Source organism: Rhineura floridana, chromosome 5, assembly GCF_030035675.1.
Source record: "Rhineura floridana isolate rRhiFlo1 chromosome 5, rRhiFlo1.hap2, whole genome shotgun sequence".
In the NCBI taxonomy this organism is placed as follows: domain Eukaryota; kingdom Metazoa; phylum Chordata; class Lepidosauria; order Squamata; family Rhineuridae; genus Rhineura; species Rhineura floridana.
Window position 1 is genome coordinate 48,109,072 of NC_084484.1, and position 144,179 is coordinate 48,253,250.

Below are 144,179 nucleotides of genomic sequence, written 5' to 3' on the forward strand. Positions count from 1 at the left end.
CCGTTTCTAGGAGCATGGAGAAGTGGAAGAGGAAAGAGGAAACTAGGCAATGATCATTGGCTCCCATTGGGACTGATCGAGCAGAAGATAGGGAGCCTGACAGTATGTGGAACCATAGCTGATGACAGACAGAGCCAACTAATTCTAGTTTTGTCTCCATCCTCTTCCCTGCTAAGTTCTACAGGAACTAAGCTGACAGCCAGTGCCATCTACTGGACTGGCTGTAAGTAAGAAGGCATACAGGTGGCAGATGGCTGAAGGCAGGTTGAAGTTGGTGGGGCAGTGTCCCATTTGCCCTAATGATTAGTCTCTATTGAAACTAGGTATTAGTTCTAGTGGACTTTGGGTCCCAGCAGCTGCCTAAGGGTACCCGTACATTGATGCGGACCCTATACAGATTCTCACTTTCCTTCTCCCAACCTAAAAGGAAGTTTCAGTGTTATGGCTCTGCACTCCTTGGCAAGCTTACAGTGTGAAGGCTCATGAAACAGTTCTGTGTTCTGTCATTTGACAATCAGAATCTTTATTTTTACCCTTTTGGAACAAATTTAGCTACTTGGTAAGGTGGTTGCACTTTAAGCAAAAGCTGAGACAGACCCTTCTTTCAGAGAAATATTTGGAAACTAATTGAAATTGTTTCCCTTCCACCTGAGGCCAGCTGAAGACGAACAGCAAAAGGGGGCAGGGGGTCATTTAAAACTGTTTGGGGTCATTTCAGTAATAAACAAAGCAGGGAAATGCAGAGTCATTACTCATTTGGAAAATACAGATTAAACTGTCTTTCTTGCTGTCCTCACAGTACAAAGCATAAGTAAATGAGGGTGCCAAGCTCACTTGAAAACTTGATTTTCATATTAATTTCCCACACAGAATAGTTCATCAGAGCCAACAGCTTTCCTAGGAACAGGGCCCTTTAGCATTTGGTATACTCACTTTCCTAAATTAACTTCTTTAGTAACCCCGAGCAACATAAGGGTAGAAAGGACACCTTAACAAATGATTAATCTGAATATTAAGATAATGAGTGTAATTTGGGATCTTTGCTGGCAGGTTGCACCAACATAAAAAACTTCCTGTAAAGGGATGAACAGAGAGAGGAATCACGGCTCACTTAACTAAGGTTGCATTAGAAAGGCCAAATGTTTGACAGTATCAGTCTTACACAGCAAGGGTTGGCAGCCATCCCTTATTTTACACATTAGATATGACATGTTGAACTTGGTTCTGGATGGTAGCTGGTACCAGGGGACTGACAGAATTGGCCAAGCGAGGCACTTTTTATTTTATTTTGACTCACTAGACAATGCCACTGACCCACCAGGTTGCACCCCTGATCTACCAGATTCCAGCCCTGAGCACCTTGGTTCAGTTAGATAATTTTACACTCTGGACTTAATAGTCACAAGTCACCAATATGCATTACTTCAGCATTTGGTAAGCAGTTTCTCAAAGGAGAAATAGTGCAGCCTTTCTTCTCATCTCTGCTTGAAAGCCCATTGTCTCCCAATCTAACTTTCAGGCTTGTCTCATCCCACCCTACCACCACCGCAGATATACACAGGTGCCATAATCCTAATCATATTTACTCAAAATTGGTCCAATAGAGCCTTAAAAAGTGAGATCTGTGACTAGGGATGGCAAGATCTGTCAGTTTCAGTTCTCTCCCTTTCTCTAATCTTAAATTCAGTCCTCCACTGTCTGCAGCAATTTGTGATTTTAATTTTTTTAAACTCATGGAAATTATTCAGCATTTTAGTGTGAATGGCTGCAAATAAAGACATTTGTATGCAGTTTTGACTAACGTACACATTTTGACTAATGTACAAACAAATGTACAGTATTAGTAAAATTAACATGCAAAATGCCTTATATTAGGGAGAATTGCTTGCACAAATGTGCACATTAGTCAAAATAGCATATAAATGTGTTCATTAGGGGAAATGCTCACTAAAATGCTGATGAATTTTCATGAGTATTTTTTTTAAAAAAAACTTTGCAAATTGCTGCAGGAAGGTGGAGAACTGAATTTAAGATTGGTAAAATGAGAAACAGAGAAACCAAAATTGACAGATCTTCCATCCCTAGCATCCATGCACTTCTGCTTGTACATGTACTTCTCCTTTACAAACATTTCCTCTATCCCATTGCAAGGCAGATCAAATATAATCAAGCAGAGAAAAATTGGCAGTGCTCCCACACATTCAAACCTACCAGAAGTCTGTTCAAGGTAAGGCACGTTCCATAGGTTGTGGGAGCTAAAATCTGGGGTCAAAGTCTAACGTGGTAGTTGCAGATTTGGGCAAGGAACAGGCCAAGGAAAACAGAAGTCTGGTCTGGATGCCATATGTCAGGCAGGCAGACTGATGTAGGGGAGTCCAGTTTCGCAAGCTGTAGCTGTCAAAAGAATGTAAAAGAAAAAAATTGCCTAACTTGGAAGGAGGATTTGTAACGACCTCTGAGACAATCCAGAAACCAGTTAGAGAGTCATCAGGGTCAGAGAGATTCTGTAATCAGTAGAAAAAGTTAGAGAAAGTTCAGTGCTTGAACTGTTTCCAGACCTGAACATTTCTGGTTCTTGCCTTAAAGAACCGATACCTTAAGTGTATCCTGTATTAATGGTGATTACTTTTCCAACCAAGGATGCTGTTTATGCTTGCAGCTTGACATTTAAATTACAAATATTGCCTTGGTACAGTGTTCCCCCTCCTCTGCCTAAGAGTATAGGGGCCACAGGCCTATAATAAAGTGATCCCTGGTGAGCCATCATCTAGCTTCAGCTTGTAGCTTCACATTTACCCTGCCCAAGCACTCTCGTGTTTTCCCCCTTGAAAACTCATCTTAATGTCAGAATGTCAAAGTTGGCAATGTCACTTTCACCCAATGTCGTTTTCACCTGCCAGCCTTGCCACTCTGGATGTTTATCTCCAAAGACCCCAGTGAGTCACTCTATAGACATATTATTAATAACATGTACGAAGCAGAGCAGCATTCCCAAGAGGTGACTCCAGGGTCTGGCTTTGGGTGCTATTCATTAATGGGAATTAGATTTGATATAGCTGTTGCTGCTTTGTCCTTCAGGTGTGTTATTTATTAGAATCATGACTTTGTAATTTAATACAATGCTTATTAAGCTAAGGACCGAAGGATCATCCTGTTAAATTTATCTAAGGGCTGACATTCAATATCATATTAAAAATGGCCTAAGAGTTTGCAGTCATGGTACAACCCCGGCAGTCTACAAGAATCTCCATCCAAACCAAAAACAACCTACAAGCCATATATGGTGGCCATCCAAGTGTTCTAGCAATCCCTCTGTTTTTATAGTACCAAGAATCTGGGGAAAACAAATTTACAAACCTGGAAGCTAAAATATTTTTGTATAATGTTAATCTAGTACATTGTTTTAATTCTCCTTGGAGATAATTTTAATGGGATATAAATATTCAAAATAAAATAAAATACATCAGTAAACCATTTGTATGATGCACATTCATATGTCAACTAGTTAAGAAAATCTCTCCAGCAAGTATTTAAGCAAATATTCCATTGGAACTGGCTTGAGCTGACCACCCACTTCACCACTAAACTTTCAAAAGCAGGTGGCACAACAGAATCCTCAAGTGCAATTTGGGCCTGTGCTGGAACCTTGGTATGACTTCTTCACTATAGGCAACCTGGTACCCCCTCCAAGAGAAAAAACAATTTGAAGGCTGCCATGTGTCTGTGGTTTTGTAAAATACTTAACTACAGATTTAAACTAGCATTAGCTGCATGCACTATATATGCGAGGCCTATTCATTCCATTTTTGTGAAGGGAGCATTTGCCACTTTAAGAGTAGAGGTAAGGTATCTCAGGTTGATTCAAGATCCACAAAGCCAAGAAATTAACACACATGCCCCATAATCACAGCTAGGAAGATTACTTTTTAGAAGGAATAGATTACAATTACTGTTATATGGTCCCAAAAAGGAATAAATTACCACTACAATTGTTCTGAAAGGAACAATTACCATTACTCAAAAGTAATAATTACAATTAGTTACTTTAAAAACAAAACTAGAGTGCCTACAAGGTGCTGGCCTTGGCTCCTGTACACCTAAGCAGCCTAAAACATTGAAAATAAACACACACACGTACAGAAGGTAGTAGAATAATTTTGGCTTTATCCATAAGATACAGAGCTTGGAAGATTACTTTTAAAAAGTAATATATTACAGTTACAATTACATGGCCCAAAAAAGTAGTAATCACCATTACAATTACAATTGCTCTGAAAGTAACTGATTACTTTTTCTCAGAAGTAATCACTACAATTACATTTCAGTTACTTTTTTTAAAAAATGCCTACAAGGTGCTGACCTTGGCTGCTGCACATCTAAGTAGCCTAAAACAACATTAAAAATAAACACACACTTACAGAGGTAGTAGAATAATTCTTTTTATCCATAAGATAGCAATGGTGGTCTCTCCGCTGGTAAGGGAGGTGGGGAAGGAGGCAGAGGCCACTACTCAAATCTTTGCATGTCAAACCAAGTGCAATCCCCCACACACTCAGCCAGCAAGCATAATCTCTCTCACTTAACCATCTCCCAGATCCTGCCCTGCCACCAACTAAGGGACACTCACCCAAGCAAACATTTTCCCCTGAGATGCAAAAAAATTAAAATACTGCAAATGCAGCACAGTAGCCAGAGAGGGTGGTGGAGGCCACTTTGTGTGCCAACTGCAAACACAGTATACGCACAGATACACACACGTTGTCATCTTTCACCTCCACAGTTATTTATCTCCATTCTGCTGCTGCCTCCTCCTCCTTTATCCATGTTCTTGCCCTCCGTCTCCTTTTTCCCTCCACTCCATTTTTCTCACCACCACCATCCATTTTTTTAAACAATTGTTTTCTCCACTCCGCCCCGTCTAACTCTCCACCTCCTCTCTTATCGCCTCCTACCCACCCACAAAGCATGAGGGAAGAGTGACGCTGCACAGAGGCCCAGTTTGAGGCACATGATTTTCGTCCACAAATCAGAGGAGCATACCTTCCCCTGCTTCCCCCCTCCAAGTAATGCCCAAAAGTAATGCTGGAAACATTACAATTACTCCACAAAAGTAATAAAATTACTCCTAGTTCTATTACAATCAAAATGTAAAGGAATTACCCACTTGTTCCTCAAAAAAGTAATGAATTGCAAGCTCTGATAAGATAACAATGGTGGTCTCTCTCTGCTGGTAAGGGAGGCGGAGGGGGAGGCAGAGGCCACTGCTCAGAGCTTCATGCATCAAATCAAGTGCACCCCCTCAACAAACACACTCGCAGCCAGCAAGCATTGCCTCACTCACGCACCCATCTCACGGACCCTGCCCTGCTACCCGCCCAAGCAAACATTTTTCCTTGAAGTGCAAAAAAGTTAAAACATTGCAAATGCAGCAAAGTAGCCAGTGAGGGCAGCAGAGGTCACTTCATGCACCAAGTGCAAACACAGTATTAACACACACACACACACACACACACATCGTCTTTCACCTCCACAGTTCTTCATCTCCATTCTGCTGCTGCCTCCTTCTCCTCCATCCATGTCTTTGCCCTTCAGCTCCTTTCTCCCTCCATTCTTCTCCACCACTTCTCCATTTTTTAAACAATTTTTTTCTCTCCACTCCACTTCCCCATCTCACTCTCTACCTCCTCCCTTGTCACCTCCTAAACACTCATAGAGCAGGTGGGAAGAGCGACACTGGCCAGAAGCCCAGTTGAGGCACATGATTTTCATTCATGAATCAGAGGAGCAGAAGATTTCCCCCATAGCCCCCCCCCCAGTGACCCCAAAAGTAATGCTGGAAACATTACAATTACACCTCAAATGTAATAAAATTACTCCTTGTTCTATTACAATCAAAATGTAAAGAAATTACCCACTCGTTCCTCAAAAAAGTAATAAATTACAAGCAATTTGTTTTTCCTCACTAATTACTTCTAAGCTCTGTCCATAATCATCAATGATGTTGTGCAATGTCATAAACAGAGCTTGCTTACAACTTGCTCTCCATGCACTTTTCCTTGGTTTTTCCGGCCCAAGTCCAGATAAGGAGGATACAGTGCATATGTCCCATGTTCTCCTGGTCCTATATTGCTCTATGAAGCATTTGTCTTCCTATCTTGTTAGAGGAATCCTCCTGTGGATTAACCAATGCCTGTTTGTTGCCCAGAAATGGTCCTTGCCAGTTTGGTATAGCCCTAGTGTGTGCCTCAGGGCATCTTCAACCTAGACAACCCACACATCCAGCTGTAAGTGTGGTAACCTTTGCCTCTGAATGGTCTTTCAGGATCTCTGAAGGCAGTCTGAATGGGAAACTGTGAAAGGAGTGTGTAGGTAAAACTTCCCTTTTCAAAGTTTCCCTTCGGGGATGATGCTGATACTGAATAGCCAGCCAAAGGCACAAGGCTGCACATCCAGCTGGGCTTGCGGCCTCATCCCTCAGAAAATTGCTAGTAACAATTCTTCTAGCCAGCCTCCTAAGCCGCAGTAACACCACATTTCTTCCTCACCCTATAAATAAAACATGATGATGAGCTCTCAGGGAAACCACCAGCAGTCTATGAGCCTTGTAGCAGCCTCCCTCAGAAGAATCTCAAAGCTAGAAGAGACGTTTGATTAAGTGATGCTCTGTCTGCTTAGATGAGTCGCACAGGGCTGACTGTTCACTGTGTACGTCTCTGCATCGACTTCTGTGGTTAGCCTTTCTACTCTAGCCCTCATTTTCTCTTGTGCTTCCTGTATGCAGAATATAAACTTTGGGGAAAACCCTGTTAAAACTATAAGCTTCAAAGACACTCTCAAGCTATAGTTGTGTCTAACTTTGTATAATGTTCTCTTCTCTTTTGTTGTCTCTGTTTGAAACATTGGCCAGTTATAAATAGCTACCCTATTCATCAAAAGGAGGAGCAGCGAGGATGAGACTTCATCTCCAGCTTCAGTGCCATGTAAGCAGTCGAGCACATCCTCCTCCCTGCTGAATTCTACAAGGGCAACACTTGAGGAGATGAAGGAGGAGGAAGCTGACAGGCAGAGCCACCCCTTCTCTTAATCTGCAATCTCCCCCCCTTGTGTGTCCATTAATTTGTGGGCGTCCATATGACATTCCCCACCCTTTCGGACTTTCTCCTATTTAAATCCGCACTTCCTCTATCCTGCTATAAACTGATTATTATTTCTGTCCTAATTATTAACTGCACTAACTTCTGCCATGAGGAGTCTTTCCCCGCTTTTTCGTATTAGGGATGAATGATGTTAGATCTCACCCTCTGTCCATACCTCCTTCTTTTTTCTTACAGTTCATTCCTGCTTCTGGTATTGAACCAGGGTACTTCCTCCTGGCTTTTGTAGCTGTATCACATTGCTTTTAAAAAAAAATAATACTATTTTGCGATCAAACATAAAATCAAATGTTGAATAATATTTCCACTTAAAAGCTATTTTGCGATATGATGCAAACAATTCATTGAAAATGCAGAGTTTAAAGGAGAAAGTGGTTTTTAACTGAGCTTCCTTGGTGTGATAGGGGGAAGGGAGGGGGGAGAAGAGCAAGCTCTAGTACAGCCTTTCCCAACCAGTGTGCCTCCAGATGTTGTTGGACCACAACTCCCATCAGCCTCAGCCAGCATTGCCAATGGTCAGGAAAGATGGGAGTTGTGGTCCAACAACATCTGAAGGCACACTGGTTGGGAAAGGCTGCTCTAGTACTTTAGGTACCAGCAGCAGGCAAAGCCTCTCTTTTCCTGCCCAACAGCTGATGGGGAGGGGAGGGGGAGCCAAACAGATCCAAGACCCAGGCAGCCAGATTTCTTTCTCTCTCTGTGTGTATGTGTGTTTATGTGTGTGTGTGTGTGAGAGAGAGAGAGAGTGTATGCACTATAAATTGTGTTCTTTTCCTCTGAGCCTGAAACTGATTAATCAGGGTCCTCCCTCTGCTAAATTGAAACTGAAAGACAGACAATCTCTTACTTTCTCCCATGGTGCATGGTGGAGGATCTAATGCAATTTGGGAGGAGGAGGCATGAAGAGCAGATTTGGTGGGTCCACTGGGCAGAAGGAAAGCCCTTTCAAAACAGTAACAGCAAGAGACAGTGGGAAGCAATTGAACATGGAAAGGCAGAGGCTCCCATCCTTAATATGCACTATGTTATATGTAACAGCCCAGATGTTTATTCTGCTTGCACTTGGAGGGGTCCATTAACTCTGCCCTTTTGCACATCCACAAACCTGTGCATGTGTGGTAATTTTTTAAAAAAAGGTATACGTTTCTGCCCTCTTCCAAAACAGTGCAGGAAAAGCAAATTATCATTATGGACCAATCACTGAAAAGGGGTGGACGTAGGCAAGTGGCCAATGCTAAAGCAATTCAGAAAGAAAAAAAGCCCACGCATATGTATGTTTGAAAATTGGATTTTCACAATATAAATCTAACCACAAACAGGACATGTAAGGACGTCAAGGGCACCAACCAAATATGGAAAACATGGATTTTGCGGTTAGGTATGGATGGGCCCTTAGACTGGTTGTTAAGTCAGAAGGGCAGGTAAGATGGGGGCTGGCTGTGGTCAGACTGAGTTTGGTGGGGCAGTGCCCCATTTCCCCGAATGGATCAGCCTCCACTGCCTATCCTGACTATAAATCATTATCACACAAAGACACGGGGTTGGATTCAGAGAAGATCAAGTGGAATTCCAGACACACCATGGGCTTTTCCTGGCTGTACACTAGGGATGGAGTTCACTATCTGATTATGTTTCTTTTTACAATTTGTCAAACGGGCTGCCAATTCGCCATAAATTGTGTCCCGCTAGTTACTGCAATTCCATGTTCTCTCCCTTTTTTCATTATTTTTTTCTGAAAAATTAAGTAATTTTTTCCGTTATTCCTTGGGCTGCTGTATAATTTATATAATATATACAGCAGCAGCTGATTACAAAAATAATTACATAAATCTGTAATTCTTGGCACAGATTTTTTTTTAAATTACAGTGTCGCCGACAGCCACAAATGCATTCAAAGAGGGGGAGCCTTTTCGACAACAAGACAAGAAACAATCCCCTGGCATGGTGTGAGGTGGAGAATTGCAGCAGGGCAGGGAAATGGGAGGAATTTGATGGGGCTTCTTGGCACAAGCAGAAGTGTTTTTCCCATTCGTGCAGGACATCTCTGGATCCAAGTGACAGATTCTAAGACACTCACATGCTATAGGAAGCAGACTGCTCCCTGACTACCACATGCATGCCCATCATGCATCTTGTTGTCCAATTAGACTCCTAATTTTTAGTCTCCCATATATTATCCTTTATAAATATTCTCCCTTAACCGGAGACTAGAACAGGAACATAGTTCTGTACAGCATGAAGCTTTTTGTTCCATTGCCAAACCCAACTTAAATTTTGCATGCAATTCTCCGACAGCTACAACCTGTGCCCATGAGATTAGAACAGTCAACTGGAAGACACACAGCTCTTATGTTGTACTTTTTATATAAGGCACTGGATCACTAATCTCTGCTATGTATATATTTAGATTTATACACTGCACTGCTGGAAGCAAGGTGGCAAATGAATGCAGGTCTCAAAGAAGTGATTCAAAATGAGCTTCACGCTGTATTACTGGCCTACAAACCCACTACGGAGTTATGGTACTACACAGCGTGTAGCCTTTGTGTAGCTTATTATTAAATTATTCATTTACAGCCCTTGAGAAACAGTGTAAAATGTATATACTTGTAATTCAAAAAAAATACAGCTGCAAAAAGTGTGGGGGAGTGATAATTGGGTGGCATAAAGGGAGGGGGGAAATTACATAAATTCATGGAGTGTGTACTATCTTATTGGAAGTCAATCCAGGCATGCATACTTGAACAAGCTTAACACTTCCCGACAAAGCTCCAGCAGTCTTTCGCACATTGTGCAAGCACTGACTGGCCCTGGGGTTCTTATTGCTGTGTTATGGTAGACTTAAAGGGGCAAACTCTACCACAGAACCACATCCATTGTTTACCATATAAAATAGTAGTTTAGAATTGTGTGGTGCTAAAACTTCTCTCTCGCTTTTTTAACCGTTCTTCAGCATTCAGAATTAAAGATGACAGAAAACGTCAGCAAACATTTTGTGTGTGTGATTCAGGGCTTGTGATGTGCCTTACTTACAACCTTACTTACTTACAACCTTACTCTTGAGGTTGGCTAGGGAGTTTATGAATGTCCTTTCTTTCATTCTGCAAACCATCTAATCAATGGTCTGTACTCTGCAGCCTTCCCAGATATCTTCCTTTCAGCTAACACCCAGAGGAAAGGCATCATGAGGATTATTCCTCCAAAGGGATTTTTTTCAGATCATGGGCACTCAGGGAGGCTGTAGAGTGCTGGAGGAATGTTTGCTGAAAAGACAAATATATGCCACCCTTGGCTAATCTGCAACTATCAGGTAAGCTCAAAACTTCACAGTGACCAAAACTCTAAAGAAATTGTAAAGAAATACTCAGGTGCCTTAAGGCAGAAAAACTGGATCTCTCTTTTGCAGAGGAAGAACACTTCGAAGAAATTGGAATGACAGATGTCAGCACAGCACTAGTTTAAATGAGAAGGCCAAGGGGAGCCGGTAAGGCCACTTCCTTGTTGCATCACAGCAAAGAGATCTGCTGTAGATTTGGCTACTGCAACTGGAGTTGCCACAAATCATAGAATCATAGAGTTGGAAGGGGCCTTGTAGGCCATCGAGTCCAACCCCCTGCTCACAGCAGGAAATCCACAGCTAGAGCATCTCCCGCAGATAGCTGTCCAGCCTCTGCTTGAAGACATCCAGCGAAGGGGATCCCACCACCTCCCTGGGCAGTCGGTTCCATTGCCGAACTGCCCTTACTGTCAAGAAGTTCCTTCTAATGTCCAATCTGAATCTACGCTCCTGCAACTTAAAACCATTAGACCTAGTCCTACCCTCTGGGGCAGCAGAGAACAAATCTGTACCTTCCTCTATGTGACAGCCCTTCAGGTACTTAAAGAGTGTAATCATGTCACCCCTCAGCCTTCTCTTCACCAGACTGAACATGCCAAGTTCCTTCAACCTTTCCTCATAAGACTTGTTCTCCATACCAGCTATCATCATCGTCGCCCTCTTCTGAACCCGCTCTAACTTGTCTATATCTTTCTTAAAATGAGGCACCCAGAACTGAACGCAGTATTCCAGATGAGGCCTGACTAATGCAGAATATAGTGGGACTATTACTTCCCTCGACCTGGAAACTATAGCTCTGTTTATGCAGCCCAAAACTGCGTTTGCCTTTTTTGCCACAGCAACACACTGCTGGGTCATGTTCAACTTGCGATCCACTACAATTCCAAGGTCCTTCTCACACGCACTATTGCTAAGCCAGGTATTTCCCATCCTGTACCCGTGCATTTTGTTTTTGTGGCCTAAATGCAGAATCCTGCATTTGTCTTTATTGAATGTCATTTTATTAATTTCAGCCCAATTTTCTAGTCTATCCAGGTCCCTTTGGATTTTATTCCTGTCTTCCATTGTGTTAGCTATCCCTCCCGTTTCGTATCATCCGCAAACTTCATAAGGCTTCCCTCCACCCCATCATCTAAGTCATTGATAAAAATGTTGAAGAGTATCGGCCCCAGGACAGAACCCTGTGGCACTCCACTCGAAACCTCCTTCCAGTCCGAAGCAGAGCCACCGACGACCACTCTTTGAGTACGGTTTTCCAACCAGTTGTGAATCCACCTGACAGTATTTCCATGTAGTCCGCATTTGACCAGTTTGCTAATCAAAAGGTCGTGGGGGACTTTGTCAAACGCTTTGCTGAAATCTAGATAGATGACATCTACAGCATTTCCACCATCTACTAAGCTAGTGACCCGATCAAAAAAAGAGATGAGATTAGTTTGACAGGATTTTTTCTTGACAAACCCATGCTAGCTCCTATTAATCACAGCATTGTCATCTAGATAGTTGCCAATGGACTCTTTTATTATCTGTTCTAATATCTTTCCCGGTATTGAAGTCAGACTGACCGGCCTGTAATTCCCCGGATCTTCTTTTTTACCCTTTTTAAAGAGCGGGATGATGTTTGCCCATCTCCAATCCTCCGGCACCTCTCCCGTTCTCCAGGATTTCTCAAAGATGATGGCAAGAGGTTCCGAGAGTACATCAGCAAGTTCCTTCAATACTCTGGGATGCAGTTCATCAGACCCTGGAGATTTGAACTCATTTAGGTTAACTAGGTATTTCCTGACTATCTCCTTATCAATCTCGAACTGCAGTCCCAACCCCTTCCTGAGATTGCTACCAATGCAAGGTTGCACACTGTTCCCTTTTTGGGAGAAAACGGAGGCAAAATAGGCGTTGAGCAGTTCTGCCTTTTCCTTGTTATCTGTCAACATTTTGCCATCCTCATTGAGCAGCAGTCCCACCGTTTCCTTGGTCTTTCTCTTGCTTCGAACATATCTGAAAAACCCCTTTTTGTTGTTCCTCGCTTCCCTCGCCAGCTTCAGCTCATTCTGGGTTTTAGCTTTCCTTATGCTATTCCTGCAAGCCCGAGCCGCTCGTCGGTACTCTTCCTTGGTGATGCGTCCTTCCTTCCATTCTTTATACATGCTCTTTTTTACTTTTACCTCCTCCACCAGTCTTCCGTGTAGCCACATTGGCTTTTTCCGATGTCTTCTGTTTTTCTTCCTCTTTGGAATTGTTTGCAATTGCGCTTTTTGTAATACGTTCTTCATGAACTCCCACGCTTCTTGGACTCCTTTTTTCTTTAGTCTATCTAGCCACGGGATCCTACCCATCATTTCCCTGAGCTTGCTAAAATCGGCTTTCCTGAAATCCAAGGTCCATGTTTGACTATATTCTTCTTTGGCTTTCCCCAGAATCACGAATTCCAGCATTACGTGGTCACTTTCCCCCAAGGTACTGACCGCTTTAATTCCCGTGACCAATTCGTCCGTGTTAGTTAAGATCAGGTCCAGGATTGTCGATCCCCTTGTTCCTTCTTCTACTTTTTGAAAGAGGAAATTATCAGCAAGGCCCATCAGGAATTTGTTGGAGGCTTTGTGCTTCGCAGAGTTTGTCTCCCAGCAGATATCCGGGTAGTTGAAATCCCCCATCACTACTACTACTTGCCTCCTTGAGATTTCAGAGATTTGTTTGAGAAAGGCCTCGTCTACCACCTCTTCTTGGCCAGGGGGTCTGTAGTAGACACCTACTACCATGTCGGTTTTATTTGTTTCTCCATTTATTTTTACCCAAATGGTCTCTACCGGACCCCTTCGTTCGCTCTCTTGGATTTCCATAGAGGTGTATTTGTCTTTTATGTATAACGCTACTTCCCCTCCTTTTCTGTTGCTTCTATTCTTTCTGTAGAGTTTATATCCTTGAATGGCTATATTCCAATCATGGGAGTCATCCCACCAAGTCTCTGTTATCCCTATGAAGTCATATTTGCCTTGATGCACTAAGACTTCAAGCTCCCCTTGCTTGTTTCCCAAGCTCCGCGCATTGGTATATAGACACCTGAAGTCTCTTTTGTCCTGATTGGATTTCTCCGTTAATATACCGTGAGCTTTGCCATGCATCCCTTTCTCTCTCCCAGTGTCTCCCGTACCCGAATCTTCTCTCATTGATAGCAAGAAGAGACTGGGACAAAAAAAGATTGGATGCCTCAAACAAGAGTAGCACACTGAATTATACCACTATCAAGTGACATGGAAGCTCTCTTCAGTCATCTACTGGCCTCTTGATTTTTATTGTTTTTAACACACACGGTCAGGCTGCTGAAAATGTAATGTAACATACCTGAGTTCCCGAAGCTACTTTTCCTCCTGCAGGGAAAAAATACATTCTCCCCCATCCCCTTCACACACACATCTGCTCAGGAGTGCAGACTCCCATGGGAGCTTTTTTGTTTAGAAAAGGCCAGAGAAAAGTTATGCTGAAATGTGTGTAATATGTAGTTTGACCTTGAGAGCCACTGTTCTTTCTGCATCATCTGCCATCTAATAGTTTTCCTTTCAGGGCTGTGTGTAAGAGGAAAATGTAGTGTAATGGAATTGGGGGATTGGTCTGGATTATGTCTTTGGGTCTCATCCAAGCCTATGTTTCTGTAGTTATAAATTTGGGATCTGTAGCGGAAGGAACTTGCTGAACTGGTCAAACCAGTTCCTTTGTTAAGGTAATGGGAGTCTGTCAAGTACCCCATTTACATGTCTAAAACTTGCTCAAGAACAGATGTGTTCTCTCACTGCTCAGAGATTGGGGTGTGCACAACAGTGGTGATATAATTAATGTGAAGCACTTTGGACAATGCTAAATATTATTACTGTATACTGGGTCTGCATAGTCAACAAAGAAGGTGGGTGGATATCCTTCAGGAAATACTGCCTTTATACAGTTAGAAGAGAGTACTCGCCAATGTACAATTACCTACTGTGCTCTCTGTTTCTCATACACCCATGTGCAAAATGTGAGGCACTTGTAGGCAGACCATATCCATTCCTTCTCCATCTGTCTATGAAGTTCTTTATATATTGATGGCTGATTTCAATATTCTCATCCCGTTTTTGTCTAAAAGCCCTATAAGATAGGCTTACAATATAATGCAAAATACATAGTATAAAATAACATCTATACACATAAAACAGGGATGGGAAACCTTTGGCCCTCCAGATGTTGCTGAACTACATATCCCATCAGGCCCCAGACAACATGGGGATTAATCAAAGCTGATGGGATCTGTAGCCCAACAATATCTTGAGGGCCAAAGGTTCCCCACCCCAATATAAAATAAGAGACATAGACACAAATCAAAAGATCAAATAGTAGAGCCAAAATGTAATCAATTCTACTTTGCAGAAGCACACAACCCAGCTTAGAGAAATCTACAAAACTCAGCAAGCAATTAAGGTCCTCTTTCTATGACCCGCAATTCAGGAGCTACTACTGAGGAGGCCACGTTTCTCTGCAATCTACCCCTTCTTTTCTCCTGGGTGGTGATTTTGAGGGAGGGCATCTACGATCCAACTGGAAGAAAACCAGCTGAGCAATGGTGCTACCAGCCAGCAGGGGAGGAGAGCGACCTGTTCAGCAGTCTCCATTTGCCCACCATTTTTCTACTTGAAATTGCCTCCCTTTCACCCCACTTTATTGGTATTTGCCAGACACCTATGGCCCCTCACTAAACCTGCATTAAGGTCATATGAAAAAGCATATGCATTTAAGGTCATATGAAAAGGCCTTCTCAATTTGGATTGGGGACATGCTGTGGGGTGAGTGGAGCTCTAAACCTTTGCCCCCGAAACACACCCTCATTCCAAAATGCCCCACTTCCCCAAGTTACTATAACTTGCAGGCAAAGAGCTTAAGCTAAGGTAACATAATCAGGGGGGAGTGCTTGCTTACCTGTTGCAATGCATAGCAAGTAAACAAATAAATGAGCACGAACAAGACAGCAGAAAATATTCAGCATTTGAAGGGCAGATGCACAAATGTTCCTGCTTGAGGTCAGCGTACACACACTTTAATTTTCCAGATACCTCCAGCTAGCTAGGGCTGGCTTTGCACCTATCATAGAATTAAGTGAGCAACTGTGCTACCAACCAGCAGGGGACCTGTTCAGCACTCTCCATCTGCTCACCATAAAGGCAGAATTAGCCAGGATTTCTATGCAAAGTTTACGTGAGGAAACAGTAAAGCAAACATCTCTTGGAATAGTTGCATAAATTACTGTTCATCATAATTACAGAGATACAAGCATACTTACAAGCCTAATTTATTTTTCAGCTCAAGAGTAAATTACAGCTAAACAAGCCTGGTTGGGCAAAATGCATGGCCAAAAATATGCAACAGGAGGGTGACATGAATGACAGCAACAAACCTGAAGCATGAAATTGGGGTGTGCATGCACTTTTGGGGCAGCGTGCCCCCCTCCATATTCTATTCACACTTGGGCTTGATTTTAAATTTGCTTGTGTCAAAGTGAACTATTAACCTAAAAACTAAATGAGGTGAAAAATTCTCTCCTTTTGCTCATCTCCAGAAGCCAGACAAGGGTGGAGACATCATGTCTACACAAGCCTCTAGTCCTGCAGAGAACCCTACACTGACTCAGCCCCATGCTACAGACATGAAGGATTTAGCTTTGGTTAAAAAACATACAGAAATTAATCTAGTTAGGACTTGTATTAATTAATGAAGTACAGAGAAATGGTAGTTGTGGACTAAGAATATTAGGACAGATTTGCTTGGTCAGACCAAAGGTTGAATAACATTCTTTTTCCAAAATATGTGAGGCTTACCAGCAGGGCACAAAGTCTCTCTGGATGTTAATCTCCATTCAGAGGATTACTCCCATCTCTCTACCCTAATAGATCTATTTCCCACAAATTGGTCTAATTCGTTTAAAAAAACCATCTAAGTTCATGGCCATCATCACATTTCTCATGAATCTGACAGGGACCTAGTCTACACATGCAGAATGAGGTGGGAGACTGGACTGGACCACTTCATCAGGTGTAGGGAACATTTGGACTGTTTCCCAGGTCATTCTACTCCCTTTCCCAAGTAAGGCACTCAGATTACTCACAAGTAAATAATCATGAAAGGGAGAGTGGCATGCTACCAAACCCCAACCCCTACTCACCGCATTCTGCAGGTGAGGGCCTCCTGCTGAAACCATCTTATCAGGAGGAGATCCATTCCACACAATACGGGAATTGGGCCTTTAGTGTTGTGGCACCTACCTTTTCGAATATCCTCTCATATATTAAACAGGAGCCACCTCTGTTATCTTTTCAGCACCCACAGAAGACCATCCTCTTTCAACACACCGTCTAAGTAACCCAGTCTGCATCTGTACTGGAATGGTTTTAAAAAAATTTTTTTATTGTTTCATCATTTGTTGTTTGCTACCCTGGGATCTCTTGGGAGGAAGGGTAGGATATAAATAATGATAATGATTTGCACATGAGTAATCTGAATGCACAAACAGGGCTTCTGCTGCATGTGGATCTGTCCTGAAGGATTACTGGTAGAGGAAGAGTTAACATGGTATGCACAATGTTAAACTTTCAATTTTTAAATCCTGGGAGAGGGTGCTTCCAGGCTGTTGCTTCTTTCAGGTGGATTCAGTCACATACTGGCAAGTGCAGGTTATGCAGCTATAGCTGATTAGGAGGTCTTACACAACAAAAACACTTCCACAAAATATCACACTTTTTCCAATAAGAAAAGTGATGGGAAAATGCACTGGAAAACGTGAGCTCGACACATCGTCTAACCTTCCCACAAACAAATTAGAATGAATGCTCAATAAATAGCTTATGTTGTCTAATCTCCCAGCAAACAAAGCAGAATCTGGAAGTATTTGAACTAGCCAAATAGAGGAGATTATAAAGGCTTGCCCCTTGAGTTGTAGTAATGGTAGTAGGAACAAAATGGGCAGGGCAACCCTAAAGATTGCTCTGCTTGAGTTCTCTTTGTGAGGAGCTGCTGCTACCACTGGTGAAAGCTTCAAGCCCCTTTGTTCTGAAGCCAGAATAAGTACAAATAGCATTCTCTCTTAGTACCTTCATGCACATTCATAATATATAACTTTTGCATGCCAAAGCCAGCTGGCATTTTATCAGTCCAACAAATCTCTCACCTAGATGCTTAATCACAATATTTATGTAATTTCATATGCTGGCACCTAGGGGGGAAAAAGGCCCAATTAACAGACAGGGTTCTTCTAGCTTAAGAGAAATGGTTTATGTCAGACAACAAACAGTAAAGGTCTTAAGCTTCAATTTTCAAATCACGTACTGAGGAGTAGTGAACCATCTAGAAGTCAAAAGGACAATTCTGAAATCAGGACATTTGTGATTGCTGCTTTAAACTGAGACAGCAGCTTTTCACTGGCTGATAAGCAAATTGCCCTAAAATAAATGGTAGAATGAGACACAAAGGAGTGAAAAATCCCACCCACCCCAAAAAAGCAAGTATTATTTGGAACTGTGCCACTCATGCTATGCCTGATGGGTTCCAGTCCATCCATGCCCAACACCTTATAGCTCAACCTACTCCCTGTATAGGTTTGCAGTTGTCAAGGGTCTGAATTAGGGTGCCTATCACTTAGTAAGGGACCCCCTCCATGCATAAGTGGCTGTAAGCAATTTTTGAAGAACAACCAAGGTCTTTTCTGATCATGTATCAGAATGATATACTATATATTAGTTTATAAACTGCTTCACAACAAAAAAGTTACTGAAGCAGTAACTTAAAATAAAATAAGATAGAATATAAAATACAGAAGATTACAACTTCAGTAAACTAAAGACAATAGGCGGTGTCCAGCCAACACATTCGGTCAGAGGAAGGATTTCCACTTACGCAATGGAACTCCTCCTCTGTGCATGCCCCACAACTGCTCCAAATCTGTTCCAGAGGGTTGAAGGAAACCCCAGAACATATTTAGGGGGTGCCCAGGTGGGTGGAATATCCACTATACAAGCAGAAATCCTTGCACTGTTAGTTGGATGCATCCCTCAAGCCAGTTCTGCAGCTATACAATGATAGTTATTATTCCATAAAATGGCTAGGTCACACTTCAGGGAAAGCCTTTTTAAACAAAAATTACTCCAGTAGCTTCCTAAATATCAATCTTGTCTGATTTCGTTAAGAGAAATGAGACCAAAGTAGAGTGAAACAGTTTTCATATTCATTTAGTGTTGGTGGTTAGCACTGTGCTGAGTACTGTACAGAACATGGACATAACATAGTTGCAGCCCAGAGACAAGCATTCAAGAGATGGAGGGGAAGATTAGACCACAAAATAGTTTTGGGCATGCCAAGTGGATTAAGCAAAACTTGGCTGCCTGAACCACAGTGGTTTGCATCCTTATTTCAAAACATCACAATTTCATAAAAACATGACCCAGAATTCTACTTTTTAATATTTCTATAGGGTGTAAGGAACATCAATTAGTGGTGCCCAAACAACGTCACACAGCCTCAGTTCTGAAATTCTGTTTTGGTGGCCTTCCTTGTCTTGGTCTAATGCAATGGATTGGGACTCTGGCCTGAGTGGCTTGCAGAAAGTCATTTGAATTTCCATACTGGTTCTAGAAACAGTACATCTAGCTCAATAGTCTCTGCTTAATAAAATAACCCTCAGGACATGATGACTATTTTGTATTACAGCATCCGGGGCTGTGTACGCACCACACTTTTAAAGCACATTTAAAACACATGTCTTCCCCCAAAGAATCCTGGAAACTGTACTTGGTTAAGAGTGCTGGGAACTGTCGCTCTGTGAAGAGTTAAATACAGTTCCCAGGATCCATTGGGGGAAGCCCTGTGCTTTCAGTGTGCTTTCAAAGTATGGTGCGTACACAGCTTGGTAGTCAGAGAAATGAGGAATTTGAACGTGGAGGTTTACACTTCTGACTTCTATGGTGGCTGGCTGCAAATCCCTCTTCCAAGTATTCATTAGCAATATCACCAAGACTTGTCATTCCCCAATTTGGAATAGGAATGTGGTGCTCTTGTGATGCATGCCTGTATTCTGCGCCACTTCCCTTGTAATTATTTTCCAGCTTCAACTAGAGGTCATATTTGTTCCAGATACCAATTACACTGGCAGCTACTACTGCTGCAATAGCAGCAAGAACAGGGATGCAGGAGATTCCCCCTCACCCAGTGCCTAGTACAGGGCTATGGCAAGAATCCTGGGAGAGGCCCTGATGCTGCCCGTGACCTTCGCCCTTTTGATGAACATTCTAATACTTGCCCACTACGCTTCCTTTTTCTCTAGTCTTTTATCTGCTCCTGAAAGAGTTTTGACAGGCAGCTTCTATGCTCAGCTTGCTTTTGGCAATCCTGGTTTTGGAGCCTTCTTGCATCCCTGCACTCTGCCGTCCCAGCAGGCAACTCTCTGCCTTTGGCCCAGGAGCACCAGCTTCCTCTACTTCTGCAACCCTGTTCCCCTCCATCCCTCCTTCTACAGGGTTCTATGGATGGGCTTCAGGAGGTCCATGAACCTGGTACAAAAAAATCAGTTTCCAGTGCAATAAAATATATTGTGTACAACTTTTTGTGTGTTTATTCGCATTCCCATCCTGCTGGAAGGCCAGGATATAAATCAAATAATACATAAACATTTTTTTTTCTGGGGAGGGATCAATAGCTTTCAACATATTCTGAAAGGGGTCCATGACCCCAAAAAGATTAAGAACCATTGCTCTAATACAAATAGGGATGGAAGGATCTGTCAATTTCAGTTTCTCATTTTTCAAGTCTTAAATTTAGTTCTTCACAACTGTAGCAAATTGCAATTTTTAAAAAATCAGGAAAAATTCTTCAGCTTTTCAGTGTGAATTTCTTGTAATAAACACTTTTTCTGTATGCAGTTTGACTAACGTACACATTTTTGCAAGCAATTTCTTCTAATATAATGCATTCTCATAAGTTGTTTTCACTAATATACACATTTTATATAAACTTTGGTTGGTTGGAGAACTGCATTGGAAAATTTTGATAAATTTTGTGTAAATTTTGAAGCATGGCTGTATACATATTGTTTTGGAAAGTGCAAATTTGATAGATTCGGCTTTAACTGTGAACTGAATCCAATTTTTCCCGTCTTTAAATGCAACAGATCAAAAAAGAAAGAAGGGTATAACTGCCCCTCTCATTCTCTCCCTCTCGTCCTTTCCCCTCACCATACAGCCTCTTTCAATTCACTGCCACGACACACCTTGCTTCCTATCTTGCTCATCCTTTTCTGGGGCATGTCCCAATAATTTACCTTGAAATTTGCCTTTCCTTTTACTTTATCAATTAAAAAAAACCCTTTGATCTCATCTCTGTTGCACCTTCCTGAGCATCCCACAGGACTACTTCGCTATCTAGGTTAAAGTTCATGAAGTTATACTCCTCTATACTTTGTTTTTTTTTACAATAATTTTTATTCAAATTTTCATAAAACATACAAAACAAAATCATAAAACATTCAAAGACAAAAAACAAAACAAAACAAAAATGATTAAACAAAAAAATAAAATGTTGACTTCCCATTTGTCACAGATCAAATCAGTTATAGGTCTACAATATATAACAATCCTGTCTCTTAAATTATATTATAAAATCACTTTCCTCCAGTAGTTATCTTAATTAATCATCAAATCTCATAAACATTACTTTATTCTTTCCACAAAAAGTCAAAGAGAGGTTTCAATTCTTTAAGAAATATATCTATCAATTTTTCTCCAAATAAACATGTCGATTAATCCATCTCGTTAATAATAATAATCTTATTGTCACATAGTCCAAATAAACATATCGATTAATCCATCTCATCAAAATCTGTTAGGTCCAATAATTTCAATAGCCATTATTCCATTATCCATATTAATTCCATCTTCCATCTTCAATAGTCCTGTTAAGTCCAGTAATTTCAGTGTCCAATCTTCCATTATCAGTATTCCATAATAATCTTGCTGTCATAGCCATAGTCATATAATAAGAGTCTGATGGGAATTTCCTCTATCCCAAATATTTTCTTGCCATCAATTCTGAATAAGTTGCTGAAATATTGTTGTAAAGTCATATCTCTGTTCTTCTTTTTTACAGAATGCACTGGCTCATCTCTTGAGAGTTTTTCCATTGTCACATGGCTGCAGTTAATTCCATAGATTTTCTCTATATCAAGCTCCATCACGTCATTCCAGTCCAGAAGATTATCCAAGCCATTGATAACTTTATCTCTAATATCTTCATTAATTTCTTCAGAGATAACGTTAAATTCCAAACAGTAGATTTTATTTCTAATATCCATAAACTCCAGATCTTTTTCCAATTCCACATTTGTTCCAATCTCCAGGGCTTGTATCTTCCCTTTATTTTTTCTTTTCTCATCTCTGATCTCATTCTCCTCTCTCACAGGATCCCCTATTTCTTTAAGCTCCTGCGTCATTTTGCTCAGTTCCATTTTCAGCTCCTTACTGCCCTGTCGCAGGGTTTGTTTCGTTATCTCAATCTCATCCATTATTTTCTGAAACATAATTACTTCCAGATTCTCAGCCACTTTCTTGATTGCCATTTTTAAAACCACGAAAACAAAACAAAACAAAAATAAAGAAGAACCACTTCTTATTTCAGCAACAATTGGGTTAATATTCCAGGCTTGATGACATCACAGTATAAACAGAGCAGCCTGCCTTATCTCTCTATGTTCAAGAATACAAAACAAATTTAGTTCCCAGCATCAAAACAGTTAGTGGCGTCGTGAAGAAGCAGATTCGTCAAAATAAAATAGACCAAAAAGAGAATAGTCCCAGACAATATAATGTTCCTCGGAATAGAAATCCCTCTTCTGTTTATATCTTTAGAATGCACTTCCAGGACAGCTTTTTGCAATAGAAACAGAGATAAGCTGTTAATTTCGTGAATAACAGAGAAGAGTTATAGCTCACCCAGAAGTTCTTTAAAGCTGATTCATTTGACAAATCTCTTTTTGCTGCAACAATTTAAACCAAGTAAAAAAAATAATAGAAAGAAGGGTGCTTGCCTGTTAGTCTGTTTTCTCTTTGAAGAAAAGATAAACGTATTGCATTAAACAGATAGAGCTTGTTCGGAAGTCCGTCCGGCATTGCTGGCTGGACCTTTTCTCATAAATTAATGAAATCCAGTCCTCCCAACAAAAACAGGCTTTTGAGGTTGATCTCTACGTTTCTCCCTGCCCGGGAGAAATTCATCAGTCAAAAAAAAAATGTTCTGACTGATTTATATCTGAATAAACTTCTTTTGAGGCGGGAGCCCATCTCAAAAGCAAGCACAAGCGAAGTCACCCTTCCCGGAAGTCCCCACTCCTCTATACTTTGTAGGGTTGCCAGGTCAGAAGCATCCCGAACCCTGAGATTTCAGGGGCAAGCCCAAGTGATGATATGAGGCAGGCTCCAGTGATGTAACAGGGTCGGCTCTAGTGATGTCATTAAGCATGATACATTAAGCATCAACCACAGTTGCTTAGAACATACAATTCAAACAAAAACATTTCTCTGACTGGAAATTAAGATAGAAATCTTAGCTAAATTAGGGTGTTCCCAGGTCCAGCTGAAGTGATGGGATCATTCCTTCTCACCTGCTTAGGGAGCCTGGGTAAGGAACATTTAATCTAGCCTAATGCTTCTGGCAAGAAGAGTTTAAGTACCCTCAGGCCAGGCTAGTCACCAGAAGGCCATTGTAGGAAGAAAGGAGTCTAATGTTGTGGAGATGTTAGATGGGAGCACTCAGGGTAAAGGTGGATACCCCCTGAAGGCTGCAATTCACATTTACAAAGGGACTAAGCCCCATAGAACTCAAAAGGACTGATGGGCCACTGGCCTGATCCAGCAGGCTCTTCTTATGTTCTTAGATATCCAAGCACCTGCCAGGAATGCACTGCCTCTGCCATTTAACATGGCTGCTCCAAACATCTCTACACATTTGACCCTTCCTTCAGAAAGAGGTCTGAGAAATGAGTAAGAGTAAGAAGATTCTCTACCCTTTTCTGTCTACCTTGTGGGATGCTATAAACTCACTTTGACAGCCAACTCAATTCCAGTGAGTAACAACTGACAGAGAGAAAACAGACATGGTTTGGTCTACCTTCACAGGTAGTAGTTTGTGAACAATAGCAATTGCAGCCACACTTCTCAATATGTGAATTCTCTTTTACCATTATTGGGCAAGAAACAAACCAGCATGCAACCAACAAGGTGCATCATTAGTGGGTTTAAGGGTGTTGAGCTGAGAGCATGGAACCACTGCTGTTGCTTCTATGATGTAAGGGAGTGAGGTTAAAGGTAAATGAAATGCAAATAGAAAGAAAAAGAAAAGACAGTGATGATTTCCTAAATGCAATACCATACCAACCACAACAAAATTCCTTAGTAAGGCACAAAAATCAGCATCCCACAGTTTGGTTTGATTCCTAACTAAAAAATTCCTGGCAGCCAGTCAGCCAAGGTCACAGAAATCCTCATGCAGCACAACCTGACCCAGGAGCTGCAGTTAGTGCAGAATGCTGTGGCACGATTGCTGACATGAGTGAGACCCTATCAACACATAATACCTCTGCTCTGAAATCTGTGTTGGTTGCTGATTTGCTACTAGGCCAAGTTCAAGGTGTGCTTTCCATGATACAGGTGCCACATAGTACTTGATATGCTCTTGTAAGAATTAGTCCTTTAGTGTGACAGCAACTATGCTTTGGAACTCCTTGTCTATTGACATTAGACAGGTGCCTTCATTGTACTCTTTATTTTTGTTTAGGCAAGCCTACCCAGGCATGTAGAAGCTATTGTGCTTTTTATCTCATTGTTGGTTTTATTATTTTGAATGTTTTTAAATACCTATCTTTAACTATTTTTGCCAATAATTTCATTGTTTTAGTTCCTTCTGTAAACTGCTTTGAGGTTTTTTACAATAAAGTGGTATATAAATGTTGTAAATAAAATACATTATTCAATTTTGGAGTTACTGTGGCCCTTGGGTCTCCTTCCACTTTTAGGAACAAAGGAATCTGCCTTCTACCAACTCAGGCCATTTGATACCATCTAGCTCAGTACTGATGACATGGACTAACATTGGCTCTCCAGGATTCCAGGCAATAGTCTTTTCCAGAGATTGAATTCTTGACCTTTGCATGCAAAGCATATGTCCTACCACTGAGCTACAACCCTTCTTCTATTAAAAAAAATATCTTTTAAAATTATTATTTTCTATTCAGTAATGAATGCACATCATATCTAGGGCAGATCCACACCATTCATTTAAAGCACATTCAACAGACATTTGAAGCACATGAATCACACCACAGAATCATGGGAACTGTAGTTTGTTAAGGTGGTGGGAACTATAACTGTGAGGGGGAAACTATACTTCCCAGGATTCTTTAGAGGAAGTCATGTACATTAAATGTGAGTTGGATGTGCTTTAAATGTTTGTGTGGATCTACTTCATACACTTTGCCTGCATGTCAATTGTTTTAATTATTTTTTTAAAATGGAAATGAGCTATAAAGTTTGCTGGGTGACCATGGGCTACTCACCATTTCTCAACCTAATCTGCCCCTCAAGATCAAATCAACAGAGGAGAACCATGACCACCCCAAGAAAGAAGAAGACACTTAAAATGCAGAGGAAATAGTACAACCATAGTGTGAAATCATATACTTATCCAGACATACTATGAATAAATATGTATATAAGCATGACTGTCAAAGATGTTTATTATTTACACAACCTGTAAATATATTTATTTATTTATTAATTTATTAATTAAATTTCTATACCGCCCCATAGCCAAAGCTCTCTGGGCGGTGCACAACAGTCAACATCAATAGGTCACATATAAACAGATTTAAAACTTTTTAAAACTTTAAAAATATAAAAATTCCCAGAAGAATCAAGACAGTTTTCAACACATACTAAAATGCTAAAATGCCTGGGAAAAGAGGAAAGTTTTAACCTGGCGCTGAAAAGATAGTAATGTTGGCGCCAGGCGTACCTCATCCGGGAGATTGTTCCATAATTCGGGGGCCACCACTGAGAAGGCCCTTTTTCTTGTTACCATCCTCCGAGCTTCCCTATGGGTAGGTACCCAGAGGAGGGTCTTCGATGTAGAGCGTAGTGTACGGGAAGGTTCATATCGGGGGAGGCGTTCCACCAGGTATTGTGGTCCCGCACCGTATAAGGCTTTATAGGTCAAAACCAGCACTTTGAACCCAGAAACATAAAGGCAGCCAATGCAAGCGAGCCAGGATTGGTGCTATAATTGTTTACTCCAAAGCAAGTCCCAATGTATTCAATTGGGCTTACTTAAACAGGGAAGCATTCGAGGTTCTGCAAACGTTTGAAAACTGCAACCTCAAGTAATAAGGAACTTCACTCACCCAACCCAAAATTCAGAATCATGTCTCTTTAAGCTTTTTGCAACTGTTTATACTTATTTTTATGGTTATTGGATTTTAAAGGGATTTATTTCTTGTTGTGAGCTGCCTTGGTAACCCTACCTCACATGGATATTGGAAAGACTCAATATATACACACAGTGAAGATGTAAAATACATACACCCCATATAATAGTTTATTGTCAAAACCAGTTGGTCATTGCAGAACATTTTTAAAAATAAAATAAAATCGGTATTATTTTCCTACATAATAAAAGCAGTGATACCTGAGTAAGCCCTGCCTAATTGCTTTAAAAATAGGATTGGAGAAGAGAAAGATTTACAACACAAACATAATTTTTTGCTATGTTCACTCAAAAGTCCCATTAATTTACAGCACAATCCTAACCATGTCGACTCAAAAGTAAGTCCTGTTAAATTCAATGGGGTTTACTTCCGGTATGTGGGCTTAGCATTGCAGCTTTACTCCCAGAAAAGGTAGTACTGGATTAAAGCTTCATACTGGGAAGGTTTTTAAAACACTGCCCTCTTCAACAGCCCAGCAAAATTTAAACTTGACTCCTGCACACAAGAGAGAAAAAGCCATTTGCTACTGCTAAAAGCTATAAACTTTCACCGTTTGAGATTTTCAGACAAGTAAGAAAAAACAACCATTTTCTGGACTTGCAATGGGTTCTAGCTATGGCCTGGAAATCCCTTGTCAAACACAAATCCCTCGTCAATCACAGCCCTCACTTCAGTTACTGGCTACATACCTGAAAGGGTGGGGTTAGAGCAGCCAGCTACAAGATCATTTAATAGAAGTTGGGGGGGAAGCAGAAGCTGATGATTTGGTGTATATCTTGTGAACCAGACCACATAAAAACTTATTTAAAAAAGAAAGAAAGCTGAGAGTCTGGAGATTAAGGTGACTCATGCAGAGACCTGGAGAGGACCCCAAAAATCTGGAGTCTCCAGGCAAAACCAGAGACCTGGCAACCCTAATACTTTGATGATTATCCTAGTTTCTGGGCTAAATCTACCAGACTGCCAGATGCAGGGCCGGCTCCCTGAGGGGCCCCTCCACTCCCCTTACACTATTTGTGGCTGGATTGCTGCCGCAGATTGCAGAGCGGGATCTTTGGAGCCCCTGCCATTCCCTCGCTCAACCTACCTTTCTCAGCTGTGTTTTGCGGCTGCGTGCACAGTACATCTTAACCAATATGGCAGCTGAAGTTTCCCTAAGGGGTTGAAGCCTCTTGGCTGATGGCACACATGCGTGCTATGTGTGTGAGTCCCTGGGCGCATGCCTGGGGCTGGCCCTGGCCAGATGCCTGTCCTCCAGCAGATGAAAGGCAGGGCCCCAGAAGAGAAAAGGTTCACCTAGCACTAGAGCTGCACCTATCATCCATGTTTTGGAAGGGCTTATTCCCCAGGCAGAGAAATGTCAGTAGATGTGTATTGAGCAGGGCTGGGGAACCTCCGGCTTGGGGGATAAATGAACCCCCCCAAGCCTCTCTATCTAACCCTTGGGGCTCTTCCCATGCCACAGCCCTGCTACAGCCCTCCTGTCTTTTCCAAGGCCCTGCTTCGCACCTTCCTTGAGTGCTTTAGGTTGCTGGAATGTGTCCTTGAACCAGAGCTTGGAAAAGTTACTTTTTTGAACTACAGCTCCCATCACCCCGATCCAGTGGCCATGCTGGCTGGGGCTGATGGATGTTGTAGTTCAAAAAAGTAACTTTTCCAAGCTCTGCCTTGAACAACCATCTCTTGTCTGGATAGAGGATAGGGATGGGTGTGAGTATGTGTAGAAACTAGCTTACTGTACAAAGGTATATTTACATTTGCATTCATTGCTCCACCCACTTTTGCCTGGTTGATTGGCATGTAGCCCCTGGAAGGTTGCTCAGAAGGGAATATGGCCTTCTGGCTGGAAAAGGTTCCCATACAGACACACATCTGCCAAACAAACATTGCAACACGTCCAAGGGGGAGGGTACCCATCTCTAATATTTGTCCAATCCTTAGAAGAAAAATATGCAATATAGTAGCCATTACCCAATCTCAGCAGAGCTGTGCTTAGATCTAGTGTTATACCTTGCTTCCTAGTTGCCATTTCCTGAAATTCCCAACCTACCTGCTTTCTTAGCTACCCACAAATTAAACTACAAATTGTTTCATAAAACTAAATCACGGTGCATCCTTTTAAGCCTTCATTTTGCCAGCATGATTTGAGAGCAGTCAGGGTGACTCATCGCAAATTTGATTCCAAATACTTACAGAAAGCAAGCAGTAAAGAATGCATCTGGAAACTAAATCCTGCTTACACCAGGAAACAAACACTAAGAGAAGATGAAACCTTTTTCTCCTCTATTCGAAGGTATTTTTCAAAGCCCAAAGCAAGGCCACACACTCAGCACTCAGCAGGTGGAAAGTTCTAGCAGCCATTGGGAAGCAGACTTAAGATAACTTGCAACCCACAATTGACAATTTGCTTCTAAAATTAATTCCTTTCTCCTGGAAACCTTCCGACAAGCCAGGACACAGAACAACCACTCAAGAGAGACTCGAGTGTAGTTATTTTATTCCATTTTAATAAGCTAGCTTTCTGCCACACAATCCCCTGGAGGGACGATGAACTTTACATAAAGTCTCTGTGTACGTGTGTTTCTGAGTAATACGTGTACCCTGAAACAAAATGGGAACGTGCTGGGTTGTGCAATATACTTGTGTGTGCAGTTTAGGATTTAAGAGTGCTGGTGGCTTTATTTCATGAAGCGAGGAGAAAAAATCTTTGCGTGAGAATGTTCTACACTTACAGCACAAACCTGCGGATGTTTGCTTAGAAGTAAGCCCCACTGAATTCATCAATTACTCTTCTGCTCTCTTCTCTCCCAGCCCCCATCATGAAAGACATAGTCCTGGGTTCTGAAAGAAAATAAACATCTGGTCTTCAAAGTACTCCTAAGCTTTTTGTTTTAATTAAAATAATTATAATAAGTTCTTGTTCTTATCCTTATACAGCTGGTATAGCACAGTGGGGAGGAGAGCCTGGCTGGGAGTCCAGAATCTGTGAGTTCAAATCCCCGCTCATGTCTCCTGGGTGTCAAGGGCCAGCTAAAGATCACCCCCACAGTGAGTGGCTCAGGGGTTACATGCCTTGCCACCTGTGCAGCCGTGGGCAAGCTGCATAGTCCCAAGGAGCCCAGTTGCCCCCCAGCTGGCAGTTGCGGACAAGTAAGGGGCTGGCTTGTGTAGCTGAGGCATGCTGAGCAGGCCCTAGCCATCTGGGGAGGACTAGCCTCAGAGAAAGGCAATGGTAAACCCCCTCTGAATACCGCTTACCACGAAAACCCTATTCATAGAGTAGCCATAAGTTGGGATCAAGTTGAGGGCAGTCCATTTCCATTTTTTCAGTCCCATATGTATAGAATTGTAACCTTACTATCCCAGGAACTAATATTAGAAACAGTCTTATGTTAGCATTGAAATGTCTTTGGATTTCCATGGAAGTGCTATTTATTTATTTTAAGCATTTTAAGTCCAGCTGATTTGAACAGGAGAGATTTAGGCTGAAATATTTTGTATGCTTACCTAGGAGTAAGCACCACCAGTGAATACATTAGGACTTCAACCCAAGTAAACATGCATAGGATTGTGCTGCCAAGCATGTTTAACTTTGCACATAAATAATGGCTCTTAAAAGTGTTGAATTTTAGCAGAATTACATTCCTAACTTTCACAAACCTGTGCTGCATCCCAGGATAAACTGAGCTAACCACTCACAGTAAATCAGTTTATAGTGTAAACTTTATACTGAATTCTTACAATTGCCAGTTAGCAGATTTTAATGGACATTAAATGATATCATGATGGGCACAACCACTGGATACAGTGTCCTGACATACTAACGCACCTGCATCAAAACTTGAGAGGTTGCCGAAGTTTGTAATTATGAATATGGATTTGTACACCTTGCAATGCTCGGCTGAATTACAAACTGGGTGCCATTTTCCCTAGACATTTTTTCTCTACCTTAGAATTTAAAGCAGATATGTCAGGCTAGCAAAGTTCTCTAATGAGGGACTGTTAGTCTTAATGAAGCTTCCATTGATTGCTGTGGGCAACATGACCTCTTGACCATGTGAAGTGGTCTTCTCTTTGGTGAGTTACCTTCCCTCGGCTTGGATATTTGCAAATGCCTTATGAGGTTTATTTTAATTTAGTGAGTTAAAATAATTGATATGCTACCCTTCAGTGGCATAATTACAAGGCAATTCACAAAGCTAAAACCAACATCATAAATCAACAATATAAAATATACAAATACAATAATCAGGAGTTTTGGGGAAAGCTAGTATTAAAATACTAGAGGCCTAGACATGCCTGGGCAAAAAAAGAAGTTTTTAGCAACTGGCAGAACACTAAAATAGTGAGTGCTGGGTGTATTACCAGGGGGAGAGCATTCCACAAAAATAGGTGGACTGTAGAGAAGGCCCTCTTCTGAGTTGACATAAGAACTTCCTTCCTTCCTTCCTTCCTTCCTTCCTTCCTTCTCCCACCCTTTCTCCCAGTAGGAGCCCAGGGCAGCAGAAGAAGAGCCTGCTTGATCAGGGCATCTAGTCCAGCATTATGTTCTCATAGTGGCCAACCAGATGCCTATGGGAAGCCCACAAGTAGGACCTGAGCACAATAGCCCTCTCCCCTCCTGTGGTTTCCAGCAAAAAAGTTGCACCAAGATGGATTTCTGTAGTGCACTGCACAGCCAAGAGAGTCTCCTCTAACAATTGTAGTGAATCAGAAGGTCTATACGGGAACAGGTGTTCTCTCAGATAACCTGGTCCCAAGCTATTCAGGGCTTTATAAGTCATTAACAAAACTTTAAACTTGTCTCAGTAGCAAATTGGCAGCCAGTGCAATTCGTTTAGCACAAATATACATGGAAAGATATTCTGCTCAGCACCCTAGTTGCTACATTTTGCACCAGCTTCTGAATCAACTTTAAGGACAGTTGTACATAGTGCATTTTATAATAATCCAGTCTTGAGGTTACTAACACATGAGTCACTGTTGCTAAGCTATATCCATTCAGGAATTGTTGTAATTGGTGTACTAACTGGAGATAGTAAACAGTGCTCCTAACAACTTAGGCCATTGCCTCTAGTGGCAGTGATGGATAAAGGAATATCCACAAACTATGTACCTGTTCCTTCAGAAGGAATAGAATCCCATCCAGAACAGATAAACTACCTAATTCCTGAATTTAAAAACTGCTCACCTACAAGGCCTCCATTTGACCAGGCTTAAGTTTCAGCTCATTGGCGTTCATCCAGCCCACAAATGCATCCAGACATCAGTGCAGGACCTACATGGCTTCATATAGATGTTAAATAGCATTGGGGACAAGATGGTAGCCTGCAACACCCTGCATCATAACTACCAGGGTTTTGAGCAGGAGTCACCCAATGCTACTCTCTGACACCTACCATGAAAGTAGGCAGGGCTGGCACTAGAGGGCGGCCAGGTCAAGCCCTGGACAAAGGGCCCTGAAGGGCCCCTTCTTAAGGCAGGGTGGGTAGCACTCCCGTTCCATGATCCACGGCAGTGTCAGCTCCTGACCCTGCTATCGATAGCAGAGGGACCTCCTAGCCACCCCTCTACAACCATGCAGGCCTGCGATGCCCACCTGCATGTCCCACCTACCTCTCCCATTGAGGTGAATGCTGGCTGCACTGCATACATGCCTGCCATCAACCAAGATGGCAGCCAAGGCTTCCCTAAGGGTCTGATGCGTCTGCATGTGTACATGCATGCATGCCATCAACCAAGATGGCGGTGGAGGCATCAGCCCCTTAGGAAAGCCTTGGCCACCACCTTGATTGATAGCAGGCAGTCATGCGCAACGCAGCCAGCATTTGCTGCAGCAGGAGAGGTAGGGGCGAGCGGGCGCTGTGGGCCCAGGGCAGGTTAGTGCCCAAGGGCCCAGTCGTGGCTGGTGCCTGCCCTGCAAGTAGGAGCGGAACCACTGCTTTCATCTCAACTCATGGAAACGGTCCAGAAGAATACAACGGTCAATAGCATCGAAAGGCACTGAGATATTATGTAACAGGTCCACACTCCCTCCATCCTTCTACTGGGCAACCAAGGGCAACCAAGACTGGCACAAGCAGTAGCATGTTTATGGTACATGAGGCCCTGAATACTACCCTTGGGGAGGGGGGCTCTATTAATTCATCTTTACTTTACTGTTATATTACTAAACAGTTGTTACATTTTAATCACGGAGTAGGAGATATGAAGAGTGGAAACAATGGAACAAATTAAACTACTAGAATTCAGCCATGGCAATTCATTGTTTGTGGCCATGTTTCAAAGATATCCCCTCAGTTAACAATGTATACTAATAACTGGGGGGGGGTCAGCCTCATGGGGCCTTACTTCGGTGCATACTGCGTATACCTATAAATGGGTGCAGATATTGTCCTCCAACCAGAGCCTGCAGCTGAACTGCACGCACCCTCTCAAGTACCTTGCTTCAAAAGTTGTTTCTTTCCCATCCAGTTCCAAACCCCACTCTTTTTATCTATGTGTGTTTGAGTGGGGGAAAGCTGTTGAAATTACAAGCGTTGAATTTCTCTGGCAGGTACTTGGAACTAGAATTCCCATGCAGCAAAACAATAAGGCTCATGCATACAGCACTATTATCAGATATACACGTGCCAAGAGCCAGGAGAGAACTTTCAGAAACAGACGAGATTTTTTCCAAATGTTTACCAAGAATGCTCATAAATACCAAAGTGGTTCCGAATGGAGCTGAGGAGAGTTCACCCATTACTAATCAAGACAGCTCCCCATAGCTGTTGTCAAATTGCAGCCTGGTTCCATGCAGAGCTTTCCACATGCCTACAATCCATCAGGGCATTCAAATGACTGATGACCACATCAGTTGCATCCATCACCCCAGTGTGGTTTTCACCACATCAGTCAACACCTCAAGTCATTGTTGGATTCCACCCAACATGTGTGGCACTGAAGTTTAGTAAAAGGGCAACAATAGTCTGGATAGTATTGAGCTTAGCAGTGCATGGAAAATTTAAAAAAAACAAAAACAATAAAAGCAGAATCCAAGGAAAAGGCCACTGTAGACTGAACCAAACCCTGGCCCCTCTCTTTATTGAAAAAGTTTCATAGATGTTAAAATATCTGAAAGAAAATGACATTGTTCCTGTACAGACTTTGCTTGACCCTGGAGTTTGGCTTGAGGTAATATTTAGTGTGGCTTTGGTCTTGCACGTTCCTTTCTTTGCTTCTTGCCCAAAGACAAAAAGTAACACATGCAACAGAAATCCTGCATTCAAATAAATGCATTCATTACATCCTCCCTGCAACGGGTGCAGGGAGGTGAGAGGGAGGGACAAGATTGAGTAAAAACTGAGGCCTACACCTGATTTTATCCCACAGATAGGCTCCTAGGGGCCAGGTAATGTGAAAACTACAGTTTTCTAGATAACAGAAGATAGGGATCCATTGTTATTGCTCTAATGTCACCCTAATCCAAATACAACCTGTCAATGAACTGCTAGAGTTGACTGGACATTTGACCCAAATATTTGTATGCTCAGATTTCTCCAAACCTAATAAGATGACTTGAAAGGTGGAAAGACCATGATTTGTTACAATGTAAGTAACAGCATAGCAGGGGAAAATGTGACATTGATGCATTTGCTGCTGAGCAGAGGGTAATGGATGTTCATTTGTGATCTCATGAAACCCAAACACATATTTAATGCAGATGAGACAGACTGGCATGACCCTTCAATCTCAGATGGGGCACCAGGGAAAAGGTTATTGCTCCAACTAACTTTTAAAAAATGCTTAGAAGACACTGCACTTTGATTTGCTACGGAGTTTGTGATTGTGTGTGTGTGTCTGTGTGCATGTGTGTACACACACACACACACACACACAATTGAGTCACAAATGTGTAAATAGTAAGCAAAAAAAGACCAAATTCCAAAGTTTTACAATAGTTTGAATATGAGATTTGGCAAAGATCCTAAGCACATCTGTTTGGAATTTTTTAAAAAGTGAGAATCTGCATGATTTAAAAACAGAAAAAATAATGAATTTGGACAAGAAGTGTGGATGAGCTCTAAGGGCACAAGTAGATTCAACAAAGGGAGATCTGTGATTGGGTTTCCAGCTTTGGGGGGGTAATTGTGAAAGTGCACCCCCCACCACCACCACCACATTTGTAGCACTAGGGAAGAACTCAGTCTTTCTCTTCATAGTATTTTTCTGATGAAAAATTACACATGCAGAAAACTATACTTGCCCTATAAGGGAAAACCATGTCATGTTTGGCCCTACAGGTGTAGAATCAATGGATTATGAGGAAATGGGATTGTGACTGTCTGTTCCACATACATAGTTTGCCTGTCCCACCTCAAGGCTAACAGATGCCCATACTTGGACACATTTCCATAGAGTCACTGTGCACTGTAGTTCAATGTGTGCCTCTCTCAAGCTATATAGTTTTCTCCTTGACATAGTGTGAGCTAGCAAAGGCATTATTTAGGCTGAGACACATTAGATGTTACATACATATATATGCCCAATGCAAGCTTTATATCCAGTGTATAAATATCCAGCTTGTGTAGAGGCAGCACAGACAACCGTAGTGGGTGTGGAATGGTGGGTGGCACTGGTCCCATTTTATTACTGCACATTTATTTATTATATTATATCCCACCTTTCAGTATATAAATCCTATCAAGGTGGCTTACAAGTAATATTAGTTACATATTTCAAAAACCTAATACAAATATTAGCACATCAAAACACACATCAGGGTCCTTCCCACAAGATGACTGAGCCTGTGGAGGGGGGGAAAGAAAGAGTTCCGCTCAAGCAGGCACTGAGGTGGTCTTCAACTGCCACCTCCTCTGTCCCCAAATTGTTCTCATGGAGCAGTTGACAGCAGATCACTCTGTTTTCTGCAAGAAGCATGGAAGATGTTGGCACTCCTAAAACTATGAAGACTCATCCAAACTGGCCCTCAAACCAGAGATAAAGAATGTAAAGGTTTTCTGCAACCTTATCTATTACTTTCACTTATTTTCTCTTTCCTTATTTTATGAACTTCATTAACATCTGAAAAACTCATCAGTTATCTTACATAACTCTTCTCTCACTTTGTGCACAAACATACATAACAAATTCTAAACAACTGAGATGATTTTATACATGCCCTAAACCTTTAATTAGTAGTTCAAAAGACATCAGAAGGATCTCTTCCATATAATGATCTCCAATTAAAGTGTTAGATTTATTTGTTCTTCAAATCCCGAAATGCAACCTGATGTTTATTTTGGCAATTTGTCGTAAATCCTCAAAATAACCAGCCCCTGGAATGTGCTGAATGCCACTATAGCAAGATGTTTAACCATGTCCAAATGCTCTTGGCTACAGTGAGTAGATCAAATTGATCAGTTTCCTCTATATGCCTTGTTTTATCTATGGTAAGTAGATTTGAGCTACTCTGATCTCCAGTGTAATATAACAAGGAAATGTCAAAGGTTTAGGAGGAGATAAGTGGTTGGGACTCAGAGATTGGCTTCTAATGCATACACCATCAGGCTACTATTTTGGAGGTGGGGCACAATAAATTTCTCACTTTCTACAAATCTATCCCACAATGCAAAGCAGATTCAGCTTTAAAACGTGCAAGCATAATCCCATTAGTTTTATTCAGAGAATCAGAATTGGTGTAAATCATAACAATATTCAGTCTTTAATTTGCTTACACCAGTAATATGAATCCTCTTCGGCACAGAAGACAATTCTGGAAGTAGGTCACGATACAAAGGGCTCTGGATAACTTGTACATTTAATAGGCACATTGCTAATAATAATACAGATCATTAACAATTTACTAGGGTATGTGTGAGCCCAATGAATGCCAAACTACAACTGGTGGCTATGTAGCACTCATTCTGCAGTATCCTTAATTCTGCAGCTGTTACTGCAGCCCAACACTATTAAAAACAAAAACAAAATTATACAATCTGGGTGCTTAACCCCCCTCTCCCCGGCTGCTTTCACACACGGGGCTTATTGCATCAATTTTGCAGATTAAAACAATAGTGCTTCTGTACCAATTTCTAAAATTCCTTTCACACTGCAGTACCTGTTATGTTAAGGAACTGTGGTTTTTTCAGCCAATACACTGGCATTTAAGTCAAATATATTTCACACTACTGCAACAAATGTCTTGTTTTCATCCCTTACCCATTATACACATGCACACTGAAGTTCCCTCATAATTCACTGTGCGACTTAGTGTCTGGACACAGGGACACCTACACCTAGGCTAGAATATCAATACAATGTTCGCCAGGCAAAAAGAAATAAATTGACACGAGCCTAAAGGGTGGGAATGCATTGCATGTTGAGATGCCTGCAGGGATGGTGGACCATAAGGTGGAATTCTGTCTTCCACCTGCTCAACTTTTAAAGATACAGAAGACCTCTTGGAGGCCAGGCCCAACCTCCAAGAGGTCTTCTGTATCTTTAAAAGTTGTGCAGGGGAAAGGGAGAATTTCACTTTGTGGTTTTTCCCATTACAGGGTTGCGAGAACACCTGCACTTGGCTGACTTTCTCTTCTCCTAAAGCTACAGGATCATTCTCAGGCCCTGAACCTGGCAACCCTATTTGCAAGGCACTTTGAGGGTAGAGTTACTCACCTCCATAGCAATCTTGATGCCCCATTCACATTTACTGTAGTCCCCAGTGAGGTATCCAGTGCAACATATGCTGCAACTTTGAGATCAATTTCAGGTGATGTGACCTGATGATGTGGACAAGGTGCTTGTGACAATGCGACCAACAATGTGTCCTCTCAACCCTTGTCTTTCCTGGCTTATTAAAGCTTACCGAGGGGGTATGACCAAATGGTTCCAGGGTGTGGTCGATGCGTCTTTGCTGAAGGGAGTGGTCCTAGCACCCTGAAAGAGGTGGTGATCCAACCACTCCTGAAAAAGCCCACCCTGGACCAATTGGTTTGCAACAACTACCACCAAGTTGCAAATACCCCTTATTTAGGGAAGGTGATTGAGAGGGTTGTGTCGCAGCAGTTGCAAGTATTCTTGGATTAAACAGATTATTTTTACCCATTCCAATCTGGGTTCAGGCCTGGTTATAAGACTGAATCAACCTTGGTTGCCCTGATGGATTACCTTTATTGGAAGAAGGACAAGGGGAGTGCAACTCTGTTATTCATACTTGATCTCTCAGTGACTTTTGATACCGTTGCCCATGGTATCCTTCTGGGCCGACTTGGTGAGACGGGTATCGGAGGCATTCCAGGGTTGTTTTCAAATAGAATTGGGTGACTGTCTTTCGGTCACCTGGCAGTTGTGCTGTGGGGCAAGGTACCATCTTGTCCCCCAATGCTGTTTAACGTCTACATGAAGCCCTTGGGAGCGGTCACCAGGAGATTTGGGGCAAAGTGTCAGCAGTACGCTGATGATACCCAGCTCTATTTCTCTGTAACATCTGAATCAGGAGAGGTCATGCAAGCTCTGGACTGGTGGCTGGACTCAGTGGTGTCTGGATGAGGGCCAATAAACTGAGTCTGAATCCTAGCGAGATGGAGGCTCTGTGGGTTGGTGGTTCCTAAGTTCAGATAATTGGTCAGTTGCCTTTTTGAATGGGGTTGTACTCCCTCTGAAAGAGCAGGTTTGTAGTCTAGGGGTGCTCCTGGATCCATCTTTGTCGCTAGAAGCCCAGGTAACCTCAGTGGCTAGGAGTGCCTTTTACCAGTAAGACAGCTACAGCCATTTCTGGACTGAGATAGCCTAACTGCTGTTGTCCATGCCCGGTAACTTCCAGGCTGGATTGCTGTAATGAGCTCTATGTGGGACTGTCCTTTAGGTTGATCCAGAAGCTTTAGCTAGTGCAAAATGCTGCAGTGCAACTGCTCACCAGGACAGGGTATCACCAATATGTCACCCCGCTGCTGAAATAATTGCACTGGCTGCCCATTAGCTACCGAGTCGAGTTCAAGGTTCTGGTTTTTGGTGTATAAAGCCCTATACAGCTTGGGACCAGGATACCTGAAAGATCATCTTACTCCTTGTTTAACCAGTAGATCTGCAAGTAAGGGCCTCCTGCAGATACCATCTTATCAGGTGGTCCGTTCCACACAACATAGCAAGTGTGGCGGCATCTACCCTTGGTAATTCCCTCCCCTTCAATATTAGACAGCCACCATTTCTGTTATCTTTTTGGTGCCTATTGAAGAGCTTCCTCTTTCAACAAGCCTTTTAAATAAAGACCTTATCCCAGCGTGCGTTTGTGTTGGACCTGCTTTTTAAGATTTTTTTAAAGCTTTTTTTCAAAAAGATGTTTTTAAAGATGTTTTGTTTTAATATGTTTTTAAATATGATTTGATTTAATGTATCTTAAAGTCTGTTTTTAAGATGTTTTAGAGTGTTTTTTGGTGTTTTGTTTGCTGCCCTGGGCTCCTTCTGGAAGGAAGGGCGGGATATAAATTTAATGAACAAATAAATCAATAAAATGAGCTACTGCAGCTAGCACAAAAGTCCAGTGGTTTTTCTGGTTCCCAAGTTTGCAAACAGATTATTTCTGGAGTCATCTATCATGGAAATGAATGCTAAACCTCAACTAGATTTCCAGAACTAGCTTTTACATTGTGTAAAAGATGAAAGAAAATATATAGATTGCCAGGTAAGAAATCGTTGGAACAACAGAATAAAGTGCAGTGTGAAAGCAGCCTTACACATATATACCTCCACCATCAGTAGCAGCTGTGGTTTGTCACATCACAGAGGGAAACAGATGCAAAGGAGAAATGGAGTGTGTGGAAGGGTTAAGCCCCCACCTCACTGCTGTTTCTCTGCTGCTTCTCATAATGCCTTCTTTGCAACTGTTTCGTGAAACCCAGTTTCCCAGACCAGGGTCTCCTGCAATTATGTATTTCTGGTCAGGTTGTTTTAATGCTTTTACTGTGTTGAGTGACAACGCCACTTGCTTTTATCTTCAGCTGAGGGTCAGATCAAGTCAGTAAAATAGCCCATGCTCAGCACTCCCATTGAAATCAATGGGGCTTAACAACACTTGCATTAGGCTGGATAGTGCCCTCCCAAAATACAACATAATCATGCTGATAAGTTAAACTAGGAGTGGAATAGAAAGATTTACATCCAGCTGTGGAGTCTGAGATAAAAGTCACTTCACTTTCAAACCTTTCAGAAGTTTAGAGCTTTAAAAGGATTTATGGATATTCAATTACATCTGAAAGCCCATTTCCTTTCATTGAGCTGCCTAATTTAAAAATAAAGGGCATATATATTGAGACAGCTGCTTAAAACAAAAATAAGATAGAAAACAATAGGTGCTTGTCCTGATCTTTGTTTAGTTCTGTATGTTTGCAGTTGCAATCTAGCTGGCATAAGGATTCAAAATAAATCCTTTGTCTTGATATATGTATAATCTTATAGAATACACAGGAGAAAGAGAGAGTTTACGATACTCCAAATAAATCCTTCTGTGGTTTAGTGTTGACGGAGAACTATAATATTCAAGCCAGAGCATGTATTTAAGATGAAAAGTCTGGTACCTGGCCTTAAAGTGGTGAAAAGTCAGCAACAAAACTCACTGCCTTTAGGAGTGCAGTATTCCTTCAAATCACAGTTATTGAACTGCTCTGGCAGCAGATTCAATAGAGATGCACACCCAGCTGGTGGCCATCTGCATTAGTGACAACTGCCAGATGGAGAGAGGCATAAAAAATCAAGGATCAAACACTAAATAAAGGGAAATTACTTTGAAAGCAACAGTATCTTACAATTTGAATATCTGACTTTTCTAAATGCTTTCCATGCTCTAATGAGGAAAAAAGAAGGGAGAGGGAGGGGGGAAATGACACTGCCCTGCATTATTAAGGCATAAGCCCTAGTTCTTTCAACACTGCAATAACGTTCCTTTTAGCGAAGTAGATATGTTCCCTCCTGTAGCAGCTTGGCTATGCAGCAAAGTCATCCAAACTGCAGGGCAGGCTCAAAAGCATTCTCCAGAAAGTTTATTTTTGGCTGCTAATGGAGACTTCACTTGAAATGCAAATAGCTTCAGAGAGAAAGTTTTCTCAGGGCCAGAGCAGGGAGAAAAGAGTTAAGCTATCCCCTCCCTATTTCCCACAGTCCCAAGGCAGCTCAGACTTCCCTGAGGATGCTATTTACACTACGAAATTCTGCATGTTCTCACACATTTAACATCACATGTAGTTTGTCCCTCAGGTTGTGGGCACACTGGTCCCTTCAAAAACAGAGAGAATGGTTTTTCTGGCTGCATTTTGAAGTAACTCTGCCCTCAGCTGGATACACCTCCCTTCTCCACTGTTGACTTCAGGCGTTTCAGAACTGCCCACAGCAAAGTGTTAAGCCAATCACTGTCTCTGCCTGAGTCTACAGCAAAGTGTTTCCATTGGCCACACCTGGAGGGGCAACAGATTGCTCTACCAATCAGTTGCAAAATCTATCTGAAGCTGATTTTTTTTAAAAAAACGAAAGCTGATCCAACCAGGTTTTAGAGAAAAAGGGGGCATAGTTTGACTGGAGTCTTGTGCCCATTTTCACAAAACAGAGCTGGAGATACACTGGAACCGGCACAACGGTATATGTGTCTCTACCCTTAGTTACTGTAAATCTGAAATGTTTTGGACCATATTTCATTTAGGAAAGGCAGAGACAGTCTTTTGCACACTCATCCTCCCTGTATTTCAGATCTTGCGCGACTACTCTAAAAGAGCAGCAACTGACTGGTTCTGCACAGTGAAAGCCTATTGTGATAACCCAGGCCTGGGAATACTTTTCAGCCTAAGGGCCCCATTCTCTTCTGGGAAACCTTCCAGGGCCCACATGCCAGTAATGGAAGAAGCTAGAGGCAAAAGTGGGTGGAGCAGTTAATGTACACTTTGTACAGTTTGCACAGTATGCTAATTTCTAAACACACAGCCAGCCACCCCTCTATCCTCCCTCCAGGCAAGCAAGACGCATGATCAAAGTGTTCACATTCCAGCCAGGCAAAACTGCTTGGGGTGCAAAGCAGGGCCAACGAGGCTTATGGCTGGTGAGAAGGGATATATGTAGGGACAGGTTTGAAGTTCACATAAGGGCACCTGGAGGGCTGCATGCTGCCCCCACACTGGAATTTTCCTAGCCCTATTATAAACTGTTTTAATAGGCCTACATACTAGGTGTTAGTATTATTGCTCACAAAAGAAAGTGACTGTTTAATCTGTATTGATAACCCTGGTAAACACTTCCCTGATGGAAGGAAGGCCTGTAAGAAAATATAAATAAATAAGTAAAGTCTGTGTAGCAAAATACATCTCCAGAATAACCCCCATAATTGCACCACCACCCCCAATCCAACTATACAGAAATTAACTATCCCTGGTCTTGAGGAATAAATATAAATAGGAAAGGCAGAAATCCTGTCTGTAATGAGAAGTATAATAGGCCATCAATTTTTTGAAAACCCATGAGGGTTTGCTGCAGACCCACATGATCATGGCTTGGCTCTGTTCATCAATGGGGAAAAGACCTAGTGCAGCCTTGGCCAGATGTGTGGGACTATGACTTCCATCAGCCCTAGCTTGATGGGAGTTGTAGACTAAAATGTTTGAAGGGCACCAGATTGGTGAATGCTGGGCTAGTCCTTCAGAAACGTAGCCAAGGGCTACATACTTCCAAAATTCAGTTAACTGATCTTTTTAGAAATCAGTTGGAGGGATCTTCTTCAAAAAGAAAGAAAGTGGTCAAGAGTAGCAGAACAATAGTTCAGAAAGAGACAGTTGTGAGGCTGACTCTAAATAATTTCTTTAAGTGCATTCTGTAAAAACCTCTAAATCCTTCTTCCCAAGAAATCTAAGGCAAATTAATAGCATCTTTCCACCGTTACACTGTTTGGTATGTGCTTAAGAGTGTTTAAATATGCATATGTATTAAATGTATATCCCACCCTTCCTCTCAGAAGGAGCCCACATAAAATGGTAAAATGTGATTTTTAACAAAACAGGTGTTTGAGAACATATAGCATTCAGATATCATGAATCAGGATTAGGCTCTATGGCGTCTACGTTGAGTATATTCTCTGCGGTAAACCTGTCTCTGTCTCTGTGGAATGGTCATGAGACTTGGGTTTTTTATCTTATTGGAAACAAACCATTTTGTTTTATGTAAGAAGGCTTACTATGAGCAAGCCTGAGAAGTCTTATTTTTAATGCAACTAAGACACATTTTCTCGTACAACATTTCCATCTCTCTTCCTTTAAAAAGCACATGTACACTTGTACAATCATGGCACTGCAGTTGTGCCACCAGCAGCGGATGTAAGTTGTCAGTGACTGTGATTCCTTCTGTACAACATCATTTTCCGAAGAACAATTGCTATCTATCAGTCAGGTTGGGCAGAGTCAATAACTCCTCTCTGGGACAGGGATAGCTTGCCATGCTCTATTAGAGATTCTACTGCCTACTCAAGTGGGTTTTATTTCCTCAAAGAATTTCAATTAGCTTCTGAAGAACGGGGAGCTGATGAAGCTTCCATGAAGCATCAGCTAAGGGGGCAATTTTCAGGTAGCCAACAGCTAAGAGGCAATTTTCATCCTATTATATTGTGTTCTGCAGGAGACAGATTGAACCAGTGAGCAGCTGAATGTGTTAGCAGTAGATTCTGAGGTGGCCTCATCAGTTGCTGCAGAATTTAAACCTTCACTTTGATTTTTAAAAAATGAATGAAAGAAATTGCATTGTAAGGACATTTCTTTGTGAAGAAAACCTGTCACTGAAGGCAATGCCTGCTATCTCAAATCACTTGCACCAGAAGAATTCTGCTGACATTAACAGCCCCACTAAAGATAGACATAATTTGAGGATTGTAGCTAAAGTCAGAAAATGTAAAGATGGGAAAATCATATCAGAACCTCAAGCATGTTTCTTGAAAAAAGGGCTCTGTGGATTCTGATGAACATCTGAAAAACAGCAAGTATTTAGATTTTTCTTATTGTAGGAAAAAACAGCTTATGTGATACTCATGTGATTAAGGCTCTTTTTTGTTTTAGTAAGATGCAGAACAGACTTGAGAAACTTTGTATGCCTCTCTCTCCCTCTCCCTCTGTTGAACTAAATATTCATATTAAAGGCCACAGCATATTGAAAAAATGTTAGTAAATTTAAGATTTTTAAAAATGGATTATGTATTGACTTACACCAGGGATGAGGAACCTGTCTTCCAGATGTTGTTGGACTCCAACTCCCATTAGCTCCAGACAGCAAACTGGCAGTCTGGGATGCTGGGAGTTGGGGTCCAACAACATCTGGAGGTTCCCCATCACACTACTATGACTCCCCATACTTTTGCTTAGTCACCTCACAGCTCTGGTACCCTTTGGCAGGAAAGTCTACTCAGTGCGCATCCAGCTATATGGCCCTAGCATTAGGCAGAGGGAGACAGCTTCTTTAGGTGACAGATGGCAGCAACGAGATATTGAGGACAGAATTGTGTGTGCCGTTCCACATGCCCTGCGCCCCTTAAATTTGCCTGTTGCCTTCAGGTGAGGTGGCAAATAGTGCCCCATCAACAGTGGTGAAATAAGATTCGACTGCCAACCCAGTCAGCTTTTGCATGTGGAATGTGTATTGGGGAGGGGGTGGTGTTTTGCCATCTTGTCCTTCTGCTCAAGCAGCAAGTTGTCTTGGGGCCCTGGTTGTCCACTACTATGATGCCATTGTAATTCACCCACCAACTTTCCTTTCATGCCAGCTGCACTATACAGGACTCTTCTTCCGTATTACAGCAATATGTGGGGGAAAGGAGGCAGAGAGCAATCTATAATCTGCTTTCCTAGTTTTCTGTATAATATCTATTGTTGGGTAAGAATTTACAAAATAATTCTGATCAGCAATGGATTGCACCATCATACTGCATTCTGTGTTGCCTCCCCTTGACAATGGAGGTTTTCATATGATGCAATGACATCATCATCTTGACTGGCCAGTTTCCTGTATTATCTCAACTGCCAGCTGTCTGTGGATTCCCGGGAAGCCTTATTTGCCCTAGAGCAAAAAAAGGGGGGGATGGCAGTTGTTCAGAGCTGGACTCCAGTGTGAAGTGAGGTCAGCTGACCTAATCTCATTTCTGAGTATTGAAAGCTAAGGCTCTGAGACATCTGAAGCTACCTGGTAGGGTTCCCGTTCTGGGCTCCAGTAATACTCAAGGGGAAACAGAATGAGACAATAGTGGCTGACATGTTGGGGCCACCCTCCTGACACTGGTGTCACTGCAGTTTACCTGGACAACTGGGGTGTGGCAAGACAGTTTGGGGCTGTGTGGATGCACGGGTGGAGCCTATCCGGCACTCTCACTGGTGCATCTGCATAGCCACAACCTGACAACTGTCCCCATCTTGCCCTATCTAGGTAATCTATAGCTAGTGGTGGCTTGTGTCCATTGAAACTGGTAGGTTGGAAGGCCGGGGGTGTGGCAACAGTAGGTGGAGCATGGGCCAAGGACAGGTGGAGCCAACTAATTCTAGTTTTGTCCTCATCGTCCTCGCTGCTGAGTTCTATAAGGGCAACAAAGACTAAGGAGGAGGAAGTTGACAGGCAGGGCCATCCTCTGATTGGTGATCAGTAAGAAGACAGGCGGGAGGGTATCTAAGGGCAGACTGAGGTTGGTGGGGCATTGTCCCAGTCGCCCTAATGGACCAGCCTCCGCTGTCTGTAGCAATGCCAGTGTTAGGAGGGTGGCTTCACCATTCTGCTCCAGCACACTAGCCACTTCCAGAAAGAGATATTTCTACTGCCTGCCACATTGCTGCAAAGTCACAATAACACCACCAAAGCTTAGATATAACAACAGTGATACTGTATTCCCCGACTGATATTTCTGCATCTCAGACCATGTTCATTTATTATTTTGACTATGATGCCACATTATATAATTTGCTTATCTCAGAAAAAGAAATAGGTTTCACACTGTGTCACGCTTAACTTCGTTCACGGATTATAGGAACAACATCTCCAGTTAAGTTTAACAAAAATCAACAACAACCACAGCTGTGCAAAAAAGTGACCCACTCATCTCAAATCGGCAGTGCTCAAATGGTCTCACAATTTCAGTGGGCAGGCTTGACCCTGTCATTTCACAGGAGGCTTTCAGCCCAGCTGTGTTCCAATATAAATTTAGCTGTCTTGCCAAACTTGCCATCAACACAGTCTTCTCAGGTCCCCATTATATCTCTTAACCAATTTGAACAGAAGCTGTAAGAACATTACGAGCATGCTTGCTATTTCCAGGAAAGCTGATGACTCATTATGATCTAAACTGCAGGATGATGGTTCTACTTTTGCTTCCTAAGCCAAGAGCAAGAAGCTTTGGGTTTCATTTCCCCAAAAGACTAAGCCTGACTTTTGAGCTCCCCTATTTCTTTTCTAATAGCAGCAGGATTCTCATCTTCTAGCATTGCAGACAGGCAATTTTTACAGATTACGTGAAACTGATTTGTAATGTACACAGACTTGAACACAGACACTTTCCTGGTTGATTTGGTGGATACGAATTGCCTCCAGGTGACAAGGCATGGGAGCTTCACAAAAGTTTACTGTCTCTTTTTTAAGGCCACAAATGATACAGATAGGTATGTGGGGTATTATTACATTCATATTCCAGTCTTCATCCAAAGAGCTCGGGGTGGTAGACATGGATGGGGCTATTTTCTTACATCCTCAGAACAACCCCGTGAGATAGGTTAGGCTGGGAGGAAATGACTGGTCCCAGGCCAACCAGAGAACAGTATGGCTCAAAGCAGGGATTCAAACTTAGAACTCCCCAACCTAAGTCCAACATTCTAACCACTTTCTTATAGTAGGTTAGTATTGACTAGTAAATATTTCATGGCTTTTGTGCATTTTTTCTCAAGTCCGCATTAGCCAACTTTTGTGATAGATCAAATGATGCCAAATTGTATCATAATAGCCATCATAAATTAGAAAAATAAATAACTCAAGCCTTTTCCACCAAGTGCAACCAAAGGACAGTGCCTAGAAACACTTGATGCACTGTTGATTGATTTATCACATTTATCTTCCATCTTTCCTTCAGTCAGCTGCAATGCAGATGGACATATTCCAGTTTATGCTCAACACTACGAGGTAGGTAGCTTAGCTGGAGATGCCCTGATTTGCCCATGGCCACAAAGTATGATTCATGGCTATATGAGATTTGAACTTGGGTCTCTAACAGGAGTGTAGTCATCTGGGGTCTTGGGGGGTCTTAGACTCTTTATTTGTTTGGGAGCAGGGTCCTAGCAGGGTCCCTATGTCTCCAGCATCCTGTGAGCCAATCAGCATGAAAAGTGAGTGTGTTAGCCACTGAGAATAGTCTTCTACCATGTTTCCTTGTACTTTCCTGCTGATTGGAGCCAATCAGAGTGAAGGGAGGTGAGTCAGCCACTGAGAAGATTCTTCTCAGTAGCTAACACTCTCTCATTTCATGCTTATTAGCTCCTAGGGATGTCTGTTGTCGTGGGAGAAGGCATTAACAAGGATGTTATTCTTAACCTGGCAGAATAAGAATGAAAATGGGGATGGGTGTGTGGCTGTGACTAACATGAAGGGACCCTGCAGCTCTGAATATGCCACTACACTATTGGTCTCTAATCCACACCAGCTTTCAAGTTTGTCACCTGAAAAATCTGACTCAATTATATGATACGTCCTCCATGGAACAGCTGAACTATAATGGACATTATTGTTCATTTTATTGATTACATTTGCATCCCACTACAAGTAAAATCCATTCAGCTTTGCCCTCACAATAATCTTATGAGGTTGGTGGGCTGGGTTATTTATTTTATTGAAAACCCTTTCTACCCTCCCAGTGTTACCAATGTTCTAGACATCTCAGGCTGGGAGACATGGAGAACAACTTACCCAAGACCACCCAGTGAGCATCAGGGTCAGGATGGGGAGTTACCCTTTTCATACATTTAATACAAATATAGCAACTGTACAATAACTGTGGTTCGACATATGATGAACGTGATGGTGCAAATCAGCTATAAGATGACAAAAACAAACAAAAACAGCTTCTTATGCCAATGCTCATTCCTGGCCTAGATCCCAGAAGAGCCAGATCAAGGGAAGAAGTACCAGTGAGGACCCATGGGGGAAGGTCAGTAGGGAAGCAAAATCTCTTCAACAGCCACATTCATCTGGTAAGCCATAAACCAGGGGTAGAGAAACTTTTCATCATGAGAGCCACATTACCTCTTGGGCAATCCTCCTAGGGCCACGTGCTACTGATGTGTATGACCAGTGGCAAAAATGGGCGGAGCTGGAGACAAAAATGGGTGGACCAATGAATGTGATCATTAATCTCTGTACAGTAGGCTGCATTCCAGACACATTTCTCCATCCCAGTAAGCAAGAGACATTATCACAGTTCAAGGCCATATTCCATCCAGGCATAAGCACTTGCGGAGGGTGTGTAGTAGAGCCAGTGAGGGGTATGGGCTGGGAGAGTTCCAAAAGCCAGAAAGAGGTTCCCAGGACTGAGACTTCTCACCACTGCTATAAACCATGGCTAACCATGAACAAGCAGTGTATTCGTTCACATTGGGTTAGTCCCATTTAATTCTTCCCTTTATCAAACCAGGAGCAACAAACCATGATTCTTGGCTTTGTGTGACATGTAAACCAACACTCATTGTTTGTTTCTCCCAAATAAACCATGATTGCTATGCCAAGAGCAAAGCTTGGTTTAACATAACAATTTGTTTGGAGAGAAACAAACCATAAACATTGGTTCGCATATGCTAAGCCATGGTTTGTTGCCCTTAGTTTGACAAAGGGAAAAATGAAATGGGACCAATCCAGCATTGCACACTAGCATGCTGTTCATTAACAATAAAACATGATTTATGGCCTACCATTGAGATCCAGCATTTAAAATAAATTCACTAATAGGCAAAAACCCTTGCGGTTTAAGAATGTACCTATAGCCCACATATATTTCTATCAAACTTTAAAAAGCAGGGAAATTGGGCAGCTATAGTGAATGCACCAGGGGAGCAGGAGACCTGAACTCCTCTCTGAGATATTGGACTGCCCTAGAAATTTGTCAGAATGCAAACACAATTTGGGTTGGTCTTTCACAGTCCAATCCACTTGCTGTGTAGCTTGCAAGAATTTGGTAAATATATATATATATATATTTGAAATAAATAAAATATGAGTATTATACCATTTTAACTGTTATGGCTTCCCCCCCCCAGATAATTCTGGGGATTGCACTTTGGTGTGGTGCTGATAATTCTGTGTCAGAGATCTCTAGCATTCTACCCCTTGCAGAAGGGGTGTGGAATGTTTTTACAGCCCAAAGGTTGCATCCACTCACAGGCAACCTTCCAAGGACTGCAACCGGGGGGGGGGCAGAGGCAAAACTGGGCAGGACACAGGATGTGAGACTTTCCAGTGTACAACCACGCAAAAGTTAAAGATTTATACAAGTACACACCCATGAATTAACACAGTCCAAGGACACATTTCAGCCCGACAAAAGCACTTGAGCACAAAGAGCAGGGTCAATGAGGAGTGTGGCCTGAGGATAATGGTTTGACCAGGAAGGGGAGTTGTTCTAGGGCGAGTCTCAAGGGCCACATAGAAAGGCCTGGACAGCCCCATTTGGGCTCAAGGCCAGAGGTATCCCATCCCACTATACAGAAATATAATTATCTGAGTCCCCAGTGTTAAGGGAATAGCTGTTAATCTGTAGAACGGCTATACCCCATTCTTGAAGAGAATGCTATAGCCATAGACAGAATTGTTAAGGCTCTGTCCTGTGAAAATAGATGGCGTGGTTACTGCTTTCGGGATGAATCAACCCAGAAATAAGGTGACAAGGTGACATACTAAAAGTAATGTATTGCTCTTTAGTTTGAGTAACCTAAAGAAAAATAAATACATAAATTAATAAATTTATAACTCAGGTCTTGCTTTGTTTTCCTCTGGAGAACAAAGCAACATTAACCAAATCTGATTGGCAAAATATTCTTATCTTCCTTGGGGAAAGCAACGCTTCCTCTGTAAACTGCCCATACTGCATTACTAATAATGGTATACTACTTCAAACAAATTACAAAGTAATCTCAGTATTCCTAACAACGTTATACTAAATAATAACTCCCCACAGGCCAATCTGCATACAAAATGTAACATTTAAAGCCAACGTACAATTAACAGTTTATTATGGAACTCTGTGGATTGTAATTTACTGGAACAAATTTATACTTGCTGCAAGGATTTCTAATTCATGAAAAATTACCTAGTTAGAGCTGTTGTCATAACCAACCAACTTGTATAAAATTGATGGGCACCTTATGCACAATCTGATGCTAAGAGTACTAAATGATAGAAGGGGAAGAAGAAAAGCCTTTTTGAAACAACACCAGGGCTAGTAATCATGAAAAATAATGAGTCATTTTAAGTTGGAATATTTTCCCCAGTGGTGTGACGTGATAACTTAACTAAGCATGTCAGCAGTTTATAATATTAGGATACAGAGAGGAAAACAAGAGGAGGGAGAAAAGCTCAAAACATTAATAAAAGAAAGAAAGTTGCAAAGATGAGAAAAGTATATTTAGAAATAGACAGACACACAGCTACATATCTGTAATAAAAATTTCCATATGGATCCCACTCTTCCTTCCAAGGAGCTTAGGGGAACATGCATAGGGGCTTTCTCATTTTATCCTCACACCAACCCTGTAAGGGAGGTTAAGCTTAAAAGTAGTGACTTGTCTAAGGCCACCCAGCAAGCTTTATGACTAAAAAAAGAATTTAAACCTGACCTTTCTGAATTTAACTAAATACTCTATCCACTGCAGCACAGTGCCTCTCAGGAGAAACAAAAGAGAACAGCATCAGATTTGCATCCAGCAACTATAGCAAATCAGATAATAGTAATGAAAGCTGTCAATTCTGAAAATGTACACCATTAATTTTCATGGTTTTTTATCATCCATTATGTGTTTGTCTTTTAACTATGTCTGTAAAACCTGGATTTAAGGAATAGAGTGGTAAGGAATGATTTTCTCTACTCAAGCTTCTAAACTCTCACACAGACATGTGTAGAGAACATTTTCCTCATCATTTAAACCTACACAAACAGGCACACATACTTTTACACACAGAGCTGGCCCTACCATTAGGCAGACCTGCCTCAGGTGTTAAATGGCAGGGGTAGATGGACAATGGCAGCCACCACCACCCCTGCCATTCCTCCTGGGCTCCCACCACCGCCATTTTCCTCTGTTGAAGGACACATGAAGGCAAGGCTGTGGATGCCCTCTAAGTGGGCCTGCTGCCCTCAGGTTCAGTCAAGGATGCTGTCCCATAAACAGCTTCCCATCACCAGGTAAAACTCAACTATCAGTCCAGTCAGCTTCTTCCAAGGTGGGGTGGGATGTGTGGGAAGCCAACTTGTCCTTTGCCTTGGGCAACAAAATGTCTTGTGCTGGACTTGCCTCCATGTCTCAGATACAAAGGTGTGGCTTCTAGATAGGGTTGATATTCCCATTCTCCCATTCTTATTTTTAGAAAAAGTCACTGGAAAAAAGCACCCAAAACACAAGAGCATTTCTCTTTCTCTCTGTCTCCATCTCCCCCACCCCAGTCTGTATATATCAGATTGCATGCCTTGACCATTACAAAATGATCTCCATGTATAGGCTTTGTGGTTCTAATAACTGCTTAAGCCTGATACATGTCTATCCTTACTGACTGGATAAATGTTACTGATTGCAAACTCAGATTTAGGTCATTGGTAAATTTGGAATACGCAAGAAGGTAGCCCTGGCAGCAGTACAAAATGTGGTAATCAACCCAGAAGGCATAATAAATTCCCACACAAAACAGAAGTGTACAGTTCACACCTTTGGCTCATCTTCCAGTGAAAAGGGTGGATGGTACGTGTACAAACCTGCATCACACTTACTGGGCAATTCCAGACAGACAACGCCAGCCCTGGCATAATGCAGCAGACAGCGCTCTTAGCAACTCAGACAAGAGCAGAGATTCTCAAATTGTTACACACCAGCAAGCACATTACAGGACTGGGGAGACTGTATGCCCTTCCTAGCAAGATCTAAGACAAACAAGAGAATTGGTTCAGATGACTGAGTTCATAATCTATGTATGACCACCCTGAGGACAAGAAAATAGAGGCATCAGATACGTAAAGTTTCCCAAAGCACACCCGTACACTATGAAGCAAAAATAGGGAAACTGGGGCTGGGACAACTGGAATAGTATCTTCTGTCATACTCAACAAGAGATTTGTGAGAGTCTTGAGGAAGAAACAGTCAGGTGCAGCTTCCACGCTGGGCCCACTCCAGGTTTTAGTGCCCCAGTCAAGAAAGCCTCAGGCAACATGCAGCAGAGAGAAGGGACTCAAGTATCAAGTGAAGATCCCTGCTTACTAATACCAATACTAATATTAATAATAAATGTATTGGCCACCTTCACCAGCAGGTCCCAGGGTAAGTTACAATAGTTTAAAATTCAATATTTAAAACAACTAAAACAAATTCCAGAAATAGGGTGGGTCTTGGAAACACACTTCTCTGGTGTCTAAGGCCAAGGTCTTCAGCATTCACCAAAAGCTGTACAATGAAGGTGCGAGACACACCTCTACGAAGAGGGAATTCCACCACTTAAGGGCTGCCTCTTAGGATGCCCTCTCCTGGGCTACCACCACTACCCTGAACTTCTGAGGGTGGTGGGATAACCAAGAGCCCGCCCCCCAGCTGATCTTAACATCCAAGAAGGTCTGCTCTGGATCCAATGGGGGGAAAGACACAATCCCCTTGTTTGTATGGGTGAACTCCAGGAAGGTGGCCAGGTTTCTTGGAAATATATGCTCTGGGAATCCTTCTCATCTCTTCGTTCCTCTTGGACGCCCTCAGTATTGTCAGATTACCTCTGAAAGAGGACTAGCATTTAGGACTGGGAAAGCGTGCACCAGCTCAAGCATGATCAACACGAAATGGCTCGGGGTTTGAAAAAGAGCTTGCCATCATCTCTAGCAAGTGTTCCTCCCTCTTATCAGCATGTTTGCAGTTGTTGGATTTTCACCCATTTTTGGATATTCACAGCCTATTCCTTCCAAAACAGATAGCAACAACGACATCACTACATCAGGTGGACAAATGTTGCACAGTTCCTTTCATCTGTTTTTGTTACTCCACCTTTACTGAGGCTTTTTATCTTTCTTTTTTTTTAAAGTGATTATAGGCATGTCAGTTTATTCACTGGTTTTCACAGAAGGCACCACTTTCAATTTTTATATGACTTTGTATGTATGCATGCCTACATAGACTTATCTTCCAAAGTTTTTCATTCCTCTTTTAATTATTTTTACAGAGTCCAACCTATGTAATAAATAAATAAGCACTTTTTTTTGCATAACTCAGCCCTCATGTCAATGTGTGATTTATGAATGCTGCCCATTTTCTGTCTCTTTATATGCTAGCACAGTTGCACAGGACCACTAGTTAATTAACTATGGAAATATTTCATTATAGATAAGTGATTATAAATAAGCCTTTCACACATTGAAAGCTGCAGACAACAGTTAATGCTGCCATTATGTGTCATGCACTAGTTTAATAAGGCTTCAATCCCAAAACATTTACAAGGGAACCATTGAACAGTGACTTACTTCTGAGTAAATATACATACAATTGCACTTCCTAATGCAATGTGTTGTTTTCTGTTCTCCTGGCCAAGTACAAGGAACAAAACAGTGTGCTGATGTAACTCAAAACAGGAAGAAATACTGGTTGAAATACATTTTCCCTACCAAGGATAGCTTTGAAGAAGCAGCTTCAATAGAAAGAGGCCAACCTTCACCAAACCAGCAGTATCCAGATGTTTTGGTCTATCTCCCATGCTGGCTGGGGCTGATTGAATGTGTAGTCCAAAACATCTGGAGGGCACCAGGTTGGCAATCTTTATTTATTATAAAGATGAACGTAAGTATTTTCTTTAACGCCCCCCTTTCATTGCTTGACAGGCAAATAAAGAAGACCAGGTGAATAGTACAACAATTAGCATTCACAGAGTCATAAATAGCATTGCATTACACCACTTGTATAACCATACAACTAATAACTGTATCAGCCCAGGTATATTCAGAGGTCAGCATCCATGTTCTTCTTTATAAGCATATGTAATAAAAACAGCACCACACAGCATTAAAAATGCCTCCTATCATTTGTTCTCTATTCTACTGCTACATTTTTAGCCAGTTTTTCCGCCATTAGTGCAACATTTCAAACTTGTTGGTACCAGTCTTTAACACTGTGCATACCCAATGTTCTCCAATGCTTTGCAATCATGAGTCTGGCTGCCACAAATTAAAAGGTTAGTAAATCCCATGAAGCAAGCCCTCTGCTTTGCTTTCATAACAGACAATAAGGCTTGCTTGGTTTGCTATGGGACTGCTTAACTTGTTATTTCACCTACATTATTTCTTTGAAGCCTTTCAGCTCAAATTTCTGTACGGCCTCACATCATCACCGCATATGAAAGTAGGTACCTGTTTTCTCCTCACACACCTCTCTATCATCTTGGACAAGCAGAGTTGTACATTTTGCTTAAGATCTGAGGAGACAGCTATCATCTACATACCGCCTTCAAGGTATTTTATGTCAGCCTTAAATGTATTGCAAGTTTGCAACAATATTAATTTCATTTCAGAAATGCCTCTCATGCCTTTCATATTTTCCACCCGGTGAAGATCTCTCCTCTCTCCGAAAAGAATACTCAATAAATAGATTATGTTTAAAAGCACAAACCCTGGACAGTTTCAAAACTTGAGTGCATGCACAGGAAACATTGATTTCAACAAGTAGGTGTGATGAAATTTGTTTTATGTTATGTATTTTATTTCACATTTATTTATTTATTTGTACCTTGCTTTTCATACTGGTTTTTCAAAATGGCTTACACTAATAAGTGTCTGTGTCTGTATTGGAATTGCTTTTTAATATGTTTTAAAGCTGTTTTTAAAAATATGTTTTTAAAGATTTTTTTTAAAAAGATGCTTTTAAAGATGTTTTGCTTTAATATGCTTTTAAGGATATTTTGTTGTAATATATTTTAAATTTTAAAGTCTGTTTCTATGATGTTTTAGAGTGCTTTTAGTGATTTTATTTGCCGCCCTAGGCTCCTACTGGGAGGAAGGGCAGGATATAAATCTAATAAATAAATAAATAATAAAAATAAATAAAATAATACAAAAACACATAATCTTTTGCATGCACACATCTTGTATGCTTGTTAGGGGCTTGGCCACTTATTAACCACTAACTCTAGCCCATCTAGGATTATGCACAACTTAATCTCATTTACTTTAACGGGATTTAAGCACATCTAACTATCATTTGGATTACAGCCATTGTAATGTGAAGTCCAAGACAGAATTTATGGCAGACATTTCCTGTTTATATACAGTTATCTCAAAGAACGTCCAAGGGGAGTAAACAAAAAGGCTGTAAATATCATAGATAAATGCGACATGTTTAAATAATCTTTTATTTAAAGTTTGACCTGGCACAAAGGCTTATCTTTAAATTAATGGTAGCTTTCTCCACCCTTTGAGAAATATACTTAAGTTCATACTACACAAACAAGTGAAACACTATTAATCTTCTGCTTTAAACCAAATGTCCATTTTGAAACTGTGAGCTGTTCTAAAAATATATACCTAGTAGTCTGATCTTTAAAAACTATTCCGTTGCATATTCTTTGTGGAAATAAATGAGTCCCCAAGCAGCAGAGAACCAGGGATTTCTGAAAGTACAGCCAGTAGCAATTGACTAGGAGTAAATTGACTGAAACTTGGCACACATACTTGGGATTAGTGATGGCAGCAAATTTCAGTAATTAGGGGTTTGGAATATAAATTTTCTCAGTTAAGAAATCCATAGTCCTTTACAAGCCACATGCAATCCACCTCTGAAGTTCAGGCTGCACTTTTAATAGGTTTGCCACCACTAGCCAGCCCTCCCCACTTCCTAAGCAAACTTACCCATGTGAATGAGGGGTGGGGGGAACTGACAGTGGGAAGGGTTTGCTGGAAATGCCCTGCAGAGCTCATACTGAAGATACTCCATAGGGAAGGTGGAGAATTTCACAACAATCGAACATGAATGCAAGCTCTGCAGCTGTTTGCTCGTTCGCCAACCTGGAGAGCGGATTGCTTTCCATGTGATCGTTAGCGATCTTTACCAATGCAGATTTTAAAAAAAGAAATTATGACAAACTTAATGACACTGTTTTTGAACACAGGACATAATGAAGCATATACTAGCGTTACTTTCTTGTCACTGCTTTGGAGTTACCCTGCTGAAATGGGTACTCCATTGAACAGTTTTACTGAGGTGATGACAGTAGCCCTTAACCTTCATTGTTATAAGAACATAAGAACATAAGAAGAGCCTGCTGGATCAGGCCAGTGGCCCATCTAGTCCAGCATCCTGTTCTCACAGTGGCCATCCAGGTGCCTGGTTATGTTTCCTATCCTATCTCCCTGCCTATATAGCTCTCTGTTACATTATTTGGGATGGGGGGGGTAAGGTAGTAATACCTAATGGTACTAATAGCTTTATAAATACATAAACAAATTTGAAAAGAAAGAATGATTCTCTGAGTTTTGTGGAGTCACACACTCATATTTTGTTGTACAAATCTGAGGTCATTCTTAAGTACACATGTTTTCTTTAGTCCACCTTTCATAATCAATTCATCATACACTGTATTAATATCATGTTTTTATTTTTTTAATGTTGCTTATTTATATTAATACATAAGTTTAAACTGAATATCATTTTTAAAAAGTTAAAGAAAAGATTTTTTACAAATAAATGTTTTTGTTTCAAAAATATAAATGTAGCATATATTTGTTATTAAAATGCTTACTTTAAACAAATTATTTATTATTTATTTATTTAATTTAAATTAAATTTAAATTATTTATTTATTGATTTCATTTCCCTCTTTTGATGTGTTTTAATCATCTATCAGTTAGCTTCTACTATAATATTAATCCATGTATTAATGGCCAAAGTGAATTATTTTTCCAAGGGAAAGTAAATAAAGAGAGCTTCACAAACTTGTTGTTTTTTTTCTTATAGGAGATCATTGTTGATTGTCTGTGTCATTCCCACATGGACAATAATTTTAAATCTTTTGTTTTGTTTCCCACCCCCTGGGGACAGATGGCTACTTCACAATGGGTAATCAATAACAGTAGCAGTACTGTAAACAGCAAAAAATACAGGAATATAATGATATCCATTATGTGAGCATGCCACCATCAGAATAATTGAAAACAATAGCATTATTTTTGCAAATTGCCATACCAGGCCGTGAGCCCACAAAGTTAACTAAATGTGAACCACTATGGATGAAGTTTGAGTAACGACAACACAGTCAAAAGACGAACAGATACAGAGCAGCAAACCCCATCCCTAATGCTCAGGAGCAGAATTTCCTCACAGGGTTTCTGGGACTTACAATTTTCCATGGCTCCAAACATAATACATTGGCAGGAGACTATATATATAGGAGACGACAAATACCACATACCCTGTAAGGAAATGATGCTCCTGAGCATCAAGTACTTTCATTCACATGAAAGAGGCAGGTTGCTAAGCTCAGCCAATTGCAGAACAACCATGCTCTTCAGAAAGGGTAGCTTAACATATTTGGAAAAGCTGGGAGGTGGGGTATCAGGGTGTTAACCACTGCCCATCTCCCCTACGAGATTACATGTGTATTGGAGAGATGTGAAAGAAAGAAAAAAGGACACTGATTTCCATAAAATTTGTGCATGCTAATTCATATTATAAATGTAAATTTAGAAATAGTTACTATAATTCAAATAGAAACACATCTCACCATATTGGAGAAGATTGGTTACCTGGGTCCTTGCTCAGTCTGTTACCTGTTGATGTGCACCTGCAAGGCCCCTGCTCTCCCTTCATGTGGTTCCTTCTCTTTAAAACAGACGTGGACTGAAGAGCGACACCTTCATTAGAGGACCACCATCTGACACAAATAGAGGAATGTCCTCTGCAAAGTAGGACACATGGCCACCCTGGAAGCCGATGGAAAGAACAAAGGACAGACATCCTATTATGACCTTGGCTTGCTTCAGGTGCATCATTTATCTTGTTCAGTTGACCACATGAAGTATCAACCAGTGACATTTTGAAATGTCTATTCAGTCAGAGATCTTATTTATTACATGTCTAAGAGAGGGTTTTTTTCTTACACTGCCAGAAAAGAACTTTGTGTCTGGATGTAGGCCATTTGGATCATCCAAACATACCCAACAGTACACACACTGCAATGAACATGCATTTTTTGGCTTCTGTTGACTATAGTCTCAAGTCAAAGAAAAAAACAAGCCAGAAATATTGTTTCTAAAGGAGCACTCATAATAACATGATGGCAAAAAGTGAAGCTGTCCTAACTAAAATGTTAATCAAATTTCATGCATCTATCTCATTTGAAAGAACTATGTCTCACTGGAAACAACTTTTAATTACCAATTTAAAAAAAGAAAACACTAGAAGAAGCTGCAGATAGGTTTCTTTGGCTATTATGTTACAGGATTAATTCAACTGCCCTCAAGCAGTGCCTCAGAGTATAGCTGTCTTCTACTGAGAATTGAACAGGGACAGAATTAATAAACTAGCCATGGGTCAAGGATAAGAGGTCAGGCCTTTGAAACAAATCTTGTTAAAATTCCAATGATAAAACAACACTTCAGCCATCCCAATCTTTCTGACAATATTACCATGTCTACGTGTATCTGCATATTACACTGTTAAGATGCACATCAGAGGTGACACCTTGCTTGCTGTGTGGCCAAGGTCCGGACTGTCATAACACATTAGAAGACTGTGCAGCCAATGGCCCCACTCCAGACAAATTTCATGAAGTCCCACTGAAATCATTTGAAAACATTAGCCATGACCAACTCAAGTCCTGTTGTTTTCAATGAATATTCAGTTTTCCAGCAGCAGTGATGGGGGGGGGCACACACAACCATCTCACACTTAGGCCCAACAGTGACTTACAGGAAACTTCTGGGCTCTACCCACCTAATATTTTGAGTATTTTTTTTTAATTTTTAATAAGCAATCTTCATACACCAGTCCTCTGGCAGAGCTTCTGATGCAAGAGCTCCTACAAGTGTGGGTCAGCAGGGAGTCTTGTTATATATCCTTGTAGCTGCTGTCCCTTCCCAGTTTGTATTTCAGAGGGTTGTCTCTAGAGGTCCTCAGAAGAAAGGAGGAGGTAGAGAGAGGATAGAGAGAACAAAAAAAGATGAAGGTATGGGAGAAAGGAGACAGAAACTGTAAGAAACAAAGTCTTGCTGCATCCTCCACACCAGATCAAGATATCAAAAAAAAAAACACCAAAAAACACCAAAACCTGCAACAGAGATCCGGCATTACCCATGTTATCCTGAAGTCCAATGTGACAGAGACCACTGTGGAAGGCACAGACCAGCCCAAGGCATTTTCCTGCATCAAATGGCACCTTCCCACCCCCTCCAAGGCTGTACATACCTTGCATTTAAAGCATATTTAAAGCACATTACTTCCTTCAAAGAATCTTGGGAGCTGCAGTTTTTAGGGGTACTGAGAACTGTAGCTCTGTTAGGGGTAAACAACAGTTTCCAAACCCAAGATACACCAGGATGAGTGAGTTAGGATTTGGCAGAACTCTGGCTCAGCCTATGGCACCCTGGCTCAGCCAAAGATACGCCTGCATAAGCCCCTCATCCCGGGTCAGCCAGCTCAGCTGATACCAGGATAAGTCCCCCACAAGGGACATTCTTGGGGCAGGCTGGGACCAGGCAGGGGGGACTTATGCTGGATCCAAACTCTGCTCAGCTCAGTCACATGACCCAGCACATGAACTGGCAATCCAGCAGAATTTATACTGGCAGAAAGGCTGGTATCAATCAAACTCTATTTTGAAAGGCTTGTTTTCCCTCTGCTAGGTTTGGGCTGGCTCAACCGGCAGTATGCTCACTTCTGAACGGGGTTTGGATCTGGCATATTTTACACTGGCTTAATTTAGCCTGGTGTAATTTACCCCCGAGTTAGGATTGCTCCCTTAGTCTCTGTTCAGAAACCAAACCCTAAAATGAGGGACACTGACATACTGTTGCCTGTACTCTATATATTTATGCCTCATGATGAGTGCAGATGTTTGTTCACCTGCTGACTTTTCAAAACCTATTGCTTAAAAAAGTCCACCTAACAACATAGCAGGTATAAAAAAGAACTGACACTGCTGCGTTAAAGATATTGATCCAATAATCACACCTCTCTCAATTACATTCTTACTTGCTCCCAAGCTGCTGTAAAAGCAGCTTTCGGAATGTGTTCTGAACCACAGTAACAAAATGGATTGCACTTCAAGCTGCTTTGCTCTTTTGTTTTGTTTTTTAAAAAAAATAGCAAATCAAAGCTACTGAATACTCGTGGTTCTTCTTTCCTCCCTCCCTTTTCAGCATTCGAAGAAATTAGAATTCTAACTACCTACCTAAAGGCCAAATGATATGTATTCAATGGCTGTTCTAAAGTGGTAGCCTTCTACAGTTTTTGAGACTCAGGGCCCATCTATCACCTCAACCTGAAAGATGTGGTCCATTGCATGCATATGTGAGAGGATCTTCACTGTGTACGCATTTCCCCCTTTATTCACCTCTATACCTCACATTTCCCTCTTTTCCCATCAACACACACACACACAACTTAAACCAAGGAAGAAAACTGCGGTGGTCTCACTAGTGCAAACAACCATAAGTAAGCACGCAAGCAACACCCACTGGTCACGTCCCACCAATTGAGGACCAACGTCCTAAAGTCCTTAATAAGTGGTTTCCAATCTGCCAAGAACTTGTTTATCCAGGCCAGCAATATATCTTACAAAAATTCTCTGAAGATACCTTGAAGGTCTAATGTTCTTTATACAAACTGGGGAACTGTTACAGAGGCCATGGATAAGGCAGGCTATATTAAGGTTACTGGAGTGAAATTACAAAAAACACAAAAATCCGATAGATCATTTCCTTTCTTTCATGCCACAATATGCATTAAACTGGTTGTTGAAAATATGGATCAATACAGAGTTTGTTCAGCATATGAGAAAAAAAGCTGGCACATAGTTGCTTGATCACAGACTCCATCCATTTTTATCAAGCTGCTATTTTCGTACTTCTAGCACATTTGTAGTGGGATGAATTGTGAGCGTAAGTGCTTCATTATTTTCCAAAGTCTGCTTAGACTCGCTTCACCCCCAGTCTCAAACAAATCCCACTTGGTGGAGTGAGTAAAGCCTCCCTACCTTAACTTGCAAATCAGAAAGCATGTTCTGCAGACATTGGGAGAACTGAAATCTATATGCCCAATTCTCATATGCCAAACAAATGGTACTACATTTAAATCCTAGGAACACAGATCCAAATGAGTGCCTATTTCACAATCCTGCATAGGCTCTCAGGTTGATTCTGGGTTGAATATATAGCTCAGTGACAGAGCAAAACGTATCAGATTTAATCCAGCTTCAGCTAAAAGAATCTCAGGAAGCAGAGCTGGATATGATCTCTGCTGGAGAATCACTGCCAGTCAGTGAGCTAGATCAGATCAATGGTCTGATTCATCATCATCACCATCATCATCATCATTTATTACCCACCCTTCACCCATCATCATCATCATTTATTATACACCTTTCATCCAAAGGTCCCAGGGAAAGGTTACAATTCAAAAATACATTAAAAACTATTTAAAACAACATAAAATCCCAAACTAGGGTGGGTCCTAAAAATATATGTCTCAGATATTATCCACAAAGGCCATTCTCCACTAATTAATGAGAAAAAGAATTACATCTGAAAAATTATCAGAGGGGAGAGAAAGTTTTGGCAAAATTATTATGGGCCAGGATGTATTTATTGTACCTTTGAGGTGGATGAGTGATGCTTATGAGTGTGTGTTGTTTTCATTCTACAAACCATCTCATCTGTGGTCTGCACCCTGCAGTCTTCCCAGGTGCCCATGGTTCAATTAAATTCCAAGGACAGACATCATGACATAATGCCTTCTATGGAGCTTTGTCAGATTAGGAAGTGTGGATAGCCAGGAAGGCTGCAAAGTGCTGGAGAAATGTTTACATGCCATCCTCAGTCACCTCACAATGATAAGGGAATCTCAAAACCACAGACCCACCAAAATTGAAAATAAATTCTCAAGTGTCCCTGAGAATGAGGCAGAAAAATGGAAGCCTCTTTTGCAGAGGAAGAAAGTTTTAAAGAAATTGGAGGGTGGGTAGTCATGCCTTGGCCCAGACATTCTGCATCTTCCTGCTCCCTGATGCCTGCATGGTGTGTATGGATGTCCAAAGCTGAAAAGCCTACGTATAGTGCTAACAGATGTCTGGGAAACCTGTGTTCTCATCACTGAGCTTCCAAGCTGGCTCTTTTTTACACAATACAATTTCTGACTCACCCCTAAGCTTTCTGCTCAGTCCTCCTTAAAAGAGGTTCTCAAATAAGCCTGTAATTCCTCCATCTGCCCTTCCACTCTTCCAGATGTGTGGTAACAGTCTTGCTTCCTTCAACATTCCGGCCATTGGTCACTAGCATTCCCCTCCACTATTTACCAAGTACACTTTCCCCTTTTGTTCATCTCCTTTGGTCCACCACCCACAGCATGTAGCCCTCCAAGCCGACTGACTCCTCCTGATGCCCATCCTTGATGCACTGGCTGTACCCTCCCCGCAACCTGTCTTCCCCACCATGCTTCCCTTCCAGCCCACCCATCTTCTCTTGAGGGCGATCTGCAAGAGAGACGTGGTGGCAAGCAGCTCCCTGCTCCTTCTTGCAGCATCAGGTGTGCTGGGTGGCGGAGATCAATGACAATCAACCGTTCGTCCTCACTCTCCTCATCAGACATGGTCACTGGGGAAAGGACCAGGAAGACACACTATATCAGGGGCACGTGTTGGCGCATAAGCATACAGTACATAATGAAGCATGGATTGTGTCCCTGCAAGTGTGCTAAATGGTAACAGGGTAATCAAGTGTAGGTTGCCAGCAGCAACATGCAAGAGCTGAGGGGATGGGAGAACTTAAAGGACAGCATGGATTTCCCCAGTGCAGAACCCTGGTTATTATAACATTGAAGGGCATGCAGAAAAACTTTCATTAGGCAGAAGACTATAAGCGTCAATGGCTTCAGGCACCTGGGGAAAGGGCTACATCTTTTTGCGCAAGTGAGTTCATAGTTTCTTTAAAAATATAACTACGTCATTTTAAGTGTGTAAACTTATTGGTTGGTTAACACACTTGAAACGATTTAAGTAAAGCATGGAATCGCCCAACCCATGCGAAAGGGGTGCCAGCGTGTCTCGCTTAAAAGCCATGTGGGTGGTCTGAAGAGTTACAGCTGCACAGAGACACTCACAAAGCAAGCAGGAGCCAAGTATCAAGGCGAATACAGGAGACGAGAGAAAGGAAAGCAGGAGCAACCCAAACAACCAAGCGAGAGAAGCTGACAACTGTCTGTGTATGAGTGCTGAAGTGTAAAGATGTCCAAGATAGGGAAACTCAAAACATTTTGATTAGACAGCTTGAAACTTGGGAGGAGATGATCACGCACCGTATAATACAAGCAAAGAAAGAAACGGGATGATTTGCTTGTCGCAAGTTCTAAATAAAAAGAGAGTGAAAAAATCAAAAATTGAAAAGCATTTCTTACCCCAGGATGAAAAATTCCAAATTTGATAGCATCTGTAATCAGGACTGTCTGATGCAAAAATTATCAATCAGCCAGAATTCCATGCATTAATGCTATATAGAAGCTCCTCCCAAAATGAAGTGTACTCATGTGAAATTTGAGGTCAGTAGTAAGATCACTCTCAATAGCCAGAGTGGGCTGATTAGCACTTCCAGGCTCCAGCTGAATGCTGTTTTATGGGTGGCACCCAATGAAAAGCAAATGTGGCTTAACCCCATTAACCACTCTGACTTATTTTGGTTTACCTTACAACTCTAGACCATTCTTAGAGTCCACACTAATAACCAACCTTCCTTCCTCTAGGTTTGCTCAATAGTTCTCTTTGGTCACCAGCTTGTTGGACAGGTAGATGGAAAGCTGTATTTCTGCAGGCAACTCGACTTTCCAGGACTGAACATGTATTTCTGCCACCCAATCCAATGCCCTCATTGACTGGTTTTATTATGTTTGCATAACCTAGTAGTAAGGGATTCAGAAGTATGAATTGCATGAGCTTGGGTGACTCCAGGCCATCAGGTGTGTGCAGGGTAGTGCTGAGGAAGTCATGTGCTTCTTAAAGTTGCCCTTCAAGAGCCAAACCGATAGCTGTTCTTTGCCTTCCACGAATATGCAGCATTATAGGATGTGTAGCAGGACTTCAAAAGCTCTACTCAAAGGCAAAGGTGGATTGCCAAGGGAATGGCCTGCAGTTGCTTTTTCTTGTGATGTCCTACCCTGCAGGGGTAGTGGTGACCTTTTGTGTTTGGACAGAGTATAGGTTCTACTTGTCTTACCATTTGGGAGAAAAGGGCAATCAACACAAAGAGCACTGGTGCAGAGTTCCTTCACTCATGAGAAGGGGAGATTAGCAGCAAACTAATGGATCACATAGATGAGGACTTTCCATCAGCTTCTTTCCATGGCCTTGCAGAATTTAGAATGCAGTTCCTACAGGGGTGGCTGAAGATTAGTCTCCTATCAGAGGGGAGGCCCAGAAGAGTGTCTGTATGCAGGCTTAGGCAGGGCTCCCTTAGGCTTTCTTCAAGGTCTGCTTTCTTTTGGCTGGTTTTCCATTGTATGCTGACCTCAGAGTCCAGCAGTGACCAAGACACTGAAACAGAAGCTGCAGAGACACCAGCTAAGGAGCTAGACTGGATTCCTGAGACCCTGAGCTCAATGCCAATGATCAGAAGACCACTAAACTAGAGGCTGACAAGGCAGGAGCTCCCTGGACCAGAGCCCATGGCATCAGAGCCCATGGAACCAAAGCCATTACCTTCATGGGCAGCTTCCACTGGCCCCAACTACATCCCAGCCTACTTCACCAGCTCAATGGCACAGGGAGCACATCATACAGGAGGCCAGGGGTTTCAGAACAAGTACCCATTTGCCACAGGTTTGGTTCTTTAAGAACTGTAATTCTCACAAAGGGGGTATATTCTAGGAGAGGCAGACTGGAGGAAGGGTCTCAGAAAGCCTTTGTCCACCTCTAGCTTTTGTCAGAGCAAGTTGCTCACTCCGTAGAGCTGCCTTGCCCTGTCGACTTCTCTGCAAGACCAGAACACCTTGCCCTCTTTGACAGCTATCTCTCAGTTTCCTCCTTTGGCCCAAGTCTGGAAGGAGAAGGATGCATTATGGAATGTGGACTGGAAGTCTGACCTTTTTGCCTCATCCTCCTGACCAGATCTTATTCCGGCAGCTCTTTCCATTCTGTGTCTGTTTGATAAGATGACCAGTGCAGCTGCTTGGGATGGGGGAACATTGGTTTGTAGCAGCAGCAGCTGTGCAACAGTGTGACCTGGACCATGTGACCTTCTTCTGGGTGGCTGCATGTTAGATTTCCATTCAGTGGTGGTGCCAGAGACTGTTGGCACTCAATTTAAATGCCTGCGATGATGACAATGAAATGTATATGAGGCGTTTGCAAGCAAGTATTTTCAGCACACTGTGATTAAAATTTGGTACAACCACCAGGACCATATAAAGTTGTTCCAGGGACTGGATCCAATCCAGGGCCTGCAAGTTCATTGCCCCGCTCTATGGAGGCGGTCTCCTCCATACCAATGATGGCATCCCCTTTGTGAATTTTCTAGCATTACTTACAAGTGAGGCAACTTGTGCAAGTTTATTACGGCAGAGGAAAATCCTTTACAGCATTGAATATTTTATGTGTAAGGAATTTTAAATGGAGTCAGAGTTTCTTTGTATTTTTCTCACAAAGAAAGATGTACTGCAGTTAGGGGGAAATGCTTCATAAAGACATCATGATTCATGGATTTTAGTAAAATCAATGGAATATTAAGCGAATCACTGGCATACAGTCAGGATTTCACACCATTATTTTTTCCTGTGCTGTGTTTGTCTGACCTTGTCAGAGTGCAAATAGCTAACATCTTTTCATGTGTGAAGCTGAATATAAGATCCAGGTTATTATTTTTTATTATTATTAAAAAGGTTAGCTTTTAATTAGCATCTGAAAAATGTATATTCAGCACCTTTGGTATTTCCCCCCTCACTGTCTGAGTCAGTATTTCAGATATAAAATGAAACCAGTAAATTATCTAAATAAAATACAATTTCAGTCTTCTTTTGCTGTTCTATTACATATAATTTCCTCTAACACGTTATGCCTTTTTTCAGTACAATGCATTAATTTATATTGAAAATGAGAACATATCCCAGATTATGTCAATTAAAAACTAACATTTTTCCACTGATTTCCACTGAGTCAAAATTTTAAATCTAATATAACTGTTCTCAAACTACTTTTAGCTGTGGCCACAGAACATGAATAGAGTCCATATGTGGCCCATATTCCATACATGTCAGTAGACCAAATTAGTATCATTGTGGCTGCATCAAAATTTCCAGCTGACAACAAAAGTCCCTTAAGAAACTTTGTAATGTATATAAACAGAAGGATGTGCCCATGTTTTAATGTTCACGTCAAATAATTCATGTTCATAATTAGAAATGTTGCACCCACTTATACATTCATTTATCCATATTTGCATTCAGCACTGATGCATAGTAAAGTCACCTTCTTTTATCAAAAGACAAGTGATAAAGTCAGCAGGAGATATAGATTTGGTGGTAGCAATTGGAATGGCAGTCCAGTGTAGAGAGAGGAGAGAAATTTGTTCCATTCATATTTTAATGCGAACCTACATATAATTCACAGCATCTGAACCAATATGTGAATGAAAAAACAGCTATCATTTGAAATTCACACTTCTCTGAATTTTGCCATGCAGCTCTCCAACCAAAAATGCTTGCAAAGAGAGGTATATTAGGGGAAAGCGCACGCACGCACGCACAAAATGCATATATTCATGAAAATAACATAAATTGCTTGCACAGTTATATACATTGAATACAAGTGCATATATTAGGAAAAATAGGCACAAAATTCATACCACTTTTTGTACTTTTTAAAAGATTGCAAACTGATGCAGAAATGGGGCAAACTGAATTTAAGACTGGAAAAATGAGACATAGAGAAAAACTGAAATTGCCAGAGTCATTCATCTCTAGTCCAGCATGACAAAACTAAGAGGAACACATTGCAAGAGAACAAATGAAACAGTTAAAACATCTTTGATGGATACCTTAAACGAAATGACACAAAAAGAAATTACTTTTTTGTTAGACTGCTGCTAGATAGGCAGTAACACTCCAATGAAATACAGATTAATGTAGAACTTGGTACGAGAGACTTTGAAGCTTAGCTCTAATGAAAAAAATTCTCAGAAAATATTAGTATAGCAAACAGTAATTCTGGTCTAGATTGTTTCATAGCCCAATAGTTTGTATTTTGTGTTAATAACTATCCCTCAGCATTGCTTGACCCAGCATAAATGATTATGAAGTGATCTCATCACTCGTAATACTTGCATTACACCTCTGCTTATCTGGTTATCCTTAAATACAGTATACCTGATGCCATATTCTTTCTGTATTTTGTCACTGACACTTCAAGCTCCTCTACTTGCTTTCTTTATAACTCTTTTGCTTTTTCAATATCAATTTATTATTATTTTTTTAGGGATTTTTTTTTTAAAGAAAAGAGTGGAGCTGCTGATGCAGAAAAAGTTTAGAAACATTGATGGAGAATCTGAAGATTTTAGTTAACTCTGAACTTCTTAGTTTAGTTAAGAAAAAAGGCAAGTAAGGGAGGAACATGATAGAAGTGCATAAAATTATGTATCGTGTGGAGAAAGTGGGTTAGGAAGCCATTTTCTTCTTCCCTCATAACACTAGAACTCGGTGCCATCCAATGAAGCTGAAAGTTGGAAGATTCCTGACAGACAAACGAAAGTATTTCTGCACACAGCCCATGGTTAAACTATGGAATTCACTCCCACAAGAGGCAGTAATGGCCACTAACTTGAACGGCTTTAAAAGAGGATTAGTCAAATTCATGGAAGATAAGGCTATAAATGGCTACTAGCCATTATGACTATGTTTTATCTCCACTGTTGGAGGCAGTGTGTCTCTGAATGCTAGTTGCTAGGAATCCCATACCACCTCCTGTCACACCCACATTGGCATGACAGAACATAGGGTGCCAGCATCCAATCACAGCATACAACTATCAGTATATAAACCCCACACCAGAAGAACTGAAGAGCAATGTTATGGGGCTGTATCTCTGAGGCCTCAGATCATGCATACTTAGAATTCACAGGGGACAACGCTGGTGATGGGAAATTTTGAAGAAAAGAAACACTTTGCAAAATGTTTTATCTCCTGAACACGTGGGAACTTGTTCACATTGTTCATCTCTACTTAGAACCCTAACTCACAGTTTGGCTCAGAACTCAAGGCATAAATACTCACCACCAAAATTTATCACACTCCAACAACAGGGGGCGCCAGGCGTGAGCATCCTGCAAAGGGAGATAAAGAAACAGGGAACACTTGCTGTAACAGATGCTGGAAGGTGTCTGCCATTTTCCTGCCATTTGTAGTTTTTGTATGTACATTTTGCCCTCCCCTTCTGGGCTGTGTGAGTATAGGATTTGATAACCATTTCATTGGTGGTGCAGCATCATATCTCCAGACCTGGTGTAGGACTGCTCAGCCTGTATCCTTAAAAACTTTAAAATGTATAAACCATTCTCTTCTGCATTATGAGCAGCAATAATATTTTGGTGCCATCCAATATTATGTGGTGTTGTTTTTTTCATGGGCAAACTCCAGCTTGTCATTCCTATGATAACAACATGAGAAGAATTTATAACCATGGCTCAAGAATTAAATTTAGATACGGCTTTAGTTTAGGAGAAGTTCTCATAGCTGTTTATTTTTTAAAACCTTTGAGCCCTGCTTTTCTTTAGGTAAATCTATTGTTTTATACATGTATAAATCTTTCCTGGGCTACAATTTTTTATCACAGAACTGACTTGCTTGGGCTTTCCTATGAATGCAAATCATAAGGATGGAAGTGGCTTAGTTAACCAGCCTGCACCGACAAGGCAAAAGAAAGGAATCTGTACATTGTCCATGGTTGCAGGCGGTATGCTTCTGAATACCAATTGCTGGAAGCTGCAGGAGGGGAGCATGCTTTTATTGATTATTTATTTATTTATTATTTGATTTATATCCCACCCTTCCTCCCAGCAAGAGCCCAGGTACTGCTTGTGGGTTTCCCACAGTCATCTGGTTTGCTGCTGTGTGATCAGATGGCCCGATCCAGCAGGCCCCTCTTATGGTTTTATGTAAGGTGTTTGTTGCGGTCAGTGCCAGGTCCATGTTGTCTGTCTTCACCTTAGCTTTAAAAGGACTCAGGGGTATAGCAAGGGACATATAGAAATTTGACTTCTTGAATTAGGGACAATGAATAAAATTTTAAAGCTGAGCTAAAATGTTGCTCATGAATTTTGGGGGGCATAAGGAAGATTTGGGGAATGTGAAGTCCCCTTTCTCCCAAAAACCTGAAACATGTCTTATTTCTCTTTCTCTCTCATTGTGCTGTTTGTATCCACAGTTTTCTATGCCTTTTTTTGTGCTCTTTTATTTTCTCTGTCATCCTTTGATCTTAGCCATTCAGGAATCTGAGTATGATGACATCAAGCCACTATATTATACAGCCATGAGGTGGCTGTATACTATAGCCAGCATGGAATTTTGCATTCCGGCATGTTAAATTGAAAATACCCGCCATGCCATTCTGCTGCTTCCCATAAGCTCATTTCAAACCAAAATCTTACAAAACTTACAGTCCTGAACTCAGAAACACTTGCTTAACAGCTCTCTAAGTTTTCATAGTGATACACAAAACAGTCACAGAGAATTGTCAGTTTAACAATTTACAAGAGTAAAAAAATCTAGACCTCTGTTGAACTTTTTGTCAGTGGTCTCTTAATTTGTTGGAATTAATTAAAAATCAGCCATGTTCATAGAGTACCTATAATCCTATTAGTGACCTTGCCCCATACTCTGACCTTCCTCTTCTGCAGTTTAAAAGTTTAAAAAAATGCATGGCTGATTTTTAATTAATTTAAGAAAATTAACATTGGAATCAATGGTAAGTGCAGGCATGCTCAGTAAGAACCAACAGTCAATGTTCTAAAAACCAGACCAACAGCTGTTTGGCTTGGCTAATCAGGAGACTCCTATTCTCCTGACAGAGCAGCAATGGCCAGAGTGGTTTAACAGTGAGCCCCTCTTCCCAGAGAATTCTGGGAATTGGAGCTCTATGAAGGGAATAGAGTGTCTTGTAGCAACTCTGAGCACCCTTCACAAACTACACTTCCCATGATTCTTTGATGGAAGCCATCAATGTTGAAAGTAGAATAAATGTTTGGTGTGGATGTGGCCAGGGTCTGTGGCTTTGGTTTAAATTTGGGTGGGAGACTACATGTGTCTGCTGTACAATAAAAAGCTGGGGAAAACCCTGAAAAATAATGATACTGTTTACAGCATTTTCCTTTTGGAAAGGAAAGAGGCTTTCCCTCTGCCCAGTGCCCGCCCACCCAATCTCCTCCCCTCCCCAACTCTCCCCCACATCAGTTTTGCATATCCTACGCATCATTGCACAGGAGTAAATCCCACTGAACTCAATAAGCATGCAAATGATCAAACCTGGAGATGTAGTCCTGAATGCAAGTGTTGCTACCACTCACCCTATGCTCAGAGGCACATGTTACCAAATTCTTCCAAGCTACACAGGAAGTAGATTGCATTGTGATAGACCAAACCAAATTGTGTTCGCATTTTTACAAATTTGTAGGGCAGTACAATATCTCAGAGAGGTGATCAGGTGTCCTGCCCCCCAGGTGCATTCACTATAGCTGCCCAATTTCCCTGCTTTTTAAAGTTTGATAGAAATATTTATTGGCTAAAACCCTATTCATAGGGTCGCCATAAGTCAGAATCAACTTGAGGGCAGTACATTTACATTTTTATATGTGTGTTTTTAAACAACAATGGGTTTTTTTGCCTATTAGTAAATAACCAGTTAAATTGGCTACACTAGGGGTCACCAGGAAGGAATATTCAGCCCTAAAACAAATACTAAGTCTTCAAGTCGACTATGACCTATGGCGACCCTATGAATCAATTACCTCAAATAGCATCTGTTATAAACCACCCTGTTCATATCTTGTAAGTTCAGGTCTGTGGCTTCCTTTATGGAATCAATTCATCTCTTGTTTTGGCCTTCCTCTTTTTCTACAAATCAGAGGTGCAGAAGACTTCCCCTGCTTCCCCCCCCCCAAGTAATGCCCAAAAGTAATTCTGGAAACGTTACAATTACTCGACAAAAGTAGTAAAATTACTCCTAGTTCTATTGCAATCAAAATATAAAGGAATTACCCACTCGTTACTCAAAAAAGTAATGAATTACAAGTAATTCATTACTTGTAACTAGTTACTTCCAAGCTCTGCCATTATGTGTCCAAAGTATGATAACCTTTTTTTTGTAAACTGCCCATAGAGCTTTGGCTATGGGGTGGTATATAAATGTAATAAATAAATAAATAAATATAAATAATTCAGTCTTGATGTTAACTGATTTAAAAAGTACATTAGCAACAATAATGCCTATTATAATTTTCTGCAGGTTTTTTCTTCCCCTCTCTTAATGCTCATAGTGTAGCTAATAAACAAAGAGACTGAAAATGACACACATTGTATACTATAGACTGTTGGTAGGGTCTCACATGACTGAATGCTCTTCCATAGAAGAGTAAAGCACACACAGGAAACAAAGTGTCAAGAGGGAAGGGTGCTAGTCTAGACGTCTCCCCAATCTGCTTGCTTTCTATATCTAGATTTCTTTTTTCATAATAAGGCCATCTCTTTTGTGAGCCACTTTCTATAGTCTGAAGCCATACAGTTGAGAATAGGGATTGGGAAAATTTGATACTGTTTGCATTTAAAGGGAAACTTAACTAATTCATACTTTCCAAAACAATATGTTAACCAAAGCACAGCCATCCTTTGAAATTCACACGATTCTGGATTTTGTAACGCAATTCTCCAACCTAGGGATGCATACAAAAATGCATATACTAGGGTAAAGTGAACATATAAATGCATATCTTAGCGAAAATAACATACACATATGCATTGTGTTAGCGGAAACTGGTTTGCAATTAGGGAAGCTTACATACAAAAATATGCACATCAGGAAAAATTTGCAGTAAAATGCTGATGAATTTCCATGAGGACTAAAAAAAATGCAAATTGATGTGGATATGTAGAGAACAGAATGTAAAACTGGAAAAATGAGCTGGGCCAGCACAAGAGGGCGGCCAGGTCGGGCCCTGGCCGAGGGCCCCTGAAGGGTCCCTCCTTAGGGTGGGTGGGAAGCACTCCCTTCCACTATCCATGGCAGTTTTGGCTCCTGTCCCTGCCATGGATCATGAGAGGGAACTCCCAGGCACCCCCCCCACTGCCACGCATGCCCGCAACACATGCCTGCATGCCCCACCTACCTCTCCCTTGATATAAATGTTGTTTGCACTGCAGGCGCAAGCCTGCCATCAATCAAGTTAGCAGCTGAGGTTCCCCTAAGAGACTGATGCCCCTGCCGCCATCTTGGTTGACGGCAGGGATTCACGTGCATAGCATGCATCCATGCCATCAACCAAGATGGCAGTAAAGGCACCAGCCCCTCAGGGAAGCCTCGACTGCCATCTTGAATGATGGCAGGCTTGCGCCTGTAGCATGGGCAGCATTCACCAAGGGAAAGGTAAGCAAGTGGGGCGTGTGTGCAGGTGCCAGGGCTCGGGGCAGGCTGAAAAGAAGAAACAGAGAGATACAAAATCTGGCAGATTCGCCCACCCCTAGTTGAGACACATTTACCACCTCATTGAAAAATAGGGCTTAGTTCACATAGGGGCCTTGTCAGGCCCTGTTGAGCACCACCATCACTTTACATGAACTTTATGTTTACCCTACTTCCTATACTTCTCTGTGTCTGCACATGGCAGGGGAAGATTGGTAGCACTGGGCAAGCTGCCATTCAGAGAGCCTCAGCTGCCATTACTGATCATCTCATCGAGGAATCTGACAGGCCTCAGAGAAAACCCAGAGATCACTGAAATGCCATTTGAGAAGCAATGGGTTATACTATACCAAGTGCCTAATAGCATACTTGTAAATAAATTTGAATAACAAAATAGTTATTACAGTCAGTTGACTACTACATTCTAATTGATTGACTGAAAATATTTGCTGAACTAGGCGATGCCCCAGAACTTCATAATTACTAAGCTTGTAATGTTCAACTGCACTGTGAAGGGATTCACATCCTCCCAAATTCAGTCTGAGCCAGACCGCCTCCTTGCTGCCCCTACATCCCCTGAAAGTTTCCCAACCCTTGTCCCTATAGACATAAGAAGAGCCCGCTGGATCAGGCCAAACGGCCCACCTAGTCCAGCATCCTGTTGTCACAGAGATCCTTCCCCTTCCTTCTTACCTGGTTGTAGTGGGGAAGATGAGATTGGAGGCCTCTGTGTGAAGCCTCCCATCGCTTGTCACCTGCAATGGCAGCATACCAGGCACCTAGAATCCTGGGAAATGCAGTTTCATCATACTGCCTTATCCCCTGGGAATTATAGTTTCCAATACCAGACATGGCAGAGAGATTTAAAATTCGATCACCACCACCCTTCCAAAACAAGCACAACCAGAAACAACCATAATCAGCAATGACAATATACCTGAATATGGGACAGAAAACATTTTCAGGAAATAGTTGAGAGTATTGACCCCCAGAGATAGGAGATACTCACCAAGCCGAAAGCTGCTCGTCGTAGTCTTATTGTCATATAATTTACAGCAAGCAACCACATCACACTATGAGTAAGGGCTTAACATTCAAGAACTTTTGCACATGTACCTTCAAAGTTACTGGCTGTGGGTGCCTGTTGTCTGATGAACTCTAACTACTCATGCGCAGAATCTCATTTTACATTCAGAGCTGATGAAGAACCTTTGGAGGAAATGCCACTCAATTTGTAATCAAGCATTAGAAGCTGAATAGATTTATATTCTAAGCCAGGTAATTATGAACTTTGGCAACATCACTGGTGTCAGTTAATTAGATCAAAACTACTACATCATCATGGTGGTGTTTTGTTTTGCTTTGCTCAGATGACTATTAAAATTTAATATTGTGAAGAAATTGTTTTCTATGGGAATAGCAGAAATACTTGAAATGCAGATATTTGTGCTACCTGTTTTCATGAAACACAGACCTTTAGTTTCTGTGGCTGTCAATCCAGCAGTCTTCATAAACACAGATCCAATGAATAATGCACCTATCGGCACCAGGATACAGAAGAAAGCAGATGCTCAGTGGGGCTTTTCATTTCTTTGACATGCGTGACAAAACATTTGAACCCCTATGGCTTTCCTCCAGAGTTCAGTTTCTACACTACAACAAATATGCTGGAACAGTACACCCTGCAACAGTTGGGAGGCATGATCTTTGGCCCTTTGCAGGGTGGATTATTTTAGAAAATCATTCTGGGGGACAATCCTCTTAGCTAGGAGAACCTTATTTCCCATGATAACTGCAACCATGCTGGAGGGGGAAAATCTTCCTGGATTTGAGCAGGAAAGATGAGAGAATGAATATGAATTTATTCCACTTCAAACTATTTCTGCTTATTTATTATACAATGTTCCCCCAAAGAGCTCAGAGTGGCAGACATAGCTCAGAGAGGGACCATACCTCAGGGCTTATCCAAACGGAGCGGGATAATCCACGGTTTCCATATTCGGTTTGTCATCTGATAGTCCTTACTTTGCCTTTTAGTTCGTTCTTTCCCAATTTAAAAAAACTCTTTTTTGCACCCGCACCCGCAGCGGTAAGACCCCTACATTCTTTTCACTTTTTCCAAGCTCCACCTCTAAAACCTCCCCCTATCAACCAATTGGTCAGCAAAAAAATTACGTATGCTCCTTTCCCCCTTTGCAAGGAAGCACAATATGGCTTGTAAAGGAGTTCTCCCCTTGGAAGGAAAGGCTGCTGGTCGGTTTCACGCCTGCCTTGTTTGTATTCTCCCTTTCCTTCCCACGGAGAATGAAATTGACAAAGCTTTCTGGAGCAGGCTTGAAACTGACTAGAAGCCCTTTTCTTGTTTGCATTTGTGATATTACACTTAAAGGAATGTATGCTTTTCTGATTTGAAGCAAAAAACCCAGCAAGTACAATGAAATTGACAAAGCTTTCCGGAGGCAGGCTGAAACCGACCACCCTCCCTTTCTCGCTTGCTGTGCATTGCAGATCTCACCCAGAGCGGCTGCCCAGTTTGCAGACTGGCAAAAAATAAAATGCATCTGCGCAGTAGTTGCAGATCCCCCCCAACACCCCACCATTGCGATGATTGGTTCAATTTTCCCAGGCTTATTCTCGCACATGCGCAAAAGTGCAGATACGTGATTGGCTGGAATGAGGAGAAGGGGCAAGGGGAAACACCCCAAAACCGCCCATCAGCTGTAAAGTCCACTGTATTGCATCCTAACTCCTGAAGGCACAGCGGATGATTCCCGATTTTAAACAGCAAATTGCATTTTTGCCGGTATTGCAAGGACCGGATTTAACCCGCGAAAATGCGTAACAGCGCGAGATGTCATTTGGACGACCGAAAAATAATGAACACACATAGCGGGCATGTCACACATTTTGCAGTCATCTGGATGAGCCCTCAGTTGCAGAGAACATCCCTTGCGTTCATAAGGTCACTGGTTCAATCCATTACAGTTAAAAAGAAATAAGTAGCAGTTCATGTGAATGATCTCAACCTGAGACCCTGGAGAGTTTCTGTCAGTTAAAATAGGGCGGCAATACTGGTCTAGATGGACAAACAGTCAGACTTGGTATAAAACAACTTCCTATGTTCCTGTTCCCATCTGGTCTCCCATCCTAGCAGCTTCCTGCAATCTAATAAGCTTCAGCAGTAAAACTGCCGCACGGGCCTTCAGACCATTCCTTGGCATTTACTAAGCCTTGTGCAACAGTGTTCCTGGCAGAGCCTGGAAGTGATTCGTTAGGAAAAACGAATTACTGGTAATTTATTACATTTTTGAGGAACAAGTGGGTAATTTCTTTACATTTTGATTGTAATAGAATGAGGAGTAATTTCATTGTTTTTGAGATGTAATTGTAATGTTTCCAGTGTTACTTTGGGGCATTACTTGGGGGGCGAGCAGAGGAAACATTCTGCTCCTCTGATTCATGGATAGAAATCAGGTGTCTCTGTGCAACGTCACTCTTCCCTCGTGATCTATGGGTGTTTAGGAGGCGGACAGCGAGACGGAGTAGAGTGGAGTGGAGAAAAAATGGTTTAAAAATGGACATTGGTGGAGAAGAATGGAGAGAGACAGGAGCTGGAGGGCAAGGATGCAACAGCAGAATGGACATGAAGAACTGTGGTGAGAAACAACAATGTATGTATGTGTATGCATGCGCACGCGCACTTGGTGCAAGGGAGTAGCCCTCCCTGGCTACTTTGCTGTTAACTGTTTTGCACCCCAAAAGAAATTGTTTGCTTTGTGGCAGGGCAGAGTCCAGGAGGTGGTTGAGTGAGAGACACTATGTTTGCTGGCTGGGGGGAGGTGCACGTGGTTTAGCACGCAAAGCTCTGAGCGGCGGCCTCTGTCTCCCTCCCCATCTCCCCTCTCTTACCAGTGGAGAGACAAGACACCACCACTGCTAGCTAGCCACCCAGAAGTAGCAGGGCTGCTGAGAGAGAAAGGAGCAGAGCCAAAAGCCTCCTCACAGCCAGGCTTCGGGGTGAGCGAGGGGCAGGCAGAAGTTGTAGCAGCAAGCAGCCTTCCAGTTTTCTTTCCTGCCCTTCCTTTCTTCCTAACAACCAGGATGCATCTTCATCTTCTGAGGAAGGTATTTCCTGGAAGTTCTTTTGTGCAAATTAAAAAATCCCCCTCCCCATGGCAAATGCAAAGAATTCCAAACAGGCACTTGTTAAAAATCATTGTATAGTTAACTTACAGTACAATACTGTAGATACAAGTCTATTTATTTATTTATTATTTGATTTATGTCCCCCCCTTCCTCCCAGCAGGAGCCCACAGTCTACACAAAAGTAAGTCTCTTTATGTTTAATGGAGCTTACTGCCAGGTAAATCAAATTTGGTATAGGATTGCACTAATTAGGCAAGATAAGGACTGGTTGAAGCCTTGAAGCTGTACTAATTTGTGGGGGGGGGAGAGAAGAGAAAAAAATCTGACACTTTATAGTACAAAAATGCATCAATCTGGTTAAGGTAAATAAAAGTTGATGCCTATAATACCACCACTACCCTCCAAACTAATACTTGTCTACTCAGAACTACGTTCCATTGGTTTTAATAGGATTTACTCCCAGGCAAGTATGTATTGGAGTACACACGTACCTGGGAGTAAGTCCCATTGAACCCAATAGAGCTTACTTCTGAGTAAACATGTATTGGATTGCAGCCTTAGTTTCCTTTTGCAGCCATTTTAATTCTGCCTTCAGTATCTTCACAGCAGCCATGTGAGGTAGGTTAGGCTGAGAGTTAGGGACTGACCCAAGGCAGTAAATAAGCAAAAATAATGATGAGTAAAAATTTTAAATGTGAAAATGCTTATGCTCAGAGTATTTTTGTTGCTGTTTGTCAAGGCTTTTTGTGTGTTTTTAGGTCTACTGTCTTATAACTTTTTTTCCTGAGAATGTCGTACTTCATACATTTACAGATGTTCTTTTTAAAAAAAAATTGCCCAAATTCTGTGGTGGTGATTTTATTTTTTTTACATTGAGTTCTTTGCATGCTTTAGGGTTGGCATTGCCAGGAGATCAGGCTCTTGTGCATTTAACAGCTGTAAGAGTAAGCCTTTTCTACTAGGGAAATACAATCATGGGAAAAACTTCACCTGTTAACATAGTGTCTGTCAGAGATCTTATTACTTGTGTATGCCCCCCTCCCCAGATTTAGTTTTGATTTGTGAATGCCATGACCATTGCCATTCCCTCCCCCCGTTTATCTTTGCAACAACACTGTGAGGTAGCTTAGACTGAGACAATATCTGTACATAAGCAGCAGTTGGTACTTGTAGTTGGTACAGCATTCATAAATGCTGAAATGTATTCTGGTGGAGTCCAGTCCTATATATGTCTACTCTGAATTAAGCCCCATTGAGTTAAATAAACAAGTATATAGGATTGCAGATTAATTTTTACCTCTGAAAGCAATGCGGTGTCAGACATAGAATTTAAGAGACATGCTTTTCTGGACATATTTGAAACAGGTGGGTAGGTGGGAAGGGAGTTGTGTTAATCTAATTGGGTCTTCAGCATAGTGCCCTCCAGATGTTGTTAGACTACAACTCCCATCAATCTCACACAACATAATTATCAAGGATGATGGAAATTGTAGTCGTACAACATCTGGAGAGCACCACGTTGGCTATCCCTGGTCTGTAATGTTCCACAAGTAATTTTTGTTGTTTGTTGCAATACCTACAAGAACATAAGAAAAGCCTGCTGGATCCACCCAGCAGCCCATCTAGTCCAGCATCTGTTCCCACAGCGGCCAGTCAGATGCCCTAACGGGAAGTCCACAAGCAGGACCTGAGTGCACGAGCAGCACTCTCCTCACTTGTATTGCCAGCAACTGGTATTGAGAAGCATACTGTCTGTGACAGTGGAAGTAGAACATAGCCATCATTGCTAGATGTCACTGATAGATTTATCCTCCATGAATTTGTCTAATCCTCTTAAAGCCATCCAAGTTGGTGCCCATCACTGCTTCTTGTGGTAGCAAATTCCATAGTTACACCCAGGGCTGGTTCTAAAGGGCGGCCAGGTTGGGCACTGGCCCGAGGGCCCCGGAGCTACAGGAGCTCCTGAAGGGCCCTCTGCTCCCCTTCCTCGATCTGCGGCAGGAGCCACAGATCGCAGGATAGGAGCCGCCCACCGAGCCGCCCGCCATGCCCGCCATCCCCCCGCTTCACCTACTGTGCTCTGCTGTTCTTTGCAGCTGCGCACGTTGCACGCGCAGGGTTGCCATCAATTAAGTTGGCTGCCGAGGTTTCAGTAAAGGACTGAAGCCTCTGCCGCCATCTTGGTTGATGGTAGCAATGCGCACGCTGCGTGCCATCAACCAAGATGGTGGTAGAGGCTTCAGTCCCTTACGAAAACCTTGGCCGCCATCCTGTTCGATGGTAACCCTGCATGCGTAGCGTGCGCAGCCGCAAAGAACAACAGAGCAAGGTAGGTGAAGCGGGGGATGGCGTACATGGCGGGCGGCTCGGCGGGTGGCTCGAAAGCTCTGCACTGTCTTGCAATCTGTAGCACGGCTCCTGTCATGGATAGAGGAAGAGGAGCGGAGGGGCCCAGGGCAGGCTGATGCCCAAGGGCCCCAGCATTCCTGGAGCCGGCCCTGGTTACACCATATGCTGTGCAAGACTATATTTTTAATTGCAGGTGAAGGGATAACGTTTATTCTGGTGGATTACTTTTGATATGTGCATTCTCTCTTTACCTACATTATGTCTCTTAAGTTCTATCTCTGACAGTTCAGTCCTGCATACATATCTATCCAATGAGTTCAATGGGACTTACTCTCAGGAAAGTATGTACAGGATTAAGTTACCTCTAAGTTATACAGTTGACCAAAAAAAAAAAAATTACAAAGGCAAAGTATAAAGTACTAAAGTTTGCATTTTTCTTTGATGATAGGGGATTGCCATATTGATCAAAATGTGTTTTAGTTAAAAGGGGTGCTCTGGTGTTTTTTGCAGCACAGCACAGCACTGCAATAGAATGCCTGTTCAGTACTGGTGGCAACATAATGGCTGTAAAAAGACATTCCTTGTCTGACGTGCTCTTTGACCATCTTGTTCTTTTGAGACACAACAGAAATCTATTGTAAAAGCAGCATTTCAAGTGTAAAATTTGATTTCAAGTGAAAAAGTATATGTGTGTTGGGGTATCACCATAGTTGGGGTGGGGGTGGATGTGAGATTCTGTTATGCCATTCTTTTAATCTTATGGATAAAAAAAATCTATTACCCTCTATGTGTGTGTGTGTGCTTATTTTTAATGTTGTTTTAGGCTACTTAGATGTGCAGCAGTAATAATAATAATAATAATAATAATAATAATAATAATAATAATAAATTTTATTTGTTAGTCGCCCATCTGTCCGAATTAACGGACACTCTGGGCGACGTACAACAATACAAACTACAATACAAAACAATAAAACAATATACAATCAACAATTCACAACATCAACATCAATTCATCTAAAGCCATCTTTCAATTAATATACCATAAAAACTAATCTGCCCCAGAAATCCCATAGGCCTGCCTGAATAGCCAGGTTTTTAAGGCTCGGCAAAAAGCCATCAGGGAGGAGGCATGTCGAAGGTCAAAAGGAAGCAAGTTCCAGAGGGTGGGGGCCACAATCGAAAATGCCCTCTCTCTGGTCCGCACCAGCCTAGCTGTTTTCACCAGTGGGACCGAGAGAAGGTCTTGTGAGGCCGATCTTGTTTGGCGGCATAATTGGTGATACTGGAGGCGTTCCTTTAGATAAACTGGGCCGAAACCGTATAGGGTTTTAAAGGTCAATACCAACACCTTGAATTGGGCCCAGTAAACAACTGGTAACCAGTGTAGATCTATCAACACTGGAGTAATATGATCCCGGCGACGGCTCTGCGTTATCAAGCAAGCCACCACATTCTGTACCAGCTGCAATTTCCGGACCGTTTTCAAGGGTAACCACACGTAGAGCGCGTTACAGTAGTCTAAACGAGAGGAGACCAGGGCATGTATCACTCGTGGGAGCAGATGAACAGGAAGGTAGGGTCGCAGCCTCTGTACCAGATGTAATTGATACCAAGCTGCCCGACTCACTGCTGAAACCTGAGCCTCCATGGACAGCTGGGAGTCAAGAATGACCCCCAGGCTGCGGACCTGGTCCTTCAGGGGTAATTTAATAATAATAATAATAAAATTTAATTTATGTGTCGCCTATCTGGCCGATGGCCACTCTAGGCGACGTACATGTAAACAGTTAAAACACAATGGGATAAAATACATTAATACAATATATAAACAATACAGCAGCAACAACAATACTAGTGCAGGGTAAGAGGCATTTCAGTCATAGAAGTTAACCCTCCCCGGAAATCCCAAAGGCCTGTTGAAAGAGCCAGGTCTTTAAGGCTTTACGAAATACATTTAGGGAAGAGGCGTGCCGTAGATCTTGTGGGAGGGAGTTCCAGAGGGTGGGGGCCGCCACTGAGAATGCCCTCTCTCTAGTTCCCCCCAATCTAGCTGTTTTTGTCGGTGGGATTGAGAGAAGACCCTGTGTGGCTGATCTTGTCAGCACCAAGTCTAAGTTTCCCAGCCTTCTCTTATCACCCATGAGCAATACCTCGGTCTTGTCGGGATTTAGCTTCAGCCTGTTCTCTCCCATCCATCCACTTACGGACTCCAGGCATTTGGACAAGGTCTCCACAGCCAACTCTGGTGAGGACTTAAATGAGAGATAGAGCTGAGTGTCATCTGCATATTGGTGACACTGCAGCCCAAAACTCCTGATGATGGCTCCCAGCAGTCAAGGCCTGCACCTTATAGGCACTTAGGGTTGCCAGGCTCTGGGCCTGAGAATGATCCTGTATCTTTAGGAGAAGAGAACGTTAGCCAAGTCCAGGTGTTCTTGCAACACTGTAATGGGAAAAACCACAAGGTGGAATTCTCCCTTCTTCCTGCACAACTTTTAAAGATACAGAAGACCTCTTGGAGGCCGGGCCTGGCTTTCAGCTTGTGCCAAAAGGATGACGAAGTTAGTGCCAGGTAGGCCTCCTTGGGGAGAGCATTCCATTGAGAGGTACTACACCAAGAAAAGCCAATTTTCTCTTTGCCACCCTCCAGACGTCCACCAGAGGTGATACACTGACAAGGGCCTCAGATGATGATCTCATGGTCTGGCAGGTTCATATGGGGAGAAGTGATCCTTTAAGTATTATTATTGTTGCTGTTGTTGTTGTTGTTATTGTTATTATTATTTCCTTTTATAGATCTCTTACTATCTAAAAGATCTCAAAGCGGTTTACAATAGACTGCACAAGGTACAATAAAAACATATCAAATTAATTTACAAAGGAAAATACATAAACAATATCCATATACATCAAACATATACAAGTATAAGAATACCAAACAGTATATGGCTTTCAAGGTGAAAGCAGCACTTTGAATTGGATCTGGCAACAAACTGGCAGCCAGTGCAGTCAGGCCAGAACCATTCTTATATTTTCATGCTTTCTTGTCCTACTTAATTATCAAGCCACTACATTCTACTCTAGCTATGGTTTCTGAACTGTCTTCAAAGGCAACCCCATATAGAATGCATTGCAGTGGTCTCGCCTGGAGGCTACCTGAGCATAGACAACTAAAGCCAAGCTATCCCCATCCAAATAGACTTGCAGCTGAGCAACCAACCAAACTTTAGGAGAACAAGAAAACCCAACAAGTTGTAATATCTCATTCTGTCACAATATGGTAACAGACTACTCAATAATCTTAATATTTTGCTCTGTCAGAGTGGGTGAAGTGATGCTTCATGTATATAATGTATTGCAATTTCCTTTTTTAAAAAATAAAATGATAGCCTGGTGCATTCCTAACCTAAAAATCCATTATCTATTCTCACTAAAATGTTATCACTTCATTAACTTGTGTGTGTGTGTGCGTGCATGCGTGTGCACATGCGCACACCACACACAATCATATCTTGAAATATAGAAGCAATATTTGACTTTGGAAATATGGATACTCTAAAACAGCAATAATTAAACTGAAACACCTATTCAGTCTATGATTGGTCTTGAATATTTGGCATGTTCCTTCCACATAAATAGTTCAACAGATTTATTAATTTTAGAAACTGCATCTATATTTTCTGAAGCAACATGGCTGTGCATTCAAGTGCACTTTATACTTATATCATAAAGCTGTGCAATGAAAGTAGAGGGAGGGCTACACTGAGACAAGCACCATTAAGATGACATGTTGAACAAAAGTAAGGCAAAAAACTCTGAATGATGTTTTTGAATTTTAGGGCTTGGAACGTATTTTATCAAACATCTCTGGTTTGATGTAGAAAAATCAACAAAAATGAGGTTGAAAGAGTTGAAATATTAAAGACTTGTTAAAGTCCCATTAAACTTTGTGGCAATGATGAGGAGGGATGCTACTTGCCTTAGGGATAAGTCCCATTGACTTTATCACTGAGCAAACATGCACAACTTTTTACCATTTAAACGGGGAAATCTGATCCTATATTTTCCCACACCTTTGCAAAAAAATGTCATTTCAGGTATTTTCATTTTTTCAATAGTATGAATAATAGACTAAGGCCGCATTCCTATGCATGCTTACCGGGCACTCTTATGCAAGCTTACTTGGGACTAAGTCCCATTGAACTCTGTCGAGCTTACTTCTGAGAAGACATGTACAGAATTTTCCTGGTTGTGCTAACTTTTCAATATGCTCTGAGTTACCTTGTATAAGAAAAGTTTTAAGATAACAAAAGTCATTTAAAAGAATTTGTTTCTTTGGTGTTTTGTTGAAATACAATCTATATTGTATTTTGTTCCTCTTTCAAAAAGTCTTCTAAAATCTTTATCCCAGTTGGCATCTGTCTAGGAATGGAATTGATTTTATGTATGTGCTGTTGTTTTAAACTGTTTTTATGTTTATAACTTTATATGCAATTGTTGTAACTGTTTTTATATAGGTCCCTGCTTTATATATGTTGTTACTATAAATCACTTTTGGATGCCTCATGGGAACAATCATAAATGAAATACTGTAATAATAATAATATGCCTCTAACATTAAACTTACATTATACCAGGAGGGAGAGGATATTCACTGTTGATTCGCTGGTAGAACAGCCACCATATCTATTTGTGCTCAGCCTATAAGGGGAAAAGATACAAACTGCATAAAAATAACAGACCCCCTACCTCCAGCATCCCTGGAAACTCCATCTGTACTTATCAATCTGGGACTGTGCTGGGGACAAGACCCATGTATGAACTCGTAATTACTGTGAATGCCCCAGCACCCCTCCCTCCACAACACCTTACACACAACATGCAAGACAACATCAAAGCACTCCCACTTCATTATCCCCCCTAGCACAGCCAGCAACACTCCACAGGCACCCCTTACACATGCATGGATTTTGAATACCCTTCCGCTGCTCCCAACCATTGGTTTAGAACATAGCACAGGGAGTGGGGAGGAGAGCCCACATTTCTGGGCAGGATACCCACAGAGAGCACACACAGCCCACTCGCAAGGGAAAAGCTCTTTTTTCTGGGAGCGAAGGGGCCAGAACGCACAACAAGAGTGGCCACAGATACACACTGACAGACTCACTCTCCAGTGGCTTGCTGCATAGGGCATGGGGTTAAGAAGCCAAAAACAAGGGTTTGAACCTCACCAGGGTTGTCACATTTAGCATGTCTGGGACAAAAGAGAAAGAGAGAGCTCTCAGGATTCAAAGCTAACTGCAAACATCACAGACCAGTTCCCTAACCATTCAGGTCACCATCATCACCTTCCCCGTCCTGGCAAACACAATGCCACCCTTGGGAATGCCACTGCCTCCATCCTCCTCATGAGCCACCGCTGGCTGAAACTATTGGACCTTAGCAAAGGTTAAGACTCAGATGGAGCAGGAGGAATCATAGGAGGGCCATTCTGGGCCAGTAAACCCAGCAGTGAGCCACACCTGGGAGGTTAGTAAGGCGGAAGGAAGCAGGGGCCCCTGAAGTAGGAGAATTTATTTTGCTATAGCTGCCTGTGAATGTCTCCTTGATGTTGAGCCTCTGAATACCAAGCAAACTAAGGATTCACCACACTTCCTCTGAAGTAAGAGGTAGGCTTGGGGCTCAGCACACATCCTGTGTTCCAGTCGCTAGGGATGTAAAAAGGCATTGATTTCCATTCCAACCTGTGTTCGTCCCATGCAATACTGTTTCTGTTCCACTGCAGTTCAGCTTCTGACACAAATGATGTTAGTCACCTTGCTGTCCACTGTGGTGGAATTTTGCATCATTGTGTAATTGATTATGTAATATAAGTGCAAAGGCCACTCATTTCAATGCAAAGGAAATGCAATGCAAATTGGTGCCAAATTGGTGTGGGGGGGAGAGTCAGTGATATATCATCCGCAGACAGAAAGCAACAACAATGAATATATTCGCTGGATTGACTTCCATTCTTGGCATGGGACAAATAAGTGAACATCGGCATTTTCCACTCCCATTTCTGTCGGAATTCTCTGACATCTCTACCACCCGCTGCCCACTCCGCACCCACCCACTTTCAGGGATCCCTGACAAGGGGAAAATGAAAAACTGGGAGAAACTGAAATGGACAGATTCATCCATGTGTGTGACATGAGGGCTGAGAGACATGCCCCCAAGCCACACTGCTATTCTGATGGCAGTGCGTGCCACTGGTGCAGCATTGTTGCCCCTCAGCCAACAGAACTTCATGATAGAATTGCACCCTTGATTAGTTATCTTTTTCAATTAGCATGTTTAAAAATGTGTGAACAGATATCACCTTTCTATTCTTATATCTTCATGACTACATCACATGTGTTGGGAAAGACGAAAAGTAAGCAGAAGACTGACTGACCTTTAGCCACCCTTTTTAAAAAATGGTATAACCTTATCTAGTATTAGTTATTACTTAAGCTTGTCCATTTATTCTGACTTCCTAGATCCCAGTGATAAAGCTCTTTATTATTATTTTAAAAAATCAGATCTTTAGCAGTACAAAGCCTGTATGAATTGTGGCGTTGAGATGTTTCCCTGCATAACCCAGCAAGTTTGCAGCCTCCTTTCAATCTATAGGAATGAAATAATGCTCAGTTGTTTACAGTCTGGGATGCAGCCATGCTAAATGTCAGGATTTTCATTATGAAAATGATGCTCATAAGTCTAATTACAAGTGTAATCATAAATGAAAAATGAGGTGCTTTGTAATATTTTACTAACAGTCCTGTCCTTCGCTCCGAAATAAATCTGTCAATGTTCAGCCAAGCTTACTTTCAAGTAAATGTGGATGAGATAAGAGCCTTTTTAACAAAATTATTGTAAGCCGCCAACAGGCTCAAACCAAAGAGCCTGGCAGCAGACCCCAGGCGCCTTAACTGTCTGCTACCAGGATAGCTTTGAAGGCTGGAAGAAATGTCTGGGCTTAGCCTTTTTGTTCCACAGCATCACATTAAGGAGGCTCGATACTGGTCAGTGTAAAGAAATCAGGCAACCCGAGGAGACATAGGAGCTCTCCTGTCTAGGACTGTCCTAGGCTTGGACCCTCCGTCTGTGCAACTTCTCATTAAGAGTAACCATAAAAGCTCCTGTGCTTGCCTTGCCTTGCCTTGCTTCTGCTGCCTTTGGAACATGGCCCTCTACCTGTCTTGGATTACGACACTTGCCTCTGTCTCCTCTTTGTCTACCTACCTGTCTAATGTGCCTGTCTTGGACCACATTGCCTGCCTCTTTGCAGACACTGCTTTGAGGCTGGACATGTGCCTTCCATTATACAATGTCATTTGCCTCTGATCTCACTGGGCCCCAACAGATATTTGCGTAGTATACTCAAGTAGCATCTTATAACTACCTAAACTTTTTACACAGAATCACTATTGCACTAACAGAATGATTAATCACCTGGCCCAAATCGTCAGACATTCACCCTACTTCCTAATTTATTTCTATAATATTTACCACATATCAATTATAGCTCTGGAAAGTCTGTGCTTCCACATTCCATTAGATAAGTTCACAATGTCCAATTTGTTATAGAAGCCTCTTACCATAGAAATGGTCAACTGCCTGATCCTAAAACAATTTTATCTGGCTCCCAGCAAATGTGAATCTACAGCAAGAAGAGAGATGGGGAGCAAGGCTAGCTGCCTTTAGCTCTTCCTCTCCAACTGTTAGCTAGCATCAGCAGTTCCATCAGGCTGCAGCAGTGAAAGACAAGGCAAGCAGAGCCGCTCCACTGGCTCTGCTCAGAGACTAGCTCTTTCTGGATCCTCTTTTCCTTGAATTATTTCTATCCCAGCAAGTCAATAAGAACTTTGTAAGTCTGTTACTTCAGTTTCATGTATTCTCAGAGCTTGGAAGTAATTCATTATTTTTTTCAGGAATGAGTGGGTAATACCTTTACATTTTGATTGTAATAGAGGAGTAATGTTATTACTTTTGTTGAGTAATTGTAATGTTTCCAGCATTACTTTTGGGGATCACTAGGCAGGGGGGAGCAGGGGAAGCCTTCTGGTCCTCTGATTTGTGGATGAAAATCATGTGCCTCAAACTGGGCTTCTGTGCCGCATCGCTCATCCCTCATGCTCTGTGGGTGGGTAGGAGGCGACGAGGGAGGCGGCAGAGAGCGAGATGGGGTGGAGTGGAGAAAACAATTGTTTTAAAAAATGGATGGTGGTGGTGAAGAATGGAGGGGAGGGGAAAAGGAGCCGGAGGGCAAGAACATGGATAAAGGAAGAGAAGGAGGCAGCAGAAGAATGGAGATAAAGAACTGTGGAGATGAAAGATGACAACATGTGTGTGTATGTGTGTGTGTGTACTGTGTTTGCATTTGGTACACAAAGTGGCCTCCACCACCCTCTCTGGCTACTGTTCTGTGCATATGCAGTATTTAAACTTTTTTGCATCTCGGGAAAATGTTTGCTTGGGTGAGTGTCCCTTAGCTGGTGGCAGGGCAGGGTCCAGGAGGTGGTTAAGTGAGAGAGATTATGCTTGCTGGCTGAGTGGGAGGGGTTGCACTTGGTTTGATGTGCAAAGATCTGAGTAGTGGCCTCTGCCATCCTCCCCACCTCCCTTACCAGTGGAGAGACCATTATTGCTATCTTACGGATCAAAAGAATTATTCTACTACCTCTGTATGTGTGTGTTTATTTTTAATGTTGTTTTAGGCTACTTAGATGTGCAGCAGCCAAGGCCAGCACCTTGTAGGCGGTTTTTTTTAAAAAGTAACTGAAATGTAATTGTAGTGATTACGTTTGAGAAAAAGTAAAGTAATCAGTTGATTTCAGAGCAATTGTAATAGTAACAGTAATTACTACTTGGGGGCGCATGTAATTGTAACTGTAATTTATTACTTTTTAAAAGTAATCTTCCAAGCCCTGTGTATGCTGCAAAATGCTGAAAATAAATACATACACAGAGTTAGTGACTTAGTTTTCATTTTCCCTCCCCATCCTCTTTGCCTTTTGTGTCGCATTACATAGTCATCCTGAGGACAGGGACTGTATTGTTGTTGTTGTTGATTATGATGATCTCTAAGCCACTCTGAGAGTCTTTTTGTCTGAAGAGCAAGGATTTTTATATAAAAAAAATCTTTAAATAAATATTTATTTATTATTTATTTGATTTATATCCCAGGAGGAGCCCAGGGCAGCAAACAAAAGAACTAAAAACCCTTTAAAAACAGACTTTAAAATATATTAAAACAAAACATCTTTAAAAACATTTTTTAAAAGCTTTAAAAACATCTTTTTTTAAAAAAAGATTTTAAAACATTTATTTTTTTAAAAAAGGTTTAAAAACATCTTCAAGAGCAGTTCCAGCACAGATGCAGACTGGGATAAGGTTTCAACTTAAAAGTCTTGTTGAAAGAGGAAGATCTTCAGTAGGCGCCGAAAAGATAATAGAGATGGTGCCTGTGGTTAAAAATTATATCCCTATTATGATATTTATCTCATTGGTGGTGTACAGAATTTGCTGGCTGCATACAAGTGCATGCTCTCAGTAAGTGTGATACCTTTATTACAAGGGTGATGCCAACTTCTTTAAAGAACCTAACCACGGCCCATGGCAAATGGCATATTGCACATACCACATGGGAGTGAAATATCACAATTTTCCTAAGACAAAATACTGTAGGGCAAATGCTTCCAAAGTGCAGTATCCCCACTACTGAGGTACAACGTTTTAGAAAATGTATCCATATGCCCCTGAAACAAATGAATAGTAGTTATGCTCATATTATTCTATTAACTGTACGGCCAGATTCTAACAATCTTTCCTTGGCAATATCTCTTTACTACATTGAGGTAAATTAGGCCACTGCGAGGAAGTATAAGAGTTTTTCACTTTCTAGTTGTCATTTCCTTATAAACAAAAATTGATTAAATGCATGCTTAGGATAATCCACACCACAAATGTGTTGGGTTGGTGAGGAGGCACATCACATAGCTCATCCTAATGCTGCCTATCCATAATTAAATATCAAAAAGCTGATCCAAAGTAGGGCAATGTGCATGCAGAGATGTAGTCCAGACATTGCTGGACTACAACTCCCATCATCACCGACCATCAGTCACAGGAGAAGGGCCATAGCTCAGTGACAGAGTATCTGCTTTGCATGCAGAAGGTCCTAGGTTCAATCCCCAACATCTCCAGGTAGCGCTTTAAAAGACCCCTGCCTGAAATCCTGGAGAGTCACTGCCATGTCAGTGTAGATAATACTGAGCTAGATGGACCAATGGCCTGACTCAGTATAAGGCATATTTCTATATTCTGATCAGCAGGGGAGGCCCTCTTGGTAGTGCTGCCTCTAGCTCCTGTCCAGTGAGTGTTGACCTGTGACAGGGACGTCTCAGTGGTGGGTCCCCATTTGTGCAATGCCCTCCCTGGCGAGGAGCGTCTGTTATCTGTCTCCCTCACTATCAACTTCAGGATAAATTTAAAGACATTCCTGTTTATCCAGGATACAAATATAATCATCATCATAGTCCCTACTTCCGTGCTAGAAGCGCCTGTGTACACCAACAGGTCCTATATGCACAGTTGCATTAAAAAGCCATATCCAGCAACTAGAATTGTGCAAGAGTATTTGTTTATTGAATTATATTTATTGATGGGAACGAACAAGCTGAAGCTGAATCCTGACAAAACTGAGGTACTGTTTGTGGGAGACAAGGGAAGGCTGGGGGATGTGGACCTGATGTTCAATGGGGTACGATTGCCCCTAAAGGACCAGGTCCGCAGCCTGGGGGTCATTCTTGACTCCCAGCTGTCCATGGAGGCTCAAGTCTCGGCTGTGAGCAGGGCAGCGCTGTATCAACCGCATCTGATACGGAGGCTGCGCCCCTACCTTCCCAACCATTTGCTCCCGCCGGTGGTACATGCCCTGGTCACCTCTCACCTAGACTACTGTAATGCGCTCTATGTGGGGTTACCCTTGAAAATGGTCCGGAAATTGCAACTGGTACAGAATGCGGCGGCTCGTATGATCAAAGGTAGCCGCCGACAAGATCATATTACTCCAGTTTTGAAGGAGTTACATTGGTTACCGGTTGTTTACCGGGCCCAATTCAAGGTGTTGGTTTTGACCTTTAAAACCCTATACGGTTTGGGCCCAGTTTATCTGAAGGAGCGCCTCCAGCACCGTCAGGGATGCCACTCGACAAGATCAGCCTCTCAAGACCTTCTCTCGATCCCACCTGCTAAATCAGCTAGGCTGGTGAGGACCAGAGAGAGGGCTTTCTCAATATTGGCCCCCACCCTATGGAACTCCCTCCCAAATGATCTCCGACATGCCCCTTCTATGATGAGCTTCCGCCGGACTTTAAAGACTTGGCTCTTCAGGCAGGCTTTTGGGATGGGTTGAAACTTTTACTGTATGTTTTAAAATTTTTAATGCTTATGGTATGCTTAATGTCTAATGTATTATTCTGTTTTGTACGTCGCCCAGAGTGGCTGGGTAACCAGCCAGATGGGCGACTAATAAATCCAAGAATAAATAAATAAATAAATAAAATTTATACCCCACCCTTCATCCAGAGCCCAGTTAAACATTCTACAAACATTAAAGTTAAAAACATTATTTCATCCGATGATCTCCAGGTTGCCAGGATCAGTCTCCTTCAGCCATCAAAGGATAGACCCATCCACCTCATTGGCTGATCATGTTTGTGGGAAGAGGGAGCAAGAGATTAGACTTTGTGTCCCCCTACAACTTGCTGCTGGCTTGGGCTTTTGAACAGCACATTAACTTATTCTAGTATCTGGGCCAAGTTTCGGATAGGAACTGGCGTTAGGTTAAAGTGCAACGGTCTTTGCTTTCTGCACCCACACTGTGCTTCAATAGGCCCCAGTTTACTGATTCAAGTTTATGCAACTTTATTAAGTATTTTTATATTTATTGTAAAATGTCAGTTATACAGAGTTAGTTTCCAAAAGCCTCACAGTAAATATGTTGATTTAAATATAGCTAAATAAAGGTCAGCCCACACAAAAAACAGCAGCTGCCACAGTTGTTGTTTCTTCTTGATCACATTTACACGCTTCAGAAATATGGAGCCCTACAAAAACTAAAGGCTTTAGAGAATGACATAAGAGAAGTAGTAATTTAATATCTTCTTAAGTCATTGGGTGTGATACCTGATAATACTGCATCATGACAAAGATGTGGTGCAAAATATTCCCATATGATTCTGGAAGCCTTAATATGATCATTCCATATTATATAACATCAACAAACCAGCTGAACCTCATCCACTTAAAGAATGGAGCAATGAAAAGAACAAATACTTTCTGAAGAGTGGAAATCAGAACAACATGTGTGAGCTTAAACAATGGAAATAAGTTGCGGATGTTGTGCAATGATGTAATTATTTCTGAAGCTGGGGGGCAGGTTATGCTATTCCCATATTTCAGAGCAGACAAACCATGTATCCAATGATATTCTGTTTTGTTGACATAAGAAAATTGATGAATGTGTGATATTTGAACACATACTAAAGATAGTATATGCTTACCATGAAAAGTGTGCTCCATCCCATGGTGAATAATAAGCTCATAGTGAACACATGGGAGATCCCCTTGGTACCAAGTATCAGAAAGGTACTAAATATTAATCTTATCGCTTTATGGGTCCACATCTGGAGGGTCAAAACATCTGGAAGGCCATAGGTTCCTATCCCTGGTTTAAACATGATATGTAGGCCTTCTTCTAACTTCAAATATATAATTTAGATACTATATACATACACGGAATATGGGCATATCAAGGTTTCCCTTATTTATTATATTTTCGTCCTCCAAGGAGTTGAAGGTCACATACACAGTTCTTTCCATTGCCTCCCTCATTGTAGTATCACAGCTACACTGTTGGTAGGCTAGACTGAGTGATAGTGACTGACACAATGTCACACAGTGTGCTTTAGGGATGTGTGCACCTCCCCTCCCCACCCTTGATCTGATTAAAGGCCCAATCCAACCCAGGACAATCCAGGGCTAACCCAACCTAGATCTAGGCTTCAAACTGAATGGGGGCACTGTCATTAATTAGGGTTTTAAACCCTGAATAATCATGTGGTCAGGTGTCTCCCCCTCTCCTTGCCATCGAACCCCCCCCTTAGACAGCCCTGGATCACTCTGGGTGATCCCAATCTGATCCAGGGCTGCCTCATCTTGGTTCAGCTGAATCCCAGATTGACCAGAATTGGCGCTATTTGGTTTGGGATCTGGGATTCAGCCAGAGCTGGTACACTGCCCTCGTGCGCCTCCTGAGATTTGAACTAGTGTCCCTGGTCCCAGCCTTATACTCTAACTACTACACTATATTGTCCCAACCTTACACTCTAACTACTACACTATATTGTTGAGAAGAAAGAAGGAATCTGCTTCTTTGCTAGGCCTTGTTACACTGACTTACTGAAGCAATATGGCTTTCCACAACATCCATTATAGCGACACTGTGTTATTTCAGAGTTAAATGCAATGTATCATTGTCTTTGTAATGGAAGCTAAAGCAGACAAAGCACATAACAATACAAAAATACAATTTCCAGAAATATAATCCTTCCTTTGAACAGCTTATCCTCTTCCTTTTTTTAAACCTAGGCAGTTTGGTTTATGATACAAACAAACCACTTTCCACCTCTCCTTACCATCTTCTAATCTGGGCTGAGATTTTATGTAATTGAAATTGAGTCTAAGGGAGGCAGATTTTACATTTTATGAGGGCAAATCAACGTACAAGTACCTTTCCCTTCCTCTTAATGGCTGGAAAGCTGTTGTGATCTGAAAAGTACATCCAGAATGAGCAAACAATCCCAAGCACATTATGCAACTAATATTGAAGGAAGGCTGTTTGCTATTCTATGGACCACCTGTATTGTAATATATTTGTGGAAGTAGCCTTTGTTATGTGGAAGAGGAAACTGAAAACACAAGTACTCCTTGGAGCCACCAGAGAGATGGGAGGAAAGAAGCACACAGTCCAAATTAAGGAAGTGCCCAATTTGAAAGAGTTTGAGTCCTACCCCCCAAAAAATGTTGGAGATCATAATTTTGCTAAAGGAACTGTAGAATTTTGTTGATGTATTTTCCACCCTGGGCTCTTTCAGGATGAAGGGCAGGATATAAATTAAATAAATAAATATTGGGCTGCAGTTGACTAAATCACATTCCGCTATTATAGTGACAAATTGGGGGGGGCAATAGTTTCTATTGGCATATAGTTAGAATATGGTTAAAGAGACTGATTTGGAATTTGGTAGTGTAGAAGACAAAAGTTTGAGGACAGTTTCTGAATTTGGATTAGAAAGGATTAAAAAAAATATTTTGAATGAGTTAAATGTGTGATGTGGGAAGCTGACAGGTGCTGTCAGTTTTTCCTCAATAAACTTTGCTGTGGAAAAGATTTCTCCATTTGTCCGGTGTCTTTTGGGAAATAGTTTGTTGTATCAGGTAAAGCAAAACATCTAGTATGTGCCATTGTCCACGAGTTGTGTCAGTTGCTTGTAGTTTTTATTAAAAAGGCATGTTTGTTGCATTTTATTCAATGGGAGTTCATAAGTGTGTTCCCTGCATATGCTCAGTTGAACCTGTTGTGAGAAGTTTATGGGAGAGGGATGGAATGGAAAGTTCAGTGAGAGTGAGTGACAGGCAGAGAGGACTGGAACATGACAGTAAGAGTCTGAGGAATAGAAAGGGACTTGGGGGGAGGAGATAAGAGAAATATGAAAGTTCTCATAGATCAGGCCTTAGCCCTGGAGTGTTTACAAGGGAGAAGTCACAGGAGATGAGTAAAAAACAGTTTGCAAGCATGAGGGAAGAAATATTTCTGAGGTGCACAGCACCTGGATTTCTGATGGGCATGAAGACTGAGCACACAGACTGGATCACCTGGTCATAGTCTTCTCCACTATGGTGATATGTGTTTATTTCTGTTTAAATTATAGCAATTTCCCCCCATTTCTCTCCACAATTTTGCATCTACACATATGCAATACACAACTTCTGGGAAATTCTGTGTCCTCTTTTTTGGTGATGGTGAAATAACCTTGTTCTGACAAAAATGCAATTTAATGCAAAAATTCACTATTTTTTGCACCCAGCTGTCTTCTAACATTTTCTCATTTCAAAATATACATTTCCTTTAACAGTAGTTCTTTAGTTTAGAATAACTCATTGGAAAAAATTGTGTCTTGAGAGGGGGGGAGATCTCTGATAACTACTCCACAGTCCTTTATATCAAATATGAAGTCTGCATCTGTGTTGGAATTGCTTTTTAATATGTTTTTAAAACTCTTCTTTTTTTAAAAAAAAAAGAAATGTTTTAAAAGCTTTTTAAAAATGTTTTTAAAGATGTTTTGTTTTAATATATTTTAAAGTCTGTTTTTATGATGTTTTAAAGTGTTTTTTAGCGGTTTTGTTTGCCACCCTGGGCTCATACTGGGAGGAAGGGCGGGATATAAATCACATAATAAATAAATAAATACTCAGTAGGGCAAACCCTAGCTCCTCCATATTAAAGTTCGGAAATCTGGAAGTAATAGTCAAATGAAGTGTTTAGAATTAATAATTTAGTAGATATTTGGCAGACACTTTCACTGAATTTCATGATTTTCAAACTGTGTACCGCAGAACTTCCCCTTCCTCTCCTTCCCTGTGCACTGTTCATATTTGCTCTGGAGGGTTCTCCCAAACTTCTGGAGCAGATTTGGGGGTGGGGAGGGGGAGATGTTCCACTGTGTTAACAGATGTTCGCACGCACAATGATTTATGCATTACTAAATGAATTTTATCCTAAATGCACATTTTAACACATTCTGGTACATTTCTTGAGCCACGAACTGTGTAACAAAATTCAGACAAGCCCAATTCCCAAAACAATCATTTTCTGATTCAGTTACACTAGTCCAAGTCATGCAAGTCAGATCAGTTCACATATGAATTTGCAGAAATTGAATTCCTGAAGCATCCCTTCACCCAATCTTTCCCTGGCCATGTGCAGGCACAAGGGGGTGTGGGATGCTTTTTAGTGTATCCACTCATTTTATGTAGGGAAATAGTGAAGCAATAGGCCTGGTCAGTAGCACTGATATAAAAGAACTGCCCTGGGCTCCTATTGGGAGACAGGGCAGGATATAAATTTAATAAATATATAATAAATAAATAAAATATAAGGTGAATGTGTACCTTAAAAGATGCTTAAGCGTCTTCTGTAACATGCAGGGTTTCCCTGGCAGGAAAGTTAACCTGACATGAAGGTATAAAGTTCAGAAACCACTGCTTTGAATCATTGATTTATTTTGTCCCCCAATCCTATCCATTGTAATCAAACAAAAAAGCCACAAACAACTGCTAAATCTTCTAGAAAAAATAGCAATATTGATGATGAAAGCTGCTTACAGTGTACTGATATGTTTGCAACACCTCACATAAAGTCACAGGCAGAAACAAAGAAAGTGGAGGATGGGGGAGGGACAGAATGTGAGCTTTACTGTTTACATCTCAACAAATAGCAGTAACGTTTCCCTTTTTTCACAGATGAGTTCACACATTTTGTCCCTCTTTTTAGGTTGAGAGTCACACGCCTGGACTTCCTCTCTGAGTTGCTTTTTACAACAAAACATGTGCAATTAAAAGTTTTTCAGCTTGCCAATTCAGGAAGTTACTGTCTGGGCTGAATTCCTAAATCTCTCTCTGCTTATTTTTCAAGAGTAAAACAAAGCATTTTCCCTTGACGTGCCACCTGTGGTGTCCTCCGGCACACATAGCTTTCTGTGATGCCAAGAGCTGTCCCCTTTACAGAACAAGTGGGACCTTCAGTCCTCCTGCCTGAGACCCAGAGAGAACTTTGCTGCAGATCTTACCCCTCACCTCCAATTTAATATTGATAAACAAAGCCCACAACTTTATCAAGTGTCAACTGAAAAGAAAAATGACTTAACTGAAATGTTGTGGTGGAGGTTTATAATTCTAGCAATGAGGCAAGACGAGCTTGTCAAAATGCACAGAAGGCAAAATAATTTTTGTTACCTTGCATTTCATGATTGGAAGGGTAGTGCAGGAAGGGAGTGGTGGCTGAGGAAATTGCTCTGGCCCTGGCCCTGGCCCTGGAGCTTAGATACGAAAAGGTCACTTAACATTACTCACCTACTGCCTAACCTTCGGTACGTGGTTTCCTATTTCACTCTCTCTTCCTTTCCAGCTCTTGATCTTGCCTAGAAGACTATGAGCTCAGCTCACCTCTCCAAAGAGCTCACACTGTGTAGAGCCTCAGATATTTCTGATTGGTAGGAATACATAATGAGGTGAATTAATCCCAACCAGGGGGACTGACCCTTCCAACGTTGCCTGAGGCACACACATCCCTGTTCTCTGCCCATGGAGAGAAATGGTGGCATCTTGAGATCTTAGATAGGTGTGCCATTTTCCATCATGGCACATTATGGGCACTTCAGCAATATCATTTGGGTAGCAGGATTAGGAATCAGCCTTTTTCAATATCACTTTATCTTGTTTTTGATAATTTGCTGTTTGTTGTTCATAAAGTTCAGAATCTTAGAGTTCCTTGATTACTTTCTTTCCTTGTCTCCCATTATCCAGGCTTTTCCCAAATCTTAGCATAAGATTTCATAAGTTAAATGTAGTTCATCATTTCAGTTATTTTTATCTTGTAAAACCTGCAGGCAGGATTTGGTTTTCAGTTTAGTTATTGTGCAGCAACTAATGTCTGAGGTGTTTCATAAGCAATAAAGATTGGGTTAAATTCAGAATAAAACCACATTCACACCATATATTTATTCCAATCTTACTCCACATTAAATGGTCATGTCTTCCCCCAAAGAATCCTGGGAAGTGTAGTTTGTGAAGGGTGCTGAGAGGTGTCAGGAGACCCTCTATTCCCCTCACAGAGTTACAGTTTTCAGAGTTCTCTGGGAAAAGGGACTGACTCTGACAATTATAGCTCTAAGGAGAATAGGAGTCTCCTAACAACCCTCAGCACCCTTCACAAACTACACTTCCCAGGATTCTTTGGGGGAAACCATGACTGTTTAAAGTGGAACATTAGTGAAATAAATGTATGGTGTGAATGTGGCCAAAGTTAGTTGAACTTGGCTTCCCTTGAAATTAGTGGAACTTTACTCAGCTGTGTGATTAACTTTTCACAGTGATTTCAGTTGGAACTATTGCAATGAACTTAACCTGGAACCAATTCAATATATATATTCAAAAACTAAATATAGGAGTAAGAACTAGTTCATTAATGCCCTGCTACTCAAAAAGTCCTTTTGACAAACAAGACACTATTTTATTAGTATAAGTACATATTTATTTTGTCAGTTCTTTTGTAAAACAAAAGTATGCTTAGTGGTGCTCTTTGATATCACATATATAAGGAGAAGGGGAGTTTGTTTTTTTACATACATAATTCTGTGTATAGGGAAAAAATGACAATAGCTCTTACCATGGTATTTTAGTAACAAGTGTAGGCCTCTGGTTCCTTCTATAACACAAACACATATCAAAAATGTTTTACATAGGAATCCTATACATGTCCATGCAGAAATAGGTCCCATTGAATTCAGTGGGGCTTGCTCCCAGGTAGGTGGGTATAGGGATGCAGTCTTAATGTACTTAAAATAGATTAGTGAACGACAGACTATTTTATCCATTCCGTAGCATGGCTTTTGTGCTCCCTTTAATATTTCCATTATTTTAAATGAAAGAAAAAACTGCTCAACTCATGCAAATGACCTTTAGTGAGGATGGCTCGCCTTGCTTTGCATATGGAAGAAAATTTCACTCCACCTTGCAAAACTGAATTTTTGTGCATAAAGCAAAGATGCCACAAACTATTGCCTTCCCCTCCCACTCCACCCATGTAAGGCCCATTTAATATTAATGGCACTAACATTAGAAATGTACTGTAAAGGAATTCTTCCTGAAAGTACTTTATTTCTTTAATGTATTAAGAGTAATTTAACTCACATGGTTCTTCTCTGTCACAGCCCCATCTAACATCAAAATTCCATGGCTGTGCCTTTATGTTGTTTAATTTACAGCTGAGAACTATTTCCCACCTTCAGAATGAGTGATTTATAACAATAAGCTTTAAATATGTGGCAAATTTGTAGTAGCTCAATTGAATGACACTTCCCACCTGTTCTGCTGCACTTGTAGTAAATGGTAATTAATACTAAGACTTACCCATTCTTTCTTCATACTGTGAAAATAAGACTACAAACACTGGTTAAAGCAAATTGTTTTATACAGATCTTTCTGTCAAATGCCAAAATACACTTTGAAAAACTATTTTTTTGGTGGATTTTTCCACCTTCTCCTTTGAGGGCTGCCTCCAAATTTCACAATAATATTCAGTCATAGAGCATTCATATTTTCATCAGTTTCAGCATCATATAGGTAAAAATGATCATCATCACCATCATCATCATCTTGATTAATTACCCGCTCTTCACCCTAAGGTCCCGGGGTGCGTGTGTGTAACAACAATTTATAATACAACATTAAAACAGTTTAAAACAAGTTATAATCACAAGAACAGGGTGGGTCCCTATAATTCAAGTATTAAAGGACATGGAGATGGTGATCTGGAGGTGGGGAGTTTTCTTTCGACCCCATTGTCATGGACAGATCACCGCTTGCTGAAGTTTAGGCTTACAGCCGCCCTTTCCCTCTGCAAGGGTGGAGGACCTATTAAGCGGGTCCGACCTCGGAGATTAATGGATCCTTTGGGTTTCCAAAGGGCTCTGGGGGATTTTCCGGCTGATAAGACAGGAGCTCATGTCGAAGCCCTGGTCAAACTGTGGAACTCGGAAATGACCCGGGCCGTGGACACGATCGCTCCTGCGTGCCCTATCCCATGCAGACCTCATGCAGCCCCAGGGTATACCACGGAGCTGAGAGCGATGAAGCAAGAGAGGAGAAGGCTTGAGTGCAGATGGAGGCATACTCCTGATGGATGCAACTACGCCTTGGTAAGTGCCTCCACTAAACTGTATACAGAAGCGGTGAGGGCAGCGAAAAAGCGATATTTCGCTGCCACTATTAAATCATCTCTCAACCGCCCAGCGGAGCTCTTTAAAATTGTCCGAGGGCTTTTACACCCTAGCCCTCAGGAAATTATAGAACCTTCAGACATCTGTTGTAACGAGTTCGCTGGGCACTTCCACCGGGACTTAGACTCCAGTATTATGGCAGTTGAACCTAATGAGGTATCCAGAGCACGGTCTTGTCCTTATTTATTGGATGAGTTTCAGTTGGTACAGCTTGAGGACGTTGACAAGGTGCTTGGACTGGTGCGTGCAACCACCTCGGTACTGGATCCTTGCCCGTCTTGGCTAGTGAAAGCTGGCAGGGTTGGAACAGCCGGCTGGGCCAGGGAAGTGATAAATGCCTCCTTGAGAGAGGGAGTGGTCCCTAGTTGCTTAAAAGAGGCAGTAGTGAGACCACTCCTGAAGAAACCTTCCCTGGACCCAGATAATTTGAACAACTATAGACCGGTAGCAAATGTTCCATTCCTGGGCAAGGTCTTAGAACGGGTGGTCGCCAGCCAGCTCCAGGTGCTCTTGGATGAAACCGATTATCTAGATCCATTTCAATCCGGTTTTAGGCCCGGTTTTGGCACTGAAACAGCCTTGGTCGCCCTGTATGATGACCCATGTCGGGAGAGGGACAGAGGGAGTGTTACTCTGTTGATTCTCCTTGATCTCTCAGCTGCTTTTGATACCATCGACCATGGTATCCTTCTGGGGAGACTCATGGAGTTGGGAGTTGGAGGTACTGCTTGGCAGTGGTTCCGCTCCTACTTGGTGGATCGTCTCCAGAGGGTAGGGCTTGGGGAACATTGTTCGACACCCTGGACTCTCCATTGTGGAGTCCCGCAGGGATCAGTTTTGTCCCCTATGCTTTTTAACATCTACATGAAGCCACTGGGTGCGGTCATCAGGAGCTTTGGAGTGCGTTGTCATCAGTATGCTGATGACACGCAACTCTATTTCTCCTTTTCATCTTCTTCAGGTGAGGCTGTTAATGTGCTGAACTGTTGCCTGGCCGCGATAATGGACTGGATGAGAGCTAATAAGCTCAATCCTGACAAGACCGAGACGCTGTTGGTGAGCGTCTTCTCTAACCAGATGGTGGATGTTCAACCTGTTCTAGATGGGGTTACACTCCCCCTGAAGGAACAGGTTCGTAGCTTGGGGGTTCTTTTCGATCCATTCCTGTCCCTCGAGGCACAGGTGGCCTCGGTGGCACGGAATGCATTCTACCACCTTCGGTTGGTAGCCCAGCTACGTCCCTATCTGGAAAGCGACGACCTCGCTTCAGTTGTGCATGCTCTGGTAACCTCTAGACTGGATTACTACAGTGCGCTCTATGTGGGGCTGCCTTTGAAGATAGTTCGGAAACTACAGCTAGTGCAAAACGCAGCTGCTAGACTGCTGACGAGGACTAGGCGGTCTGCACATATAACACCTGTTCTGGCTCGTTTGCACTGGCTACCTATTTGTTTCTGGGCCAAATTCAAAGTGCTAGTTTTGACTTATAAAGCCTTACACGGCGCGGGACCACAATACCTAGCGGAACGCCTCTCCCAATACAAACCTACCCGTTCACTACGTTCAACATCTAAGGCCCTCCCCCGAGTTCTGACTCACAGAGAAGCTCGGAGGGTCGTAACAAGATCTAGGGCCTTTTCAGTGGTTGCCCCCGAATTATGGAACAGTCCTTATGATGAGGTGCGCCTGGCGCCTACACTTTTATCTTTTTGGCGCCAGGTTAAAACCTTTTTATTCTCCCAGGCATTTTAATCTATTTGTGTTTTTAATCTATATCAGGTTGTTTACTTGTTTAATAATGTATACTTTGCTGTTCTTGTGATTTTATTGTATTTATCCATGTTGTGCACCACCCTGAGAGCCCTTGGGCTGTGGGCGGTATATAAATCGAATAAAATAAATAAAATAAATAAATAAATAAAGGCCAGGGTAAAGAGATGTGCTGGTAACCTCAGACAGGATTACTGCAACATGCTTTTTTACCAGCTTTGTCTGGTTTGTCAGCTACAGCCATTCCTAGACAGGGATCGACTGACCTCTGTAGTCCATGTGTTGGTAACCTCGAGGCTAGATTGCTGCAGTGCACTCTATGTGGGGCTGCCCTTGGCCCTGGTTTGAAAGCTCCAGCTGGTGCAAAATGCGGTGGCCAGAATGCTAATGGGAGCATATGGCTGACAACATGTGACACCACTCTTCAACATCTGCACTAGCTGCCCATCCGCTACTGAGCCAGGTTCAAAGTCCTTGTATTAGTTTAGAAAGCCCTAAACAATTTAGGTCCAGGGTATCTTAGGGACCACTTGAACCCTTATATCCCAGCTCAATCACTGAGATTATTTGCAGGAGCATCATTGTCTTTCCCAAAGCTGGCAAGGCTCATTTGACAGCAACAAGAAATCGGGCTTTTTGTGTCATCAGCCCAGTCCTACTGAATGCTCTGCCAATAACGATTCAGCAGGCACCTTCTGTTTTATTATCTTTTAAATGTCTGCTGAAACCTTTCTGTGCCCCCAAGCTTATGCAATCAATTAAATATATTTCCATAATAGTAATGATTTCTGATTTTACATTTTTACATTGTTTTTATTGTATATATGTGTGTGATGCTTGTAAATTAATGTTTTTATGAATAGCAGTATACAAATATTTTTTATAAATAAATAAACTTAGGGACCACTACAGAGAATGCCCCCTCCTGGGCCACCATCCCCTGAGTCTGGGATGGGGTCAGAGGGTTTCTGGGGGGGCCTAGTTGAGGTATCTCTGAGATGGGACTCTTCAGGCAGCTTTTGAATAACTGTGGATTCCTCCAGGTCTTTGGCTGTAGTGGGGTTCTCTGCTGGGCCCCAAGCTTCTTCTCCAAAAATGTTTCCCTAGAGTCTCAATCGCCAGGACAAAGAGCCATATGTTGCAGAGCATATTTAGCCCTACAGGTCACCTATTTGTCAGCTTGGATATGTATGCATTTTATAGATAGACCTTGATCCAGCCTGTCTCCTGAACACGGTAGAGACACTGTGCACATAGAACAGAAGTTATTCATATGTAGTAGCCTAAAGTATCTTGCTATGTATCAAAAGCAAGAGAATGCCCACTGCCCTATTATTAATGCATAATCCTATATGACATAGCAGCCTAGCTGACGGTAAACAGGTCTAGGTCTTTTCATTGCCTGGAACTGTACGTCGGCTGCTTTGAATTTCATAATGGAAGAAAAGTTGGATCCAAATGTAGTATTTAAAATAAAGCTAAATAAAATTGTAAATCTGCACAGAAACCTCCTTCACATGATTAATGAAGGAATCACATTCCATACTGACAAAGTAGATATGTCCATTTCTGACCATCCAAGTTGTGCATACAGAAATGAGCATACAGAAATGAGAATACTTAGTCTAGCTTCCTAGACTATCTGTCCATAGCCTCAAATCAGTTGTAGTGTTTTGTAGTTTTTTGGTATGCAGGTATCTATAGGTTGAACCTATTGTATTCCACAGTCTCAGTGTTTACTAAAAGCCAGAGTACCGCATTTTTTAAAAGTTAATTTTAGGGTATTTTCCTACTTTTTTGTAGTTTGAAATTCAGGTTATTTTACGACCCCAAAATAAGTCGGTTAAATAAAACATTATCTTTGAATGTAGTTCAGGTTTAACAAACAAACAATTCTTTCATTTTTGACTGAATGTAGGCCGTTACCATAACCTGCCTTAAAGCTAATTCAAATACATCCCTCTGAGTAACCCCACTGCTGTTCAGACACATGACTGGCATCCAAATCCAAAACACATTAACTTGGATAAACTATTAATTTATTTCACATAGTTGCCATGAACTATCATGGCCTCTGCAATGCACATGTGGGCCAAGTGTTGCCCCCCCATTACACACACACACACTTAAAAGCACTCTAGGCTCTGGGGGAGCAGTGATGCAGTGAGGACACAATCATGTATATGGATTTGGCACACACAATCTTGGTAGCAAAAGGCATTGACTTGAATCCTAAGATAAGTTACTTAAAGACCTTCACAGAATAAACTTTTCCCATTGCCTCCTCCATCCACCTGCCAAAAAGCATCTCTGAAGGGTTGGAAGGCCCTCCAGAACAAGGTGGGATGGGATGCAGAAAGTGGAAAATCCCCCCAAAACATGTGATGGACTTTGTTATTCTAGTTTTATTACAACCAATGCCAGTATAAATCAGCTCTTCTTGAACAGATGACATAGAGTGGTATTGTTTATATATGTAGAATATGTATATTCATTTTAGCATTACTATTCATTTTAAAGATGGGACATTACTCTATGTGGACCACTTTGCTTCCCCCAAGAAGCCCAGTCTCAAATATTCAACAAAAGCAAAAGGGCTTTCAAAGAATGCTTTGATTGCAACATAAGCTAGTAAAAATAAAGAGATTTATAGTTAAGGGTGACTTCTAATATCTTGGCACAACAGGGTGTTCTTAACCACTTCCTTGTTGGTCTACATTATGGCTATATATTTAAGGTCAACTCGAACTGTGAATTTCCTTATTATTAGTAGCTGTCACATTATTAACTATCTTAATGTATCTTTTTAGTGAGTACATTTAATTTCCTCTTCTCTTAGTACCCCCATGACCCCAACAGAATGAATGGCTCTGCCCCATTGAGATGCAGTTGTCTCCCAGGCTATGGAACTGATCTATTGACACCTTACCCAACATGAAAAAGCCACTTCGATTTCTGAGCTGTTCAGAGGTCCTATCAGTGTGGCAAACAGAAGAAGTGGGGGAAAGGACAATATTAACTTCTTCTTCTTCTCCTTCTTCTCCTCCTCTTTCTCTCTCTCTCTCTGGCAGAAATTTCTATCCTACAAAGTTGTTTTTAGAAAGACAGAGAACAACCATCTGTCTCCTGCTGAGAGAAAGAGTTTTATTGGTAGCTATAAATATTCCAGGCCATTTTTTATTTTTAAAAATGAAAAGCTACTTTTGAGACAACAGGTCTCACTGGTTTTTTCCCATGAGTACCCACTGCTAGGAATATCTTTCTAATGCAGGTTACAGTCCCTTCCACAGATGTGAATGCCTCCCTTAAAACCCCTGTGTGACAAATTTACTGTAGCTGTGCCCACAATTTTCTTGAAATACCATTGATCCATCATTTGGAAATCATTATTTGAATATGCCATAACTGATTAGAACTAAAGCCCATTCTTGCTATTTATTATATATTCGGCAGGGATGGTTAACCTGTGGCCCTCCAGATGCTATTATTGTTTATTAAATTTATAACCCACCCTTTGGAAACAAAGCCCTATGAGGAGAGACTGAAAGAACTGGGCATGTTTCGCTTGGAGAAGAGAAGAGAAGACTGAGGGGGATATGATAGCACTCTTCAAGTACATGAAAAGTTGTCAGATAGAGGAGGGCCGGGATCTCTTCTCGATCATCCCAGAGTGCAGGACACGGAATAAATGAGCTCAAGTTGCAGGAAGCCAGATTTCGACTGGACATCAGGAAAAACTTCCTAACTGTTAGAGCCATACGACAATAGAACCAATTACTCCGACACTGGAGGCATTCAAGAGGCAGCTGGACAGCCATCTGTCAGGAATGCTTTGATTTGGATTCCTGCATTGAGCAGGGGGTTAGACTTGATGGCCTTATAGGCCCCTTCCAACTCTACTATTCTATGATTCTATGATCCCGGAAGAGCCCAGAGATTATTGGACTCATTCTCCCATCAATCCCAGCAAGCATGGGAAATGACCAGAGCTTGGAAAAGTTACTTTTTTGAACTACAACTCCCATCAGCCCAATCCAGTGGCCATGCTGGCTGGGGCTGATGGGAGTTGTAGTTCAAAAAAGTAACTTTTCCAAGCTCTGGAAATGACCAGGGATAATGGAAGCTCTAACAGCAAAAGTCAGCAACATATGAACGGCCTCAGGTTCCCCACCCCTGATACAAGGAAATATCATTCACCAGATTTTCAGGTGCCTTGTTCAAAGAAGTCTGCTGAACCACCTGCCATACTGTGGTGTTTTCTATCTTTGGGAACCATCTTTGGGAGTGGTTCTATCAAAACAACAGTGCAGTCCTAACCATGTGAACACAGAAGTCTTATTCAATTCCATGGGGCTTACTTCCAAGTAAGTGGGGTTAGGATCGCAACCTTGGTCTTAATAAATATTTATAATTTTTATTCTGAATTGTTAGTTCCAGACTTTACATGAAGCTGATACCTTTCTAGGGATTACTGTGGTTTGCCGTCCTTTTAATAGATTTTTTAACCAAATTTAGGTATCATGCCTATGTAATCTGGTACATTTAACATTTATATTGTTCTATACTTGGGCTAGATGTTCTGGATATGTGGCTAAAATTATTTTGTTTTCTGCTCAAATTGTGTATTTAGTATATTGTTTCCAAAGCATGTTAACAGGAGGCTATGCATATTATATTATAAGAATTTACTGTCCTAAATATGTTGTACATGGAACATTTCTTGGGATTTTTGTTTAATTTTCACATTTAACAGGCTTACAAAAATAAAACATTTAACATAAAATAACAGTAAATAATAATAAATAATAATAATACATTAAGAATCTGTGTAACAATAAAAACAATATAAAAATTTAAGTGGCAGGAATTAGACCAGTATAATAAGATGCATAGCATCACTAAAAGCTGATCTAAAATTCAATGGATTAACAGTGCACAAATCTAAAAGGTTTGGGAAGATTAAAAGGACTTAATTTGGTGCCAAAAAGAGTGCAAAGACGGCACCAGGTGAGCTTCTCTGGGGATGGCATTCCATGACCAGGGTGCTACCAACAAAAAATCCTTCTGACCAGTAGCCATCCATTGTACCTCACTTGGTGGGGTCATCTGAATGGATCCATCTCTAATGTACTAAAATATAAATGCATGTTGAAATGCACATGCTAAGGCACAATGTAATGCACAGCCTACCATTTCACATGCTACACCTAGCGAGGCTCATTTTAAAGTGCCAAACAATAAGATAATTATATTTTCCACTATATTTTATAGGGCAGAGTCTAATTGTATGTAAACATATACATCTGTATGGAATTCTGATCACCATGTTTATTTGTTTACAGTGCATTTTATAGTACATTATTATAAAAACTATAGAAGCATAGCATTAAATATATGATCCCTGCAGTGGCTTTATTAAATACATAAAATACTAAAAAAAAATACATAAACCCCAGCAAAGGTCATAGCCTTTATGATCTCCCTTGTAAATATATGGGGCAGTGTGGGGGAGTTAATAATTTATCCACAATTTCTCTTTGGCAATAAAGTAATTAGGTTGCTCACTAGATTTAGTTCAAATTCTAATTCATAATTATTGGTAGAAAAATTGCAGTGCCAATCATTTCATTTTGCTAGATGGTGTATTTAAGTAGACGTATTCTAGGAATGTAGATTTATTGGTTTCCTTAGAGGAACAGAACTGTGTTTATATTTGATTCAATTTAGCACAAATGATAGGCCAGAAAGCACAAATCAGTAGTGAATTTTCTTGGGGGCCCATTTATAGGAATAAATAAAAATATAGGGGTTGATTCTTTCTTGTGTCAAAGACAGTTTTAGGATTAAACTGACCCTTTGTACCACATTACCCTATCCCTATGCCCAAAATGCTCTGACGAAGCAACACACACACACACACACACACACACAAACGTGAATCCCTAAAGATATGTAGAAAATAGAAGGATGTTCAGGGTAATTCTGGGATACTGCAAGCCAAAGACACCTTAAATGAGTCTGCTTTGCTACAGATGCCTGTCTTTTATCTAAGGAGCAGATAAAGAGTGCAGAGAAAGGCAAGGCTGATAAATGTATGCAACAGAATAATTCAAACATATTTGCATTGGCAAAACCCACAGACTAGTCACCAATGATTTGTAAGGAGGGATGCATAAAATGGGGTTTTTATTCTATGATTTATATTAATGGATCATAGGGTTGCCAGGTTCCTGGCCTGAGACTGATCCTGTATCTTTAGGAGAAGAGAAAGTCAGCCAAGTGCAGGTGTTCTTGCAAAACTGTAATGAGAAAAACCACAAGGTGGAATTCTCCCTTCCCCCTGCACAACTTTTAAAGTTACAGAAGACCTCTTGGTTGCCAGGCCAGGCACATCATAGTGATCTGTACACCTGGTGGAAGAGAGGCACACTCGGCTGTTATTCCATTGCATGGAAAGGATTCAGAGGACAGATCAATATATGAACCAAATCAGATTGCAAATTAATATGGCAGCCTCTGTTCATGCTTCTACATTAGGCACTCTGTGTCTGTAGACAAAGGAACTGTGCATCCACAAATTCTCTGAACTGGGGAGGCAGGGTTATATTTATCATCTATCTCATCAGCCTTGTTCTGTGCATTTACAATTCACACGTGCTATGGAACTGAATCTAACTCATTCAGTCTTGCCCATGTGACACACTCTTTAAGAATAAAAATATATCTTCACCACCACAATGCTAAGCAGGTTAATCCCTACTATATGTGCCATACAGCCCAAGCTATTACCTTAGCCTTTTGTTTTAAACACTTAATAAAATGCAGGATCAATTGATGTACTATGTCAAGGTCTGGGCAGGGGGGTATTTATGCCTATGTAAGCTACATAGCTTGGTTTCTACACATTTGACTCTGTGGCTTTCTCCTGGGGTTTCTGCCAAGCAGTGCACTTGCGATGGTTCAAATGAACAACAGCCTGTGTGGCCATTGCCTGTCTTTATCAGTAAAGAGTTTGCTGGAAAGCCATGCCAGCCAGGGATCTGGCCTTGAATCTAAATATTTGCTCCACTGTGTACCTTGTATAATTTAACATACTGTGTGTGTTAATGTGCCATGTAGAAAGGGAGAACTTTTACTGCTCCACAGGAACATTTAATACTGCAGTCTTCTTTCATTAGGTTTGAGCATATACTAGTAGATGCGTATGAGAAAAGAGGAAAGGAGGTGAAGATGCAGCAATTTATCTTATACTAGGCCAGGAATAGCCAGTATAGTGCTGTCAAGTTGTTGCTGAACTGCAATTCCTTAAGGGCAGGTAGCATGGTGAACAGCCAAACAATATCTGAAGGGCACCACATTGGCTACCTCTGCTCTAGGCAATAAAAGGCAAGAATCCCTTCTATGTCAAATGTGAAAAGAAAAAGGAGTCTAAGTCAAAGAACTATAATGATGCCATATATTTATACAGAAAATAAGCCATGGCAGGAACAATATAGGCTGAGGTTTGTAATTTGTGTGGAATATTGACAATACAATAAAGGCCTAAAGAGTTTCAATATCTATAATCCAGAGTGACTACAGAGAGCTCATATCATGTCAACACAGCAAATGGTTCTCCATTTTCTCATTTCTGAGAAATTTTCACTCCTCTTTGGATGGGGGGTTGTTTTTTGGATTGTTTGTGGTTTGTGTTGTTGTTGTTGCTCAGTCACATCTTGGCAATACTGCCAAAAAACAATGTCAAGCAATCGAAAACAGTGAAAACAAACAGGGAGGAAAAGGAGTCAGGCTTACTAACCAATGCTAAATGGAAGAAATAGCACAGTTGTTAAACAGATTTAACATCCTGAAAAATCACCATGATGTTTCACCCTTTCTCCTATTTGGGACTGCAGACTTATGGTTGCCTTTCAGCTTTGCTAAAGGAAGAAATTGCTTTTCATTTGACAGAGCTTGGCCAGCCCTTTGTGAAAGATTCAAGAACATGGATGCTTCCCTTTATAGGAGAGAGGAAAGGCTACAGGGCTGGGTTTGCCTGGTAACCGTCCTATAGTGCTATCCAATCACAGAATCACATCAATCATGAGAGTGGTTTATACATTGCAATGTCTCACATGGAATTGCCGTGGGAGCACTGGACTCATGGCATTGAACTCATGCAGTACTGCTCCTTTGGAAGCGCATGGATGCTGGGCTTAATTTTAGCCAGGACTCAAACCAATATCTGCCTTCAAAATTAGGGCATAAGCCTGGAATATATAGGACAACAACAGATATGTGTCCTGAACAGATTCAGAGTGATGCTAAGCTGAAATATGAGGTCACATTTCATGAACATTTTTGCTCCTGTGAAAAATGTATACCCCTTTTTGTTGATTTTTCCTTTCCCCCCCCCAAAAAAAACTGATGAAACTGTTTGCAAGGGTACAGGTGTGATGATGAAGAGGAAATTAATTCCCATTGCTGAGGCAACTGGGCTGATATTCTCTTGTCCCAGCCTAGTTGCACTTGGTTATTTGGCTGAGGAAGAATTTGGGTTGAAGTACCACTGAAAGTATTACTATATGGATGGATTGTTGAAAGTGTTGGGATGCAACTCAGCTTGCTGGGGATTTGCTTGGGAAAGAGTAGATAGAGAGGGGAACCACCAACCTTCCCAGACTGTCTTTTTGTGGTGATCTTCCTTCAGGTGTGTAAACTGATACTCTTAGGGTTGCTGACCTCATTTCCTGCTTCTCCTGTTTTGCCCCATCCTAGGAAAGGACACATCTTTCCTTTGTCTCTCTTTCCCCTACAGAGATGAAAGAGTAAGCATAGCTCTTTGCATCTCCAAGTTTAGTTAGCTAGAACTAAAAACTTTCCTATCTTTCCAGTATGTATTTCCTATATTAATGTGACCTCTCTTGTTTTCCTAAACTCAGAATGTGTTTGTGATTATATCAAGGGCAAAGTGTGCTCCTTCATCAGGAATCCTGTTACAGTTCAGCTTCTGCCAAGCATTCAACTCCAAATGCTAACATAGATGACATCTACATCCTTATACCAGTTGTGCCCCAACAATAAATATATGAAGACTTTGTTCAGTCCATATTTTTAAACAAACCAACAGGATTTACACTTCCCAGACTAATGTGTGAATTTTCCAACGCGATTCTCAGCTCAAAAAAATGATAACAAAAATGCTTACCAAAATTTATGTTGTAGGGTAAAGTGAGTAGTAAAATACATACTTTAAGGAAAAAAAGACAAAATGCAAATTTTCATGCAGCTTTTTAAACATTCACAGAACAATGCAAAAGTGGGCCAAAATGGGCTTATGAATGAGCACATGCAAAACTGACACAGGTGGAAAATAGACTGATGCGTCCATCCCTAGCGTCATGTTGATTCCCTAGGCCATGAGGATGCAATTCCCTTCTTCCTCCAATGGAGGAGCAGATCAGGGAAGAAATATTCACATAGTGGTCTTGCTCCAGAGCAAAGATGGTGCCAGTTATCACCAAGAGAGGTTTGGGAGCATATGAGCTTATGCATACCTGAGCAATACATACATACAAAAAAAAAAAAATTCCCTCCCAAAATGCAACACTAACATTCTTTTCTTATTGAAACAAAAGTGTAGAAAAACATTTTACCACATTATCATGTGGTAGGGCAACCATGGATGAGATAAAAATCCTTCAGGGCCAGATCAAGCTCACGGACCATCAGTTGATCCATATCCCAACACAGACCATGAATGCTGTTCAAAAAAGATGCTGATCGCTATACTGCACACATAGAACATTTCTCTCCTGTCCCTCCTGATGTTAAGATTTCATTAGTTCACCCCTAAGGGATGCACATATTAACTGCTTTCCTCCTATCATTTATATTCTCTGTAAGAATTGCAGCAGTTACCACAGGAATGTTCCACAGTTGTGAACAGGGAGAAAGATGATCCGTACAATCTCTCCCCCGCACCTCCAAAAAAAAATAAAAATAGAAGGCAGTAAGCCAGACCGGTTGTCATGAAACAGTTCATTTTTAATGCTGCAGTTGCATAAAGAGGCAACAAAACTGGCAGCAGCAATGAACCCCAGAGAATTCCCTCTTTACTATAAAGAGGCAGCTTTGAATTTTAGAAAAAATGATACCTGGAAATGCATTTCTGGTCAATTCAGATGCTTGTGGGGTTTTTTTGTTTTGCGAGTGAAGACAGCATGAGTGAAGATTTGCAAGGTTTGGCCTAAACATTGCGCCAAGGCTATAAAGATTTCAATATTTCTATAATGGTGTTTGAAATGTAGCATTACACTTGGGAGATGTTATTCCCTCACCCTACCTCACAGTAAGATTACTTACTGAAGTCACGTTTTCTTAATTTCACCATTGGCGTTGGAGAAAGCTGCTGCAGTCAGCTACTCGGATGATCTCATCATGTAGGGACCATTACCGTTCTCTCCGAGGTTGAAGTCTGACATGTAAGTAGATTGTTTCCCTGATAAAAGGAGACCGGGGGGGGGAGATATGGTGGAAACGTGGGCATCATCCATGTGTTCAAGAAATCCCAAAGACATGCCCATTACTGTTCTCATATTCTGGAGCACAAATGCATCTCAATGGTGTAGTGGTGCTTTTGCAATATAAAATATACTGTTACATGTGGATTTCAGGGTTATGAGTTATGAATAGTTTGGAATTGTAATAGTAAGGTAATCAAAATTAACAGGCAAACCGTCTCCATGCCTATGTGAATTGGTTAATAAAGTCCTTCATAAGGTGTATGTATTTGAGGTGAAAGGACTTTGGCTATACCTAACTGCATGAATGGGAAGCTGCCAGTAAGAGGAGAAACTTGAAACACAAACATCATCAAAATTAGAGAATAAATTATTTTACATTAACACCCCATAGCATATTCTCTCTCTCTTTGATTTTCTCTTTCTCGTTTTCTGTTGGAAGACTCCCTGCAGCCAACTTTTGTTTCTTCCAGTATTCCTTTGACAAACAGATTTTGGAGACAAGCAACTGGAAAAAGTCATCATTTTACACACTACATTGTGCACACCCAGAAGCACATGGTTGGTTTTTTATGGAAACAGAAAGTTACCCTGGATGGATCTTAATCTGATCTACAGACCATAGCTCTGTGGTAGAGCATCTGCCTTGAATGCTGAATGTCCTAGGTTCACGCCCTGGCAATTCCAGGTAGGGCTGGGAATGTCCCCTGCCTCAAACCCTGGAAAGCCACGGCCAGTCAGTGTAGATAATGCTAAGATAGATGGACAAATGGCCTGACTTGGGGTAAGGCAGCGTCCTATGTTCCTAGGATCCAGCCAAGCAATTATCATAGCTCAGTAGCACAACACATGCTTTGCAAAGTCCTAAATTCAAGCCCTGGCATAATTTCTTGTTATTAATTTATTAACAGTACTTACATATCATCTGATATCAAAAGTGCTCTAGGCAGTTTATATAGTCCTATTTTTTCTTCTAAAAATGAGCATGAAATCTAAGACGAAAATATAGGCTTGGATCCTAACTTTCCTTCCATGAATAGAACAGCATTCTATTCTGTATGGACTGGGCCTTTCTCTACCCTGAGCATAGTGGTATCATATCCATTCAGTGCTTTTCATCCTTATTTGTGTCTTTTCTATAGCACTGTGCCAAAAATTTCTCCTAAATTTTTTCAACCATTTCCCATCAATTAATGAGAAAATAAATTGTACTGGAAAATTATCAAAGGGGATAGCAAATGTTGGTGAAATCCTCACAGGTGGTTGCAGGGTTTTTAGCATGGTTACCATGGTTTTGAAGTGGCTGAGACAAATGAGTTCACAGGTGTCTTTTCTTTCATTCTACAAATCATTCCATCAGTAGTCTGCTCTCTGCAGCCTTCCTGCACTTCAATTAAAGCCTAAGGGGAGACATCAGGAGGTAACTCCTCCCACGTGTCTTTTTTAGATTAGGAAGAACAGACAACCAGAGTTCTGGAGATATGTTTACTAGAAAGAAAATGCACCACCTTCAGCCACCTCACAACAATATGGTTAGCTCAAAACTTCACACTGACTGAAATTCTCAAGTGTCCTGCAAATGAGGCAGAAGAATGAAGTCCCTTTCACAGGGGAAGAAAACTTTGGAGAAATTGGATGAGAGATTCAGGCACAGCACTAATCTATTTATATTTTCAAGTAGTAAAATTTGGTTTAAGTATTATTGTTAAATGTTAGCAATTTCAGAGTCTGTGAGTATGAGTTAAGTTTTTAAACCTATAGCTGCAAGACCAAGAGGAGTTATGTTATCACTAGGTAGCTACAAGCAGTTCACCAAGTTGTTGGTGGAGAGGGTTGTAGTGGAGCAACTGCACTGCAGGTGTTCCTGATGACACTGATTATCTGGATCCACTTCAATCTGGGTTCAGGCCTGGTTTTGGAACTGAATTATCCTTGGATGCCTGATGGATTAACTTTATCAAGAGAGGGCCAGGGAAACTACCATGTTGTTACTTTTGCTTGAACTCTTGGTGGCTTTTGATACCATTCACCATGGTATCTTCATTGACTGACTGTCCAGGATGGGTATCAGAGCCACTGTAGAACTATGGTTCCATTCCTATCTGCACAGTGGAGTCCAGATAGTAACACTGGGGGAACGTTCCTCAGCCCCTTGGCAGTTGTGCCTTGGGGTTCCACAATGCTATTTAACATCTAAATTAAACCACTGGATTCAGTCATTAGGCATTTTGGAGCATGGTATCATCAGTATGTGCTCAAAAATGCTCCTAGCGAGCAACACATCAGTACCAGTGCCTGAATACAGTGGTGGACTGGATGAGGGCCAATAAACTGAGTTTGAATCCAGGTAAAATGGATGCTCTGTGGGTGGGTGGCTCCTGTGTGTGTCAGACAGGTCTGTTGTCTGTTCTGGACAGAATTGCACTTCCTCTGAAAGAGCAGATACATAGCTTGAGGATAATCCTGGATACATCTTTGTCGTTAGAGGCTCAAGTGACCTCTGTGACTAGGAGTGCCTTTTACCAGCTTTGTCTGGTGTATCAGCAATGGGCATATCTGGATTGAGATAGTGTGGCCATTGGCCACTGTTGTCCATGCATTGGTCCAGTACAATGTGGTCTATATGGGGCTGCCCTTTGGCCTAGTCTGGAAGCTCCAGCTTGTACAGAATGCAACAGACTGCTGATTGGGGCAAATGGCCCACAGCATGTGTCATCTCTGCAAAAACATCTACATGTTGCCCAAATGCTACCAGGCCAGGCTCACAGTTCTTGTATTAGCATACAAAGACCTGAACAACTTGGATCCAGGATAACTTAAGGGCCACTTGAGCCCCTATATATCCCAGCTCAATCATGGAGATCATCGGGAGGAATGCTTTCAGTTGTCCTCTTTGTTTCAGAAGCCCAACTGAAGGCCAACAGAAGTACTAGAAGGCCAGTACTTAGTATTGCCGATCCCATGCTCTGAAATACTCCCCCAGCAGAGATTTGGCAGACACTCTTGCTAAGAACTTTCAGATGTCTCTTGAAGACCTTTTTATACTGACAGGCCTATTCAGTTGTTCAATTTTTTTTCAGGATTCACCAGTCATTCTTATGATTGTTTTGCATAGTTTTTTTATGGTGTTTTGTATTTGTATGCATTACTATACACCTCCTTAATCTATTTTATCTGAGTGGGCAGTTTATAAAAAATTATATAAAAATAATTAAGTTCTAAGTAGCAGCTACATTAATTAGAGGTAAGTCAAAATCTGTTACAAGCTAACTAAAGCACGACTAAAGGCTAATTAAAGCCTGTATCCAGAATGATGTATAACAGAGATGGGCCAGTGGGGCCCTCTAGATGTTGTTCGATTCCCATTAGTCCCAGCCAGCATGCCCAATGGTCAGAAACAATGGGAGTAACAGTCCAGAAACTTCTGGAGACACCACATTGCTATCCCAGACAAGGGATATGGTGTGGAAGGCTGCAGCTGGTGGCACTTGTTCACTCATTAGGCTGGGAAATGACTTGGTTGTGCTGCATTTAACCAATGAGAAACTCACTGGACAGTAAACAAGAAATAACTAAAAATATATCCTTCGCTGTATTCTCTAGCAGATAAGGATGTGCTCATATTTCACAAAATTTAAATTTGACCCCGAATTTCCTATTTATTCACGCTTTTTTGGCCTTGCAGATCAGGTTTATTTCTAGTAGTTTTCCACAACTGAAGCAGATTTAAAAAAAATAAATCCTCTCAAAAATATCAATATCAATATTCCCCTCAAAATATAAATATTAATATTTATATTTCCCTTGTTGCTATGTGCCTTCAAGTCGATTGCGACTTATGGTGACCCTATGAATCAGCGACCTCCAATAGCATCTGTTGTAAACCACCCTGTTCAGATCTTGTAAATTCAGGTCTGTGGCTTCCTTTATGGAATCGATCCATCTCTTGTTCGGCCTTCCTCTTTTTCTGCTCCCTTCTGTTTTTCCCAGCATTATTGTCTTTTCTAGTGAATCATGTCTTCTCATGATGTGTCCAAAGGATGATAACCTCAGTTTCATCATTTTAGCTTCTAGTGACAGTTCTGGTTTAATTTGTTCTAAAACCCAATTATTTGTCTTTTTCGCAGTCCATGGTATGCGCAAAGCTTACCTCCAACACCAAATTTCAAATGAGTTGATTCTTCTCTTATCCGCTTTTTTCACTGTCCAACTTTCACATCCATACATAGAGATTGGGAATGTCATGGTCTGAATGATCCTGACTTTAGTGTTCAGTGATACATCTTTGCATTTGAGGACCTTTTTGAGTTCTCTCATAGCTGTCCTCCCCAGTCCAAGCCTTCCTCTGATTTCTTGACTATTGTCTCCATCTTGGTTAATGACTGTGCTGAGATATTGATAATCCTTGATTATCAGCATTAATTTCAAATCATTACTGGTTTCTGCTAGTAGGATCGTATCATCTGCATATTTTAAATTGATATTTCTCCCTCCAATTTTCACACCTTCTTCATCTTGGTCCAATCCCGCTTTTCTTATATGTTCTGTGTATAGATTAAACAAATAGGGTGATAACATACACCCCTGTCTCACACCCTTTCCGATTGGGAACCATGGTTTCTCCATATTCTGTCCTTACAGTAGCCTCTTGTCCAGAGTATAGGGTGCACATCAGAACAACCAGATGCTGTGGCACCCCCATTTCTTTTAAAGCATTCCATAGTTTTTCATGATCTCAGTCAAAGGTTTTGCTGTAATCTATAAAGCACAGGCAATTTCTTCTGAAATTCCTTGCTCCATTCCATTATCCAACATATGTTTGCAATATGATCTCTGGTGCCTCTTCCCTTTCTAAATCCAGCTTGGACATCTGGCATTTCTCGCTCCATATATGGTGAGAGCCTTTGTTGTAGAATCTTGAGCATTACTTTACTTGCATGGGATATTATTTATTTATTTATTTTATTTGTTTCACTTTTAGACCGCCCATAGCTAGTAGCTCTCTGGGCGGTGTACAAAACAGATTAAAAATACAATATTATAATAAAATCAATCACATATATCAACAACAATATTAAAATAAAATGTAGACATAAACATTATCATTAAAAACATTAAAAAGCCCGATAATTACTGTATTCCCTGGAATCCCCTTTCTTTGGAATTGGGATATATATTGAACGCTTTCAGTCTGTGTTTAGTTTTCCATATTTCTTGACAAATTTTTGTCAACATTTGAACAGATTCAGTCTCAGTAGCTTGTAGCAACTCTATTGGTATGCCATCTGTTCCTGGTGATTTGTTTCTTCCAAGTATTTTAAGAGCAGCTGTCACCTCACATTCTAAAATTTCTGGTTATTCATCATAGTGTTCCTCCGTGAATGAATCTGTCATCCTGGCATCTCTTTTATAGAGTTCTTCATTGTATTGCTTCTATCTTCCTTTTATTGTATCTTGGTCAGTCAGTGTGTTCCCCTGTTGATTATTCAACATCCTTACTCTTGGTTTAAATTTCCCTTTCATTTCTCTAATCTTTTGGAACAGAGCTCTTGTTCTACCCTTTTTGTTGTCCTCTTCTATTTCTATACAATAACTATTGTAGTAGTTCTCTTTGTCCCTACATACTAGTTGCTGTATTGTTGCATTTACGGTTCTGACCATGTTTCTATCTCCTCTTGCTTTTGCTTTCCTTCTCCCTTTAACCATGTTAAGAGTTTCGTCAGTCATCCATTGAGTTCTTTCTCTCTTTTTAACTAGAGGTATTGTCTTTTTGCATTCTTCCCTGATAATATCTCTGACTTCGTTCCATAGTTCTTCTGGTTCTCTGCAACTAAGTATAAAGCCTCAAATCTGTTCCTTATTTCATCTTTATATTCTTCTGGGATGTTATTTAAATTGTATTTTGGCATTATGAGTGCTTTGTTGTTGTTCTTTAGCTTTACTCTGATTTTCGATACGACCACTTCATGATCTGTACCGCAATCTGCTCCTGGTCTTGTTTTTCCAGAAAGTATGGAACTTCTCCATCTTCTCTTTCCAGTTATATAATCTACCTGTGTGAGTTTCTGCAAGACCTGCTCCCTGCATTTCTGGCTGATTTCCACCTGGCCTGGAAGGGCGGGGCCCTGTCTCTCTCCAGCTACAAAAGCAGCAACTGCTGAAGGGGCCAGAGACCATCTACCTGTGTGAGTTTCTGCAAGACCTGCTCCCTGCATTTCTGGCTGATTTCCACCTGGCCCGGAAGGGTGGGGCCCTGTCTCTCTCCAGCTACAAAAGCAGCAACTGCTGAAGGGGCCAGAGACCATCTACCTGTGTGAGTTTCTGCAAGACCTGCTCCCTGCATTTCTGGCTAATTTCCACCTGGCCTGGAAGGGTGGGGCCCTGTCTCTCTCCAGCTACAAAAGCAGCAACTGCTGAAGGGGCCAGAGACCATCTACCTGTGTGAGTTTCTGCAAGACCTTCTCCCTGCATTTCTGGCTGATTTCCACCTGGCCTGGAAGGGTGGGGCCCTGTCTCTCTCCAGCTACAAAAGCAGTAACTGCTGAAGGGGCCAGAGACCATCTACTTGTGTGAGTTTCTGCAAGACCGGCTCCCTGCATTTCTGGCTGATTTCCACCTGGCCTGGAAGGGTGGGGCCCTGTCTCTCTCCAGCTACAAAAGCAGCAACTGCTGAAGGGGCCAGAGACCATCTACCTGTGTGAGTTTCTGCAAGACCTGCTCCCTGCATTTCTGGCTGATTTCCACCTGGCCTGGAAGGGCGGGGCCCTGTCTCTCTCCAGCTGCAAAAGCAGCAACTGCTGAAGGAGCCAGAGACCATCTACCTGTGTGAGTTTCTGCAAGACCTGCTCCCTGCATTTCTGGCTGATTTCCACCTGGCCTGGAAGGGTGGGGCTCTGTCTCTCTCCAGCTGCAAAAGCAGCAGCAGCTGAAGGGGCCAGAGACCATCTACCTGTGTGAGTTTCTGCAAGACCTGCTCCCTGCATTTCTGGCTGATTTCCACCTGGCCTGGAAGGGCGGGGCCCTGTCTCTCTCCAGCTGCAAAAGCAGCAACTGCTGAAGGAGCCAGAGACCATCTACCTGTGTGAGTTTCTGCAAGACCTGCTCCCTGCATTTCTGGCTGATTTCCACCTGGCCTGGAAGGGTGGGGCTCTGTCTCTCTCCAGCTGCAAAAGCAGCAGCAGCTGAAGGGTCCAGAGACCATCTACCTGTGTGAGTTTCTGCAAGACCTGCTCCCTGCATTTCTGGCTGATTTCCACCTGGCCTGGAAGGGTGGGGCCCTGTCTCTCTCCAGCTACAAAAGCAGCAACTGCTGAAGGGGCCAGAGACCGTGTGTGTGTGTGAGAGAGAACCTGCTGCTCGGGATGTCTATAGACTACTGGGGTTTTGTTTTGTATTATATGTTATATTTTACTCTATGTTATATTTTAGTCTATGTACGCCGCCTAGAGTGGCTGTTAATTCGGCCAGATAGGCGGCCTAGAAATAAAATTTTATTATTATTATTATTATTATTATCAGTTTGATTCCTTTATTGACCATTTTGTGATGTCCACGTGTACAGTCATCTTTTTGGTTGCTCAAAAATGTGTTCACCAGAAATATATTATTGGCTTCACAGAATTCAGTAAGTCTTCCTCCTGCTTCATTTCTGTCCCCTAAGCCCCATTTCCCCACAATTCCTAGTTCTTCTCTGTTCCCTACTTTTGCATTCCAGTCCCCCATGATTATTAGCACACCTTGTTTTGGTGTGATCAAATTCCTCCTGTATTTCTGTGTAAAATCCCTCCAATTTTTCTTCTGTGTTTGCCGTTGGAGGATAGGCTTGGATGATGGTTATGTTAATAGGTTTCCCATTTAATCTCATTGATATCACTCGCTCAGACCTTGTGTTGTAGCTCCTAAGTGCTTTTGCTACATCACTTCTCACTATTAAAGCAACCCCATTTCTTAATTTCTCATTTCCTGCATAAAATATTTTGTAGTTGCCTGATTGAAAATGTCCCATTCCAGTCCATTTTAATTCACTCACGCCAAGTATTGTAATGTTGATACGCTCCATTTCTTGCTTGACAATTTCTAACTATCCCTGGTTCATGCTTCTCTCATTCCATGTTCCTACTGTGTGCGTTGTAAAACTCCAGACTCTCCTTTCGCATTTGTGCGCATCAGCCTCTGGGCTTCCTTTCGGCTTTGACCCAACTGTGTCATTAGTCACAGCATTACTGTTACTTGTCCTTTGTTCTTCCCCAGTAGCTCGGTGAGTGCCTTGTGACCTGGGGCTCTCATCTTCCAGCACTATCTAGTGTTGCATTTTGGATACTCTGTTCATAGGATTTTCATGGCAAGAGGTATTCAGAGGTGGTTCACCATTGCCTTCCTCTGAGTATGGATGCATCTTAATCTGGTGTCTCAGCTGTGACCATTCCACGTTGGGTGCTCCTGTTAGGAGTCTAGCCTTTTGGTCTAGACTTCTGATGGCATTGCTCTCAACACTCTCAAACCCCCTCTCCACGTTGAGGTGTGCATCCTAAAGGGGGATATTTCCCTTAAAATATCAATATTGATATTTTGAGGAAAACGTTGATTTTAAAAAAAATCTATGAAAAAATTGTGTTTTTTAAAATATTCATATTTTTGCAGGAAAAAAAACCCCGAATCGGTATTTATTGCAATTAGTGAACATTGATCCCTTACGGAGCAGTACCAGTTCTATAGAGCGAAAATTGAACCAGCATTGAAATGCAGATCCCATCACTTCTAGGAGATTCAGTTGGTTTAAAAGATGCTTTGCAACATCACTGCAAAGATGACGGTCTAGCTCCCAAAACATATGTTTATTTGTCTTTTTACACATTTCTAATTTCTTAGTGCAGATTGGTCTTTATTCCCAAGGGAAAGCTATTTCAGTGCTGTTGCCAAGAGACTTCAAAACCAAGCAGCCTGATCAAAATAATAACTTGCTGCAATGAACTAGCTCAGTGTTTCAAAGAGTGCAATTTAAATTATTTTAAACAAATAATAGGCTTGCTGGTGCCCCTGCAATTTGCACAGAGATTTCTCTATATACCTGTTTTCTTTTGCTGCACCCAGTGGAGGCAAGGTCTAGGACAGCCGTCAAATTAGTATTAAGCCAAAACGCCTCCCCCCCAAATTGCCCATTGAGGACAAATATTCACTTCTTGCTGCCAAATTGTAATCACTATGCACTCCTTCAGGTTTGAGTTCTTGAAGTGGAAAGATTTCATAACAACAAACTTCTTCACATGCAGTAATAACCAACATCACAGCCCTGCTGCTAGCCCCTCCCATGCCATTGTCCCAGATGACCACACGCTGTCATGCACTGTCTGCCTGGAGAAGGGCTAGACTCCTGGTAAGGTAACTGCATGATAATGCTGATTCACACTATTAATGAAGAAAATGGGCTAAGAGTAATATAACCTTATCAAACCTTCAAAGCATTTCACATATGTTATCTCCACAATCCTCACAACAACACTGTGAGATTGCTCCACTTCTTATTTTGCACATGGGGTGGTGAGTTGAAGTTGAGTGGCAATATCTTTCTTAAGGCCATTTGCTGAGTTAGGAACATGGGAAGCTGCCTTATAGCAAGTCAGACCATTGTTCCATCTACTTCAGTATTGTCAACACTGGCAGTGGCTCTCTAGTGTTTCAGGGCTTGGGACTTCCGGGTTCTTGATCTTATTCATGTCTACTTAGAAGTGCATAGTATTGTGTTCAATGGGACTTTCTCTCCAACAAGTGTCCCTAAGATTACAGTTTTAACCATTTTAGCCACTACACTATATAAGGCGTCCCTTGTCTTCAGACATCATTGTATAACCATTGTATAAGCAGTATATTTTCTGCATCTTATCATCATATAAATTCGGTTAACTTTTAAAAGCTAGTAACAGCTTTTTAACCCTGCCCTTTTTAGGAAAGCCTTCAAGAGGTGGTCCCGATTCTCTTTCTCTGCATTTATTATCTGCAGGTTTTTAGCACTATGACTTTTTTAAAATTGGTATTTAATTGGTATTGTTTCATATACATTACTGGTTCATATACATTACTGCTTTTATTGTTGTGCTTTTTATGTTCTTCAACTCTACATATGGCAAGAGATGGATATCAGCCATATAGGAGGAAGCTTTACCTTACGCTCCCCATCTGATGGTCCAACAAAAGCCTAGCCAGGAGTGATTTCATACATTGTCCACGTATGGGCCAAGATGGTAACCTTCCATGTCTTACAAAGCTGTGATAAATGTAATGCATGTGCTCTATAAAAATACAGTAAGCTTGCCAGCACATGCACACAATGCTGCACAATTGTTAAACACACACTTTTAACATTTTTAACTAGCACCCACATTTATGGATTGCAGGAATAGGAAGGTAATGGCCCTCTACACTCCACATGGAAGTGGAATCTGTGTTTTCCTTTCCCTTCATTGACATTAATAGTCATGTCTATTAACTTCAATGAGTTTACTAGCACTGAATTCCACCCTAGGCAGGGTTGGTGCCAAACAGCGGCCAGGTCAGGCCCAGGCTGAGGGCCCCCTAAAGAGCCCCTTCTTAGGGTGTGGGGGTAGCGCTCCCCTTCCGCAATCCTCAGCAGGGTCAACTCCCGATCCTGCCACAGATTGCAGAGATGGAGCTCCCAGGCCCCCCCACTGACCATGCGGGCCCGCAGTGCCTGCCCACTCTACCTACCTCTCCTCCCTTTCTATGAATGCCCTGCATGCTGTATGAGCAGCTGCCATCAACCAAGATGGGGGTGGAGGCTTCTCTAAGGGGCTAATGCCCCTACCACCATCTTGAATGATGGCAAGCATGTGCGCACACGCAGCATAGTGTGCATGCATGCCATCAACAAAGATGGTGGCAGGGATATCAGCTCCTTAGAGAAGCCTCCACTTCCATCTTGGCTGATGGCAGCGACCTGCACGGCCAGCACGCAGCGCATTCACAGACAGAAGAGGCAGGTGGAGTGGTCCCACATGGTCTGGGGGGGGCTGGCAGTGGGGCGGCCTGGGGCACGCTGGCACCCAAGGGCCCAGTCATGTCTGGCACTAGTCCTGACCCTAGGTCTACCACACACTGATGGTCAAAGCTCTCCCATTCAGGGCAAGTCGCTCCCCCTTGGACTACGCCTTTGTCCTACAACATCTTGTTGAAAAATATACCTCCAAGCCGGGGGGGCGCTCTTTATGCTGCCTTCATTGATTTTAAGGCAGCATTTGATCTTATTCCAAGAGATAAGCTTTGGTCAAAACTTGAATCTACCAACATTGACAGATGTTTATTAGCTTTGATTCGTGGCCTATACCAGAACACTCAGGTTCGTATACGATGTAATAGCACTGGCAACTTGTCTAGACCCATTTCCACCTTCAAAGGAGTTAAGCAGGACTGTATTTTAGCCCCCATATTGTTCAATCTATATATTAACTCCCTAATCAAAACCCTGATGCAATGCCCCATGCACCATCCTACTTTGTCGAATAGGCCTCTTTTTTTTTCTATATGCAGACGATGCAGTACTTTTGTCTCTCAGAAGTACTGGCCTTCGTCACCTGCTCAGAGCCCTCGCTGGTTATTGTAACAACAAACTGCTGGTCATTAATCACAGTAAATCTAAGGTTGTAGTATTTGCAAGGAAGAGGGTGAAGCATCGGTGGTGAGTAAATGGTATCCCCATAGAACAAGTACTATCATAAAGATACCTGGGAATAACCCTTCACTCCTCCGGATTATGGCACCTGCAGGCAAAAAATGCTAGGGCAAATGCAATGAGGAGCACTAAGGCACTCCTCTCCTCCTTCTACACGAAGGGCGGGCAATTTGTTCCATCCGCGCTGCAGGAATTCTCTGCTAAAGTCATCTCTCAATTACTATATGGTGCCCAGACAAGTGTCTATGGCGGCTATACTTCCTTTGAAACTATTCAAACTAAGTTTCTAAGGAACATATTGGGCACTCCCCCATGTGTCCCGAATGCCAACCTACGCCTTGAAGCTGGGCTGCCTACCATTGAGGCTTGTATATGGGTGCTTAAATTCAGGTATTGGCTAAAACTGATCTTTGCACCAGTCGGTTTGGCCCCTCTCGTGTTATCTGATATGTACCAGTCAAAATGGAAAAAATCTCTACTTACTAAACTTTCCGTTCTGGGTTTCTCTTCCTCTACTATCCTAGCACTAGGCTTCTCCCAAGCGAAGTCGGCTATTACACAGAGAATATTTGATATGGAATTCCAAAGCCACCTTCTCCCGTGCTGGTCTTAACTCTGACCCTAGCCTTTATTCAAAAGCTTTTACCTCGGTGCACTATCTGGCTCTCCTCCGTATACCTAGACTCAGGAAAGCATTCACTCTGGCCAAACATAACGTCCTACCCTCTGCACTCCTAGAGGGTAGGTACCAGAAAATCCCACTCACTGAACGTCACTGTCCATGTGATACTAGTGCTGTAGAGACTGTGAGTCATGTTTTACTAGAATGTTCCCTTTATCACGCCCTCCGCATCCGGCTTATTACTCCTTTCCTTCAGAAATTTCCGGGTAGGGACCCTGCTTTTTATGTACATTATCTTTTAGCTGATAAAAAACCCCTAGTAACATCCAAGGTCGCGAGTTTTTGTGATGTGGCGATTAAATATCGAAAAGCGCTGCCAAAGCAATGACCGTTGGAGTTTGAAGAACGTTTTTTAGACTGAGTTTATATTCTTATCAGTATACAGTTATTGTACTGTTAACTTTTATGATGCTTTTTATAGTTTGTACTGTGATTTCTGCTGCTCACTGACCGTAATAAATATTTATTCATTCATTCATTCATTCATTCAAGCTCTCCCATTCCAATCCTCTAAGACCTACACAAACATATACCATTCTCCTAAGCTTCTTAAAATGGCTGAAGGTAGAGATGTGCTTAGCTCCTAAATAGTTTTCCCTTCTGGTTTCTTAAATATTTTTCTTTGGCTATGCTATATACAGTGCTTTAAATGAACTACTTCAGTTGAATGAAGTTCACTGAAATAGTTTGCAAATCTTTGAACTACACCTGAAAGTAGTTCCCATAATTGCCAGGTGAACTAAGCTCATTTTGGGATAAAACGTTGAACAATTTCTAGTTCATCTTCATAGTCATTCTCTCCCCCCCCAAAAAAAGAAAACCCAGGAGGCTCAGACTTTTTTTATTATGAACACTAAGTCAGTTAGACAAGTATACAGAAATTTAGAAAGCAAAATTTTGAGGCAATGTTCTAAGGCTTATTAGGCAGATACAGAGGTGCTGCTGTTGCTAAGGTCCCTTAATCACTTAAACACAGTTGTTAAGCGATCAGATGGAAGAAATGTAAGGCACTTCCTGTATCTTCCTTACTGAAGAGATTTTCCCTCTTCCAACAGGAGCAGCTTGCCGCAAGAGGTACAAATGATGCCTTGTGCCTTTAAAAGGTGTGTGGCTGGCACAAATTAAACAGAGGGCTCATCCAGATGACTGCAAAATGTGTGACACGCCCACTATGTGTGTTCATTATTTTTCTGTCATCCAAATGACGTCTTGTGCTGTTACGCATTTTCACGGGTTAAATCCGCTCCTTGCAATACCGGCAAAAATGTGATTTGCTGTTTAAAATCGGGAATCATCCGCTGTGCCTTCAGGAGTTAAGATGCAATACTGCAGACTTTACAGCTGATGGGTGGTTCTTGGGCGTTTCCCCTTGCCCCTTCTCCTCATTCCAGCCAATCACGTATCTGCACTTTTGCGCATGTGCGAGAATAAGCCCGGGAAAATTGAACCAATCATCGCAATGGTGGGGTGTTGGGGGGGTCTGCAACTACTGTGCAGATGCATTTTATTTTCTGCCAGCCTGCAAACTGGGCGGCCGCTCTGGGTGAGATCTGCAATGCACAGCAAGCGAGAAAGGGGGTGGTGGTCAGTTTCAGCCTGCCTCCCAAAGCCTTGTCAATTTCATTCTACTTGCTGGGGTTTTTGCTTCAAATCAGAAAAGCATACATTCCTTTAAGTGTAATATCGCAAATGCAAACAAGAAAAGGGCTTCTGGTGGGTTTCAAGCCTGCTCTCATTCTCCATGGGAAGGCAGGCGTGAAACCGACCAGCAGCCTTTCCTTCCCAGGCGAGAACTCCTTTACAGCCATATTGTGCTTCGTTGCAAAGGGGGAAAGGAGCATACGTAGTTTTTTTGCTGACCAATTGGTTGATAGGGGGAGGTTTTAGAGGCGGAGCTTGGAAAAAGCGAAAAGAATGTAGGGGTCTTACCGCTGCGTGTGCAAAAAAGCATTTTTTTTAATTGGGAAAGAGTGAACTAAAAGGCAAAGTGAGGACTATCAGATGACAAACCAAATATGGAAACCGTGGATTATCCCGCTCCGTTTGGATAAGCCCTGAGTAAGCTTTTTCTAGTATGGAAATACAATTATAGGGAAAGCTTCGTCTGACTGACAGAATGTCAACAGTTATCTTATTACTTGTGTACGGTCTATGAATTACTTTTGGACCCTATACTTCGGCACAGCAGGTTGTAACATTCTGAATGTTTAATCTTTATTTTTATTTTGCCAAGGATGAACTTTTTAAGAATTAAAAAGTTCATTTGGATGAACTTGAACTAATTCATTTTATAAAAGAGTGAACTTGAATTGGAATGAGTTCTTTCTTGGACAGGACGTGAACTTGTCCTAGTTCCTTTTTAAAACTAACTTTACAAGCACTGGCTATACTCCCTTTCTCTCAGTGTGTACTTCATGGCTTTCCTAAGCAAATGCTCCCCAAAGCCCAGATTTGTCAGGATAATTTCCTGGTACCATTGAGAGTGAAGACAGTTTTGACATTGGTAAAAGCCTTCTGGATTGTCTTAGGAGAGGTTTTTCTGGCAGACTTCAGCAGCACTTTGGAAAAGCATCATTTGGCAGCAGGCAGGTCAAATATTCATAGGTTGCCAGGAGCAATACTCTTTAATATTTGCCCCTCAAACAAGAGAAAACTCCTGAACTCCTAAAGGCACCCACAAGATTTATTTATTTATTTATTGTATTTATATACCACCCCATAGCCAAAGCTCTCTGGGCGGTTTACAGTAACTAAAAAGATTAAAACAAATATACTAATTTAAAACACATCTTTTAAAAACAATTAAAACACAATTTAAAAATTTAAAACAATTTAAAAACACATGCTAAAATAATGTTATTACATTGCCATAAGTTTCCCCAGGCACACTGTGACACATGAAAAGAGGCTCTTAGGAATTTTGCAATAAAGCAGGTTAAAAATGACTACCTTTGCTACCATATTTTCTCTTGTAAACTATGGCAGCTCTTGGTAACATTCCAGTTTTGTCTGGTAACTGTCATTAAAAAAAGAGAGGGAGGGAGAGGAAAAGAGTTTTTCTTTAGAAGCCTCTGAGTTATGAAACTGCTGGACTTTAAGAAAATGTTTCCACTAAGAAAAAGTAAATGTATTAATGCTTCATCCTCTAAATACTGAAGTGTAAGCAGTGGCAAAAAATATAATGCAATTTACATTCCATAATGAAAAGGTTTTTAACAAAATGTATACACACTTTGCATTTATATTTCTGTAGTTTGGCAGGTACAAAGGAAGAAATAATTTATCTGTGATTGTGGGTGTTAAATTAAGAATTCAGTCCTTACATAAAAATGTGAAATACATCTCCCAGTTGTAAGCCTTGCGCACTAAAAATGCAAAGTCTTCAGCCAATAAAAATGCTTCAAAGTCACCTTGCAGAGTATAATGTAGGAAATGGCATTAAATGCCTTTTGGACAATCTTAATATAACCATTTTGGCCAAAATAACATTAGTGCATTTATAAATTCCGGTGTACCAATGTTAATGGTATATTATAGGAGTGTGTGTGTGTGTTTTAAACAGTCACTTAACCACATCTATTTATACAATAAACTATTTTTTTCAGCAATATGTAACAGCAATGCTAGGTAAAATAACTTGAACACAATTTGCCTCCTGTCATAGGGATATAAATAACAACAAGCCAGCAGTATAATTCCTGTGGTATCTACCTTTCTCAATGTCAAGCTGGGGGTTAAAAAAAAAGCTTATATGTGAACAAAATGATGATGTACAGACTTTTGCTGACACATCAGTGACCTGTTCTAGTAAATGAGAGGTTTAAGGAGGAACCTTGAACATCTGAAATGTACTGAGGGGTACAATGTGATAATCCAAGATCACAAAAATGTCACAGCCTTAAAATGCAGTCTTTTGGAGTGCATTTCCAGACTCTACACATCCACAAACTGATACATTGTTTCCTGTATTAATATCTGCTAAATCAGAGCCTTTTAAACACATTACACATCAACAAAACCAAGGTTGCCACCACCATCGGAGTCCTGCAAGTAATTTCAAGCCTGACCTCTCTCTCTCTCTCTCTCTCTCTCTCTCACACACACACACACACACACAATTCAGTTTGGATTTCAGCATGATTTTTTTCTTCTTCTTTGCTGAACATGTCAATGGAATGGAATTATTTTACTCAGAGTCTAACAGTGTAATCATATACATGCCAGCCAACAGCCATGGGTGACGGGGAATGCACCAGCAATGGCACCCTCCCAGTGGTGGCAGCAACCATGAGGTCAGTTCTTTTGCTGTAGTCTATTCAAAATTAAACCCCACTGAGTTCAATGGGACTTTCTCCCAGGTGAGTGTTATAGGATTGCGGCCCCAATCTTGACTTCGGGATACATAATTTTATGTTTTTATTTCATTTGTTTAAATACATTTCTATACCACTTACCATTAAAATCCCATAGTGATTTACATCATTAAAAATACAATGGTAAAAACAAGTGCTGAACATTGACATTTTGACACCCTTTCCCCCAGTTACTAAGAAAGTGTATCATATATTTCTTTCCAATTTTGGTGAAAATTGCTGATGTAGTTTATTCAGATTTTGTGGAGAACCCATGCTTTCATTAGTTTGGTGAAGTTCTGAACAGTGGTTCAAGTTTTTAATGGTTTCCTTCCCCATTAAAGCCTACAGAAAACAAGTACTGGCAAAATAGTGTCACACATGACTGAAAGCAAAAGGGAAGCTAAAATTTTGCCAGAAGTGCAGTGTTTGCAGACAGAGCCACTTAATGGATGCTATGTGCTGTGACTACTCCTTTAGTTATGAAGTATCACAGTGTTGTGCAGTGGTTAGATGAGGACTTGTCAAACTTTTCGGCATGTTTGAGAAACAATTGTGGTACATCATAACCATGCATAAGATGCCCACTGCACATATGACAGTGTGGTGCACTGGTTAGATGAGGGGTCACCAATCTTTTTTGATCCATGAACACATGCAGAAAGTGAGAAGCTGTCATGGGGACCACATCATACAGTTATGAATGTACCTATCCCACTGCAACCTCCTTACAATTAAACCCCATACACACCCCACCCCTCAGTAAATGCCACACACTGCCCAACACTGAAACACACTCGGACCCACACTCAACCCGCTACATCCACAGGAGGTTTTACAGGTGGGCAGTGATTTTCTTTCAGTATTTAATGTCATGACAATGCTGTAAGGTAGGGCATGTGGAGAGATAGCAACTTTTCAGATCTCAGCCAGGAGATCTTCATCAGAGGAGCCCTCAGAGAAGGAAGACCAGGAGGCTCCAGTCTTGTACCAGCCCTGACTCAGGTTTCATTTGAGAGTGAGGGGCCAGAGCTCTATGACAAGGCCCAGGATGGGCCATCTGCACCTTGGACCAGTTTGGCCTCCAACATCCAGGCTGAACAGCCCCTAAGTCCCAGGGAGAGGCATTGACTCCAATGTCGGATGGAGACCCAGCCCATCCAGAGGAGTGCCCGACTACAAGCCAGGACTCCTTGGCAATAAAGAACTCCTCAGGAGTAAAGGTCTGGGTACAAGTGATCAGTGGGAGTCAGCTGAGGTTTGTGGTGTGGTTCAGCAGCTCCAGTGAAAAATCCCAGTGCTAGGCTGGAAGGGCTGCTGGAACAATGTCTATACACTACCACTGTACCTACCCTGTCTAAAGACTGCCTGTGGAACCCGGACCTGTCTCTTGCCTTGCCACTTACCTGCATTGACTACACACTGCTTGACTTCTAACCCCCAACTGCTCTGACTCTGATTCTTGCCTGACCCCCTTGGTTTTGAAGTAGACTCTGGACTCTGACTTTGGACTGACCCTGGATACTGCCCTTGTGCCGCCCTCACTTGTGTTTCTGCTGGGGAGTCTCTCATCTCCTTACAGAGTCCGATGAGAACAGGACACAGCTGCAGCAATGTATCCCTGCGAGACACATGCCTTGCGTTTAATCCAGCCTTTCCCAACCGGTGTGCCTCCAGATGTTGTTGGACCACAACTCCCATCAGCCTCAGCCATTGGCAATGCTGGCTGAGGCTGATGGGAGTTGTGGTCCAACAACATCTGGGGGCACACTGGTTGGGAAAGGCTGGTTTAATCAGTCATACAGTCAAAACACTAGAGGTTACCACATGTGACCCTGGACTGTAACCCCCCACCAATTCCTCCCATATTGCAGTCCCCAAACACCCAGCCCCACAATGAAACAGCCACTTAAAACCCTGCCCTACCCCACATGGAGACAACCCCGTATGTTGAAACCCTACACACTGAAACCCCTTTTACAGATTCTAGCCCAGATTAACAGCCCTCCATACACACTATACATACTCCATACCACTGAAACTGCCAAGATGGTCTCTATCTCGTGAATGCACAGGGTCAAGGGTTCTCACATTCTCCCTTTTGCCCTGGGGCTACGCAAATTCCTTATATGTCAGATGTTGTGCAAACCTAAGTGTGCACCTTTGCCAACAGCAGTTGTCTGAATAGGCAGGTTATTTGGTGGAGATCCCTCCCAATAATTCTTGGGACTTAAGAAATAGCAGGAAAATAAATGGGAGTTCAACAGTGAAGTATCTTTACAACATTTATTTCTTCAACATCTTAAAACAACATTTTACATGAATGCATATAGCTGGCCTTAGCCAATAAGTCAGTATCAAACAAGTTACATTGCAATATATCTTGAGGCTATCCTCTAGTGTTGTATTACCTTTATCAGGTATTACCTGTAATTCTTATCCAGAAAGAAAATGAACGACTCACCCAGTGTTGGGGTCAAACCTCAGACTTTCGGCAGCAACATCTTCAACCAGGCTTAAAAGCACTGGTAACAAGTTTCATATTTATAGCACTCTGTGTTATGTACAGATGTCAACTTTGCTGCAAGCTGCCTGTGGTTACACCCTGTGTCATTTCGGAGAAACATCAGTCCAGGTGTATTCCCAGTGAGACTTCTAAAGATAACTCAATAATTGACTGGGTTACCTCCATCCTAACTGCAGTTTTACACAGCTGCATTTGGCTTTGTTCCCAGCTGTTTTATCTATCAACTTGGCAGACTGCCTGTAGCATTAGTTGCTTTCCCAGAACAAAACATCCATCACACCTATATATAGTAGGTTTGTAAACACTAAGAAATCTAAGTCTGAATTTGGGTTCTTTGTGGGCAAGTAAAACACTAAATGGACAGCCCATAACACCACACTGAAACCCAAGACACACATACCACTTCCCACAATGATTCATAAGACAATACAAGACTAGGACCAACGTGGGGCATCTTTGCTAGCACTCCATCTTCCATCTTCCCTATCTGGATTCAGGCCAGACGGACCAAGGAAAGGTGTGGGTGCATGGAGGGTAAGTTATAAGCAAGCACAGTTGATGACATTCACAACATCATTGCTGATTACAGGTTATGTTTGTTAAGGCATCAGACTTAGCTTCCAAGTTCTCCATGCTGTGGAGCTAGAACCAACATAAGATTGCCTTAACTCTGATCTTAAAAGGCAAGGGTATTTTTAATCTTTGAATATATATTGTGGTCTAGGACATGCCCACATAAATAGGACTATTGTCGATACAACCCAGTTGCATAAGGAAGAAGAAACCAAGCAATTCCATGGTAAAAGACCAGAAATTATACAGTATTTTTGCTGATACATATGGGTTCCACTTACAAAGTGGTTATTGACTCCTTTACAAAACATTTAATGAGTCACTTCCATGTGGCTCTGATATTAGTGAGGCAGTGTATCTGCTTGGACAGCTCCTTGATAGCTTGGCCTAAAACCCACAGTGGATTCATTGCCCCACTGACATCAGTCCACATCAAGCACTCTTGGAGTGTACTCACCATTGTTCAGCCAAAACCAAAGACAGAACAAGTTAAGCTATGAAAAGAGGTACCAAGTGATGAGCTCATTCCTTGGGTGAGACTTTGTCAAAAATATTGTTTGGTTGTTTTAATCTATTGGTTCTTTACATAAAGATTCTTGCCCTTCGGGATTATTATGATGGGTGAAATCCAGTGAGCATTGCTTCATGTTACAAGCAGTGATATATAAATGAATTTGATGTCAGCTTTCAAGCCCTTTAGAAGGCTTCCTCAACACCAGACTCTCTCATGTAACACTCTGATGGCATGGATTAATATCACATAGACAGTGTATTATTGAAACTGCATTGGGTATGGAAGTACCATTGATACCCATTCTTTGTATGTTAGGAAGTCTAATTTACAGTCAGGCAAATCTCACTTATTAAACAATAGAATAGAATAATAGTTTTAAAAGCAATAATGTAGAAAAAAATAGCAGTACCTTGATTTTCCCACATTGTCAGAACTTCTAGCCAAACTTTTATTTTTAAATGATCACACAAGGGTGCACGGGTTGTGACCAAGTTTTAGGGTGAAGGGGTAATTGGCTTTTCATGAATACATTGGACATTATAGTTTTATAGATCTTCGCCAAGCTGTGTACATCATAAGAGACCAGCATATGCTGTTATTTACCATACAATCATAAATCATGTGTTTTGCACGCACACACTCATTTTGCAACAAAATAGGATATGCAGAAAAACCATGTTCAGTGACAAGAAAATGCAGATTCTTAAAAGGGAATCTGTGCAGTAATTCATGTACAGGCGGGGCCCGCTTATATGGCAGGTTCTGTTCCGGACCCCCGCCGTAAAGCGGAAATCGCCATAAAGCGGAACCCCATTGAGTAAAATGGGGCACGTTGCATGAAAATGCCGCAAAAGCGGCTTTAAAATGGGGAACGAAAGCCGCTGCATTAGCGGAACGCCGGGAAGCGGGGCCCTACTGTACCCAGTTTGCAAGGTGGAGGGATTTTATTCTATTTTATTTGCAAGGGATCAAGGGTGAAGCAATGGGTCCTATGGAGCACTGTAGAACAGGGGTGAGGAAGCCTTTTCAGCCCAAGGGCCACATTCCTTGTGAGCAACCTTCCGGGGGCCACATGTCAGTAGTAGGCAGAACCAGAGGCAAAAGTGGGTGGAGCAATTAATGTAGATTTTACCATTGTACATCAGGCTAGTTTCTTCATATTGACACAGTCTTCTTTGTCCTTCATCCAGGCAAACAAGAGACATTATCAGAAATCAGTGACAGCCAGTCAAAACACTCAAGGAGTGTGCAAAGCAGTACTAGTGAGGGATATGTCTGGAGAGGGACTGGCCTGGGGGCATTATGAGGGCCAGATAGAGAGGCTTGGAGGGCCATATTTGCTCCCTCACCCTGAGGTTCACCACCCCTGCTGTAGAACAATATGGGTATTCGCAGTTCTGAGGTAGGGTTCATGCCAGCAAAGGTGCAAAACTCCCTATCATCTGTTTTGTGATCTGTCTGGGGAGGAACTGTGGTTCTGAAAGTGGCAAATATATATAACATCTCTCTCCAAGAAGCAAGAGCACCCCTCTTTCTTGTTGATGCTTGTTCATTCCCAGTCTTCCTTCCTTCAGAATAAAAATAATAACTTAGAATGTAATTCACATGCTATCCATGTAGATACACGCATACATGTACATGGATCTACCACAAGTATGTCCATGTAACCACATAATAGAAAATATTAAGGTTCAATTATTCAATTGTGTAGAAATATTTTTTTTTAATAGAAAGGATGCAGCAAATATTTTCCTAGACTCAGGTGATCATCCTTACATTTTGTCCTTTGATGTGGTTGGTGCATAACCTAACCTTGGCCGTCTTGTTTTGATACATTAGGGCAGAGGCTGATCCAATTTCCATTAAAATCAGCTTATCACTGACGTCAGCCACAGAAATTTGGGACAACAGAAAAAGAACTACCTAAGGCTAGCCAAGAGAAACTCTTTGTTAATGCCTTTCCAGGAGAAACTTATATGTTACATTCCTACAGAAAAAGGAAAAAGATAAAGACCTGAAATAATAATGAAATGGCCCATTAACTGCTCCATCAGCAGTTTCAGGCCTTCCAGCCTTTGCTATCAACAGCTGAAAAGTTATGCTAACAAACTCTAAAGGGCTGCATTTAACTCCTTGCACCTGCCTGATGACTATAGCCCACAACTGTTGTAAGCCATGCTGAGTTCTTGGTTTGGTAAAAAACCAGGATATACATGTTGATGTAAAGCGAAAGAGTGGAATCTACTTTGTGCCCTTGTACTTCTGCAAGCACTTTTGATCCAGCAGATGTGTCCTCTAATGGAAGAGGAGGGGAAGCATTTTTTTCCTGATTCTACCTTCCCCCTGCAGCACCCACCCCTCTTATGACCACCATTCATGCTGTTCTGAAATGTCCTGAAACTCTCTGGAGATGATTTTGGCAGGGAGGAGTTGGGGCAGCTGGGGACAGGGAATCAGAGAGGGGAAATTCACATCTCCTCCTCTTCCATTAGCAGAGGTGTCTGCTGGATCAAAAGCTCTTCTGCAAGTGCAAGGGAACAAATTAGATTCCACTGCAAAAATAATAAATTAAAATAGATTGGCCCAGATGGCCCCAGAAGGATAAAAATAAGAGCATGAAACTAACTCTTACCTTTTCCACATTACTCTGGCTTTAACAAGGCTAAGTACCAAATTGGCACGCACATCACCAACCTGAGGTGTGCAATTGATAGAATGACAGACCACACAAATAGTACATTAAGCATCAAGAGGAAGGGTTTGATAATGGAGGGAATGATAATTGGCTAATATGAGGCAAAAAAAAATAAAAGAAATAAAGCGGAAAGACCTTTTAGAAACCTTTAAGGCAGTATCACAACCTGCATGTTTGAAGTGTCCTTCCTCCTGAAGCCAACTTTACCTTACTAAAGCAGCATACATTGCCAAAAAAGAGGAAATGTGACGCCAAAAAAGAAGACAAAAGAGGACAGACTCCCACAAAATTTACATATGCTAATTCATATGCATAGCTGCAAATTTAGACATAATTACTATAATTTAAATAGTAATACAATACATCTCACCATAGTTAGCAGGTGACCTGTGTGCCTGCTCAGTCTGTAGGTCCAGGTGGTAACTGTTGATGGGCAACTTCAATGTTCCTGTTTGTAGTTCTTTATCTTTCAACCAAATTTGGACTCAAGAGCCTTTCAAACAGAGGACCCCTTCAATAGAGGACTGTTCTCTGGCATCCCTTCAAACAGGAGTGTTCTCTGCAAAGTATGACACATGGCTACACTAGTTAAAGGCCAAGAGAATTCTAAACTTAATATTGTATTGTTTCTTGGGTTGAATCAAGTGAAGAAATAAACAACTCTATGCTAAAGAAGTTTTCTCAATGGGCACTAATGTGGCTCCTGCCGGGAGGAAGGGTGGGATATAAATCAAATAATTAATAAATAATAATGTACCTCCTGTCTGTTCCAAAACCCTTAAGTCATCTTGGAACCTAGATGGGGGGTCAGTTGTACGCACAGGCATCTGCCATAATGACAATTGTTGTGGAATTTATGACTAGGTTCTTTTTGGAGGAGACTCAATAACGAAGTCAAAGCCTGTTTTAAGGTTATATATTCAGCAAAGCGCTCGACTAAAAATGTCGGTTGGGTACAGACATATATATACCCCTACATTCGTCATAGCCATAGCAACAGTCTCATCCAATTATTCTATGCTACTGTGATGCTTTGCCTCCATACTAGCTACCCTCCTCTATGCATTCCTGCGATATCAGTGTCCTTGGCACATGTTCAGTCTGCTACAGCAGTTTCTATTCACTATCGTCTACGTGACTCCCCTGCTCAGAAGGAATGGCGGCCAGAATCCTCCTCACAATCCTACTTGGTTCCTTCAGGGTCTCACTCTCCTGAGCGTGGTTAGCAGACAACCACCACATGAGTTCCCTCTGTAGCAATGAAGTGATTATGACCTTTGGATTCTGCTGAGATTTCCACACTGGCTCTCTTGGTTTAGGCACATTGCCCTGATTAGTTAATTGTGTGGCCCAAAGAAAAGTTGGCCTAGCAAGAATAGAATTTAAGGTTGAAGCTCCAATTATTGATTCCCCTGCCTAAATATCCCACAAAGAGTCACTTTCACCCTTCTTTCACATGGGTCCTTAGGCCCACCTTCCCCTTCAATGGGGATCACCAGCCCAGAGGACAGAGCTATCACTGGGGAATTCACAACAGTGACCTTTGGTGGGTCCATTATCTTACTAGGAAAGGAATAGTGTTAGACAAATACTCATTCTGGACTTTCATTAGCAACAACTAAAAAACAAATGAAAAACGAACCTCAAGTGCACTTAACACGCTTAGGTATATATCTAAATATTGTAATGTACAAAATGGCCCCCAGTCTACCATTTGAAAGTCATTTCGTACCTGCAAGCTAGCATTCCTAGTTTCAAAGTACTCTCCAAACCATAATTATTTTACTAGCTTTCCCCAGTATACATATTTTCATATCTGAACAGAAGAGTCATAAAAAGAAAGAAACTTAATTCAGTGGTGACCTTTTAGTTCGTGTTCCATCAGAATTGTATATCTTTTCCCTTAGCAAGTCCATTTTTTAAACATCTATTCCCAGAAAAGGCTTACCATGCACAGAGCATGGTAGCAAAACTATAATGGGTTGTAGCATGTCTGAATATCATGGCATTTTATCATTCAATAGAGAAACTCCGTTTCCTTTGGTTTATACTTTTTAAAAAAGCTTTTCATGTCTGCTATGAATTCTTTAAGTAAGGGTGCAATCTAACTTGTATTTGTGCTGGGCTAGGGGGAGTTAGATGTGGAGGACACCCGGCTGAGCCAGGAGGCTCTGCTGGGCTCTGCCAGGATAAGCCCCGCATCTCAGCTGAGCCGCAGCAGTGCCAGGACTCTCAGAATTTTTGAGAATACAAAATGCTAATTGCCAAACAAGATTTTGAAATAAGGTCCTCTGCTCTGCACAGTTACAGGAAAAGCATGCAAATACCCACACAAACCCAACCAGGGTCTTTGGTCTTGGTTCTTTCATTTTAAACAATGGAGGCTGATTTCTTAATTTATTATTTATTCATTTATTACATTTATATACTGCCCCATAGCCAAAGCTCCATGGGCGGTTTACAGCAATTAAAAACATTAAAAACAAATATACAAATTTTAAAACACAAAAACAATTTAAAAACACAATTTAATTTTTTTTTAAAAGAATTTAAAAACATATGCTAAAATGCCTGGGAGAAGAGGAAAGTCTTGACCTGGTGCCGAAAAGATAACTGTTGGTGCCAAGCGCACCTCGTCAAGAAGATCATTCCATAATTTGGGGACCACCACTGAGAAGGCCCTCTCCCTTGTTGCCAGACTCCCAGCTTTGGTCGAAGTAGGCACCCGGAGGAGGGCCTTAGATGTTGAACGTAGTGTACGGGTGGGTTCATATCGGGAGACTCGTTCCATCAGGTATTGTGGTCCTAAGCCATGTAAGGCTTTATAGGTTAAAACCAGCACCTTGAATCAAGCTCAGAAACATACAGGCAGCCAATGCGGTGGGCCAGAATTGGTTTTATATGTTCGAACCGTCTGGTCCCTGTTACCAATCTGGCCACTGCATTTTGCACAAGCTGCAGTTGCCAAACCATCTTCAAAGGCAGCCGCACATAGAGCACATTGCAGTAATCTAACTTGGAGGTTACCAGAGCATGGACCACTGAAGCCAGGTTATCGCTGTCCAGATAGGTATGTAGCTGGGCCACCAAACAAAGTTGGTAGAAGGCACTCCATGCCACCGAGGCTACCTGAGCCTCAAGTGATAGAGATGGTTCTACGAGAACCCCCAAGCTACAAATCTGCTCCTTCAAGGGGAGTGCAATCCCATCCAGGACAGGTTGAACATCTACCATCTGGTCAGAAGAACCACCCATTAGCAGCATCTCAGTCTTGTCTGGATTGAGCCTCACTTTATTAGCCCTTATCCAGTCCACTGTTGCAGCCAGGCACCGGTTCAGCACATTGACAGCCTCACCTGAAGAAGATGAAAAGGAGAAATAGAGCTGCGTGTCATCAGCATACTGATGACAATGCACTCCAAAGCTCCAGATGACCGAACCCAATGGTTTCATGTAGATGTTGAACAGCATGGGGGACAGAACTGACCCCCGTGGAACCCCATACTGGAGAGTCCAGGGTGCCGAGTAATGTTCCCCAAGCACCACCTTCTGGAGGCGACCTGCCAAGTAGGAGTGGAACCACTGCAATGCAGTACCTCCCACTCCCAACTCAGCTAGTCTCCCCAGAAGGATACCATGGTCGATGGTATCGAAAGCCACTGAGAGATCAAGGACAATCAACAGAGTCGCACTCCCCCTGTCTCTCTCCCGACAAAGGTCATCATACAGGGCGACCAAGGCTGTTTCCGTGCCAAAACCAGGCCTGAAACCTGACTGAAATGGATCCAGATAATCGGTCTCATCCAAGAGTGTCTGGAGCTGGCCTGCCACCACTCCTTCAAGTACCTTGCCCAGGAATGGGCTCTTAAGGCAAATGGGGCACTGCTGCAACAACCTCATTCATTCAACCACTTGCCTTTCTTCTTCGTTTCAAGCTGCCCAGGAGGTGGCATTGGCTGTCAGCTCCCTCCTCCCTAAGTCTCAGTGTTGCCTTTCTTAAACTCAACAGAAAGGAGGAGGGGAACAAAATCAGAGTCCATTGCCTCTGCCTGTCATCAATTCTGACTTCGTATACTGTTGGTCTGTCTTCTGCCCTACCAGTCCCAGTGGGCACCAGTCACCACTGATGTTAAAACGTCTTGGAGAAATTAAGACTTTCCACCAGGATTGAAACCATTAAGAGCCCTGCACAACAGGTTTAGGCTGCTTACACCTCCCATAAAATCAGATAACTGACAGTTACCTATTTAACAGAACAGCAATTACCTAGCTAGGAAACTGTATTAAAGCAAGGGAGGTTAACCTCAGCATGATACAGATATATACAGTTATTCTAGATGCAGTGCATGTAATTACTTATGCAAATAAAGAAACTTTATAATTTACTTCCTCAAGCTTGTCAAAGTGACCATTTACAACTGTCTTTATGCAAGAATTTTAGCTGTTATGGGAAGATGTTTATGTCTCCAAAAATGAGATTTCACACTTTTAAAAGGATAATCAAGAACATACAGAAGTAATAATATTCTTGCTAGACATCCAAGTCTCCTGCATGCTGCTCTGTGGCCAATTTAAAATATGCAAGCATACAAATGAATGTTATTGTGTCAATGTGGTCATTCAAATACACAGTTGAAGATGGTCACCTAAATCAGGTATGCTTAGGGGGAGCAGTGAAAAGAACAGGGTTTCTGCCCTTTTATAGATGTGTAGAACAGGAGTGGGGTATCTGCAGCCCTCCAGATATTGTTAGACTCCAACTCCCATCAGCCCCAGCCAGCATAGTCAATGGTCAGAGATTATGGGAGTTGTAGTCCAATAACATATGGAGGAAGAACAACCCTGGTTTAGAAGAAAGTATTTCATCAGGTGAAGCTTGCATGACAACCTACATTGGCTTAAATTCCCTCTTCTGCACAACTATTAATGGTGCAGGAGCCCTGTCCTCTTTTTCACCTGGCCACCCTAATGATGGATTGGTATCACAATCTACTGTATCCTAGCTGATAGAACACCTCCCTTTTAACTGGATGTGATGAGATACACACTTGAAGGACTGACTGCAGGTAGAGAAAAGAAATAACTAATCAAGTAGAATAGATTTCTTTTCCCAGAGTTTAATAGTAGGATTGACTCGCATGTAACACTGGCTCCCTAGAAACCAATTTTGCAAAGGAACCAGGCTTAGGAAGTTGTATTCCCTCCCCCGCCACCATTGCATGAATTCTCCATTCTGTTTATTAATCTTAACCATGGTTTAACATTACATATGTAATGATGCTACCTGCTTCTTATCCCGGATGAGTAAATCCTTTCCAAACTGCGGTTTCAACCTAGGGTTGAACAAATATGTCACTTTCAGTTTGTTACAAGTTTCTCATTTTTCAGATCTTAAATTCAGTTCTGCACACCTGTGCAACAATTTGCTTTAAAAAAAAACCCTCATGACATTATGTCAGCATTTTAGTGCTAGTGTATAGTAATAAACACATTTTTATGCAGTTTTAACTAATGTAAACATTTTTGCAAGGGATTCCCCCTAATATAATGCATTTTTGCATGTTTTATTTTCACTATTAAAAGTATGACTGTGCACCAGATTTGGCTGAGTCCCAAAGTGAATCGGGCTAGTTCTGGGATATACGGGCACCGTTTGAGTCAAGTTAAGACAGTCCAGGATTACCACAGATCAGGCAGCAGACAGTTATCCAAGGCAGTAAAGGAGGGGGGCATCAGGCAGGCAGGAGAGGCAGGCGTTGGGTGAGAAGAAAGAGAAACCACAAAAAGCAAGAAGGAGGAACCTACCTGGCCAATCCATCTTTCCAGGAGAAGGGAGGGATGGATGCCTTTGAATGCCGACTGCTGGCTTTTCTGCTTGACTTTTCCTTCCTGCCAGCCTGGCCTCTCCTTCTTCCCTCCCACTCCCATGAAGCAGCATCACAGAGGGTTCGATCCTGCAGGGTGCAGGGTGCTTTTCCTTTGCAAAGGGCTTCCATGCAGGGAACCCCCTTGTGAAGGAGCATCGCCATGCAGCATGACATCTTTACTAAGTGGTAAGTTGAGGAATCCATCCTCCGCTGTGAAGGTTGCTGCTCCCCACAGAATCGAACCCTCCTTCTCTTGTTCCAGTGGGAAGTGGAGATACAGCATTAGCCCCACCCCTAATTTAACATTAGCCCCACCCCCTAAATTGATACAGGTACAGGGCAAGGCAGGTGGTCCCCATGTTGGCATGGGGCAGCCCAGTCCAGGGGACCCAGATTGGGACCATGGGAAAGGGAAGGGTCTGAGTAATGTCCTGATTAAAAATATTGTTATACAACTTTACTAACCCAACATATCCGTGTTTTTACACATTGTTTGGTTGGCAAACTGAATCTCAAAATTCAGAGAAGAGCAAATTGGTGAGGACAGAGTGAATTAAGTAATTTCTCATTCAAAGAAAAGAAAATCAAATCTCTCTCCCATCCCTATTTTCAAACTGATTAAAGAAGGGGGCCCCAGTGAAGACATAACCATGATTTGAAAAGAACCAGTATTATTTCTGCACCAGACCCAAGAAAAATTATTAAGGAGGTATCTGAGAGTTAAACTAGATGTGATGGGACAGCGACAAGTACTTTATGCAACTGATATGCATACATGTAAAATAGGGAAGGAGGCCCTTAATCCTTGCGTGAAAAAGGGAGCCTAAAGGAGGGGGAATGAAAGCCACACTTAAGTCAGAGATGGGGAACCTGTAGGCATATCAGGTGTTGCTGGACATCAAGTCCCATCGGCCCCAGCTAGTATGGGCAGTTGTCAGGGATAATGGGAGTTGTAGTCCACCAACATCTAGAAGAGCACAAGCTCCCAACCCTGTTAAGTAATTTTCTTGCAGGGAACCTTTTTCAGCCAAAGGGCTACAACCTTCCAAGGGCCACATGCCAGTGGTGGGCGGGGCCAGAGACAAAAGTTGGTGGAGCAATGAGTGTGAATATTATTCTGCAATAGTAGGCTAGCTTCTACAGACACTCACACATCCCTCTCTGTCCTCCATCCAGACAAGCAAGAGGCAAAATGCAGTGGTGTGACTGCTCACTAGGGAGGGTATTGGCAACATTTTACCCCGCTGCTGAAAGAATTGCACTGGCTGCCCATTGGCTACCGGGCCAAGTTCAAGGTTCTAGTTTTGATGTACAAAGCCCTATGCAGCTTGGAACCAGGACACCTGAAAGATCATCTTACCGCTTATAGACCCAGTTGATCATTGCAGGTGAGGGCCTCCTGCAGATACCATCTTATCAGGAGGTTTGTTTTGCACAACATAGGAGATGGACATTTAGTGTAGTAGCACCTACTCTTTGGGATTCCCTCCCCTTAAATATTATAGACAGGTGCCATCTCTGTTATCTTTTCAGTGCCTACTGAAGACCTTCCTCTTTCAACAAGCCTTTTAAGCAGAGACCTTATCCCAGTCTGAGTCTGTGTTGGAATTGCTTTTTAATATGTTTTTAAAGCTTTTTTCATGTTTTTAAAGATGTTTTGCTTTAATATATTTTAAAGTCTGTTTTTATTATGTTTTAGAGTCTTTTCATTGCTTTTGTTTGCCACCCTGGGGTCCTACTGGGAGGAAGGGCGGGATATAAATCAAATCAAATAAATAAATAATAAAATTATCAGAGTTGAAAGACACATCCCAGCTAGGCGAAAGCACAGGGTGTGAAGCAGGGCCAATGAGGGGTGTGGCTTAAGGAGCCTTCCACATTTGGGTCCAAGTTTCCCCAGGCCTATGCACTAGAAAGTCAGAAGGTAAGATAGGAAGTAGAGCTAGCTTTCGTTAGCCATCCCACCCAGGGACAACTCCAGGTTTCTGGGGGCCAGGGGGTAAAGGCTATCAGTGGGCCCCTTGCCCTCTTACTTTCTTCCTCAAAACCTCTTGGTCTTTAAAGGAAAATAAAACCTTATCAGAAAGACTGGGGTGACAGAGGAATCAGAGAGGAGAGAGAGACAGAAAGAATGCCATACCTCTGCCCGCAGGCCTGTAAGCGCCTTGGGGGCATTCCTGCCATGGCTTCAGAATCCCCTGCTCCTGCCACCAAACTCCTCCACCTGCCCTGCAGCAGAGCACACCATGCAAGGAAGCCTCCTCTTCCTCCTTTGCTCCTCTATGATCCAGCCTGGCTCAGAGCTGTTGCCGCAGCCATCGCTCTTTCCTTTCGCCCTTCTGCTGCAGGGAGGCAACTAGCCTAAACAAGCCCCTCAGCACTGACACTGAGGGCTTATCCAAATGGAGCAGGATAATCCATGGTTTCCATATTCGGTTTGTCATCTGATAGTCCTCACTTTGCCTTTTAGTTCGCTCTTTCCCAATTAAAAAAACATGCTTTTTTGCACCCACACATGGAGCAGTAAGACCCCTACATTCTTTTCGCTTTTTCCAAGCTCCACCTCTAAAACCTCCCCCTATCAACCAATTGGTCAGCAAAAAATGTCATATGCTCCTCTCCCCCTTTGCAACGAAGCACAATATGGCTGTAAAGGAGTTCTCGCCGCCGAAGGAAAGGGAGAAGGAGGGGGGGTCGGTTTCAGCCTGCCTCTGGAAAGCTTTGTCAATTTCATTCTACTGGCTGGGGTTTTTGCTTCAAATCATTTTGCCACGGGAAGGAAAAGGAGAAGGAGAAGGAGTGACATGTTCCTTGCTCTATGGTTGTCCAGTCTCTATGGTTCCGGGCAGCGGGGACACTGTAGCACACCACTCATATGCAGGGCAGAGAATGCCCATTACTTTCAACGGGTAGAACTGGGGACAGAAAAGCCCATGCATCTCAATAGGTAGACCTGGCGTCACAACAGCCAATGCGTTTCAATGAGTAGATCTGGCATTTCAACCAGGCCACCAGGTCTACCCATTTGAAGCTTGCTTGTTTTCTTGTTTGTATTTGCGATATTATGCTTATGTATGCTTTTCTGCCTTTATGGAATGTATGCTTTTCTGCCTTTATGGATATTTAAGGAGATACACACGCTGGCAATTGCACTTATTTCTCCAAAAAAACAAGAAACATGTCACCCCCCTCCTTCTCCCTTTCCTTCCCGCAGCAAAATGATTTGAAACAAAAACCCCAGTGAGTAGAATGAAATTGACAAAGCTTTCTGGAGGCAGGCGTGAAACCAACCAGCAGCCCCTTTCTCGCTTGCTGTGCATTGCAGATCTCACCCAGAGCAGCCGCCCAGTTTGCAGGCTGGCAAAAAATAAAATGCATCTCCACAGCAGTTGCAGACCCCCCCCAACACCCCACCATTGCGATGATTGGTTCAATTTTCCCAGGCTTATTCTCGCACATGCGCAAAAGTGCAGATACGTGATTGGCTGGAATGAGGAGAAGGGGCAAGGGGAAATGCCCAAGAACCACCCATCAGCTGTAAAGTCCACGGTATTGCATCCTACCTCCTGAAGGCACAGCGGATGATTCCCGATTTTAAACAGCAAATCGCATTTTTGCCGGTATTGCAAGGAGCGGATTTAACCCGCAAAAATGCGTAACAGCGCGAGACGTCATTTGGACGACCAAAAAATAATGAACACACATAGCGGGCGTGTCACACATTTTGCAGTCGTCTGGATGAGCCCTGAGTGAGACGAGTTGAGGAGACCCTCCAGGCTCAGCTTTCACCTCTATGGTATTAACCCCTCAATTTTCTCTCCACCCTCACTAATTGGATAAAAAAGAGAAGCTAGCAGGAAAAATCACTTCCAATCCATCGGAATAGGATCCAGTCAGCAACAAGCAGCAGATCTCATCCCATTGAGGGCAATGAGGTACCTTTGCACTCCTGGGCCCTCGGCACGTGCCCCACATGGGCCACTGCTGGAGCCAGGCCTAACCCCACCCCACACACTACTTTGCATGGAAAGAGTAAACCCACCCCAACCGGATTTAAATATGTGAATGAGGCAGACCAATGAATCCAGAATCCCTCAATGCACTTCCAAAATAGTTTAATTTTGGCTGCATTACAGCATGTTGTATTTAGGGCAGAATTTGCAAGTGAGCTCTCTAGACAGATAAAGAGTCTACTTTTACAACAGATACTATTACATATGTTTGTTGCTACATCCTTGT

The 144,179-nt window shown here is 41.8% G+C and overlaps 1 long non-coding RNA gene across 2 annotated transcripts; it reads right to left on the reverse strand.

The window, feature by feature from the left end:
* Positions 1-34,579: 34,579 nt before the first annotated feature.
* LOC133385812 (uncharacterized) lies at positions 34,580-95,928 on the reverse strand. Of its 2 annotated transcripts, XR_009762970.1 has the most exons (9): positions 95,849-95,896; positions 94,889-94,948; positions 83,256-83,329; positions 73,605-73,667; positions 73,247-73,339; positions 67,735-67,784; positions 58,204-58,372; positions 56,993-57,191; positions 34,580-34,938 (listed from the first exon to the last, which is right to left on the reverse strand). It is a non-coding gene; the product is annotated as an uncharacterized LOC133385812 (long non-coding RNA). The 2 variants fall into 2 exon arrangements; XR_009762969.1 differs by lacking the exon at positions 94,889-94,948 and having other exon boundaries at positions 95,849-95,928.
* Positions 95,929-144,179: the final 48,251 nt, after the last annotated feature.